This window comes from Octopus bimaculoides, chromosome 1 (assembly GCF_046866305.1).
Source record: "Octopus bimaculoides isolate indiv1 chromosome 1, ASM4686630v1, whole genome shotgun sequence".
In the NCBI taxonomy this organism is placed as follows: Eukaryota; Metazoa; Mollusca; class Cephalopoda; order Octopoda; family Octopodidae; genus Octopus; species Octopus bimaculoides.
In genome coordinates this window covers 99,378,676-99,522,854 of record NC_142928.1, presented here as the reverse complement: position 1 = coordinate 99,522,854, position 144,179 = coordinate 99,378,676, and the positions used below count along the sequence as shown (strand labels likewise).

General features: G+C 36.0%; 3 protein-coding genes and 2 non-coding genes across 19 annotated transcripts in view; 3 read left to right on the top strand and 2 right to left on the bottom strand.

Annotated features, from left to right (window-relative positions):
- The window catches only part of LOC106876176 (co-chaperone protein HGH1 homolog), an 18,782-nt gene extending 1,491 nt beyond the window's left edge, over positions 1-17,291 (bottom strand). Inside the window, exons 1-4 of one of the 2 annotated variants that reach the window (XM_014924607.3) lie at positions 17,210-17,291; positions 10,661-11,339; positions 8,665-8,855; positions 1-306 (exon numbers count right to left, since the gene is read on the bottom strand). The exon at positions 1-306 is cut by the window's left edge and continues 1,491 nt beyond it. In XM_014924607.3, the coding sequence (XP_014780093.2) occupies positions 55-306; positions 8,665-8,855; positions 10,661-11,327 (1,110 nt within the window). In that variant the 5' untranslated portion in view covers positions 11,328-11,339; positions 17,210-17,291 and the 3' untranslated portion in view covers positions 1-54. Of the gene's footprint in view, positions 307-8,664; positions 8,856-10,660; positions 11,340-13,766; positions 13,855-17,209 lie in introns of those variants that run through there. The other variant, XM_089354636.1, reaches the window with a different exon arrangement.
- An 11,518-nt stretch (positions 17,292-28,809) lies between these two features.
- On the bottom strand, positions 28,810-102,204 carry LOC106876173 (microprocessor complex subunit DGCR8). Of its 5 annotated transcripts, XM_089354621.1 has the most exons (20): positions 101,965-102,148; positions 89,883-90,330; positions 88,608-88,682; positions 81,770-82,115; positions 79,772-80,507; positions 79,090-79,232; positions 77,058-77,226; positions 66,903-67,052; positions 54,706-54,775; positions 50,029-50,089; positions 48,471-48,543; positions 46,843-46,944; positions 46,604-46,702; positions 45,448-45,530; positions 44,770-44,870; positions 40,522-40,621; positions 36,276-36,332; positions 35,580-35,663; positions 33,980-34,090; positions 28,810-32,622 (listed from the first exon to the last, which is right to left on the bottom strand). In XM_089354621.1, the coding sequence occupies exons 5-20, from the start codon at positions 80,328-80,330 to the stop codon at positions 32,545-32,547; spliced, it is 2,040 nt and encodes a 679-aa protein (XP_089210747.1). In that variant the 5' UTR covers positions 80,331-80,507; positions 81,770-82,115; positions 88,608-88,682; positions 89,883-90,330; positions 101,965-102,148; the 3' UTR covers positions 28,810-32,544. The 5 variants fall into 5 exon arrangements, with proteins under 5 accessions (XP_089210747.1, XP_089210754.1, XP_089210740.1 ...); XM_089354628.1 differs by lacking the exon at positions 89,883-90,330 and having other exon boundaries at positions 101,965-102,160; XM_089354614.1 differs by lacking the exons at positions 88,608-88,682; positions 89,883-90,330 and having other exon boundaries at positions 101,965-102,160.
- Positions 102,205-104,309: 2,105 nt separating this feature from the next.
- Positions 104,310-104,422, top strand: Trnal-caa (transfer RNA leucine (anticodon CAA)). Its single transcript has 2 exons — positions 104,310-104,347; positions 104,377-104,422. It is a non-coding gene; the product is annotated as a tRNA-Leu (tRNA).
- A 14,415-nt stretch (positions 104,423-118,837) lies between these two features.
- Trnaq-cug (transfer RNA glutamine (anticodon CUG)) lies at positions 118,838-118,909 on the top strand. Its single transcript has one exon. It is a non-coding gene; the product is annotated as a tRNA-Gln (tRNA).
- Positions 118,910-118,967: 58 nt separating this feature from the next.
- LOC106876178 (DNA repair protein RAD50) overlaps positions 118,968-144,179 on the top strand; it is a 91,660-nt gene continuing 66,448 nt past the window's right edge. The window contains exons 1-10 of one of the 10 annotated variants that reach the window (XM_089354582.1): positions 121,033-121,315; positions 121,422-121,585; positions 123,219-123,365; positions 124,125-124,211; positions 128,085-128,186; positions 132,840-132,941; positions 134,794-134,867; positions 136,230-136,335; positions 141,114-141,182; positions 143,521-143,610. In XM_089354582.1, coding sequence (XP_089210708.1) covers positions 123,237-123,365; positions 124,125-124,211; positions 128,085-128,186; positions 132,840-132,941; positions 134,794-134,867; positions 136,230-136,335; positions 141,114-141,182; positions 143,521-143,610 — 759 coding nt within the window. In that variant the 5' untranslated portion in view covers positions 121,033-121,315; positions 121,422-121,585; positions 123,219-123,236. Of the gene's footprint in view, positions 120,414-120,553; positions 120,967-121,032; positions 121,316-121,352; positions 123,042-123,218; positions 123,366-124,124; positions 124,212-128,084; positions 128,187-132,839; positions 132,942-134,793; positions 134,868-136,229; positions 136,336-141,113; positions 141,183-143,520; positions 143,611-144,179 lie in introns of those variants that run through there. The other 9 variants (XM_014924609.3, XM_089354567.1, XM_014924612.3 and 6 more) reach the window with 9 other exon arrangements.

Genomic DNA, 144,179 nt, shown 5'->3' with positions numbered 1-144,179 from the left:
ATGTAATCAATAGAAGTGATGGAGTAAACTTAATCTGAAAATTTCAAAATATTTTTAAGAGTCATCAGATATCATTTTAAGATCTTCTTCATCTTCTTTCGAAAATTGTTTCTCCAGATTCTCAGGAATAACCACTTTGCTAAGATCTTCATGTTCTTTTGCTGGTTCATCTCCAATGAGAATGTCAATAAGGTTTTGGATGGCTATGTCATTAGCTTTGTCAGTTTCCCATTTATGTAGTTCCCGCATGATAATATAAGTGTTCTTTTCTTTGATATAGGTCCGTCCAGCTTGTGTGGCACACAACTGAAAGAGAAGCATAAATATTAGTCCACATTATTCAAAGATGTTTGAGAAAAAAAGTTTAAGCTTTATTAATTGCCACTTGTATCCTCTGCTGGTCCCTGCTTGTTTCTGACAAAAAAACCACCTCTCTGCCCTCTCAAATAATCCCACGCCCCACTTAGTTACAAAGGTTTTTCCTTTCCTGCCTTTATCTCTTTTCTTGTTATTTCCTATCTTGCAAATCATTTGGCAACCCTACAAGTGCCAGTGGCATAAAAAAGCACCCAGTATACATTGTAAAGTGATTAGCATGAGGAAGAGCATCCAGCCATAGAAAGCATGTCAAAGCTGACACAGATCACAACGCAGCCTTGTGGCTCACTGGATCAGGTTAAACTGTTCAACCCAGGCCAACATGAAACACAGACTTTAAATGATGATGATGAATGGTGATGATTTTTCTTTTAACAAATTTATTTTCAAGTTTTAAATCATGGATAATTAGTTTCTTGAGGCATGGAAGCAAATGTTAAAATGATACTCACAGATATCATCTAATTTTAATCCATTAATACTAAGGCACAGACATAGCTATGTGGTTAAGACGTTTGCTTCTCAGCTGCATGGATTTGGGTTCAGTTCTGGAGTGCAACATCCTGGACAAGTGTATTTTACTATAGCTAAATAATGGTGTTGATTTAATTAAGTAATCTCTGCCAGAAAATGTGTGAACTTGCGTCAGTATTAGAAATCATTATTATTAACCCTAGGTGGTAAGCTGGCAGAATCATTAGCACACCAGGCAAAATGCTTAGCGGCATTTTGTCCATCATTGTGCTCTGAGTTCAAATTCCATCAAGGTCAACTTTGCCTTTCATCCTTTCAGGGTCAATAAATTAAGTACCAGTAAAACAGCGATGTAATCGATGTAAAATATCGACTAAATTGAGTACTAAAACAATAAATACCAGTAAAATATTGATGTAATCAACTAGTGCCCTCCCACAAAATTTCAGGCTTTATTATTAACCTTAGGTGACAAGCTGGCAGAGTTGTTAGCATGTCAGACAAAATGCTAGATAATATTTCTTCCGGTTCATTACATTCCAAGTTCAAATTCCATCTTGTCCCTTTCCTTGTGCAAAAATTAGAAATAATTGTTATAATTAACCCTTTTGATACCAACCAGGCTGAGGCCACCCCTGACTCTATGATACAAACTTCCTAATTTTAAAATGATCCAAACAAAAACCTTCCATCAAAATTTCATGTTAGTTCATGTTTCAAACACCAGCTTAATAATGACAATATTATTTTACTAAATTATTCATCATTTTCAAAATTAATTGAAACAAAGGCAGTGTATTTCAACAGAAATATGGTAACAAAAGGGTGAATATACATATGCACAGCGCTATTCGTGTGGCAAGTTTTCTACAGCCAGATGCCCTTCCTGCCGCCAACCCCCACCTGTTGCCAAGTGAGCTAAGCATAATAGGAGAGTAGTGGATGACTTAATCAGAAGAGCAACAAAACTTTTTTTTTGAAGCCTGGTACTTATTCTATCAAACCCCTTTGCCAAACCACTAAGTTACAGGGATGAAAACACACCAAGACTGGTTGTCAAGCAGCTTAATAATGACAACATTATTTTACTAAATTATTCCTTATTTTCAAAACTGAAAGACATACACACAAACACATACATACAATGGGCTTCTTTCAGTTTCCATGTACCAAATCCACTCACATGGTTTTGGTCAGCCCGAGGCTATAGTAGAAGACACTAGCCCAATGTGCCACACAATGGAACTGAACCCAGAACCATGTGACTGGGAAGCAAGCTTCTTACCACACAGCCACACCTGTACCTATAATCATTTTTCACATTATTTTTATTTTTCTTCTCAAAATTATTTTCACTTTTTTTTAATTCATGGCACCACCACTAGCCAACTGTAGAACTTTGAAGAATTTTATTTCAAATTATGTTCTACTTTCTTTGTAATTTGTTATCATTTGTTTTTGTTTTCTTGTTTTTCTTCCTCCTGCTAAACCATCTCCAAAAGACTAATTAACCAAACTGTACCAACAATGTTGTCCCTTCTGTTTTTTTGGGGTTTTTTTAATATTTCCCATTAAAATAACTGTAAAAGACTTCTTCATCATCACCCCAACTCCTCCAAATCTCTCATTCTCTTTCTCTAAATGTCTCTTTTCATCAGGAAGCAGAGAATAAAGGAAATGCCAACTTCATGTTTTCTTGGTATTTTCCAACTAAATTTTTTTGCATAATTCCAAAGTAAACATTACATTTAATGCCAAAAGTTAGATACATATATACACACATTCACGCATGCACACACATTTTCTTTCCCTCACTCTAATGTACAATAAAACTTATGTGTGTGTACACACACACACACACACACACACACACACACACACACACACACACACACACATATATATATATATATCATATATATACATACATGTGTGTGTAAATCATGTGCATGTGTGTGTATATATACACACATATACATATATATACACATATACATGTATATATACATACATACATGTATGTAAATATATATACATACACATACACACACACACACACATGCATACATACATACATACATACATATATATATATATATATATATATATATATATATATCAATGAAAAATATTTCAATACAAATGTATTAATTTCCAGCAAAAATATCGGTGCCTTGTTGTACCACTCTTTTGAATTTATATATATATATATATATATATATATATATATATATATATATATATATACATACACATGGTATACACACATACTTATTTTAACTTAAATCACGTAAGTGAAAAATTAAAACAATTTATTTAATAACAGTTTCAGATGTTGGCACAAGGTCAGCAAGTTCACAGAAGTGGGTACGTCAATTACATCAACTCCAGTAGTCAAATGGCACTTATTTTTTATCAACCCTGAAAAGATGACAGGCAAAACTGACCTCAGCAGAATTTGAACTCAGAACATAAAGATGGACAAAGTGCCACTCAGCATTTTTGCCCAGCATACTAACAATTCTGCCAGCTCGCTACCTTAACAAATAATAAAAACAATAATAACACAAATAAAAACATTAATAAAGAATATTTTTTAAAGCCTTGGTATAAAGCCTGCAAATTTGTAAAAATTGGGGCTAAAGCAGACCCTCCATCGACCCAGTTGTCCAAATCTTGCAATATACATGTATGTTACTGAGTATTCTATAGACATGTGTACGCTGATCATAGGTGTCAGACCAAACCAGTATGCCACAATATGGTAAGGCTGAGTCTTTGAATTACAGGCTGTGTATAGGGACAGGCATGGCTGTATTTGTTAAGAAGTTCACTTCCCAAGCAGGACACATGCTTCTCTACATTTAGCTGTAGAACATAAATGGCAGTTTATTATTGAATGTTGCTTGCACTGAACTAACATCTTTCTCTCTAAGAGTAGATTTACCATTTACTTAATACCATAATGCTACAGCTAATAATAAATCATCAACACTCATTCAGAGGTAGAAAACACTCTGGAAATCTATGCTGCTTAGAGTTTAGTTACTATTAATATATTTTTATAGATGTAAGCATCAAAAAGCTATTTAAAAAAGTTTGTTCATCAGGATGACATCTCTGGGTAATTTTTTCAGAGTTATTTTTTGATATGCTAATTTTCATGTGTAATTGTACATCCACTTAGAGATTCAGTTATTACTTTGGTAAGCATGGTGAAGTCTGTGCTTTGCTGAAGAGGTCTAATAACATCAAAACATTCCAAACTTATCTCCCCTACTAGCCAAAATAATTAAAACAATATTCAACATTGAGTTTATGTTACCTTTTTCACTGCAAAATTATTTTTAATTAACTATTTTTTTATGTTCTCTACATCAAATGATACCACTATTATTATTTTTTTCATTTTTGTAATATAGCTGACATCTCTGAGTAATTTTCCAGTGAATATACTGTTTAAATAATGCAAAAACTTCTGTTCTTCAATTTTGTACAGTTTAGGTAAGATTTGTTTTATGACCTCTTAAACTTAAATCATCCATTCTAACCTCGTCTAACTTCTAGTGAACTCTTGAAGTTGCTATATATGCTGTCTCTCCTACATTGTTCAGTTATCTATCCATGTAGGATCAGTGGATTGAGTTTTTACTTTTATATCATTGTTATCATTTGCCACATTCCTCTTTAAATATCTAATTTACATAAAATTAGGAATCATATCATGGGCCCTGATAAATACACATTTATCTTAGCTTAATGGAAAAGACACTGAACAAAACTCAACTAACAAACAACCACTGCCAACACCCAGCCAAACCTAATGCTATATCATTTCAGTTTTTCTTGCAAATCCTCTAAAATCTCTTTCTTTACTACAACTATAAGGGCCTAGTGAAGGTATGTGGCCTAGTGGTTAGGGTGTTGCACTCACAATCATAACATTGAGGTTTCAATTCCTGAAATGAGCGTATGCTATGTTTTTGAGCAAAACATTTTATTTCATGCTGCTCCAGTCCACTAAGATGTAAATGATTTCCAGCAATACCTGAGAAGTTAACTTTATGACAGACTGGCATCCCATCCAGGGAGGGAGGGGGGCTGTAATCTCAGTCACTTATACACCACAGAAACTAAGTTAAACTCCAACCTTATGAATTTTAGGACTTATGACAGGCTTTCTGTCCACATCTAAGTATAACAGCCTCAATGCATGTGTTCTGGTGGCTCTATATATGCCCATTACTTCCCACTGCATCTCGTTCTTCAGTTAAATTTCAAATCATGTTACTTTGATTCCTTCCTTTCAAACTTCAACCTTCTTGAGCAATGATTCTCAACCATTTTTTTTTTTGCCTATTTTACTCTCCTGGACCTCCATAGCCATTCAATGTATACAAAAAAAGATCCCACAGTATTTTTATAATTAAATGTTATTACAAATTGTACTGAAAAATTATTTTGATATTTTGTTTATTGTGGAAGTATAAGCAATTCACTTCACTGCACAAACTTTAACAGCAAAATCTTATATGAACTTCCAAGAGCCACACAGACCCCAGCTGAGAACCACTGCTCTTGAGCAACCCACCTCTACATTCTAGTGGAGGCGTGTGGCTTATTGATTAGGGTGTTGAACTCATGATCATAAGATTGTGGTTTCGGTTCCTGTACTGGGCACCACGTGCTTTTGAGCGAAACAATTCATTTAACATTGCTCCAGTCCACTCAGCTGGCAAAAATGAGTAATCCTGCAAGATCAGCGTCCTGTCCAGGTGGGGAATATATATGCCGTGAAACCGGCCCTTATGAATCAGTATGACTCGAGAAGGTAACTTAACCTCTTTTTTTTACCTCTATACAAGCCTTCTCTACATCTACCTATGAGCAAGCTGAACGTTAATCACACTAATCGTGTTACAGTTGTCTCCCTTTTAGGAGTTTTTTGAGACAGCTTTGAGCACTGCTCCTTTTATTAAACACTGACGGTAAAATGTTTCACTAAACAGCCATGGGTTGGATTTACTTCAAATATACAATAACTATGTAACAACAATAACTATATCTACATATAGTATTTGTTGTTGTTATTTATCCTCAGCTCAACTCTGAACAAGCTGAACTGGGATCAAAAACATTCTAGCTATGATAATCTTATCTTCTTTTTAAGGGCCTCTAAACCAGTGCTCCACAACCCTTTTTCACTTGTGGTACACTTACATTGTGGAGGCGCAATGGCCCAGTGGTTAGGGCAGTGGACTCGCGGTCATAGGATCGCGGTTTCGATTCCCAGACCAGGCGTTGTGAGTGTTTATCGAGCAAAAACACCTAAAGCTCCACAAGGCTCCAGCAGGGGATGGTGGCGAATCCTGCTGTACTCTTTCACCACAACTTTCTCTCACTCTTACTTCCTGTTTCTGTTGTGCCTGTAATTCAAAGGGTCAGCCTTGTCACACTGAATATCTCCGAGAACTACATTAAGGGTACACGTGTCTGTGGAGTGCTCAGCCAGTTGCATGTTAATTTCACGAGCAGGCTGTTCCGTAGATCAGATCAACTGGAACCCTCGACGTCGTAAGCGACGGAGTGCCAACAACAACAACAACAACACTTATATTCTTTTCAAAATTCAGGGTTCCCTTGAATTTAAAATATAACTAAAAGTATAGGGGAAAAAATTATATTCAGGTCACACTGTGGCACACTTAACATCATCTTGTGGCACATCAGTGTGCCATGGTATACCAGCTGCAGAGCACTAATCTAGACTAATCCATCTGTCATTTCCTTTTTAACATGGTGAGTTTGAATTAAGAGAGATTTTTCAGTTATTTCTTGCTGGATGATTGACCACATAGAGACACAATCACTGTTGTTTTTTGTTGCTATTTATTGTAGAAAACCCCAGTATGGGTTCTGATTGAGCTGGGATTAGCAATAGAAACAGCCAAACAAATACTTTATCTGACAGCTGTTGGTTAAAAAGCTCACTTTGCAGCCATGTGGTTTAAAATTCTGTCTCACTGCCTTGTACCTTGAGTAAATGTCTCCTACTGTAGCCCCAGGTCAACCAATGTTTTGGGAGAATATTTGGCAAATGGAAATTGTGTGGAAGCCCATTGTGTGCATGTGTGTGTGTACATATATATATATATATATATATATATATATATATATATATATATATATCTTGTACTTGTTTCAGTCATTTGACTGTGGCCATGTTGGAGCACCACCTTGAAGAATTTTTTAGTTAAATTAACACGAGTACTTATTTTTTTTTAAAGCCTGACACTTATTCTATCGGTCTCTTTTCCCAAACTGCAAAGTTACAGTGAGTTAAACACACCAAAACCAGTTGTCAAGCCGTAAGGTAGAGGATAAACACAGATACACATATAAATATATGCATAAATATATGACAGGTTTCTTTCAATTTCCATCTACCAAATCCACTCACAAGGCTTTGGTCGGGCTCAGGCTATAGTAGAAGAAACTTGCCACACAGTGGGACTGAACCCGGAACCATATGGTTGGGAAACAAGCTTCTTACCACACAGCCACTCTTGCACCTATATTTTATGTGTGTGTGTCTTTGTGCTTGTTCCCCACACCACTACTAGACAACCAATGTTGGTTTGTTTACATCCTCGTAACTTAACAGTTTGGTGAAAGCGGCTGATAGAATAAATACCAGACTTAAAATAGATATGTATTGGAGTTAATTTGTTTGGCTGCATACTTTAAGGAGGTGTCCCAACATAGCCACAACCCAATGAATGAAGTAAGGAAAAATGAAATGTACCTTACGAAAGAGATGACAGAGAACTAAGCCATGTGGCACATTGCTGTACTCGAGAAGACCTGCCCACCACAACAGAACTGGGATTCTAACATCAAGGTGCCACATATAAAGCACTAGTGTGAGTGCTGGTGCCACCTAAAAAGCACTCGTGCTGGTGCCACATAAAAAGCACCCAGTACACTCTGTGAAGTGGTTGGCATTAGGAAGGGCATCCAGCTATAGAAACCAAACCAAAACAGACTATGGAACCTGGTGCAGCCCCCTAGCCTTACCAGTTCCTGTCAAGCCGTCCAATCCAAGCCAGCATGAAAAACAAGACCTTAAATGTTAATGATGATGATGTTGCTGCTGCTGCTGCTGCTAATGATGATGATACCATGACCAATGATCTCAACATGGGGTACATGCAACAGAGATTAGAAACCCACAAATAGGGACAAAGTAGAGATACAATATGTTGTTGTTGACACTCCGTCGCTTACGACGTCACGGGTTCCAGTTGATCCAATCAACGGAACAGCCTGCTCGTGAAATTAACATGCAAGTGGCTGAGCACTCCACAGACACGTGTACCTTTAATGTAGTTCTCGGGGATATTCAGCGTGACACAGTGTGACAAAGCTGATCCTATTGAATTACAGGCACAACAGAAACAGGAAGTAAGAGTGAGAGAAAGTTGTGGTGGAAGAGTACAGCAGGGTTCGCCACCATCCCCTGCTGGAGCCTCGTGGAGCTTTAGGTGTTTTCGCTCGATAAACAATCACAACGCCTGGTCTGGGAATCGAAACCGCGATCCTTTGACCGCGAGCCCACTGCCCTAACCACTGAGCCATTGCGCCTCCACAGAGATACAATAATGGTAACAGAAACAGCAAAAGGACAGCATAAAGACGGCAATGGTAACATATTAAGGAGAGCAGTGGAGTGATATGAGACTGCATTGTAGACATATAAGAGACAATAAATGGAATCAGATATATTAGAGAAAGCAAGCAATTAAGTCAAACCTGAAAAACTGCATCGATCAATGTTCTTCGTATTTCTGGGTCAATTTCCCGAGTTTTGTCAGGTGAAAGGTACTGGAGATCCAGTGGTAAGCTGGCATTGTCTTCATCATCAAATTCTTCCGGACCAGCAAGAGGTAAGAGTAGATAAGGCAAAATGTCAACCATGCTACTTATTAACCAATCGTGGCAACCTGAAATGAGAATAAAATGTTGGCTTGCGACCTAAGATAAGGTTTACACAGAAATGGGACGGGACAAGATCAAATCCCTTGATGTTGAGCTCCAAAGATGCATTGATATAGAAAGAAGAAGACTAATAATATGTTGTACAATTGCCACAAATCAACCTGTACCAACGTGGAAAATAGATTCTTTCATTGGTTCCAGCTATGCTGGGATATTGCCTTTAAGGGTTTTATCCATCCCAGTACTTTACCTGATACTTTTCTCGACTTTGGAAGTGGGCAAAAAGTGAAGTGAGTAATGTCGATAAGGCATAAAGGGAAGTAACTGATACAGAGCTCAAAACATCATCCCACCCTTATTTCTAGCAATGCTGGTGCTAACTAGTACCGATAGTCACTTTATTGACGTCTGTAGTTCTGCCTTTCGGTTGTAAATTGCAAATAAGCCATCTTTATTATTTACACACACAAACCCAACACAAACACACACACACATGCATACACATATATACACTGCACACACATACATGAACACACACACACACACACACACATACAATGGGAGTCTAGGAAAGACCCTCCAGAGGTCAATAACATTATTTATGTGAACATTTCTGGTGGTGGATAGTAGTCTCCAGGTTTTTCATATTAAAGGCTTGGGTCTCATTTAACATCCAATCAAAGCTCAAATATTGATCTGAGTACTGGTATAGCAAATACATTGTGGGCCACTGATGTTTTGCATGGAGAAAACACTGTGAGTCATGTTTTCATTCAACATTTTCATTGGTTATACTTACCTTGTCACAAATGACATTACAGGATATCTTTTGATCAATCCTCATAGGATATCAGATAAATAGTCTGACAATTAATAAAGATGTTATAATAGTGGCTTGTAATTTCCTTTGGTTTATAATTAGATATGAACAAATTCCACTGCTTTATCCTTTGGGATTGTCAAAACCAGATGAAGATTCTTCATATCATTCTGTATATAATCCTCAGGTTGTCTATAAAGAAGCTATGTGTCAGGTTAAATGTTTCTGATCTTGTAAGTCAATTATATACCCTTCACATTTCCTCAAACAAAAGTAATATGAGATTCATTGCAAGTCCAGACAGCATCATAGAGAGACTGTCTTCCTCAATTGCACCTGTGCAATACTTTATCTACCATAGATAACACAATCACTTCCTGTATTTAACTTACAGATGATGGCCAGAAGGAAACAAGATTGTTCTATAGTTTTAATTATGGGCTCTAGAAGTATATATGCATGTTTCTGCATGTATATGTCTGTGTATATGCGTATTCTTTTATTTGTTTCAGGCAATTGACTGTGGCCATGCTGGAGCACCGCCTTAAACGGTTTTAGTCAAAGAAATCGACCCTAGGACTTATTCTCTGTAAGCCTCGTACTTATTCTATTGGTCTCTTTTGCCAAACTGCTAAGTTATGGGGATATAAACATACCAACATCAGTTGTCAAGTAGTTATGCGAGACAAACACACACACACACATAAATAAACACATACATATATATGTGATGATGATGATGCTCTGTGTGTGGGGGGGGGGGGGGGCGTGCAACAAGCTTCTTTCAGTTTCCATCTACCAAATCCACTCACAAGTCTTTGGTCAGCATAAGGCTATAGTAAAAGACACTTGCCCAAGGTGCCTTGCAGTGGGACTGAACTCAGATTGCATTGTAACATTACTTTTTTATATAGTGGCATACAGCCATGATGACAATAATGACAAGAAACAAAATATAGTAACTTCATCCAACAAAAAAATGTAACTTACTTGTATCAAAGCAACAATTCTTTATAACACCAGCACAGCCTTTCCTTCTGATTGAGGATTTCTCAAAAGACAGGAACGGGATGAGTTTGGTAATCAGCTGCCTTTCTTTGTCAAGTAATATTCCACGAATTTGAGAAACTTGTGACAAGTTGCACAACACAAGAGATAAATGATGCAAACAACAGCCTTCTTTGTTATAATTTAGTTTAACCAAGGCTGAAACTATTTTCTCAACAACACTATTAATTTTGTCTTCAGGAAACCATTTAGTTATAATGGCAGCACATTGCTCAGTTCGGCTCACATTAGAAAGTAACATACACATCATGTCAGCAAGCCCAAATTCCCTGTCAGTAATTTTATCAAAAGCTTTCAATCCAAAGGCTTCAGCTTCTTGGAGTTTCAGGAACTTTTCAGCAATATCAGTATCAGCAAGAATGTTAATTAAAATAGTAATTGCTTGTTTTGAAACTTCATAATGAATATCTGCAGTTAACACCATTAAGTTTTTTAACGTTTCTGATTTTGACAAGACTTTTTTACCAACTTCATGTTCAGAGTATGAAACACCAACATCCAATGCCATTTTCTTTACTTCTAATGTAGCAGTAGGCAACAGACAGGGAAGAACTAATGAATTTAGTTCTTTCTCATCAATGTCAGCCATTTCGGAAAAGCTCTGAAAAAGAGAGAAAAAACAAGTATTTAAAAAAAAAAAAAGGTTATTTATTATCAGCTACAGCATCCTCATCATCACCATTTTTAATGTCCACTTTTGCATGCAAGCATGGCTCAGAGGAAAATTGACAAGGTATATTTTTCACAGCCCAATGCTTCTCCTGTCACCAACCCTCACCTGTTCCCAAGTAAGGTAACTTTTTCCCATAATCAGACATTTTTATGAAAGATTGAAAATGAAGGACACCACTGTATGACTGTGACATTCATTTACAATCATCACGTGATGTCAAACCAAGGGTGCACTAATTCATATACACACACAGATACATATAATTAATTATATATGTATATAAGTGCAGGTGTGGCTGTATGATAAGTTTGCTTCCCAACCACATGGCACTTTGAGCAAGTGTTTTCTGACCAAAGTCTTGTGAGTGGATTTGGTAGATGGAAATTGAAACAAGCCTGCCTTATATATGAGGTCTGATCAATAAGTATCCGCACTGTTGTCATAGTAACGAAGCTAAAGCACATAGAGTAAAGCCGCTTGGCAAAGTTTGACCTTGAACTCTGCTATGCATGTGCACTAAGTTTTAACATTCTACCTCACTTTCACTGTTTATAGCACTGCTTGGAAGGAAGGTGTGTAGCATGTGATCGTTCCATTGACCATGATAGGGAAAGTTGTCATGGCTTTACCTGCTCAGAGGCCTACACAAAGTTGCAGAAAGTGTGTGGAGAGGAGTGTATGAACCTCACACAAGTGTATGTGCGATTCAGACGTTTCCAAGATAGCTAAAAAAATGTCGATATTAACAAACGTTCTGGGAGACCCGCAACCAGCAGAATTGAGAAAAACATTGCAGATGTATGTGCAGATGTGAGGGGAAAACACCATCTGTGAGTTATCGGAGGATGTGCAGATTAGTTACAGTTCAGTCTATTATCACTGAAGATTTAGGTAAGACACACGTGTCTGCCAAGTTTGTGCCAAAACTGCTTTTAGCTGACCAAAGAGACACTAGGGTTTCAGTTGCACAAGATCTCCTTGATTGTGTTGAGAACAATGTAAAACTTTTTGAAAACTTTGTGTAGGCCTCTGAGCAGGTATCACCAAGCTTTTGGCAAAATTTGATGCAGATTCTCTGCTCAACTTTCTCTGTCATGGTCAATGCGACGATTACACACTACACACCTTCCTTCCAAGCACTGCTGTAAACAGGAGAAGTGAGTTAGAATGTTAAAACTTAGTGCAGATGCACAGCAGAGTTCAATGTCAATCTATGTCAAGCAGCTTGACTCTGCCTGCTTTAGCTTCGTTACTATGGCAACAGTCTGGATAGTTATTGATCGGACCATGTGTATATATACTCTCTTTTTTACTCTTTTACTTGTTTCAGTCATTTGACTGCGGCCATGCTGGAGCACCACCTTTGTAGTTGAGAAATTCGACCCCAGGACTTATTCTTTGTAAGCCTAGTACTTATTCTATCGGTCTCTTTTTGCTGAACCGCTAAGTTATGGGGACGTAAACACACCAGCATCGGTTGTCAAGCAATGCTAGAGGGACAAACACAGACACAAACACACATATAGATATATATATATATATATATATATATATATATACATATATACGACGGGCTTCTTTCAGTTTCCGTCTACCAAATCCACTCACAAGGCTTTGGTCGCCCCGAGGCTACAGTAGAAGACACTTACCCAAGGTGCCACGCAGTGGGACTAAACCCAGAACCATGTGGCTGGTAAGCAAGCTACTTACCACATAGCCACTCCTGCGCCTATAAAATATAAATGTTTCTGTCTTTGTGTTGACAACTAGTACTGGTGTGTTTATGTGTCCAGAATTTAGCAGTTTGGCAAAAGAGATGGATAGAATAAGTGCCAGACTTTACAAAATAAATACTGGGGGTGATACATTCAACTAAAAATTCTTCAAGGCTGTGCTCAAGCAAGGCCACAGTCTAATGACTGAAACAAGTAAAAGATAAAAGTTAGACACACACAGACATTTATAAGCACATATATACTCTTTGACTCATTTATTTGTTTCAGTCATTTGATTGCGGCCATGCTGGAGCACCACCTTTAGTCGAGCAAATCGACCCCAGGACTTATTCTTTGGAAGCCTAGTACTTATTCTATCGGTCTCTTTTTGCAGAACCGCTAAGTTACGGGGACGTAAACACACCAGCATCGTTTGTCAAGTGATGTTGGGAGGACAAACACAGACACACAAGCATATACATATATATCCATATATACGACGGGCTTCTTTCAGTTTCCGTCTACCAAATCCACTCACAAGGCTTTGGTCGGACCGAGGCTATAGTAGAAGACACTTGCCTAAGGTGCCACGCAGTGGGACTGAACCCAGAACCATGTGGTTCATAAGCAAGCTACTTACTAGACAGCCCACCATCATCATCATTTAATGTCCATGTTCCATGCTGGTATGCGTTGGACGGTTTCACAAGGATGCATTGAGTCAAGGACTGCAAAGATATAGGCACATCTTGGCATCTTGTATTTGAAGCACATCACAAATTAGCAAGTCTGCAAACTATCTAGCATCACATCAGCCCTTAAGAAGACCTTCTCACAACAAGGAAGAAAAGAAAAGACAGGTTACTCGGTCACAGCCATGATGTTATGATCATACTACAAAATCCAGATGCCCTTACAAAGATCACCCTTCAAGGAAGTGTGGCGGGGGGAAAGGAAATTAGAAGCCAAGATATGTCATGCAGCCACAACAGATGGAGAAGGTTAATGTCAGGCTAACGACACCATCAGAAGAGGGCTCAAGAAATAAGCAAGGAAAATAGCAAGAAAGGAGACAACTAATAAAGAGTTAAGTAGCGTTAAAAGCTACCTTAGTGTATATAACATTTACTGTAATACAATAAAATTTAACATGAAATATATAGGTTGTTATAGCAACATTAGCTGCACTTTATAATCTTTAGTTTTCTCAAGATAGTAAAAGATCTAACGTGTTGTAATATAAGTATCTCAGTGCAAGATTAGGTTACAGAAAATAGTTTATAGTTGACTCAATACAATGGCAGGGGAGATAACTCATCCAAGGTTCTGTTCACAATTCCTGGAAAAATATGTAAATAAAGCAATACAAATTAAATTGTCTGATTCAAAATTACAGTGGAATTTTTAAAGTCTTAACTCGCATCAGTGCACTAATGGTCGTACAATACTTTATCTGCTTTAACATTAATTACACCTTTTTCGTGTAATATATATATATATATATATATAAATGACCTATAAATTCCACACAGCCTTGGCTCTGTTGTCTTATTATATATATATATATATATATATATATATATATATATATAATAATAATAATAATAAAATGAGACAACAAAGCCCAAGCTGTGTGGAATTTATAGGCCATTTATAAAGAGAAAGGTAGTCTTACAGCTGTTTCTGGGATATTAGGGATATCCCTTCATCAGAGACGATATGAGAGAGTTAACTAGAGGAAAACAGTAGAGTCCAATATAAGGAGTTATTTTGGAAAAGGATGGATGTAGGAAGTATAAAGGTAAATAAAAGAATAAAAATAGAAGTGAAAATATATGTAGGATGTTACAGTTGCAGTTCCATTATCCAAGGAAAGTGCTGTGTAGAATGGGTAGAAATGCTTCTTCACCATGGTATGTAGATTACGATAGTTCATATTTTGTAATAACAAAATATGAACTATTGGAATCTATCCTTGGATAATGGAACAGCAACTGTAATATCCTACATATATTTTTACTTCTATTTTTATTCTTTTATTTCCCTTTATACTTCCTATATCCATCCTTTTCCAAAATAACTCCTTATATTAAACTCTACTTCCTTCTAGTTAACTCTCTCATATCATCTCTGATGAAGGGATATCGCTAACATCTCAGAAACAGCTGTAAGACTACCTTCCTCTTTATAAATGTCCTATAAATTCTACACAGCTTTGGCTTTATTGTCTCATTTTATTTAATACATACATGCTCACACAAGACCTGCATTAGACTCCTCACTCATATTATTATCAAACTGAGAGTCTAACTACGGTCCTCCTGTAGCACTTACATAGCCTTACCTGCCATCTTGGGTCTTCTGGATACCAATACCTCTCATATATATATATATGAGATATGCTGGGCTTGAGAAGACCCAACAGGCCAAGTGAGACCATAGCCCAAGGCCTATGCCAGTGGGTGTAACCAGCCCAATTATGAATACCCCTCATTCATTGGACAATAAACCTTGCTTGTAAAGACCTATTGAGGCAAGTGAAATCAAAATCAAAATTGCTGACTTGGCTGACGACAGTACCGCCTGATTAGCACTCGTGCCAGTCGAACGTTATAAGCACACCTGAATGATCCATTTGCGGTTAATAATAAACAATTATTAACTTCCTAGTCTCCATTTTCTTTTATATATGTGTGTGTATATATATATATATCGTTTGCAGAAATATATAAATCCGGAGGGACGGCCTCCCCCATTATAATATATATATATATATATATATAGTGTGTGTGTGTGTGTGTGTGTGTGTGTGTAGCGTTTAATATGCCTATAACAGGCTTTCTTCCCTTCGTCTGACTTTTTTCAGCTACTGCGAAAGAATTTGTTCTCACTTGAAAATAATGATTTTTACAACCTTTTTTCATAGAGAATACTTTGTATCTAGATTTCATTTTACTCAATTTTTCTTTCTTTAAAAAAAAACAATTTTAATAATGGAAACTACGAGACAACCAACAAATTTCTAAACGATCGCTAGATCAGCTAGAACTAGCGTGAAATCTCCTCCAAAGTTCCATTCTACTGTCAAAGTAAATTGCAATTTGTCTGAGATGATAGAATGTAAACTGAAGGGTGAATAGTTCAAATTATGTCTCTAGTGTTGTAATTTGTTCAGGGTGTTGATTTCGAGCGACATAGCTGACCGTCACCTCACCCCCTCCCTTTTTTTTTTCTACAAAAATCCACGTTTTGGGCTACGGAGATTCCGAATCTGTAAAAAAAAAAACAAGGTAATTTTTCAGATTAACACTCGCATGATCTTCACTAGGGTGTTAGGGTTAGGGTTTTAGGGTCAGGGTTAGGGTTTAGGGTTAAGGTTACGGTTAGGGTTTAGGGTTTGGGTTAAGGAATTCTGTCACAAACCGTAACCGTAATCCTAACCCTAACCCTGACCCAGACCCTAACCCTAACACCCTAGCGAAGATCGTGCGGGTGTTAATCTGAAAAATTTCCAAAAACAATTGACAAAAATCGGCGTTTAAAAATTTCGATTTTCCCCCATCTCACGTCCGCCGTTTGCATTTTTATATTATAGGCTGCATTGCACAATATATCATTCTGTATTTTAAGGCTGTTATTTGATGGAGTTTTGGCCAATATTTTTACCAAAGTCGAGCGGCCACTTAGTTTGGTTTCTCAGTAAAAATTGTTCCTGTAGAATGAAATATTTGGGAAACACCTGACATGTGTACCTTGAACGGCTAAAAGCGTAAACAAGTACAGAGATCAGACATATTTCTCAATTAAAAAATATGAACCAATGAGGGACCCTTATGCAGTCGCTCAACCTGATGCAAATAGTAGCCAAATCACCTACAAACTGCACTGTTTTGGGAGATGACTATTCATTTGAAATCACCCATCAATGATTTTCAATCTTAGTCTTAAACGTCACGTGGTTTTGACTACAACATTCATTGTAAACAATAACACTATCACAATAATAACAAAATGAAAAATGTTAAAGAAAAACTTATTAACAAGTGATCATAATATTGGATTAGTTTCTGTAATAATTCTTACCAGTTCGTTATCGTATCTGTTAATATTATATTATGTTGTGTAATGCAATAGAACACGAGCTCGTGTTTTATTTGAGTTGCCTAAAAATTTAGTCCGGCAAACTGAAGTAAGAGCCAACATATAGTGTCATTTTTTTCTTTCTTTCTTTCTTTTTCTGAGTAGTCGTAATTAATTTTAATTTTGCGATAAAAAATAAAAGTATATTTTTTAAACTTTAAATGTACTACAAATAATTTTTTAGATATACTAAATGTTTCTCATTACAAAAGTTTCGTTTCGCATGTTAAAAGTGTCTACTGCTTTCCATAATACAGTTTGTAAATTAGTTAATATTACGAATTAGTTATTTTGTTTTAATATAACAAGTACTTTAGAGAATGTAATAGGCATCTATGCCAGTTAGATCTGCGGATGAGTTTAGGGGCTCGTTATTTTCCACTGAACATCTAGCAATTTCATTTTCCATCTAACAAATTTTGCTTTTTACTTTTTACATTAATTTTTTATAGAAGTTGGGACCAGATGTGATTTTATCGAAGACTATCTTACCGAATGTATACAGATTCAGCGGTTTAGTGACGAAACCTTTTTTTGCAATTTTTGGAACCAAGTTGTTATTAAAGTTTAATAGTGTTAAAGTTCAACTTTTTTTAATAAATTTCATTGCATTCTTTAGTTACCTTACCTTAGTTCTTATATCTAGTTGATTTGCTTCTCCCGTCTTATGGCTAAGATCAAGGTCTAAGCTAAGATCTAGCTGATTTGAATATTGTTTAATCTGAGATCAGAACTGATTTAGAAGTAATTCCAGCCTGAATCTGAGTTTCAGATCATGCAACCTCTCCCTAAACTTTCGGCTTTCTCTCTTTCTCTCTCTCTCTTTTTTTTTTTTTTTTTCTTTTTCTATATTTGAACTCCGACTTTTTGGTATGCACGTTTTCAAACATGCTGATAACAAATATACAAGAATAATTTTTCAAAAAAGAAATCTAAAAATGACTTAATACATTTAAAAAAAAAAAATATATATATTTAAATTCTTATTGAAAAAATGATGGGTGACTGGAATATCTTCATACCTCACCCTCGACTTTGTTTCCTCATAACTTTCAGGTATGAAACTTAGAATTATGTAGATATGTATTGTGTATCAGCATGTATGTGTTGCACGCCACCAATTTTTTTTTTCCTTTTTTTTTCAAAATTCTGATATACACCTTCTCAACTTACGATCTATGTGACTTAAGACCATCCACACTTACGACCACAAAAAATAAGGAAATAAAAAAATGAATAAATAGATAAGAAATCGATTTTCGGACGTTGGGTAGCTGTGCATACAATAAGTTTGGCAGCATCTGGCAACGCAGGCCTCCCTTAAATCCGGGCATCCACTGCCTGCCACTCAGTCGCTTTCAAGCATCAGTTGCATTTGAATGAAAATAGTGTTGAAAAGTATAAATCTGACATACGACCAGATTGACTAACGACCTGTCAGTCGGAACAAAACTCAGTCGTCAAGGAAAAAGTGTAATCATAATCTACACCATCTGAAAGGTATTTGTATAAAATTTCATTTAGAATTTTTTTTTTTTTTTTTTCCTGAAAATGAGGGAACTGTTTCCTCATAAAAAAGTAAACCCATGTGAATTATCTGAAACTCCTTTTCTTCCCTGTTTGAAAAATTTCACAACAAATTTCGATATGTAGTCATGACTATGTGGTAAGAAGCTTGCTTCCCAATCACACGATTCCAGGTTCAATCCCAATTGCCCAAGACACCTTGGGCAATTGTCTTCTACTATGTCCTCAGGCTGACCAAAGCCTTGTGAGTAGATTTAGTAGATGGAAACTAAAAGAAGCCCACCGTATATATATATATATATATATATATATATATATATATATATATATATATATACGTGTGCGTCTGTGTTTGTCCCCTCACCATCATTTAACAACTGACGCTGGTGTGTTTATGTCCCCATAACTTAGCTGTTCAGCAAAAAAGATCAATAGAATAAGTACTAGGCTCCCAAAGAATAAGTCTTGGAGTCGATTACTTCAACTAAAACCCTTTAAGGTGATGCTCCAGCATGGCCACAGTCAAATGACTGAAACAAGTAAAAGAATAAAAGTATAATCCATATCAAACTCTGTAACTCCAGAACGTTGAGGCAACCACTTGACGTTTCCATTCTCATGTTAGTTAAGAAGACACAGATTTTGTTAACATGACTATTACATGATTATTTTCCAGTTGTGATGGGCCAGCCACAGATTGATATATACCAGTTAGAATGTCATAGATCCCAGTAGTATGTCTGTCCTGGTATGTTATTGTCATTACTATTTTTTATCCAGAGACCAACACAGAAAACACTATGTGCAATAGATAAAACTTCTGTTGTTTGTGAGTGTCGTTAATCATTTTTATATGCAGCACTAGAAAGATATTTTTGTTTTCCACCATCAAGTTGGTACACAGATGACACCTCAGGACAGTAACTTTGAGATTTCAATGATGTGATTGTTTATCTTTAGAATGATATTGTAGAATAGTGTGAGAAATAAGATCTGGTCAGCTTGAACATAAAATAATTAGAATATTTGAGCTAGATATGGGGAGTTTCAATACTAAAGGGTTATATAGATATGGGGAGTTTCAATACTAAAGGGTTATATAAATATGCATGTGTGTGCATACACACTTAGTAATGAAGTCAAACCAAATAGTGATATTTTGAAGTTGTTTAGCAGTCAGTTTACTCCATCAAATGTAATGCTTATTTATTCACATTGCTTTAAATTAATCATGTATTATCTTGTAGCCTTGCGATTTTGATGATATGATTGTTTATTCTTAGAATGACATTGTAGAGTAATTGTGAGAGGCTGGGTTTTGTCAGTTTGAACATAAAACAGGTAGGATATTTGGCTGGATGTGGACAGTTTAAATATCCTTTCAAAAATAATCTCATTTGGCATTATAAATCAAGTAGGACATTGTTATTTGAATAGAAACATGACTAATGATGTGTCATGTTTGCTATTTTAAAATCCAAATTAGTAAATATAACTATTTGAATAAAAATTATTTACAAAACTTTAACAAATGCTATATCTTGTTTTGTTGTTTCAGCATATATTTTCATCTCTTTATAAATGCTATTCTTACATATGATACATAGCAGAATCCTTAGCACACCAGACAAAATATTTAGTAACATTTCACCCATCTTTACATTGTGTGTTCAAATTCCACCAAAGTTGATATTGCCTTTCTCCTTTCAGGGTCAATGACCTGTTGAACATTGGAGTTGATGTAATCAACTAGCCACCACCATCCTAAATTTCAGGCTTTGTGCCTATAGTAGAAAGGATTATAAATTATTAACTTTCTATGACTAAGTACAAAATAGTTCACCTTTGACTTAGTGGAGCGCTAAGAGCACCGGTCCGGCTTCCGTGCTGGTGGCATGTAAATAGCACCATTTGAGCGCGATCGTTACCAACGTCGCCTTCCTGGCACTTGTGCTTGTGGCACGTGAAAAGACATTCGAGCGAAATCGTTGCCAGTACCGCTGGACTGGCTCCTGTGCAGGTGGCATGTAAAATACACCATTTCGAGCGTGGCCGTTGCCAGTACCGCCTGACTGGCCCTCGTGCCAGTGGCACATAAAAGCACCCACTACACTCTCGGAGTGGTTGGCTTTAGGAAGGGCATCCAGCTGTAGAAACTCTGCCAAATCAGATTGGAGCCTGATGTAGCCACCTAGTTCACCAGTCCTCAGTCAAATCGTTCAACCCATGCTAGCATGGAAAGCGGACGTTAAAAGATGATGATGATGATGTTACTATCATTTTCAATCTTTGAAAATGAATAATCACAAAATAAGTGTTAGCATTATTTAAATGAGAGAGCATTTGTAAAATACCGTTCAGTAAAAGAGAACACTGAACAACAAAAGATTAAAATCTGCTGATCTTGTGTTCTAGCCATAAACATTCCATCTTTCTAGGATCAATATAAATATCATCATCATTGTTTAATATCCTCCTTCCATGCTGGCATGGGGTGAACGGTTTGACAGGAGCTGGCCAGGTAGGAGCATGCAGCAGACTTGTGTGTGTTTTAGCAGGGTTTTTGCAGCTGGGTGCCCTTCCTAACACCAACCACTCCGATCTTTCAATTTTTTAAGATTTTTAGGGCTAGCAAGTAGAGTTTTAGCTATTTCAGGGAGTAACAACTCTACCTATCATGAGTTCTGGGTTCAGCTGGCTCTAGTTGACAGCTTTGTACAGGCCTCAGAACTAGGTTTAAAGATCAAACTTTTAGTGGTAGGAAGGTGAATGAGGCAACAATGATTAATGACAGACTGTTAATTTGATAGTGCCATCAAAGATCACAAGACACTTGGTAACAATTTGTGAAAGACTGAGGTGCTGGCAAAATAAGTACTGTGCATTAATTACTGCAAACTTATGTACCAAAATAATGGTATCTACAGCTGCAGAAGTGGGTACCAGGGAACCATACAACTTTAAATGATATGGACATGAATTGGGACACAAGATGCCACGTAGAGGTTTCCTCATTGGTTTAAGGCTTTCGTGTTACCATGTCTGGTAAAAAAATGTTTTACATGATTACAATTATGGTTGTTTAGTTAGTCAAATATATATATATATATATATATATATATCATCATCGTTTAACGTCCGCTTTCCATGCTAGCATGGGTTGGACGATTTGACTGAGGACTGGTGAAACCGGATGGCAACACCAGGCTCCAGTCTAATTTGGCAGAGTTTCTACAGCTGGATGCCCTTCCTAACGCCAACCACTCAGAGAGTGTAGTGGGTGCTTTTACGTGTCACCCGCACGAAATAGTGTCTTTTATGTGCCACCCGCACAAGCCAGTCCAGGGGCACTGGCAACGATCTCGCTCGAAAATCCTACAGGAGCCAGTCAGGCGGTACTGGCAACGGCCACGCTCAAAATGGTGCATCTCATGTGCCACCCGCACAAGAACCAGTCCAGGGGCACTGGCAACGATCTTACTTGGCTTGCCGGGTCTTCTCACGCACAGCACATTTCCAAAGGTCTCGGTCAGTAGTCATCGCCTCGGTGAGGCCCAATGTACGAAGGTCTTGCCTCACCACCTCAGCCCAGGTCTTCCTGGGCCTACCTCTTCCACGGGTTCCCTCAACTGTTAGGGTGTGACACTTTTTCACGCAGCTATCCTCATCTATTCTCACATGTCCATACCAGCGCAATCGTCTCTCTTGCACGCCACAACTGATGCTTCTAATGTTCAGCTTTTCTCTCAAGATACTTACACTCTGACGGGTATTCACATTGACATTACACATCCAACAGAGCATACTGGCTTCATTCTTTGCGAGCTTACGTATGTCCTCAGCAGTTACAGCCCATGTTTCACTGCCATGTAGCATGGCTGTTCGTACGCATGCATCATACAGTCTGCCTTTTACTCTGAGTGAGAGTCCCTTTGTCGCCAGCAGGGGTAAGAGCTCTCTAATCTTTGCCCAGGCTATTCTTATTCTAGCAGCTACACTTTCAGCGCACCCACCCCCACTACTAACTTGGTCGCCCAGATAGCGGAAGCTATCGACACACATATATATATATATATATATATATATATATATATTATGACACACACACACACATTATCCTGGGGGAGCCTTTATATAATCACTACCAACTTGTTAGACATGGCAGCCAAATCTTTCAGACCACACAACAGTTGTTCCCTGAAATGATACCCATTTTTAATATGGCTAAAAAAAAAAAATTTGGGGTAATATAATCCAAGATCAGAGCTGACCTGAAGGCTAAACAACAACATATAACAATGGTTACTTTCACACGCCAACAAATCATAGTGCATTCCACACTATTACTTTATTTTTTGTTTTATTAATAGATAAAAAGTAATTTGCTTAATTTTTAAACTGTGAGTTACAGTACTAGGTCAGGATTAAGGCTAATATTCAAACCATATCATATATAAAAATTATAAATCAATGAAATAAGATTAGTATAAAATAAACAATTGCAGCATGGAAGATGCATATCAGCCATTCAGTAACACACAAAGACTGTTGACTTTATTTAAACATTTATTATTTGTCATATGATCAATGTAATATAGTCGTGGCCAATACCGGTGTCACAAAACAGTCACCCGTGCCAATGACATGTAAAAGGCACCCTTTAAATATTGGGCTTCGTGATAAGTGACCAAGACCTTTGATGATATGCCATACTTGGGAAGACTCATGCCAAATGAAATTGTAGCTGTGGTCAATGTCAGTGTCACCTAACTGGCACAAAAAAACCATTGGAACCTGGTGCAATTCTCCAGCTTACCAGTTTCAGTCAAACCATCTAACCCATGCCAGCATGGAAAGCAGGTGTTAAATGATGATGATGATGATGGCATCAAAATTTCCATCACCTGCAACTGTGACCTGGTCACTGACAACATAGTCACACCGTGTTTCCAAATGGCTAAAATGTCATCCACACTGCAATCATTTTAATTTTGACATATGGTCTCAGATCAAAACACTTCCCATGCAATGCATCTCCATAATAGTATAAAATAGAATTATGTAAATCTATTGGGAGCACTACAGTAACCAATATGATAAACAGGCATGTAAAACATACATCTGCATAAAATAGTGAAAACAAAAAAAAAAACAACACAAAAAAAAATAATCAACACAATTGTGACAACTTCAATACATCATCTTTAATTTGACAGCTTAACACTGGAGCAAGAATTAACAGACTTGATTATATATATATATATGTCGGAAACAAGTTTTTCTGGTATCTAATTCGACTAGAGGTTTTTTTTTTTTCTTTTTCCTCAGAATACTGTAGGAAATAGACAGAAGAATACAAATGAAACAATGGATTAAATGTTATTAAGCAATTTGTTCAATATTCTGTTTCTTTAATATGTAATATTGTTTTGTTTTGTTTTTACTTCCAGAATTGGCACAAAAATTTTGTGCAATATTGACTACCATGATATAGCATTGATCTGTTCAGATGATGGAATCATCTTTTAGACAGTAATACCTGCAGTCAAGATATATACACAATGGAATGGAGCTGGCAAAAAGAAAATAGCTTGGTCAGCTGTGAACTTCCAACAACTCCTATCACAGGCGCAATACACCAGCTGATATTTGGTGAAATGGGAAGATCTACAAGTTAAACCTTTTCATTTTCCTCATCATTCCCGCCTCAAAGTATGCACTAGAGAAAGATGTGGCAAAGTGATATGTAAAAACATGAGGCGGTGGTGATGATGATGAAACAGAGTGCATTGTTCGGCTAAGAAGTAACGATCACAGCTGAATTTCATGGAGACTGTCTCCAACTTCCTGAATACTCCTACAACTGAAAAGTTATGTTCCATAACCTTTAAGCAGTGTAAGACGAGAGAGAGAAAAAAACAGAGGAGGTGGGGAGAGAAAGGAGGAGACATTCAAGATAGAACTCATTGTTATTGTCACACATATACATAATTTTTTTTGTTGATTTCTTTGCTAGCAAAATCTTTAACTTAATTGAGCGATTGTCTCATTTACTGGAGATCTTCAGAGCGAATGATTGGTCAGAAAAAGGGTAGAGTTGAATGATTAATGAAGTGGTCAGCAATGAAGAAACATTCATTGGTTTTGAACGGAACCAGACAGCAGGGTTTGGCCAGCAATATTTCCATAGTAGAAAATTGTTTGTACTCTATGTACTCAGTCTTCCAAAATCTAAGACTTAAAATTCAAAGCAGACGCACATTTTACAAATACTATTGATACATAACTACACACCCTTTATTATTATTTTTTTTTTTTTTTTTTTACTTAAGTATAAAAACCCAGATTTATAGCATTAGTGATTATTATAAGTGAAGCAGTTTCAGTAAGATAATCAAAACCAAGTTTGGATTAGATTAGCTGGGAAGTTATTACTGCATCACAATCCCCTCTTCAACCCTTCCTTCCAAAAAATAAAATCACAAAATATGTATATTAAATAATTTAATGTGCAAATGGTATTTTCACCCAGCCAGGAGGATTTAAGTTTCTATATTATTAATTCACTTCAGCAAATTAGATTCTGTAATTAAAAGTCCTTACTGTGGTAGCAAGAGAGAGAAGAGAGAGATGGAATACTAGAGTATTTAACAAACAAAACTTTCCAGCAGCTGGAGAGTAAAGAGTGCTATATATATATATATATATACACACACACAGACACACATAAATTAACACACACACATGCGCATGCACACACCATGTTTCTGACATGGGATTGCAAGACTTGAGAAGTACCCGATTTTTCATGCTAGCATTGGTTGGATAAGTCTTCAAATCTAGACATTTGATTGATTTGTTTAAGCAGATATTTCAAGTATATTTTTCGGCTATGCAATTAAAGTGATGTGTCTTATGTATGGGTGAATTATATCCTAAACAAGTATTGAATACTGCCTTCAAAATAACACTGTACAGAGAAACTAGTCATGATGAACACACACACAATCAATCATAATTATTATCTTCACCATTACCATCAACAACAGAAAATTATTTTTTCCAATGATTTTTCAAACAGTTTACTTCATAAGATATTGCTGTGTACCTACTGTGTGTCATTTCAGTTACAGTAGACTGTTTATATGTTACTCCTCAAAAAAGTAAACATGGAGTGCTGTAAGATCATGCTAGACAAGCATTTATCATCAGTTAGAAATAATACTCTCACTAACACTTACACATATTAGTAATTTCAGCTAAGCAAATTTTGCAATTTGTGTTTCTTTCACATCTACTTTCCTATACTAGAAAATGCAAGAGAGGAAAATACTGTTTTGTTTGTTTGGCAAACTTGGATATTTGTATAAGAATCATGGATGCCTTTTGTGGTCACTAATCAGCCAACAATGAAGCTAGGTTGATATCTAGTTTATCACAAAGGCAAACTCAGACAGGAAAGGGCAGAATATAGTTGCTGTTAACAGAATACAGCAGGCTGTCAGCAGCAACTTATCTTTACAGTTACAACTTATAAAATGACTGATGCATTTATACATCTAAAAAACAAAAACAAAAAAATTACTCTACCAATGAATAGCATGATTTTCATTGTTGTTTGAGTTTAATAATATCACAGTGACATATTTCAACTAGCTCTTTATTATCTGGTCATTTTCTGACTCTTTGTATCAATATTGATAACAAAATATCTTACTTTTTATTTGTATTGATGAAAAAGTACAGCAACTGGACTTAGTGACTAATACCAGCTGATAGGCAGCATCAGAGTACACAATTTAGACAAAAGACACAAAAACAGTATATATATATATATATATATCTATATATATATATATATATATATATATATATATATATATATATATATATAGTGCAAAGGATTATGAAGAAATATGACTGACCTACTGCTACACAGAATTCTGGTGCTATTTTGATCATAATAGACAACCCAGTTTTGCTTTAAATATATAAAAGAACTTAATGCTGACATTTAAACCACTTTAAACTCTTATTTGATCTGTTAATATATTTTGAAATTGTATATTATGCTAGACCTTCTACTACTATCAATTACAGAGTGACAATTCATTGATCAACATCTTCAATAATCTAGTGAGCCAACAAGCAAAGTCTCTCTAATAATCTCTCACAGTGAAGAATCCTTAACATTCACATTACATTGTCCCCCCATCCCTTTTTTTTTTTTTTTTTTTTTTTTTTTTTTGACAGTGGAATAAAGAAGAGACATGAGATTAAATACTGAAATATATGCCAGATTGTCACTAACTTAGAGAATAGTATACTTGATATAACGGTAAAAGAAGACGGAGATGAATTATGTAGCACAGCAACTTAACATAAGCAAAGGATGTTGACAGACTGAAGGGTAAGCCAAATAGCTTCATGATCTTATATTATGATGGAATGTTAGTGCAAAGACATTTACGTTTTGAGCAAAATATTTGAAGATTGTTTAGAAACAGAATGAAATTTTCCAGCAGATCTTTTACAGGTGGACAAAATGAAAATCAAACAAAACAACACATAAGATTGACAGGGACTATAGATATTAGTTTACAAAATGGAATATAGATGTTAGTTTTCAAAATGGAATAAAGATATCAGTTTTCAGAAAGCCTTTGTTATTAAATTAATAAATTTGCAAAGAAAAAAATTTGCTCAAGATGTAATTTAGACAAACTACACAGCTGCGTTTTTATATTTTCTATTGTTAATTATGATTCCTCAGTAGAGAAAATGACAAGTAGGCTAGCAAACTATGAGGTAGAGTTATGTAATAAAAGCCTACTGAATCAATATAATCTCCAATTTCTCAGTTCCTCAACAGACTGCAAAAGGATAACTCATGGAAGAAATAGTTCTAATACATAGAAAGAATGAAAAAAAAGAAAAGAGTGAATCCAAATCTATCATGCTAATAATTTTTAGCGATGCTGCCAGAAATGATGAAACATCAAACATTCCCTCTCTTAGCTGCTTGTGAAACGTACAGGTTACAATTTGGTTTAATGGCAGTGCACACAAAGGTTGGTGTCTCAAATTGTACCTGCAGACATATTGCAACAGATAAAAATATACAAGACCTGCATAATTTATATTTATATGTTAATAATCTAGATGTAGGCATGTTAGAGCAGGAGGCTAATAAAAACTGCTTGAAAGACATTAGTGGAGCTAAGACAACAGCATGGTTTTTAACTAAGTATGACTAGATGCACTGAATTTCTATGATAGTGGAAGGGACTTTAAAGTTTTCTTCTCTAGATTAGATTACTTCCAAAAGCCACAAAAGTATAAACATGAGTAGTTCATTTCAGATGGTTTTAGGCACCATAGGACTGACAAAAAGACATACGATGTTGTGCAGATTTGTGCCATACAGGATGTTAAGAGTTAAATCTTAATTCATTGAAATACATTCTTCTATTTTTTGTGAATTGCTAACAAATGCCACTAGATTTTTGTTTTCTTTATCTAGCTTAGAGGAAATTTTCAGTTCATTAAGAATCTATTTTCATGCATCATTCAGTACAGCCACACTTACATAATAAGTAAAAGCCTCTATTTATTAAGTAGGTTCATATTGTCTATTCTTCAGAGACTGTCACTGTCTTTAAGAAAGATAAAATTTTCCTCTTAAGCATGACAATCAAATTAATTTAATCAATTCTTAATTTAATGAAATTATCTCACCTCTTCAAATACAAGTAGGTTTTTGTTTAAAATTTCACTTTATTAAAAACTTTTGAGTGTATTTCATTCAGCAAATTCATTCAAATCTCATTTATATTTCCAATATTGACACAGTGATAGAAGAAGCAGATCAATGGTGCTAATTAAGTAAAATCAGTGAATTGATTATGTAGTTGTACTTGTTTAGCAAATCACTTGATCTGATATCAGATGTTTAAACTAAAACTAACTGTGGAACAATCATACCAGCCATTTAAAACTATTTATGGTTATATTCATTTTTGGTCTTTTTTGTGATAATCTTTGGTATATTTTGTTATCATAATGTACTATAAAGCATCACAAATTGGTCACTAAAGCAATTCCATTGCATGGCTTATTGTAATAAATCATTATAACAATAGATATGCTACTGGTAAACTTCTTACAAGAGAGTGTTACATTTGATAAAGCAATTAACTAGAAAAGATAAACAACAGACTATGGCTATATAGTTAAGTTCACTTAGCTACCACATAGTTCCAGATTTGATCCCACTGTGCAGCACTTTGGGGAAGTTAAGCAGTCTTGAGAATTATATTTTAGTAGAAGAGTAACTGTGCAGAATGCATATACAAAAATCATCAGATGTACATATATACATACACACTTTATTTGTGAATCAACAAAGCTATCAATGGTTTCATGTGGAAAGGGTATCAACAATTTTTCAAGCTGTCCTTTAAAAACACTGATAATTGTCTCCATCCAAAAATGGAGACGATTACCAGTATTTTGAAATGGATTGCTTGAAGAAATGTGGATACCCTTTCCACATGAAACTATTGGTAGCTTTGTTAATCCACAAATAATGAATGCACCAAATGCAGTGTTGAATACTGAGTATTACTGTTCAATAATATTGTGTTTGAGTGTGTGCATGTGTGTGTGTACACACACACTGGCATGGGATGGTCAATCAAAATCAGCACGTTGAACAAAATCACCATGTGGTATTTAGTCACTTTTTGCTAAGGTTGATTTTATCTTTCATCCCTTACATCATCAATAAAATAAGTGTCAAATAAAGTACTAGGTTTGATACAAGCAACTAAAACTCTAGGAGGTGGAGCCAGAGCATGAATCAATAAAAGAAAAAGGAAGTTGATATTTACAATAGCAACTAAGATATAAATGAAATTAGAAAACAGATCAAAGATGACATAAATTCTTGTAAAGGAAAGGCGAAATAAAAAGCTTTTGACAAAGAAATTATAGCTTCGCAAAAGAATGTGCTATGAATGGGAAGATTATAATGTAGAGAAGTTCTTGTTTTGCAGCTACTGATAATTCAAATAATTCTTTCACATTAATATTCACAAAAACCTTTTAGTGTCAGCTGTTGCAGATATGTTACTGTCAGGTTTGCAGAGAGATCTCATTTGATGATAGACTGCTATCATTATCACAGAAACACTATTTGATGACACTGGCAATCCACTAGGAACATTGCACAGCCTAGAGCCATTGAATTAGAGCTTGAATTACAGTTCAAATTCTTGTCATACCTGGATACCTGGCTACTGTCTTTCATCTTCAGTAAGGAGAGGGAGAGATTGTAGCAAAAAATATACCTGATCAGTTGTCAGCAGAATTACAACAGCTTTTAAGGTATTGCAAGAAAAGAGAAATATATGGAAGATTTGTAGCGCCTGAGTGTCTTAAAGATGAAAAATATTGATTTCTGACATAGATACAAAATATAACTTTGATGAATAGGGATTTTCAATGACAGCTGTGTACTTCCTCTAAATCTGAGTTTTAAGATAATGTCCCTTTACAGTATGCTAAATATATTGTAATGAGGTATAAGAACACTGAAAGGAACAATAAGAGAAGAATTTAAATTCATATTCAGCATGTAAAATAGCAGCTGTAGACAATATTAAGACAATATAAGTATTAGATGCCAAGGAATAATGGAAGGAGAGACAATATGATGGTAATTGTGAATTAAAAATTGACTAGTTCACACATTTATTACCTTCATTTTTCTGGGTTTAAACTTGACTTAAAAAATAGCCACTTAATTGATAATAATGATGATAATGATGATCATGATGATATCAGTGTTTATTCACTGCATTAATTACCTTCAGCTGCCAGTGAAAATAAGTGACTAAGAGAAACAAGAGTAGTAAATGCATAATTTAGCCAATGTCCTTGCAACTTGAAAAAGCATTTTGATTTTTGATGACTGACTCCAAAATCAAGTTCATATGAAGTGAAAATAGTTATAAAATAAATGGTTTCTAATGTAACTTCACTAAACTAATCCCAGCATAAATGATTTCAGATTTCCTCCAAGGAAAGACACATAAATGCTAAGGCTTTTTACATTCTTAATAGTAGGTAAAAAAAAACCAACAAAGGAAAAAAATTGGATCAGAACAGAGATATTTCTGGTAGTGAGAAATGAAATAATCTATTAAAAACAAAGAAAAGTGGTTTCATGACATTCAAGATGAGAATAATTCAATTTAAGGAGACAAAACTTTTACTTAAATCCTGATTCCTGACAAATATAAACGTATAAAAAGAAGCTAAAATATGAAAACAAAAAAAAAAACTCTGCTCAGATTACATTTCAAATTGAGAGGAATAACTGAACCATATCCACACACCAATTTCTAGAGCAAGAGACACTACTTAAAATCTAACAAAACGACTGCCTGCTATAAAGTATTTCACATGATACTGTTTTGAACAATGCAAACTTTTTTCTTCAAATATCTGAGTCACAATTTATATTGTGGTTGGGGCCATAAGAATAAAATCAAATGTACCTACTAAAGAGATTACATACACACACACACACACACACACACTATGTATGCTTGCATATGAAGGAGTTAGCCCACCATAAACCATAAAATATATCTGCTTTGAAAATTCAACCATAATCTTGGATTTCCTCTTTAGTTGAGATAATTTTAAATTAACAAGAATCACATATGAATCTGAAAATATTGATCAATGTGTGCGTGTGTGCGTGCGTGCGTGCACGCACACAACAACTGATATATGAGAGATAAATTATTAAAAGGCTATCATCACTTTACTCCAATTTTAGCTAGTTTCACTTTAACCATGATAGCTTAGGGATGGGAAACTAACCATGTGTGTATATGTAATGTCAACATCCAAATATTTAAATGAGGCAGTAATAGAAGAATATGGAATGGGCAAGGAGTACTTGCCTCCCTTGGTTATCACAATTTTTTCACCCACTTATTCTGTATATATGAATGAGAGCACACAGAATTAGATGAGCTAGGAGGAAGTGGTGGCTGGATTAACAATTGTGCTTCATCCTCCGACTGCAAATGCTTTCATTTTAAGTTCCATGTAAAAGTCCAGAGTTATAATGAAGTTTATCAAAAACAAACATCTGTCCCTCTTCAGTCAGCGGAAGGCTAGCTACACAACATCAACACATTTCTAATTGAAGTTATGCAGTGTAAATGTAAATGCAATAAAAAAATAACATATAAGATACAGTTGCTGGATTTTGAGATAACAAACAGTTCTATGCAAACAATTGACAACTATAGTGCAAGATACTGGAAAGTGTAAAGAGATTGTTTTTTTAAAGATGACATGTAGGAAGTTCCTCAAAAGTAAACCCCCACCCACAAAAATAAGAAAAACATTGAGGACGCCATATAGTTCAATCACACTTCAAACAACTATGGCTAAGACAGACAGAAATGGGTAGTGTTTTTGTGGAAGATCAGATTGATAGTTGAGTGCAGTAATGGAAAAATGACCAAGTCATTGACTCAATATTACTTTTCTTCGAATGACATTCAAGTCAAAGTTGGTGGTGGGTGAAAGAAATAGAATGTGTGTGGGTGTGAAAGAGGAGGGAGAGAGAAACAATTGGCTACAAGCATTAAAATTGGAAACAACAGAGTAATCTTAAGTGCATTGATAGCATAAATTAACAAACATCTGTAAACAAAGGACTAGTATCAGAGGTCTAATCCTGACACGTTTCCTACAGGGACAGCTGATTCAAGCCGCAACTTTCCTCTTGATTTGATGGATTCCTGCAAAAAGTAAAAACATAATTAAATTTCATTACACAAAATTAGGCAAATTCTTTTATTTTTAGAATTAATGAAATCATTTTTAGTAATGTATGTAATGTATTCAGGTTTTTAAACAACAAAAAGTTGTTCTGAATGGTTTAGACAACTATTGATTGTTACATCATATTTGCAGACATCTGCGAGACAGATTTTCTGCTCAAATAACAAAACAATCATCTTGCATGCTTTTGCTATTGAATTTTAACAGGCCCACATAAACAAATTTTTCATTGAACATTTCGTGTAAGTTAACCATACAACTAGTTATAGTATATAACAGAAAAGTTATTATACAACTGGAATGATACTCTTAAATATTATACAAGATAGTTACAATATATTTCATGCCAACGGCTCCAAACAGATATACTGATTTAGATCCAAAAGTAGCCACTCATTTAACTGGAAGAATTCTATTAAATAGCTATTAGTTACCAATAAAGGTCAAGCATAATTAACTATATAATACATGGATGTCAATGAGTCTTTTGTAGTTGTAGTAAGTTAACAGCTACATAATAAACATCTATGTACCAATTAAACATAAATCCACAGCAGTTGCCAACTATCAATGTACCAACCAAAATTAAAACTGTATTACAAAACTGCCTCACAAACAAAACTCGTTTTAATACACAGATATATACACACATATACAGACATGTAGATACACAAATGTATGTAGATCTGTATGTGTGCACGTATATGCACACACACACTAAAAGTTGGTAGATTCAACAGTATTGTAGCTAAGATGTATTAGTGAAGTTGATGATATGGGAATGTCGTGGGGGGAGTGGTGATATTGGAATGTCATGAGAATGATATCCTATGGAGTTTCTACTGATGCCATTTGATTGAGCAGGGCCATCTACCTGAAGGGATTTGTGATTTTTCTGCCTTCCTACTTATTAAGACTTTAGTTTTTGCAAGACTGACTCTAAGGCTCTTCAATTCTAAACCTTGCTTCCACACCTGAAACTTCTAGTTCTGATAGTGACTCAGCTATTAGAGCAAGGTCATCAGCATACAGGAGCTCCCAGGGGCATCCTGTTTTGAATTCCTCCATTATTGCCTGGAGGACTATGATGAATAAGAGGGGCCTGAGGATCCTTGGTGGACCCCTACCCGGATTTCTTCACTATATTCATTGCCAACCCTCACCTTACTGACAGCATCCCTGTACATGGCTTGCACAGCTCTCACTAACCACTCATCTATCCCTAGTTTCTGCATTGACCACTTGATAAGGGATCGGGGGACTCTGTCAATTACATCAAACAACCAGATATTTCGAGAATTGCAAAATACTGACCCTCTGTAATTTAATCTTGCGCATTTCTTCTCTGAGTTTCTCTAACACTGCTGTATTGGGTTTGTTGGACTTGGCCTGAGACTGTAATTCAGTAATGCTCTGCTCTTCTTCCTGAAAGAGAATAATGCAGAAAAAAATCCTTTAGGAAACTAAAGTGTTGACAGAATGAAATAATAAATACAAGACAACTCAGTCTTCTGACAGGTTATTATTCCAGAGAGGAATCCTAAATGGGAGTCTATACAATATCAAAACAAGACAGCTATGGAAATACTTTATAATTCTCTTATAATTCATTTTGCTGAATCCGATTTTTTAAAAATGAAATTATAGACATAATTTGAAAAATACAATTTTTCATAAGTAACAAGAGTCTGATAATGAAATATATACTTTGTAAATGTTGTCTCTGCAATTTCTTTTACTAATAAATCTGAAAGAATTTTATTAATTAGAATATGTAATAAAATCGATTATAGTAAGTGGCATACAGCTGAATGTTGTTTCCAACATCAATCATTTAACTTTGATATGAGAAGAGTGAAAATATTTTCATAAATGTAAGATGGGATAAGTGGTCATGAAATACCATTGGAATGGTTGAGACTAAGGAATATTATTGGGTTAATCAAAACCACGTGAGTGAATCTGATAAACATAAACTGAAAGAAGTGGTGTATGTGAGAGAGAGAGAGAGAGAGAGAGAGAGAGAGAGAGAGAGAGAGATTTCCAGTCTTCCATGAAAACATGCCCAGAAGACAAGGAGTTATTATCTTACTTGGAAACATTTGAAGGTTGATGACAGGAAGGGCATCCAGCCATAGAAAATCTATCTCAACAAATTATGTTTGACCCAAGAAAACAGAAAAATGGATGTTAAAAGAATGGGGATGATGGCATACCAATTTAGATCCTTTTAATTAACTAGCTCAGCCAAAGATAACTTGCTCCGGAGATCAATTTGATAACTAACAATGTACTCATGCTAAAACATAAACATTATATACCATCCAATTTTAGATATATGCAGTTGCCTATAAAAAAATAAAATTTGCTTGGCAAGCTTTTCTCATTTACAAAGTTTTTTTTTCTTCTAATCCTCAATACTTGTATATTTATTAGTCCTGCTGATAAATGAACAAGCATTTACAATAAGGAATAAAAGTGGTAGAAAAATAGCACTGATTCAAACTATCTAGTTGTCTAATTTTCTAAATAATTATAGTAAAAAGTTTTTTCTATTTACTGATATCTTAATTTATTTTATATTCTTAACTTACTAATTATTGCCATTAAATAATTACTATATAAAAATAGATGTTCAAATTAACTCTTCCTCTATTATTTGAAGTAGTCTATATTCAGTAACAGAAATGTTTAATTATTTATGGTACTCTTTAACATGCTATTTGTTGAGGGCAAACGGATGTAAATAGTTCAATTGACAGGAATTATGAGGCTGTCAGAGTTGATGCCAACAAAGTATGGCTTGTCTAGAAATGATTTCTTTCGTATGACAAAAAATATAAAACAATGAAGAATATGTATTTAATGGAATAACAAATAAAACTTGAAACATCAAGAAGGAAACATATCTTACTTTCTTTTCACGGATTATTTTGAATGAAATTCGACCATACAGCCGTAATAAAGAACCCCAACTGGTAATATGTGGATGGAGACGCTGGAAAAATATTTTTAAAATTTAGTATTCTTCTTTGTGATTAAATACGCATAAAATAACAAGTACATAGTACAAATAATTGTATTATAGTTTCCAAAGTCAACTGAATATATGAGGACTTGAATTTTACTATACACATAAAGCTACTTGCTCAAAAAGAACTAAAATATTAACCCTTCAGCATTTAAACTGGCCATATCCGGCCAAAATATTCTGTCTGTTTATGTTCAAACTGGCTTTTCACACCAACCCTATAATATAATTCTAAAAATTAATAGTTACCGTATCAAAATCTGATAGCTACAAGGTAATTCATAATTAATTCAAAACAATGTGAATAAAAAAGCATTACTTTTGATAGGATGTGAATGGTGAAGGGTTAATCCTTTTAAGAGGTATAAGTAAGAGTTGACAAGGTATAGAGATGTAGAAGTATTTATTTTGCATTAGAAATTTATACAATGAACATGTTCATAACAAGTTTATGAATTATCTTATATATAAAGTCGTATCAAATTTCATTAATGAAATAAACACAAACAATTTTTATCGTTCAGAAAAAGAAAAATTAAGTATAATTTCTAAATAAATTGTCAACACAGCAAAACATACCTGCAATATAGCTTGTGCAGCTTGTTGTTTTCCTTCTCTTTTATTTTTACACACAACCTGAAGGTAAAAATATACCAGGTAATTAAAGAGTTAAACAAAACAAAAATAAAATAAACACAATGCTACCACTAAGCCTAAATTATATTCCCTTACTGGTTTCATTTAGAGCAGTGGTTCTCAACCAGGGTCTATATGGCACAAGGGGGCCCAATAAGATTTTGTTGATAAAACTTATGTGCAATGAATCGATATTTCTACAACTCTTTTACTCTTTTACTTGTTTCAGTCATTTGACTGCGGCCATGCTGGAGCACCACCTTTAGTTGAACAAATCGACCCCAGAACTTATTCTTTGTAAGCCTAGTACCTATTCTATCGGTCTCTTTTTGCCAAACCGCTAAGTTACAGGAACGTAAACACACCACCATCGGATGTCAAGAGATGGTGGGGGGACAAACACAAACACACATATATATATATACATACATATATCCGACGGGCTTCTTTCAGTTTCCGTCTACCAAATCCACTCACAAGGTTTTGGTCGGCCCGAGGCTATAGTAGAAGACACTTGCCCAAGGTGCCACGCAGTGGGACTGAACCAAGAACCATGTGGTTGGTAAGCAGGCTACTTACCACACAGTCACTCCTGCGCCTATGCAAAATATTTTAATTTTTTATACAGTTCCTAATAATATTTAATTATAAAAATACAATAGGATATTTTTATATACAACAAATGGCTATGGAGGTCCATCATCATCATCATCATCATCATCATTATCATCGTTTAACGTCCGCTTTCCATGCTAGCATGGGTTGGACGATTTGACTGAGGACTGGTGAAACCAGATGGCAACACCAGGCTCCAGTCTGATTTGGCAGAGTTTCTACAGCTGGATGCCCTTCCTAACGCCAACCACTCAGAGAGTGTAGTGGGTGCTTTTACGTGTCACCCGCACGAAAACGGCCACGCTCGAAATGGTGTCTTTTATGTGCCACCCGCACAAGCCAGTCCAGGGGCACTGGCAACGATCTTGCTCGAAAATCCTACAGGAGCCAGTCAGGCGGTACTGGCAACGGCCACGCTCAAAATGGTGCATCTCATGTGCCACCCGCACAAGAACCAGTCCAGGGGCACTGACAACGATCTTACTTGGCTTGCCGGGTCTTCTCACGCACAGCACATTTCCAAAGGTCTCGGTCAGTAGTCATCGCCTCGGTGAGGCCCAATGTACGAAGGTCTTGCCTCACCACCTCAGCCCAGGTCTTCCTGGGCCTACCTCTTCCACGGGTTCCCTCAACTGTTAGGGTGTGGCACTTTTTCACGCAGCTATCCTCCTCCATTCTCACCACATGTCCATACCAGCGCAATCGTCTCTCTTGCACGCCACAACTGATACTTCTAATGTTCAGCTTTTCTCTCAAGATACTTACACTCTGACGGGTATTCACATTGACATTACACATCCAACGGAGCATACTGGCTTCATTCCTTGCGAGCTTACGTATGTCCTCAGCAGTTACAGCCCATGTTTCACTGCCATGTAGCATGGTTGTTCGTACGCATGCGTCATACAGTCTGCCTTTTACTCTGAGTGAGAGTCCCTTTGTCGCCAGCAGGGGTAAGAGCTCTCTAAACTTTGCCCAGGCTATTCTTATTCTAGCAGCTACACTTTCAGCGCACCCACCCCCACTACTAACTTGGTCGCCCAGATAGCGGAAGCTATCGACTACCTCTAGTTTTTCACCCTGGAATGAGATAGAAGTTGTTTCCTGTTTGTTTACAGTCTTTATTGCACCTGAACATCTGCCACAAACAAAAACTAACTTGCTAGTTAACCTGCCTTTGATGTTGCTGCACCTCTTATGTGTCCATAGCTTGCACCGGGTACATCTTATAGAGTTACTACCTACTCCTTTTCTACATACTGAGCAGGGCCATCTACCTGAAGGGGTTTGTGTTTTATCTACCTTCCTACTTATTAGGATTTTGGTTTTAGCTAGGTTGACTCTAAGGCCCTTCAATTCTAGACCTTGCTTCCACACCTGAAACTTCTCCTCTAGTTCTTATAGTGACTGCGCAATTAGGGCAAGGTCATCAGCATAGAGGAGCTCCCAGGGGCAACCTGTCTTGAACTCCTCTGTGATTGCCTGGAGGACTATGATAAATAAGAGGGGGCTGAGGACGGAACCTTGGTGGACCCCTACCTCTACCCGGAATTCATTGCTGTACTCATTTCCAACCCTCACCTTACTGGCAGCATCTCTGTACATGGCTCGCACAGCTCTCACTAACCATTCTTCTATTCCAAGTTTCCTCATTGACCACCAGATAAGGGATCGGGGGACCCTGTCAAAGGCTTTCTCCATGTCAACGAAAGCCAGGTACAGAGGTTTATCCTTAGCTAGGTATTTCTCCTGCAACTGTCTCACTAGAAATAAGGCATCAGTAGTGCTTTTACCTGGCACGAACCCAAACTGCATCTCATCTAAATTGATTCGCTCCCTAATTAGTTGGGCTATGACCCTCTCTGTAACTTTCATAACCTGATCTAACAGCTTGATGCCTCTGTAATTATTTGTATCTAAAGCGTCACCTTTACCTTTGTAGCAGTTGACTATGATGCTGCTACACCAGTCATTGGGTATGACTCCTTCGTGTATCACCTGGTTCGTAATACAGGTGACTAGGCTATAGCCAACACTGCCAGATATTTTGAGCATCTCTGCAGTGATTCCTGATGGGCCGGGGGCTTTCCCGGTCTTCATACTCTTAATTGCTTTATCTACCCTGGTACTATCAACTCGGATAGCTGGTCCCTCTATTGGGTCGACATACGGCAGGCTCTCTTTCTCCCATTCATTCTCTTTATTAAGCAATCTATCGTAGTGGCATCTCCAGACCTCTTTCTTTGCATCCTTATTTAATGCAAGCGTACCATCATCCATGCGAACACATTTCTCTCCTACAACATCACTATTCTCTCTCCTACACTGTCTTGCAACACGAAATACCTCGAGTCTTTGGTCCTCACGGCGCAGAACATTGGCAAATCTTTCCTTATCTGCTTCCCCTCTGGCTAAATAAACCTGTCGCCTAGCCTCCCTTCTGGCACATTGGTACAATTCCCTGCTACCACCGTTCTTCCAAGCCTGTTTCTTTTGTCTAATAGCCCTGTCTACCTCCTTGTTCCACCACCACGTTACTCTGGGTCGGGAGGGGACCTTACACCACCCACAAATCTGGTCGGTGGCTTTCAACAGGTTGTCCCGCGTGAAAAAAGTATCAAAGGGTTCCATAGGTAAAAAATGGTTGAGAACGTTTGATATGGAGCATTTACCAAAATTTACCTTTAATTTGAGAAGACAAAAATTGTAATTGTATGTGGAAAAGTTAGAGGGACAATAAATTGTACTAGAGAACTTTAAGTAAAACTGATAAATAGTAACATGAGAAAAGTCAAGATTATATTTCAATTATTATGAAAATTTCAACAAAGGTTCATCATCATCATCATCATCGTTTAACATCCACTTTCCATGCTAGCATGGGTTGGACGATTTGACTGAGGACTGGCAAACCAGATGGCTGCACCAGGCTCCAATCTGATCTGGCAGAGTTTCTACAGCTGGATGCCCTTCCTAACGCCAACCACTCCGAGAGTGTAGTGGGTGCTTTTATGTGCCACCGGCACAAGGGCCAATCAGGCGGTACTGGCAATGGCCACGCTCAAAATGGTGTTTTTTACGTGCCACCTGCACAGGAGCCAGTCCAGCGGCACTGGCAACGACCTCGCTCAAATGTTTATCACGTGCCAGGAAGGCGACGCTGGTAACAATCACACTCAAATGGTGCTATTTATGTGCCACTGGCACGGAAGCCAGACAGCTGCTCTGGCAATGATCACACTCAGACGGTGCTGTTAGCACTCCACTGGCACAGGTGCCAGTCATCGAGTTTGGTTCAATTACAATTTCGATTTTGATTTCAGTTGCCCCAACAGGTCTTCGCAAGCAGAGTTTAGTGTCCAATATCATTTATCTGTTACTTGTTTCAGTCACTGGAATGTGGGCATGCTGGAGCACCACTTTGAAGGATTTAGTTGAACAGATCAACCCCAGTACTTATTTTTAAGTTTGGTACTTATTCGATCAGTCTCTTTTGTCAAACCACTAAATTACAAGGATGTAAACAAACCAACACCAGTTGACAAGTGGTGATGGGGGCGATAAAAGAACTTACTGATGCTTTATGCTTCCCAACAGTCATAGTAAATTCACTCTTTTGGTGCTTGAGAGTTTTCATTTCCATTTGACATTGAGTGTCTCCCATGCCATAATTCCTACAAAAAAAATGTTCAAAAAATTATATTTAAATCAAAGAGTTTAATCACCCAAAGTTTAAGAGCAAATTTTGTGTTTAAAAGCTATCTTACTTTTAACTCATAATCTTTGGTGCAGTCAATCTCAAAAGCAGGGAAAGCATTATTGTTGTGGATCTGTTCAATTTGGCTCACAGATTTTTTAATTAATTTTTTAAAAACTAAACAGTTAACTAACCAGTATTCAAAGTTTGAAACTTTGAATACTGGTGGAATTTCTCGCCCAGAACACGGTTTACTTTGCACATTTTTGACAAAATTTCATATTTTAGAAGTTATTTCATGTTAAAGTTGTCATATTTGGGTAATTTTAGCCAATCAACAATACGTATTCAGTTGAAGAAAGCTACTGTTGTTTGCGATAGTAATCGAAGAGGAACAACTTCTGAGTCATCTCTACTAAATGTCACCACTCTGTTCTATTTGTATGTCGAGTGAAGACAATGCCACCTTTATCCTTTCTAGTTGGGACTCTGCATTCTTTACTCTTTCCCTCCCTACTGGCAGACAGCCACATCTACACTATCAACTAGCAACCAGCAAGCAAACTAATCACTGTCACTACAATTACCATATTTCCCAGTGTATAAACTGCTACTTTTTACTTGGGAAATTTAGTGAGGCTTATAGAAAAGTGCGCCTAACATGTGTACTTTTTTTATAAGTTTCAGGAGGAAAATAATTTGTGTATGGAGATTGACCGATTCCGCTGATGTTTTTCAGAGGAAAGGTCGGTCGGTGAACAATATGAAAGACTACTGCTACAGTACATTGGTGCCCAGAAGAAAACAAAGCATATTTGTTTTGTTTTACCTTCATATTGTGATAATGTTATTTTTAATCTAATAAAGACTTCTATAGTGACAAAATGTGTTTGTTGTTGATTATAGTAAGATGAAATCATAACAATAACAATATATCTCAAAGTTGTAAAATAAGGCATTTTGAAACTACATACACGTCAACAACAACAAAGATAGCTGCGGACCTGTAGCTCAATATGTTTACTGGTCACTCTGACAAGAAAAAAAAAAAAAATTGTAATATGCAACCCAGGCAGTAAACAAAAAATAAAATAGAACAGAGTGGTGACATTTAGTTGAGATGACCCGGAAGTTGTTCCTCTTCGATTACTATTGCAAACAACAATAGCTTTCTTCAACTGAATACGCATCGTTGATTGGCTAAAATTACTCAAATACAACAACTTTAACACAAAATAACTCCTAAAATACGAAATTTTGTCAAAAATGTTCAAAGTAAACTGTGTTCTGGGTGAGAAATTCCATCAGTATACAAAGTTTCAAATTGTTTAGTTAAAAAAAATTAATTAAAAAAATCTGTGTGCCAAACTGAACAGATCCATTGTTGTTGTTGTTTAGCCCCAGGTTGACACTGATTAAGCAGACACATGAGCAAAAGCATCCCAGCCTTAATCATCCCATCTTTAAGGCATCATGTATCTAATACTACATTATCCAACACAGTCTTAAATATCATCTTAAGACAGTAGACTGTGATTGAAGGGAAATTTGTGTCATTCCTAGCAGGTCAATCAGACATATAGAGGCTCAGAGGCTCTTTTGTTGGCTCAGGAAGGAGTACATTGTATATGTGCATGGTAACTGAATGGCAATGTGGAGTGGCACAAAATTTTGATGAGTGAATAAATCACTAAAACTTGAAGAGTTATACTGAGACAATTAATTTACTCAAGCTCAAGCAAATCAGAGTATGAGTTATATTAAAAGACAAACAAAATATCACTTACAGAAACTTATAGAAAAATTAGATTTAAAATTACACATGTATATTCTCATTCTCATTTCTCATTTACTTGTTTCAGTCATTTGACTGCGGCCATGCTGGAGCACCGCCTTTATTCGAGCAAATTGACCCCAGGACTTATTCTTTGTAAGCCTAGTACTTATTCTATCAGTCTCTTTTGCCAAACCGCTAAGTTACGGGGACGTAAACACACCAGCATCGGTTGTCAAGTGATGTTAGGGGGACAAACACAGACACACAAACACACACATATACATATACACGATGGGCTTCTTTCAGTTTCCGTCTACCAAATCCACTCAAAAGGCTTTGGTCGGCCTGAGACTATAGTAGAAGACACTTGCCCAAGGTGCCATGCAGTGGGACTGAACCCGGAACCATGTGGTTGGTATATATATATGTATGTGTTTGTCACCCCCGCCATCGCTTGACAACCAATGCTGGTGTGTTTACGTCCCCGTAACTTAGCGGTTCAGCAAAAAGAGACCGATAGAATAAGTGCTAGGCTTACAAAGAAAAAGTCCTGGGGTCGATTTTCTTGACTAAAGGTGGTGCTCCAGCATGGCCACAGTCAAATGACTGAAACAAGTGAAAGAGTAAAAGAGTATTCCAAACAGGCAAGGAGATCTGAGTAAGATCTAATAATGCTAATGACCTATATTCTTTTATTAGCTTAAAAACCACACTCCATGCAGACTTTTAAGCTAGCTCCTGTGAGGGCTAATTGGGCCTGCAGCCCAAAACTAAAAGGAGCAATAATAATAAAGCATTTATTGGCATCCAACCAATATGGTATTACCATAAGTTCAGTTTAAATGACAAACTTGGAAGTTCACAAATTTTTGGAGTTTTTTTTTTAAATTTGAATTTTCAACTGTTAGCATATAACAAATCATCGTCCTGACCTGATCCCAATGCTGGATGTTTAAGAACCAAACGAAGGGCAGATTTTCAACCCTAGGATCATCCTGATTCCAAAAAGAGATATGTCTATGCAGAGCAAATGTAGACAGAGATACAGGGGTCCTGGAGGGACCGACAGACATAGTTTTGCATTTATTATTATAGATTGTTTCAGTCATTTGGCTATGGCCAGGCTGGAGCACTGCCTTAAAGGGTTTTTTAGTCGAAGAAACTCACCACACAACTTATTCTTTGTAAGCCAAATACTTATTTTACCAGTCTCTTTTGCCAAACTGCTAAGTTATGGGGACGTAAACACACCACCATCGGTTGTCAAGCGATGTTGGGGGGACAAACACAGACACAAACACACACACCCATATATATATATATATATATATATATATATATACGACAGGCTTCTTTCAGTTTCCATCTACCAAATCCACTCACAAGGCTTTGGTCGGCCCGAGGCTATAGTAGAAGACACTTGCCCAAGGTGCCATGCAGTAGGAATGAACCCAGAACCATGTGGTTGGTAAGCAAGCTACTTACCACACAGCCACTCCTGCACCTATATGACGGGCTTCTTTCAGTTTCTATTTACCAAATCCACTCACAAGGCTTTGGTCGGCCTGAGGCTGTAGTAGAAGACACTTGCCCAAGATGCCATACAATGGGACTGAACTAGGAACCATGTGGTTGGGAAGCAAGCTTCTTACCACACAGCCACGCCTGTGCCTATGTTTCAATTAATTTTATAAATAATCAAGAATTTGGAAGAATTAACTCTTAAATCACTTTTACCATTAAGCTGATATTTGGTAAGTAACGAATCATCTGTGCTTAAAATTATGATGGCCAATTTTAATTTAAATATGAATGCTTTGAAACGGGTTAAGATGGTTAACTACAAAACAAAACTTAGTTCCTAGGCAAAATATTACTGACATTAATGGAGAAACCACATTAATGAAATATATCAAAAATAAGTAATTTTATATTATCAGGTAAATATTCACATTTTCAAACTCAACCAACACCTATTACAGTAGGAAAATTTATTGAATAAAAAAATAAGAAAAACAAAACACAATGATGCCATTCATAAAATCCAATTTGTACACAGTTGCCCTAAATGTTATCATTCTTACTTTATATCAACCCAGGCAACTTGCATATATTAGATTTATAGAAAAACACTGGAAACTGTTGAATTTGTATGCAATATAATTAGGGAGACTGGGAATTGTTCCTTCTAAAACTATATCAGCTAATCATTTCCACTATTTACTAATTTTTCAACAACTTCAATGAAATATTATCCTTAATGAAAGAAATATCTCTCATCCTCAGAAGAATGACTTACATAAAAACAAAAAATGAGAAGGGTTTCCTTGTTGAAACCCAATACTTACCTGCGGAGACATTCTAATAAGATCTGATAGGGTGTTGGCTGTCCAGCTTTATTACAAAGTTCATAGACACGGGGGTCTTCTATTTTAATTTCATCAAAAAACTGAAACAAATGAGCATTATTCTGTTGATGTTAAACGATTTCAGAAAGTTTAACATTAGGACAAACTGCATAAACTGATTCTAGGATACACAAGTTGAAGAAAAAGAATATGCTTTAATGAAAACAAACTTAGGATTACAATAGATACAACACTAACTTCAATACATTTCAAACAGACTTAAATTTAGATCTGACATATCAATAATTTGATTTAGAAGAAAAAACAAAAAACATTCCTTTAGGCACTTCTGAAATTACAATTCTATAATATTCAATTACCATTTTTTCCAGAACAGTTATTTTCCTCCCATCTCCATTTCAACACAATTGTTTTGTTCACATGCACCAACAGTACTACTAAAATCCCAGCAACATTCACAGATTATTGATCACATGTACTTAGCTTGTCTGTATTAATAGATCATTTGTACTTTACTCGTATTAAAGAGTGACTGACTAAGTCGTTAATAACAACAACAGTCTATTAAATTTCTTACACAATCGTTTTAGTTATTCTCAGTTAAGTATATAGAGTCTTGTACTAAGCCATTATAATAACATGATAAAATTTACTTACAGACAGATCTTCAGATTCATAACTCTTGTTATCTTCTGTCATCTTATTCATTTCAGGAATTAACACTTTAAGTGTTGCTTTCGCTAAAATGAGAAATAAAAAAAGCCAAAAATAATGAGCTTTCATGTAAACAATAGAGAGATTGAAACAATGTTTCACAGTTTGGTTCAACTCAAACCAATATATATAAAAACATTTAACTGAACATTGTTTCATGATGTAATAAAGCTATAATCTTCATACACAAATATCAATTACAAGTCAATGAAGAATCTTTAACCCGTTAGCTTTCAGATTATTCTGCCAAACGTGATGCTTATTTATTTACATTGTTTCAAATTAATCATAAATTATCTCATAGCTTTGAAATTTTGATGATATGATCTGACCAGCTTAAAATCTAAAGGGTTAATAAAATTTACTTAATAAGCCAATTTACACTAATAAACTAAATATAATTTCTAAGTGTTCAGACCATAATCTCTACAATAAGATACATCATAAAGACTAGATAGCAAAGTTCAGTAAGCTACTTGAATAATACATTTTGAACACACTCAACACTGCTTGAAAATGCAAGATAACTCAATCACTAGGGTACTGGATAACTAGCTGAGAGGACTGCGCTGTATATCCAGTCACCAGTGTTGTATTATATCTGTGTTTAAAGTAAATTTTAATGGTTAAGTCCACCTAACAGTAAACAGGTATCATACATGTTAATAATTCCTTGTTGTAAACAGATGCAGCATTGTGTAAGTGAAGAGAGCAGAGTTCAGTTGCACTTTTCAAGAAAAGCTGTAACAAACATTATTTACAAGGGAATATTTTTTTCTCTCAACTCAACACTCCAGAAACCAGAGAGTGGCACCACCTCTATAAATCTTTGTGATTCAGAAAGAAGGATTAGCATTACAGCTTAATGATAGTTAAATGTACTCTGAAACAAAAAGCCTAAGGATTACTCAAGCAGAAATAAGCTTGTCTTTAATATTTATCTCAATCATCATCATCTAACATCCATTTTCCATGTTGGTATGGGCTGGACAGTTGGCAGGAGCGGCCAGTTGAAAAGCTGCCTAGGCTCCCAATATCAAATACATTTTAAAGCAAAAATCTAAATGAAAGGTAAATAAATAAATGTAAATTAATTCACCTGCTTCCATCTTGGCAGCTTTTTTGCTTCCAGCAAATCCCGTACCATATTCCACATCATTTATCACAATAGTTGCACTGTAAGGAGTTTGAGCATTTTCTACAAAATTAAAGAAAATATTTTTATGGATTTTCAAAATTAAAACAGCAGAAAATCACATAAATTAAGCAATGTTTTTTTCACAGCTTTAAAAATCGCAAAGAAAAATAGGAACGAAAAAACAAAACAAAGAAACTTACCGACTTCTCTAAAAATATATCGTGGTTGTACCCGCATTGTATGCTGGACGTATTCATGTAGTATACACACATAAGACTTGCCACTAGGGTTTAGAACAAATTCTGAAATAAAAAGTTGTACATCAACTCTCAAGCTAATCTATATGAGTAGAACTGACAGTACCTATGAGCTTTATTTGGGGAATAAACCACCTTAATGCTACATTTATGAAGCATCCAAAAAAGTGTAGTTAATGATAGGACATTAAATCTCACCCTATCACACTATTTCTTGCAAATTCATGCAATTTTATAGATGTTGGAACAAGTAATTCAGAGATAAACTTTGGACTGCTAACCATTTATCTGTAAAGCATGAGTGTGGGACTAATTTTACTATTTGGCTGACCAGTTTAAGTAGTGGCCCTCATTTACATTTCACCTTCTGATTACCCATTATCTGATCTTAACTACAAGTTTATTCTACTACCATTCTCCATACTTCTGGTATTGCCACTTATCACCTTTTCTGAACTACACCCATTTCTTTCACCTTCCCTCTCATACTGTTATTTACCATCAACTACATTTATGCCTCGTTCTAGTTCCTAGTCACCTCTGAACCTGCTCATGACTACCCGTCACTCTACTCTCACGCTCTAATGAACTTATCCACTCATCCTTCCCGATTTTATATCCATATTCTCTAATACACTCACCTTCTTGTATCACCATCAATATTGTCTTCTTTCCAGCTCCTCCTACCAACTCTTATATAACGCAGGACAGCCTTGTATCTCCTTTTTAGTAAGACATCTGTGCCAATTTGTCATACTTTAGCCTCTAAACATGTGGCATACAGTCACCTCCCATACTAAAACCTCACTATGTGTACGGGTTTCTTTTTCTTTGTCTTGCAAGTTACTTGGCAATCTCACCAATGCCAGTATCATGGAAAAAAGCCCCCAGTACACTCATGAAAGAGGTCGGCACTAGGAAGGGCATCCAACCTTAGAAATCATGCCAAAACAGTTCTCCAGTTCATTAGACCTTGTCAAACTGACCAATCCAACCCAGTAATGGAAGAAGAACATTCAATGATGATGATGAAACTAAAGAAAACCTCTGTGGCAGTACTTCCTCAAGAATACCATTCACATAAAAAACAATAGATGAGTTTGTGTTAGCATTTAATATAATTAGCTTTAAAAAGTCTAATTAGAAATATTCCTGGAGTGAAGAAAAGACAATATTAGGCAATGACACAAGACCGCAGTCTGTGGCAAGGGTGACAGCTGTGTTCAAGACCCGCAACTTCCAGCCGTGAGGATGGGCCTATTCATTCATTCATTCAACATTATCTTAATTATTCTGGCATGTATGGGAGATAACTTCTGACACGCTTCACTCTTCTTAGATCTCAGAGTGAATCAAAACTTCACTATACATGCACAACAAAATAGTAATGAGATAGTTACTAACTAAAAAAAAATTCATTACACACTAATTGGCATATTTTAGAGAATAAATTACTCAGGGGTCACACTAGAAGAAATATTGTAAGGTTTAACCTTTTAACCTCATGAATTTGTGGTATGTAATCAATCCATCATTGGAACATTCCTAATGTTTTAATATCTAGTAATTACCTCGCCGTCGATTCACTTTATCATCACCTTTGCTTGAAGGAACAGGGCAAGTTATTAGTTTGGTATTTGAGGGCTGTAAGTAAACAAAAGAATACCAAAACAGTATTCATCAGAACTTTGTGTTACAAACTTGTAGATATAAACACTGAAGTTTTATTTGTCATAATTGTGCCACAGAATTCTATGCTAAATCATTTCATAGCTTTAAAAAGAAACAACAAATACTCAAAATCTTGATAAAAAGAATGTTTTTCCTCTCAAAAAGACTCATAAGAATTAATCCATGTATGGTTATGTAGTGATGAAGTTTTCTTTGCAACCATGTAGGCTTGGGTTCAATCCCACTGCACAGTACCATAACCTCAGATCAACTAAAGCAAGAGTTCTCAACCATTTTGATTACTATTTTATTCTGGTGGACTCCCATAGCCATTCAATATTTAAAAACTAGTTTTATAGAAATTTCTTTCAAAATTCTATTTTGTTTTTCATATTAACTTGTGTAGGTTGAACTATGTAAAACTTTAAAGAAAGAAATCTGGCTGTTTCTTGCAATACATATCGATACATAGATCTAAAGCAAAAATTTTTTCAGGGGCTCTTGAAATACAATGTGGATCCCCAATTTACTATTTTGTTGCATGGACCCCAAAAATCTTATATGGTAGATGGAAATGGTATGGAAGACCACCTGAAACAGAATTCACAACACTGCAAGAATTCAGATAACTTCCTCCTACCACCACCACCACTCTCAAAGATTTTGGAAAGGACCATGGCCAATACCCTTCTCTGACAAACCAATTAAAAAGGACAGCATGAAATAGGAATGAAAATGTCAAATTTTCATCTCCTTTTACTGGACCTTCTTTTTGTTGCCTCTCAAGCTGTTTCAAATTTTTTTCATTATTAATTCAAAAGGACTTTAATTCATATAAATTGTTTTTGGGAAAATACTTTTAACAGAAAAATAAACTTAGGTATGTATACATGTGTATACACACATATATATATAAACACACTGATGAAAAGTGCATTTGTATTTAATAGGAATATCCTCTAACCAAAGAAACTCATTTTAAGTGTGTGTGTGTGCGCGCGCACACGCACACACACTTAAATAAAGAAAAATTGACTTTTTGGGGTTAAAGGATATCCCTTTTTTCAACATTTTAGAAATAGCAAAGTATTTATGTTGTAAATTTGCTGCAAACTTTTAAAATTTGCAGAATCATCTCAAACAATTTTGATATGCTATATGAGAGAATGAGGAAAATTTTGTATTAATGCATGACAATATGAATTGTGTTATTCAGTAGATCACTATCTACTTGAATTATCTAAAATCATCCAATTGCTCCACTTGAGTTACTTCCATAGGCAATTTTTTGCAATTAATGCAAAGAATGTTACTCAAATGTGAAAATTGATAGAGAGAAATATCAAATACATCAAATTCAATCCATGGGAAAACAGATGCATGATGATGGTAATGTTGATGATGAAGTTTGCCACAAGCAAACTTCCATGACAAAAGGCATAATATAAATTTACTTACTAAAGCTGGCCGTGATTGCTTTTTCATTAAACTCATGTGACGTCTTCTTTCCTTCCATGTTCTGCAAGAGATAATCATGATTACACAAAGGAGTGGCAATAATGAAATAAATTTAAAAGAATCAGTTCACATCTCAATGAGTTTTCAACCTACATCCTATGATGTTCTCGGTTTTTAATTATTCTACTTAGGTAGCAAGAAATTAGTGGCTTGGAAAAATACTGATTCAATTAACTGACAATAACCTCCTTGAATCCTGCCAAGATACTAGATAGATGGATAAGGTATGAAATGACAAGTGAGGTGTCAGTTCTGTCTTTTATGTGGTCACTGTTTATGTATAAAAGATATCCTGCATAAATCACTCACAAATGAGCACAGAGGAATGATTGTTGTTGTTGAGCCTCAAGTAAACCATGATCAAACCATATATATGACTATCATACCATTTTGTATATCTAAGACTATGTTATCCAATGTTTTTATTTTTTTTATTTTTTAAGATGATAGGATGCAATTTAAAGAAGGTTGCTATTTGTTGCAGGTTGAGCAACAACATAGAGACTCCTGAAACACCAACAAGCAATTCTCAGTCAAACACAAATACAAGACAAGTACCATCTTTTATGTGGACAAATCAACCAACTCCTTAAATGTTTTGTTTATAAATCCATATCGGTTGTTTGCAGAAGAATGTATTTCTCTTTGATAAAAACACAAAGCAACACAAGTTTTAAAAACATAATGCTGGAAACAAAACAAACACAAAGGACTAGCACAACACTATTACTTGAATTTCAATAGGTCAGAAGCTGTCCGTCGTGTATTGAACTCTTAATCAGTATCTAACAAAATGCTATACATTTGTTTAAATAATTAAAAACTGCCAGTCACATGGCATGCATGAGTCTTATGTGAACTTATCTGGGTTTTCTTTCTATATATTGCAATTAAAATAAACAGGGACACATAGTTGATTCCATTTCTACAGGATTACGATTGATGTTGTTACCCCTTCTCATATGTTCTGCTGTTGGTTGTTCTTCCGCTACAGATAGATAGGAATTCGCAAATAACAAAACTTGGCAATGTTATCGCTGACAGAGCAAGGAAAATCTCTTGATGACATAAACTTACAGTCAATCAAAGACATCTTAACCCGGCTCATGGCATTTGAAGCAAAAGCTTATGCGGGCAAATTAAAGGATAACCTACAAGATAATGACCAAAGTCTTATGGCTATGAAATTCATTTCTTTGGTAGGTATACAAGCATTAAAAATTATCCGAGATATTAATATCTTGAAGAATACTACAAAAATGACCTAAAAAATTTGATTCTGTATAATATTGTTCCTTCAAAGAAACTGATACTAGCCAAAAGAACAAAATTCTTCTCCACTATTCAACAACCCAATGAATCAATTTCTCAATTTCTTTCAAATCTGTAACATATCAGAGAATACTGCGATTTTGAAAGTCTGAAAACGTTTAAAATGCCAATGAGTGAAAAACTCATACTGCCTTGGTTGTCAGTCTAAGAAGCAGCAAGGAAAAAGAGAAAGTTCTTCAAGCTAATGATGTTAACAAACTCAGTTTAGCAGCTACAGTACAATTTTTACAACATTCTTTGCAACAACAATTCAAAAGGAGAAGTCGTTACCTATTCCAAAACGACTGCACAAAATAAAAGAAAAATTTTGAGAGACAAATCCTGTTACTGCTGTGGAAAACTCTGGTTCCCACACCACAAATGCCCTGCAATAAAAGCTATCTGCAAAAACTGTGGCAAGAAAGGCCACCATGCAAAAGTTTGCTAAAGTGCCAGCAATGATCGCAGGATGAGTCATCAGGATGAAATCAGGACTTTTATCAGTCACACATTGGAAAAACACAAGTTTGAATCTTCCCCATTTAATGGACACATGATAGACATGATGCATGATATAGGTGCTCCCTGCAACATTACCTCATCTGTAATAGCAATTTACTTATTGTCATCGATTCATATTCCAACTACATTGATGCCATCCTTTGTGCCTCATGCAAAAAGTAAAACATAAAAAAGTGCTTGACGTGTCTCTTCGCTCTGTCTGGACTGCCAAAAGTTATTGTATCAGACAACGCACATGAATTTACAACATTGAAAGGTTGGTTATCGACTCTTGGCATAAAGAGCATATATATACCTCCTTATCATCCACATTCAAATGAGCAAGCTAAACAAGTTGTCCAAACCATCAAATGTCCCTTATCTGCATGGAATCCTGTCACTGATGATTGGTATCCCTATTTACAGCAAGTTCTACTCAATCACTGATCTTCACCAGGTGGGAAAGCTGCTTCTCCTGGGGAAAGGTTATTCAGAAGATCATTACATACCAGCTGCAACCCACCGAATCGACTTTCTGATTGTGGTGGCATGTGTTGTGTACTGAACTCTTAATCAATATATAACAAATGCTGTGCATTTGTTTAAATAATTAAAAACTGCCAGTCACATGCACAAATTTTATGTGAACTCGTCTGTTTTTTTTTCTATACATTGCAATCAAAATAAAGAGGGACACACAGTTGATTCCATCTCTACAAGATTACAGTTGATGTTGTTACCCCTACTCGTATGTTCCCAAAGAGGCACAAAAATGTAATATCCTTTTTGTAACAGTACAACTTAATTCTTCTCCTAAACTTGGATATGATGACAAAAAAAAAAAGAAAAAAAGCAACTGAACTGATTAGCATGAAGTTGCTCAGCAAAACACACCAGCCTCTAGGCCAGAGGTCACCAAACACAGTGGGTTGGATAACTGAGAGAGTGATGCGCGTGAGCCGCTTAACCATCTCATTCAATGCAATACAACAAATACACAAAAAATAAAAACAACCAACATATCTATTTACCAAAAGGTTATCAAAAAAGGTGACATTAGCAATAAGTTATATCACACCCAGTGTGCACATATCCGAATCTCACAAACTAAGCAGCAAAAAAGATTAGTGTGATTTGTGAAACTGGTATTTAGCTTTTAAGATATCATCAACATTTGCTTTGGAATTGTTGCAACCAACCAAGAGAATTGCTTTCAAATGTTCATCAGTCAACCTTGTTCGATGTGCTCACTTCACATACTTCATTTTTGAAAATACTTGCTCACATACATAAGTTGTTCCAAACATTGATGCCATACTAGAGGCAAATTTCTTCAACTCTGAAAGGTCATTATCAAGTAAGCAGCAACAAAATTCAACAAGTTTTCCTTCTCTGTGCTTCTCTTTCAACAAGTCATTTGCTTGCAAATTAATGAACTTCAACTGTAGTTTGACTGGCATATCATCAAGGTTATAATCAAACAGATTCTGGAACAGAATGTCACTCACAATTTTGTTGAGATTTGAAAATCTCTCCAAAAAATGCTTATTTAAGTCACAAATAATCTTCTTTTGGAAACTCAAGGTTGACATCTGCAATTCCAGCTTAAAACTCTTTGAAACATTGAAAATGAAAGAAGTTTCCTCCTTCCAATGATAGCTTTCTCTGAAATCCTTGATGATTCTGTAAAGATCACAGATAAGGTTATCCTTTTCTTGAAGTTTCAAGTTCAATTCATTCATGAGGGATGTGATATCAACCAAAAATGACAACTTTGACAGCCAAGTAGGATCTGACAGAAGGAGATCAGCTCTATCCTTTTCGGTGAGAATATCTATTTCTCTTTGGAGCTTATAAAAACGAAACAGGACTTTACAGCAGCTAAGCCATCTCACTGCTGTGTTATAAGGCATATCACAGAATTCAGAATCAATTTCTTCAAGAAAAGCCTGGAACTGGCAGTGATTAATTGCATGACCCCGAATGAAATTCACCACAGAAATGACAGGTCTCAGTACAGAAGAAATATCTAAGTTTTTCCAACAGAGTGCTTTACTGATGAATAATGCAGTGTATAAACAGGGCGCTTATATAGGACTTGAATGAATATCAAAGTTTGAAACTATTAGATGCTTCTCTCTTGTGAGTTCTTTCAACAGTCAAATATGCAAAATATATGACATAATTCACTGAAGTCATTCCCTTTTATATATGGCACTCTTCAAACCAGTTTTAACACAACAATGCAAGTTAAAACATGATCGCTGCAGGAATTAACTCTCATTGCAGGTACTTACACAAAAGGTACAATGCAGCGGCAGGCCAGATCCGGCCTGTGGGCTGTAGTTTGGTGACCCCTGCTCTAGGCTAACAGATGTGCTTTCCCTTCATTCTGCCTTTACAACCATTACTACTTGAAACTAGCTGGATCTGTGTCACTTTTACTGAGGTCCTCCCAACTCATTCATCTCTCCTGTTTTCATCACCCATATTGTGTCCACTCTTTTCCCCTCAGGTCCCATGCTAAGCAGTTTGTCCAGACATTTTCTCCCAAAATATCATTCCTCTGGAATTCCCTCCCTACCATATCTTTCTGTACCCAGTGGTTAATATTCAAAAACATTAACCCCACCAATTCTCTGGACATTAACACAGCTCCTTCCACCTGTCAAACTAATTAATAAAATGCTGACCTTAAAGCAGTTTTGAACTAGACCCTCTGAATAATTGCCTTAAAAATCCTAATATTATACACACTTCTACTTCCAACACTCACTGAGATTTTAAAGAGTTTGTAATACTTACTTAAATTTTTTAACTGTAATTTTTTTGAATTCAAATCTCTTCTCACAATACTTCCTCAATTCTAATGGATCTGAAAACAAAAATATTTAATCATTTTAAATTATAACATACCAAAGTACAAAATTATGATCCCTTAATCCTTTAGCATTCAGATTACTCTACCAAATACAAAGCATATCCTTTTAACATTGTTTTGAATTAATCACATATTATCTTGTAGCTTTGAGATTTCAGTGTGATCATTTTTAGAATGACATTGTAGGATAGTTGTGAGAGGCCAGATTTGGCTGGTTTGAACAAAACATGCAATATTTGAGCCAGATGTGGCTGGTTTAAATACTAAAGCATTAATTTTAATTACATCACAGGATACCTAAATATTCAAGTTAGGAAAATAAATTATTAACCAAAGTTTGAAAGAAAAACAGAATTCATTGAACAAGAACCCTGAATTCATTGAAACAGAGTAATAACAGGAAATTTATAAAACAAGCAAGAGTTTTTATTAAAAGAGTTTATTAATCAAGTACTAGACTACTAATAACCACTTGACTAGTTTTCGCTAAAGTTCCACTGATACTTGTTGCAACAGTTCAGATCTAACTGAGAATAAAATCGTGGAACCTCATACAGTTCTCTCTGCAGCTAATTCTTCTAAAAGTTGTCAGTCTACATTTATGGTATTTTATGACATCAGTCATTTTTTTTTGTCTTCTTTATGAGCCACTGTATGAGCTAGTTAAGGTGAAAATTATCACAATTTCCAGCACATCAAATAACTGAAAAAGAATTTTCACTGGTTGCTAATAACTATATGTTTTCTATCATCATTTTTTTAACATCCACTTTTCTATATGTTACTGGAATTCACTGAGGCAAACTTTCTATGGCCAGACACCCTTCCTAGTGCCAATTCTCATGTTTTTAAGGTAATTTTCCCCCATGGCTGGACATGTTTTCATGGAAGACAGTGATGCTCATAACTATCACATGATGTCCAGATAAGGAAACACAAACACACAGAGAATGGGCTTCTTCAGTTTCCATCAGCAAGGCTTTAGTTAACCCAGGGTTAAAGTAGAAGACACTTGCCCAAAACCACATGGTTGGAAAGCAAATTTCTTAATCACACAGCCATGTCTACACACACACACACACACACACAAACAATCATCAGTGTCATCTTTATATCCACTTTATCCATACTAGCATGATTTGAGCAAGACATATTTAGATAGTTTTTTTATGAATGCATACCCTCCCTACCACCATTCTGTACTTGTAGCTCAAGTGAGGTATTTGGATTCCACTTGTCTTTGCATATCTAAAACAAAAGTGCCAAACTGTGGGACATAGCTACAGGTGACAAACATGCATCACTATTTTTACTTAAATGATGACAATGTGAAAATACATGGATGTATATATATATATATATATATATATATATATATATATATATATACAGTTTGGGTTCGTGCCAGGTAAAAGCACTACTGATGCCTTATTTCTAGTGAGACAGCTGCAGGAGAAATACCGAGCTAAGGATAAACCTCTGTACCTGGCTTTCGTTGACATGGAGAAAGCCTTTGACAGGGTCCCCCGATCCCTTATCTGGTGGTCAATGAGGAAACTTGGGATAGAAGAATGGTTAGTGAGAGCTGTGCGAGCCATGTACAGAGATGCTGCCAGTAAGGTGAGGGTTGGAAATGAGTACAGCAATGAATTCCGGGTAGAGGTAGGGGTCCACCAAGGTTCCGTCCTCAGCCCCCTCTTATTTATCATAGTCCTCCAGGCAATCACAGAGGAGTTCAAGACAAGTTGCCCCTGGGAGCTCCTCTATGCTGATGACCTTGCCCTAATTGCGGAGTCACTATCAGAACTAGAGGAGAAGTTTCAGGTGTGGAAGCAAGGTCTAGAATTGAAGGGCCCTAGAGTCAACCCAGCTAAAACCAAAATCCTAATAAGTAGGAAGGTAGATGACTACTGACCGAGACCTTTGGAAATGTGCTGTGCGTGAGAAGACCCGGCAAGCCAAGTAAGATCGTTGCCAGTGCCCCTGGACTGGCTCTTGTGCGGGTGGCACATGAGATGCACCATTTTGAGCGTGGCCGTTGCCAGTACCGCCTGACTGGCTCCCGTAGGATTTTCGAGTGAGATCGTTGCCAGTGCCCCTGGACTGGCTTGTGCGGGTGGCACATAAAAGACACCATTTCGAGCGTGGCCGTTTTTGTGCGGGTGACACGTAAAAGTACCCACTACACTCTCTGAGTGGTTGGCGTTAGGAAGGGCATCCAGCTGTAGAAACTCTGCCAAATTAGATTGGAGCCTGGTGTTGCCATCAGGTTTCACCAGTCCTCAGTCAAATCGTCCAACCCATGCTAGCATGGAAAGCGGACGTTAAACGATGATGATGATGATGATGATGATGATATACGTGCGTGAGTCGTCTAAGAAACCACAAGTGAGGGAGAAAATGCACTCATATAACTGTTAGTAGGGTGGGTATATTATCTGAATTTTATAGCATTAAGTATCCATCACGACTGGTCTTACCAATCGGTTTTGTGCAAAATACAATGGAGTGTTAGGTAACAATCCAATTATATAATTACATTCATCAGAGGTAGCAAGTATGGAAGGGATTATGGTGTCTGCTCTCTATTGTCAGAGATGGATTAGCACAACCGGTCAGTGGCTGCTGCGAAAAAAGTGGTGGAACAAAAAAATGGGCCAAGGGATTTGGCTAGAGTTTGACCTAGACACACACCAATGCACCTATGTACACATACGCACACCTCTATAAAGCAAACATCCTGCATATAACTATCCCCCACTACCCCCAGCCCAAACCCCCTCACACACACACACCATTATACATTACACACCTCACACTAATATAAGAACCCCACAACTTTACTCTTTACAGAAAAAATAGACCAACAAACACAGCACTATACATACCTACACCCACAGAAAAAATTATACATATGACACTGATACACATACCACACATCCCATCCCCACAGGGACACCACATTATTAATACACACTTTCCCCACTTCAAGATAACTCTTGCCGGCTTCACAACATATCTAACCAAGGGACATAACTCCTAGCTGAATCCCCTGGCCCATTTTTGTTCCACCACATTTTTCGCAGCAGCCGCTGACCAGTTGAGCTAATAGACAATAGAGAGTAGTCACCATATTCCCTTCCATATTGACTATCTCTGATGAGTGTAATTATATAATTGGATTGTTACCTAACACTCCACTGTATTTTGTGTGAAACCGACTGGTAAGACCAGCCGTGATGGATACTTGATGCTATAAAATTCAGATTATATATATATATATATATATATATATATATATAATATTATATATATAAAACTGAGAATGTGTGTCTGTCTGTCTGTGTGAATCCCTAAAACTCGAGAAGTACCCAACAGATTTCATTCAAATTTTACACATACATTACTTGGGTTCCATGGAGTGTCATGGGCCAAAAAAATTTTCAACTTCTTGCCTAATGCAAGCCTGGAGCAATCTTTTAGACTGGTTCAGTATTACATGTCAAACGTGAGAAAATAAGATCTATATTGTAATGATATAATATTATTTCACTTTTATTCTTTCATTTTTAATTCTAATGTGATAAGACTATAATATTGTTTCACTTTTAATTCCAATGTGATAACACCAAGATTATCTTATTTCTATTATATTTGAATTATATCCTAATGCGAACAACGTTACGCATAGGCAACTTTCCATCTTTATGGCCGAGGAGAAGTTTAAGGTGTGGAAGCAAGGACTAGAATCGAAGGGCCTCGGAGTCAACCTAGCAAAAACCAAAATCCTAATAAGTAGGAAGGTAGATAAAACACAAACCCCTTCAGGTAGATGGCCCTGCTCAGTATGCAGTAAAGGAGTAGGTAGTAACTCTATAAGATGTACCCAGTGCAAGCTATGGACACATAAGAGGTGCAGCAATATCAAAGGCAGATTAACTACAAAGTTAGTTTTTGTATGTGGCAGATGTTCAGGTGCAATAAACACTGTAAACAAACAGGAAACAACTTCTATCTCATTCCAGGGAGAAAAACTAGAGGTAGTTGATAGCTTCCGCTATCTGGGTGACCAAGTTAGTAGTGGGGGTGGGTGCGCTGAAAGTGTAACTGCTAGAATAAGAATAGCCTGGGCCAAGTTTAGAGAGCTCTTACCTCTGCTGGCGACAAAGGGACTCTCACTCAGGGTAAAAGGCAGACTGTATAATGCATGTGTACGAACAGCCATACTACATGGCAGTGAAACATAGGCTGTGACTGCTGAGGACATGCGTAAGCTTGCAAGGAATGAAGCCAGTATGCTCCGCTGGATGTGTAATGTAAATGTGCATACCCGTCAGAGTGTAAGTATCTTGAGAGAAAAGCTGAACATAAGAAGCGTCAGTAGTGGTGTGCAAGAGAGACGATTGCGCTGGTTTGGACATGTGGTGAGAATGAATGAGGATAGCTGCGTGAAAAAGTGCCACTCCCTAACAGTTGAGGGAACCAGTGGAAGAGGTAGGCCCAGGAAGACCTGGGCTGAGGTGGTGAGGCAAGACCTTCGTACATTGGGCCTCACCGAGGCGATGACTACTGACCGAGACCTTTGGAAATGTGCTGTGCGTGAGAAGACCCGGCAAGCCAAGTGAGATCGTTGCCAGTGCCCCTGGACTGGCTCTTGTGCGGGTGGCACATAAGATGTACCATCCTGAGCGTGACCGTTGCCAGTACCGCCTGACTGGCCTTGTAGGGTTTTCGAGCGAGATCTTTGCCAGTGCCCCTGGACTGGCTCTTGTGTGGGTGGCACATAAAAGACACCATTTCGAGTGTGGCCGTTTTCGAGCGGGTGACACGTAAAAGCACCCACTACACTCTCTGAGTGGTTGGCGTTAGGAAGGGCATCCAGCTGTAGAAACTCTGCCAAATTAGATTGGAGCCTGGTGTAGCCATCCGGTTGCACCAGTCCTCAGTCAAATCGTCCAACCCATGCTAGCATGGAAAGCGGACGTTATACGATGATGATGATGATGATGATGATGGCCACGACAGCGGAATGGTGTGTCAGTATATATGTGTGTTGACTGATGTAATGAACAGCTGGAGGTGAAACTCTTGACAAAAACAATGAGGTGACAGGTCCAAGGTAGATAAAAATACACATTTACCGTTCAATTACCAGTTGATAATTATCGCAGCAGTTGCAAGATATTTACAGTTACATATTAACCCTTAAATTAGCATTTAATATATGTGCTTATTAATATATATATATATATATATATATATATATATATTTATTAAGAAATTTATCTATAATAATTATTGTGGCATTTACTGTTAAATTAGCAGTATGTACATGTGCTTCTATTTGGTTCATTTACACTGCATACAAAAATTAAGACAGCTTACAAAAATAGAGATTAATGTATAATTTTTTTAAACTCACTTTTGGCAGCAATCATTTTCTTTACCTCCATTTCTAAGATGAAGCGACCATTTAGCTGAGCTTAAAGAACACATTCAGTTAGCAGTGCAGGAGCTAACTCCTGAAATGCTAACTGAATGTGTTTCACAACACTAAGGAGAGATTTGAAGTATGCAGGGATACAGACATGTTGAAAGTTTTCAATAAAAGTTTGACATAAGATTTATAAATCTATTTGTTTTGGTATCATAATTAAGTAATAAACATAAAATTCTGTCAGTTTTTTTTAAAATTTGCTCAATTTCATTGAAACAAATGATATAGTGTTGTTAGTTGTTTCTTTGGTCAAGTAAATATTAAAATCAAAGGTCTTCTTGCCGTAAACGTCCCATCTTTTTGTTAAGCATATTGTATCAAGGAGTATATTATCCAAAATGTATCTCTCCTTTATAGGCATGGCTGTGTGGTTGAGAAGCTCGCTTTCCAACCATGTTGCTTTGGGTTCAGTCCCACTGTGTAGAACGTTGGGCAATTCTCTTTCATTACAGCTCCAATGCCAACCAAAGCCTTGTGTATTATATAATTGCCATTACTGTATTGATATATAAAATAACACATACAACTCACTTATCATTGTCATATAATAAACAAACAAAAGTTCATGTATGAAATTGATCTTTTTTCTACTTCAGTTATTACATATTTTTCTCTTATAAAATACACACATATAGGAGGAGTAAATTATATATATATAACATGTTGATTGTGGCTCCCGAGAAAGAGTAAAAGTAATAACTCGATCAACAATGGGTATTACTGCTAAGATATACATATACACACACACGTTTGTGTATATATATATATATACACACACACACATATATACATACATGTATACACATACATATAAATACACATGTATACACACACATACATCACATATATATATATATACATACATATATAAAAACCAGCCAGCCACAAGGGATAGGTGGGTGCTTATGATTATGAAACCCTTCCCTGGTGAAGAATGCACAACAAAGGTTGGTGGTTAATAACTTCAGACTCAGAAACACAAACCAGTTTTGAAAAGGATGACATAAAAACTTAAAGATCAATTAAACAATCAGACATTTAAATACACACTAGTTGAGGCATTGGAAGAAAAAGAAGAGGAAATAGAGTCATATAGCAAAGATGACAGCTGAAAATTCCTGAGCCACAAACTACTGAGGGCTACAGATCAAATCTGTGGTTGGGACAAAATTTTCAGCCAAACTAAGGGTAATATGGTTGTGGAACTGTGAGGTAGACAGGGCCATAAAAGTACAGACAGGCTTGGAAAAACCAGAAAAATGGAAGCAGTAAAGAACTATATCAGTTAGGCAACATGTTTATTTAACAAGGGCAGAAGCAGAAGGAAGGAAGCTTTGCCAATGTTATGGCATGCTCCAGATGGCAAGACAGTATAGCAAAGGGAGTCAAGATGTATGGATAGACAACAGTATGCTTGCACTTAGTGATCCTGAAAAGAAATAGACATGAAACTGCTACTATGAAAGGTTATTAAAATGTGGAAAATGCATAGGAGGAGAGCCTTCCAAACATGAACCTTACAGAGGGACTAACTATCCCAGTTGACACAATATGATAGATAAAGCAATTAAGGACATGAAGACAAGGAAATCCCCTGATCCATCAGGAATTACTGCTGAGATGCTTAAAATATCTGGCAGAGAAGGATACAGCCTACTCATATAGTTAATCAGGTTGTATAGGAAGGTGTTATATCAATTGACTAGTGTAGCAGCATCACAATCAACTGTTACAAGGGTACAGGAGAAGCATAGAAAGGAGTAATTACATAGGTATTAAACTGCTGATTTAAGTCACAAAGTTAGAGAGAGAGAAAGTTATAGCCCAATTGATTGGGAACAGAATTTGATTAAAATAAGATGCAATTTGGCACATCTTAGAAAGACAATGGCAGGAGAAGTATTTAGCTGAAAGTAAACCATTGTACTTGGCATTCACTGACCTGGAGAAAGCCTTCAACAGAGTTCCTCGTTCTGTGATCTGATGGTCTCTGAGGAAGCTAGGGGTAAATGAACAGCTTGTGAAAGCCATACAAGCCATATACAGGGGCACTGCCAGTAAGGTGAGAGTTAGCCATAGGTATAGCAATGAATTTACAGTTAAAAGTAGGAGTTTACCAGGACTCAGTTCTCAGTCCCCTCCTATTCATCATTGTCCTTTAAGCTTTTACAAAAGAAATTAGACCAGCCACCCTAGGGAACTACTATATGCTGATGATCTTGTTCTTATAGCAGAATCTGCAATAGCATTACAAAAAAATTCCAAGTGTGGAAGCAAAACCTGGAATCAAAGGGGCTTAAAGTTAATTTAGCAAAGACCAAAGTTCTAGTAAGAAAATAGACAAGACGCTACTCTTTCAAGTAAATGGCCCTACTCAACATAAAAGCAAGAATTCCTTACAGTCTACCTAGTGCAAACTATGGACATACAAGAGGGGCAGTGGGATCACAGGAAGGTTAACAGAGAAAGCAGTGTTCATATGTAGAAGGTACACAGGAGAAATAAACACTAAGAATACACAAGACCTATATTTTCTCAAATGCCTTCAAGACTCCCAAGAAGTAGTAGAGCTAGGTGAGCTAATTAGCAATGAAAGGGAATATTCTGAAAATATAGTTACGAGAATAAAAATAGGATGGAGAAAGTTCAGAGAGCTGTTATTTGCCTTGGCAACCAAAGGTCTCTCTGACAGACAGAAAGACAGATTGTATGATGCTTGTATACAAACAGCAATGCCAATTGATAGTGAGACATAGGCTCTGAATGCAGAAGAGATGTGAGGACTAGAGAGGTTTGAAGCTAATATGCTCCATTGTGATATGCAATGTCAGTGTGCATGTACAACAAAGTGCTAATGTATTGAGATAAGGATTAAACATAAGAGGAATCAGATGTAATGTACAAGGCAGAAGACTGCACTGGTTTGGTCATGTGATGTGCATGAAAGAGGACAGCTGCACAAAGAAGTGCTGGTTGCTTAAGTGAATGGGATTTGTGGAAGAGGGAGACCTAGGAAGATGTATGATGAAGTAGTGAAGGCTGATCTCAAGATGATGAGCTTCACAGAAGAGTTAATAAAGGACAAACAATTTGTGATTCAATGTGCTCAAAAGGACCCATCCATCACAGCAAAAACGAGGTCATAAAAATGTTATTTATCCTTGTATATGCCAGGTTCTACCCCCATGCCCATGCTGACCTGTTAAGCACTCCCCACATCTCATGCCCATCTAATTTCCATCATTTCTCTACCTATGGCACTATTCAGCTACTGTAGTCACTGGAGAGCAGAATTAGCACATATTACATTCCCACCATTTTTGCACTGCCAGTTACCGTTTTCCCCCCCACTCCACAGAACCACTTTATCCAGCATTCTCATTATCATCTCTTCTCACACTATTTTCAACAGTCATCTCTTTTTTGTGCCTCCAATTATCTCTCTCTCTCTCTCTCTTCATACTTCATCTTAACATCTCTCATATCTGCCAGCATACCCCACTCACTATAGCCATCCTTATGTACCTCTACATCTTCTTCCACACCACGCCAACACCTCACACATCATGCCCTTATTTCTTAATCTATCTTCCTTGAACCACTTCTATCTCTCTCCCCTTACCCCTCTCTGTACTGGCATTTCCCACCAACTTCACCTTCACACTTGTTCATTACTCAATACTTTCGCCTTTACCCCCATCTCCAACCAACTATTGCTCTCCACTCACATTGTTATGAAACTATCCACCCTAACCGCCCTCACTGATCCACTGTTCATATCTTCTTATGCTCACCTTATTATAAATCTTGAGGGCTTGCTCTGGCACCCCATCACTACCATTTTGTCTTCCTAGCAACACCCACCCTTATTTAATGGAGGGCTGTCATGTAGCTTCTCTATAGCAACATATGTGCACATGTCCTCTTCAATGCCTAGCATTAAGCCACCACCCTCTCTCAAATACTGACCCCCCCCCCACTAGTTGGGGGAGCTTTTTCATTTTCCATTCATGCAATTACTTGGCAACATCATAGGTAGAGGTGGCATGAAACAAGCACCCAGTACACTCTGTAGAGTGGTTTGTGCTAGGAAGGACATCATGCCAAAGCTGCCATTGGAGCTCAATGCAGCCCTGCAGCAGCTTGATCTTGTCAAACTGTCCAACACATGCCAGCATAGAAAAACAGACATTTGATGATGATGATGATGATGATGATGATGATGATGGTGATGATGGTGATGATGATGGTGATGATGATGATGATGATGGTGTGTGTATATGTAGTAGGTGCAGGTGTTGCTGTGTTGTAAGAAGTTTGCTTCCCAACACATGGTCTCTAGTTTAGTCCCACTCTGTAACAACTTGAGTATATATGTATGTGCTATGTCTTCTTGCTTTGACTTCATATGACTTGTAAACCATCATACTAGTGGTTGACCTTTGTTTCCAATCTACCATGCAAATATGTTCATGGAGAAATTATTACCTTACCATCTGACCCATGCAAGCATGAAAAAGTTAATGTGAAATGATATATTAGATACAATTGCGCTGGTATGGTCATTTGGCAAAACTGGATGAGGATAGCTGTGTGGAAAAGTGCCACAGCCTAGCGGTTGAGGGTACCTGTGGAAGAGGTAGACCCAGGAAGACCTGGGATGAGGTGGTGAGGCACGACCTTCGAACATTAGGCCTCACAGAGGCAATGACTAGTGACTGAGACCTTTGGAAATATGCTGCGCGTAAGAAGACCCAGCAAGACAAGTGAGACCATAACCCGTGGCCTTTACCAGGGGTGTAGCCAGCCGACTTATGCGTATGTTTCCTTCTTTGGACACAAAACCCTGCTTGTGAAGACCTGTTGAAGCAAGTGAAATCGAAATTAAAACTGAACCAAATTCAATGACTGGCACCCATGCCAACCTTCCTTCATTGGTCACTAAACTCTGCTTGCGAAGACCTGTTGGAGCAAGTGAAATCAAAATCGAAACTGAACCAAATTCAATGACTGGCACCTGTGCCAGTGGAGCGCTAACAGCACCATCCAAGCGGGATCACTGCCAGAGCAGCTGTCTGGCTTCCGTGCTGGTGGCACATAAAAAGCACCATTTGAGCGTGATCATTACCAGCATCGCCTTACTGGCACTTAAAAAAGCATTTGAGCGAGGTCGTTGCCAGTGCTGCTGAACTGACTCCTGTGCAGGTGGCACGTAAAAAACACCATCTGAGTGTGGCTGTTGCCAGTACCGCCAGATTGGCCCTTGTGCCGGTGGCACGTAAAAGCACCCACTACACTCTCGGAGTGGTTGGCGTTAGGAAGGGCATCCAGCTGTAGAAACTCTGCCAGATCAGATTGGAGCCTAGTACAGCCATCCGGTTCGCCAGTCCTCAGTCAAATTGTCCAACCCATGCTAGCATGGAAAGCGGACGTTAAACGATGATGATGATGATGATGATGATGATCTATGCATGTGAATGTGTGTGTGAATCAACAAGGAGGGAGCTGTCAACAATTTTATGACCTCCATCACATCTGAACATATCTCATGGCATAGGCTGTTTTGTTTTTCCCTAATTTCCATCAAAGTTTTATCCTTACCTGCATATAAAGCCATCACATCAAAAGTAGAAAATAACATTTTCACGAGAATTAGATACTTTCTCTGTATTCTATATGTGTCTGTTAGTTCATCTGCCTCTATAGGCTTATATTTTGTTTGGATTTTTATCATTGCACAAATGTCCAGGTGCAGGTGTGGCTGTGTGGTAAGAAGTTTGCTTTCCAACCACATGGTTCTGGGTTCAGTCTCACTGCATGGCACACTGGGCAAGTGTCTTCTACTATAGCCACAGGCCGACCAAAGCATTGTGAGTGGATTTGATAGACGGAAACTGAAAGAAGCCTGTTGTGTGTGTGTGTGTGTGTGTCTTTGTGTCTATGTTTGTCTCCCATCACTGCTTGACAACTGGTGTTGGTGCATTTACATCCCCATAATCTAGCAGTTCAGCAAAAGTGACTGATAGAATAAGTACTAAGCTTAATAACAAAAAGTCTTGAGGTTGATTGGTTCTACTAAAACCATTCAAGGTGATGCCCTAACATGGCTGCAGTCATATGTTTAACATAAATTTGTATGTATTTTGTATGTGTATGAATAGTTATATGTCAGTTCACTATGCATTTATGTGAATACATATATTTATCTAAATTTGCATATTTCTGTGAGTGGTTTCCCATCTTCAAACCATATTGCATTATTTATGTACACATCATCATCATCATCATCAGTTTTCAATGCTGGCATGAGTTGGATGGCTTGACCACAGCTAGCAAGCTGGAGAACTGTATCAGGTTCTAGCCCAATTTGACCTTGATTTCTATGGCTGGATGCCCTTCCTAATGCCAACCACTTTACAAAGTGTGCTGGGTGCTTTTTATGTAGATCAGAACAGAAGTATAACAAGATAAAAATAAGTGAACTTTATGAAGGTTTTGAAGAGCACCTATAAACTCAGATTTTGTTAACAGCAACTATGAAAGTGTTATATTTGTGACACCCACTGAAATGAAATCTAATTTGTCGATTCAAATTTGTTTATACACATTACTAATAATAATTACCAAGTGAATTTTCCTTTTTTCTTTCTTCAGCACACTCAATCTTAACTGCTGGAGTTTTTGAACTGCCATCAACATCTACCATAGGGCAAGTATTACATTCCAGGTTGCTGTTCAATTGATCAGTGTCATTCTCACTAATGGCTGGGAATTCTGAAAAAAAAAAAATAATAATAATTCAACGATAAATATTGCTTGAGTATCAGAAACAGTAACAATAGCAATAATAAGAAAACCTACATTAAAAGAGCTAAACAAAATCATTCAAACTATTTCTTAACTCATGTTAGTGTTTAAAACCAACAGTGTTAAAAAACAGCTGATCCTACTAGAGGTTTAACTAAATATTAGGCACAATATATTAAACATGTCTAATTTGTGGGTCATTATTAACTCTTTAGCCTTCAGATTATTCTGTCAAATGTTATGCTTATTTATTCACATTGTTTTGAATTAATCATGCATTATCTTGTAGCTTTGAGATTTAAATGATGTGATTGTTTATTTTTTGAATGACATTGTAGGGTAGGTGAGAGGGAACAGATCCGGCCAGTTTGAACATAAAATGGGTAGAATATTTGGGCTGGATTAAGTGCTAAAGGGTTACTCAAGTGGTTAACCAATCCTGTGGAACACACTTATTACTCCACATTTTTACATAAATTTTTTTAAAAAAAGACTCAATATAAGTATTATACAGAATGAAAGAAGAATGCAACCTTTTTATAATCAATCTGCCACAGACTCACCTTTGTCACATGTTATCAAATTTCCCAAAACTGACTGTTTAATGTCGTCTTGTTTAAACATCAAAAGTTATGCTATAACATTACTGTTAACATGAGATTTTAATAGATAAACATTTATTGTATACAATTTACCAATATTAGGCAAGTGAAATCGAAATCGAGTTAAATTGGACACTAAACTCCACTTGCGAAGACCTGTTGAGACAAGTGAAATCGAAATCAAATTAAATTCGACGAGTGGCACCCATGGCAACGTCGTCTCCTTCATTGGACATGAAACTCAGCTTGCGAAGACTTATTGGGGCAAGCGAAAGCGAAATTGTGATGGCACCTGTGCCCAGCATCGCCTTTCTGGCACTTGTGCCCACGGCATGTCTAAGGACTTTCAAGCGAGATCATTGCCAGTGCCCCTGGACTGGCTCTTGTGCGGGTGGCACACAAAATACACCATTTTGAGCGTGGCCGTTGCCAGTACCGCCTGACTGGCCTTCGTGTGGGTGACACGTAAAAGCACCCACTACACTCTCTGAGTGGTTGGCGTTAGGAAGGGCATCCAGCTGTAGAAACTCTGCCAAATCGGATTGGAGACTGGTGTAGCCATCTGGTTTCACCAGTCCTCAGTCAAATCGTCCAACCCATGCTAGCATGGAAAGCGGACGTTAAACAACGATGATGATGATGATGATGATGCTTTGTGTTCTTTAACATGCTTTGTTCACTATTTCTCCACATCTATATTCCACTTATTTCTACATTAGCTAATGCAAAAAGCCTCAACATGGTCGCTCAACCTGCTGGAAATAGCAACCAAATCTACCTTTAATTACACCCTTTGTCTTTACATACTACAGGATGGTCATGAGTGGAATGCTTTTGATCATAGGCTTCTATATTCGATAATTGATCCAGTGCTAATCAAAGCATTTTTACAATATTCCACTCACTTAAGACAGAAAGTAGCTTTAATTTTAGTAGCTATGACTCTTAGTTTGAAAAAATTTCAAGAGAATAATTTGATGCAACAAATGAAAAACTTAAGACATATTATCCTTGTGGTTGATTTTGATAGTAATAGTGATTGTACCACAGAACCAATTTTAATAACAGAACAGAACATTGTTCAAAACATGCTTATTCTATGTATAACTTAATAGTTTTTCAATGATCATAGTGGTAATTTTTTTAAAAATTGGTGTAATTACATGTGTAGATAGGTTTGCATTTCTACTTGGTTCATACAATTACACTGTGCAAACTTTTTTCAAATTTATCATCATCATTTTACATCCAGTGACAAGGTGAGGAAACCAAATATTCTTCCATATATTGGATTTTTGAACAAAAGTGCACACTATTTTTTAAATAAAATTAAAAAACTGTATTTAGATATTTCTATGTACCTTTATTCAACCAAATATGTCCCATTTTGTTTCACTATCTTTTGCTGTCTTTGAGGCAGCTTCATGATTGCATTTTCCCAGAACTTGGTGCCTTTCTGGTTCATGGACTGATCTAAGTGGTTTTTACAGTCTTCAAAGAATTGAAGTTCTTTCCATTAAGAGAATTTTGTAGGGATCAAAACAAATGGTAATCTGAAGGTGCAAAGCCAAGTGAGTAACATTGGTTGTAGTAGGACATCCCAGCCAAGCTGTACCCAGAAGGAAGACAACACACTTTCAAATAGTCAATTATGGATGTTTTTCATCAACTGCCTCCTTTAATCTATCTAATTGGGAACAATAATTATTTGAATTCATCATCTGATTTTGTGGAAGGACCTTATAATATACAATGCCCTTCCAATCCCACCATATACAGAGCATCACCTTCTTCAGATACTGACCAGCTTCTGAAGAGATTAAAGACACTTCATTTTGTTTTCCCCAGAATCATTTTCACTCTACATTGTTGTACAATCTATTTTTTATCAGCTATGAGCATTTTTCAAAAATGGATTGTTTTCGTTGCATTTGAGCAGAGATTTGCAGATGGAAATGCAGTCCATTAAATTATTAGGCACCCAAACATCATAGCAATTCACATACCCAAATGTTTTTAAAAACCGTATGACATACGTAGAGTATCTCAGTATGTAACCTAAATTATTTTTGATGAGTGTTTTGATTTGGTCATCAGCAAGAACTGTAAGCCAGCCAGAACATTCATGGTCTTGAAAATAAAAAAAATTTTACCCCTAAAACCTAGTGTACTGCTTACAAACAGTCCTCACAGCTATGGCAACATCTCCATAAACAGCACATATCTTTTTTGCTGATGGTACAGCATATTTGCCATTCCAGAAATAAAAGAGCATCAAATGAAAAAAGTGTATGTGATTTTTCTCCATTTTCACTTTTAACATAAAAAAACCAGTAGAAATAAACTATCCATATAGTAATTCTATACAAAGATGTGGTGAAATATCATCTTCCAGAAAAATAAAAATATATGTCAATTGCTTCTGTCGTGTGAGAAACAAAAGAGTGTGTGTGTGTGCGTGTATAATTATTTTACACCTGCTTTCCACATTCGTGTGGACAACTTGACAGAATCTGGTGAGTTAGAAGATCACCTCATGTTCCAATGTTTCCATTTATGCATGGGTTCTATAGCTGGATACCCTTCTTAATGCCAACCACCCCTACAGAGTGCCATTGCACCAGTACTAGCAAGCCTAAAGAGTCCCTACAAGTATAAGGAGAATAGGAGAAAGAATGATTATAGGTACAGTAATGAAAGAGGGTAGAGTATGATGAGAAGAACAGATTTATTGTTGTAGGAGAATGATAAAGGAAGTGTAGGCACTGTTGAGGGAGGGAATATGGAAGGGATTTGTATCAAGGGTTAATGAGAGAGAGATGGATAGAGCAGTAAGAATAATGGGGAGGACTTTGTAGCAATGATCTAACCCACATTGTAAGGACAAATATGAATGGAATTCTCTCTCTCTCTCTGGCTGGGTAACTATGTACCTCCTCTACAGCAAGACATCTATTTCTATCTCTGATACACTAACCTTTCATCATCTGACACAAAATCACCTCTTCCAACGTCCCCCTCCCCTCTAAAAGATTCCTTGTCTTGCAAAATTATTTGGTGACCCGGCCAATGCTGGTGCCATTTCCATGCCAAAAATGACCTCGCTTGTGCAGGTGCCACATAAAAAGCACTCAGTCCACTCTGCAGGGTGTTTGGTGTTAAAACCATGCCAAAAGGGACACAGAAGTCTGGTGCAGTCTTCTGCATGGCCAGCTCCTGTTAAACCGTCCAACCCATGCCAGCATGAAAGGAAGACATATGATAATGATGAGTTGGAAATAGGGAAGGTGAAAGGTAGAATAAAATGATGGCAAGAATCTAGAGAGGGCTATAGGAAGAAATCGAAATATAAGGGAAGGTGATGGGAGTGAACCAGAGAAGAAAGAGATGAGAGTGCTGGGGTAGGAAGAGAAGTTATAGAGAGGACAGTGAGAGAAACAAGTAGAGGGTGGTGTAGCAGTAAGTGAATGCAGTAAGAGAAGTGAGAGGAAAAGAGTTGGAGGCTAATACAGAGGCAGAGGAAAAATGCAGTGAGAGTATCCAAGACAAGGAGATAGAGGAGAGTGAGAGGAGGAGGAAGACTAGAAGGTGAAGGCAGTAAAAGAATCCCCGCAATCAACACTCAACTTGTTAGCATTTTCTTCACCACATTTGTCCAAGAGCTGGTTTTCTCCAGTACAGCATGTTACCAATCGGTGCAGTTACTATCACTTTCCTGAGATCAACTTTCACCTTGTGTGTGTGTGAGGTGGGGGGGGGGGGGGCATGTGCTTATGCATCTACTTACACACACATATAGCCCATCTATGTTATGTGTGTGTGTGTGTGTGTGTCATCCATCTATAATGCAAATAGTAGCGGAATATGAAATCAGCTACATAATAATAAACAAGAAGACGCATCAAGCTAAGTGAAATTGTGGCCATCAATGCATACAGGCTTGTTCTCTATGTCCCTCTCTCAGCTGTGAGATCCTAGTTTTGCAGACTCATGGGTGCTGGTGCAATGTAAAAGCACCTGTGCCAGTGCCATGTAAAAGTACCTGTGCCAGCTCCACTTAAAAGCACCATGGTTGGTGCCATGTTAAAAGCACCCAGTACACTCTGTAAAGTGGCCAGTGCTGGGAAGGGCATCCAGCCACAGAAACCAATCAAAAACAAACAAATGGAGCCTGGGCAGCTCTTCAGCTGGCCTTCTATTGTCGAACCATCCAACCCTTGCCAGAATAAAGAACAGACATTAAATGATGATGGTAGTAGTGGTGGTGGTTGCAGTCATCGTCATTGTCATGCACTTTGTGGAAAAGCATTGCTATAATATAGATTCCCAACTAGCCAATGATTTACTGCTTTTCCAGTGATGAGAATGACAAGGGACTGTCTGTGTAATTTGGGCAGAAGAAATACCACAAGGTATCACTGTATGCATACACCAGTTTTATTGCTTTTCTCCCCAATATATACAACTTTTGGTCTTATATATTGGCAAAAGGTATACACATACATATATATAGAAATTCACTGAATCGCAAAGGAAATGCGATTTTTTCAAATGTCATTTTTATATGGTAAATTCTGAAAATTTATTTCGGGGATCTAAGCATAAATATTCCAAGACATGCTGGTTTATGACTGAAACCCAAATCGCAGGTAACCTTTCAACTTTCCCTGAAATGACACACCAAAACGCAGCTGCACTGAATGCCATGGGTGGCAGTTGCAAACAATTGTCATGAAAACCAAAATGCATGTGCATCTCATGGAGGTTATGAGTATAAAAATCAACTTGAACCACGTTCCTGGCATTCGTAATTTGGATGCATCAGGTATGACCAGATTGTCAGCAGTGCAGAGAGAACAAGCTATTGGCCAATTACAAGCAAGACAACATGCCCTGGTTGTTGTGAAAGCTTACAATGTCCATGTTAGCACCATCTATCGCCTGCAACAGCGATACAACAACACCAACAGCACTGCAGACTTTGCCCGCAGAGGGCGCCCCTGGGTGACCACGCCCAGGCAGGACTGTTTCATCCACCTGCAACACCTCTGTGATCACTTCAGACTGATCAGCATGACAGCTCGTGAGACCATTACCACTGGATAGCGACACATCAGCGACAGCACAGAAAGATGTTGACTGGCTGCCAACAACCTGTGTTGCCATTATCCTGTTTGAAGGCCTGTCCTCACTGCCTGCCACCATCAGGCACGACTACAGTGGGTTACACAGCACTGACATTGGCAGCACCAGCAATGGAGGTTGATAGTCTTCTCTGACGAGAGCTGGTACTGCGTTTCCACCTCGAATGGCAGAGTGCGGGTGTGGCGTAAGAGGGGTGAACGATACAGAGATGTGTAGTGTACTTCTCTCTCTCTCTGTTATATATACATGAGTGCGGACGTAGTGGTTAACAGCTAGCCTTCGGCCGCACTTTTGGACCCTGTTGTGTCCACCACTCTGATTGGTTGGTATTGGTGCATTTTTGTCTCTTGTTCTATTTCACACCAGGGTGCAACCCTACCAATTGCAGCCTTCAAATAAGGTCGTGTGGGACAGTTTTTCTGAACCCCTGTTTGAGCCGATAGTACCTTATAAATAGCTAGCTTTTCTGCATATGATTGTAAGTCGGCTTTAGACCTTCTGAGGTCTAGCCGCTGGCCACAGAGCACACAGCCAGTTCCAGCGACAACACGACACAGCTTCATGGAGATCCATCACTTCGTTCAACAGCTTACTGCAAACTCCTTTGTCGCCACCGCCAGCTTCTTAGCGTCTACATCAACTTCTCTACATACACACCACCAGCAGCACTTGCATAGCTTTTCCCCACGCTGTTTGTGAAATGCTTCACCATGGTTAACAGCGAGTACAACGAGCAAGAACTCCTGTACCAAGTAACCGTCCGCAGCATTGAGGCCTCAACTTCTTACACGACATGTGTCTCCCCGGCTCTGCCTTGCAGCCACAACTTCTTACAGCACCTCAACTACTGTGTACCTTCAATACGAACTGGTATTTACCATCCTTGTGCCTGGAGTTTCTTCTAACGTCCTTTTCTATGCTCTGTATTTCTCTCACACACATACATCCAAGTTTGTATACACATACACTTTGTTTGCATGATGGCCTGTCTATTATTATGTTTATATGTCACACTCACACACACACAAGTTGACATATCAATAAAACCTTCTCTTAAACCTTCTACCGGTTGTATCTCTCTTTTTTCCTTTTTGGCACTTATACTCATTTAACCTCTTTTCGCGTTTTTTATTTGTATCGACCATGCGATGCGCTAAAGGAGCCATTCCTCGTCACCATCTCCTGGTCGCACGGTCGTTACAGATGCATTTGTCATGGAGAGAGACAGGTGGGGTGGCCAAAGCATCATGGTTTTGGGTGCTATAGGCCTGAATCAGAGAACTGGATCCTATATTTTCCGAAATATTGGTGCAGGCAGAGGGAGTGGCATCACAGCACAGCGCTACATTGACCAGATCCTAAGACCTCACATCATGCCCTTCTTCACACATCACCAAAGCCATGTGTTCCAGCAGGACAATACTCCTTCCCACATGGCCAGGGTCGCCATGGACTTCCTACATCAGCACATCAGAACCATGCTGTGGCCGGCTCTCAGCCTGCCAATTCAACACCTGTGGGATGAAATTCAGAGACAGCTGAACCAGGTGGTCTCAAGGCCAACAACTCGTGTGGAACTGGAGGCAGCTTTCCTCAGGGTGTGGGCATAGGTACCAAAGGCTTTTGTGAACCAACTCATGCACTCCATGTACCAACAGTGTATGGCCGTTTTGAACACTCAGGGAGGGCATACACAGTACTGAACATGTCACGCCCTACAATCTTGATGTGCTGGATCCGCCCACTACCGGAACACATGACAACAACCCATAGACTGTGGTCAAGTGCATCCAAGAAATTGACTTTATCAGATTTATCAAAATTTATCTCTGACATAATGAAATTAAAACATATTTCGCAGTCACACACGTCTCGCATTTCTTTTGCAGTTCAGTGTACATATAGTGCTGGTGCCACGTAAAAAGCACCCAATACATTCTGTGAAGTAGCTGGCACTAGGAAGGGCATTCAGCTGTAGAAACCATACCAAATCAGACAGTAAAGCTTGGCGAACTCCTCAGGTTTGTCAGCTCCTGTGAAACTGTCCAACCCATACCAGCATGGAAGACAGATGTTAAATGATTCTGATGATATATGATAAGCTTCTGCACAGTTCCCATCTACCAAACTGCATTCACAAAGCATTGATCAGCCCAAGGTTGTGTAGAGGATGCTTGCCTAAAGCTACCTGGAGTGGGATAAAATCCAGAACCACAGATTGTGAATTGAATTCCTTAACTATATAGCCATGACTAACCTTTAATATGTGAATCCTATTTTTCTACCAACATCATATCAAAAAATGTTGATTTGTTATACATATAGGCGTAGGAGTGGCTGTGTCGTAAGTAGCTTGCTTACCAACCACATGGTTTGGGTTCAGTCCCACTGCGTGGCACCTTGGGCAAGTGTCTTCTACTATAGCCTCGGGCCGACCAAAGCCTTGTGAGTGGATTTGGTAGACGGAAATTGAAAGAAGCCTGTCGTATATATGTATATATATGTATGTATGTGTGTGTATATGTTTGCGTGTCCCCCCAACATCGCTTGACAACCGATGCTGGTGTGTTTACGTCCCCGTAACTTAGCGGCTCGGCAAAAGAGACCGATAGAATAAGTACTAGGCTTCTAAAGAATAAGTCTTGGGTTCGATTTGCTCGACTAAAGGTGGTGCTCCAGCATGGCCACAGTCAAATGACTGAAACAACTAAAAGAGTAAAAGAGTAAAGAGTATATCACCTATCTGTGTGTTGTTAGTTTAGATTTTGGGTTTTCAAATAAATTTGCTCATTTTTTTTTCTGCTTGGCTCTTTCCATTGTGTGTCAGAAAAGTGACAAAATTTATTCAAATTTCGAAAACGATAAATATATGCTGTGCAATATGCCATGCTTGAGAAATCATGGTCGTGGCCGTTGTTGGCATCATGTAACTGGCACCCATGCCAGTGGCATGTAAAAAGCACCTTTTGGGCATTGGGCCTCAGTCAGGAGATGGGATAAACTACCTGCATCAACTTGCTATAAAAGCAGGTAGTCATTTTACCTTGTACTTATTCTTTGTGCAGATTTTGAAGAGTGCAGTTCGATTTTAACAGTTATTTTTTCAAAGCTAAAATGGAAGTGACAAAGGAGCATATTCAGCATATTTTACTCATAAGAGTTCAATAAAGGTAAAAATGCAACGGAATGTGCAAGGAATATTAATGTAATATATGGAGATTGGACAATAAGCATAAGCCAGTGTCAATGGTGGTTCCAGAAATTCCGAGCCAGAAACTACAGCCTAGAAGATGAACCTCATCCTGGAAGATCTGTAGAACTCAGAAAGGACATCCTGCAAACACTGGTGGCACAAAATTCCATCGTAACTGTTGAGGAACAAGCAGAGAAGCTTGGATTTGGTCATTCAACCATTCATTGACACCTGTGTGCCATTGGAAAAGTCAGCAAATTGGGTCAATGGGTTCCTCACAAACTTTCCAAGTCTAATTGCATGCAGAGAGTGAATGTGTGCTCTTCTTTGCTGTCACATCTCACAAATGAACCTTTTTTTGGACTAAATAATGACTGGTGATGAGAAATAGGTTCTCTATAAAAATGTCAAGCGCAAAAGACAGTGGGTAGGGAAAGAAACACTGACACCCCATGCTAAAGAAGGTCTTCACCTATGCAAAGTATTGTTATCCGTTTGGTAGGATATGAAAGGTTTAGTCCACTTTGAACTTTTAAACTCAAACCAAATAAGGGAGATCTACTTTGCTTATCTTAATTTTAAATAATAAAAGAAGTAAGAAAAAACTGCATTATTTATGGTATGACCCAATACTTCACCCACCCTACCCTTCATATACGTGGTATGAAACTAGAACACTGATGATAACAACAAATGCTATACCCCTCTATCATTGAGGCATTTTTTCTTTTTGACAAATGCACTTATTTTCTTTTTTATTTGTTTGCATAACATTTTACTAAAAAGTCATTTAAAAATTAATATATTCAAGAAAAAATTTCACACTATTTTAGTTTTCATTAGGTGTACGAAGGTGTTATATGTGAACGCCCTAATTTGCTGTGGACAGAGAAGTTGAAGATTGCTTGTTCTGTTATCTGGGTTTGTGGAATTGGAAAAGAAAATGTGGTAGGAGCTAAAAGATTTTTAAAAAAGTCATATTTGTAGGATACGCAACTGAACCAGTGTTCTGAATTGAAGAGAAAAGCTCACCTGATTCATCATTATTTTCAGCTTGTTCAGAATTTTGGTTATCTGTACATTCAAGTTCTTCAGTGATAGTTAAGGGTTCAAGATCTTTAAGAGTACCACGCTGACATTCTTTCTCCAATTCACGGGAATAATGAAGACAAGGAATTGCACTTACAGGAATGTCATGTTTCTAGCAAAATAGAAACAAAATACAAAAGTAAAGAAATTAATTGTTAATATTCTCAACTTAGACATCATAAGCAATAATATTAGACACTATTAAGTGTTAATTTAAGACACAATTTAGGGTAGGCTAAATAAATCATAAAATTCTATAAGATTAAAGAGAAGCAGTTCAGATATGTGACAAAAATGGCTGAATCTGTTGCTCTTTCGTAACTTAAATAGAGAGCAATTGTGTTACTTATTTAAATTCAGTTGAATATTAATTAAGACCCAGTCAAATGCACAATACATTGTCTATGACTAGATTACAACTCATGACACAGACTAGTATTTAACTCATTCAGACAAACATTAGACTTTTTACTAAAACATCTCATTGTAAAATTTAACCCTTTTGCATTCAGATTACTCTGTAAAATTTAATAGTTATTTATTCACATTACTTTGCATTATTCATGCATTATCTCATAGCTTTGAGATTTTGATGATGTGATTGTTTATTTTTAGAATAACATTGGCAGGTTTGAACAAAAGAAAGGTAGAATATTTGAGTCAGTTATGGATGGTTTAAATGCTAAAGGGTTAAACGATCAACTGAAATGATTGCCAGCAACTATTCTAGGATCATTGTACTGTTTTCTTTTAAAGATTCATTTTCTATAGGGTATCAAGGCTTTTGCTGTTGCAGTATGCAACAATATATCTGGCATATTGTTGCATACTGTAACGGTGTAAGCTTTTATAATTTAATGTGTTTCTAAACACTTGAATAGCAATGTAACCTTTTTTCTGTTCCAGGGGCTTAAACAAGTAGATATATGTTTTGCTAAGGTAGGCTAAATAAATCATAAAACTTTAAAGGATTAAATAGGAGCCATTCAGATACGTGACCAAAATGATTGAATCATTTCACAATAACATCATTTGTAAATACTAACCCACTGACATGGTGGAAACATTGAAACAAGGAGCACCATCTACTCTGACCAAGAACAAAACCCAAGTCCTGCAGTATGTTTTCAAATATACAAGTAATCTTTTTTAATGTGTAATTATCACAAAAAATGTAAAGATAGATAGATTGCAGTAAGTGCATGAGTTCAAACTCTTTGTGCTCTAAACAAAATTATTTGCTGAAAGTTGCTCATGAATAGCTACAACACTAACACCTATTTTGAAAGCCTTAAGATTTTAGCACTGTCAAAACAATTCTGTGTTGTCTCTTCATGACTTTTTTTTGTCATTATACTAGCCAATATTATTCCATTCCTACCATACAGCATAACATCTTTTTAGCATCAAACCTTACATTAGATTTTTTTTATCCAGAGCACCTCATCCATATAAAAGACATAAAAACACTTTACAATTCCTCTACACCTTTTCTTTCCAAGAGAACCCCAAAAGTAAACAGTAATTGCCTTATGTCTTAGACAACTTGCTACATAAAAAGTCAAAACCCTTGTACTAACCATACTTAGAAGAGTACAGTATTGGTTTCAAATTTTGGCACAAGGCTAGAAACTTCAGGGCAGGGGGTAAGCCAAATGCATCGACCCCAGTACTCAACTGGTACTATTTTACTGACCTCAAGAGGAATTTGAACTCAGAAATGTATAGACAGACAAAATGCCACTAAGCATTTAGCTTGGCACGCTTACAATTCTGCCAGCTCAGTACCTTTCGAAGAGTATAATATTAATAAATTAAAATTTATATAAAAGTAATGTTATTTGCCTCTCACAGGAAAGTTTTGTTTTTATTAAAAAAAAAAAAAAAAAGCACAGAATAGTATGAAGCCAAATTAAGTAATAAGTCATAAAAGCCTGCAAAAATAAAATGTATGTATGTATGTATATATACTTACTCTGGCACTACCAGGTCCCAAGAAGTATGGTTTGGAGAGAGTACATACTCTTGATTCTTTATGCAAATAAACTGGCATGCCACTATTATGAGTTACTATTATCCAGCCTTCTGGTAGAATGTCAAATGGATCATGGCCCCTCTCTGAAACAATATATTTTATTTATATAAAAGAAAAGGTATTGTTAAATACTATTAAAATAAATCTGTTCAGTTTGATACAGGTATAAACTGAATAGATTCTAAAATTCAGTATAAAATCATTAACCAAATTTTGCTCTAAATACAATATAATATTAATGTTAATTTCACAAGATATTTGTGATTAAAATAATTAACTATAGTTGTAGCTAGTAAATTCTGACTGTATTAATCAGAAGAAATTTTACATAATTTTTTTTTAATCAGGGCAGGTTCTTTAAAAAGTAAATAGGTTTATACATATAAAAAGCAACCTTATTAGTTCAATGATCTCATAATTAGGAATAATGATGAATAAAATTAATTGTCAAAGTTTTTCATGTATCTGATATCATAGCAGATGTTGAAAGAAAGTTGTGTAATTTAAAAAGAAATGCAGTTACAAGATAATAGATAAGAAATATTAATAAAAATTATAAAATTTTCTTATGGGGATGAAAGGCACTTCAAAGTGAAAAAAAAAAAAAAAAATAATAATTTACCTTTTAAAACAATCTTTTGCACTTCAATTGGCCCCTGTGATCCGTCATCTTTTGTTTCTCCATCTGATCCAGACTTGCGGGAGTCAACCCCCTCTTCCAACCATGCATAGACCTCGTTATCATCCAAGTATTCTTCATCATCATCGTCGCTAGAAAGATCAAGTGATTCCCGGCCGTTTGAGATATAACTCCGAGCACTCAAATCAGTACCCAGTCCATCATCATCCAGTTCAATATCATCTATGATTTCAAACACATGAGAAGTTTGTGCAGAATGTTCTCCACTAGGAAGTCTAGATTCTCGATCACAGTCTAAATAGGATTCAACACAGGTAATAACACTAGAAACAGGGGCCATAATTAGTGGACGTTTTTCAGGAGTGCAGCCATAGTCTATGTCGTTTTTTCTACCATCATCACTGTCAAAGTACAACCTTTTATTATTAGTTAGATTGGACGTTTGCGTTGATGGTGGCAGTATGTGGTTCTGACAGTTTTCATCATTGCTGTTTTGTGCTTCATCGTCATCTGCATTGCATGGAGATCCAGGGACTTCCATTGCAGTTTATCACTTTTGTTGTAGATATGAGACAGCTTAAAGCCAGAGCTGTGGACCTGTGCTATAAAAGAGCCAAGCTTGACTATCAGCTTCTTTCCTAAAGAGCTGGACTGTTAACCGGACAGACCTGCTCAGCCACCTCTCTCTTGCTAACTAGTCAAAGAAATTAAGCCTCATCTGGAAAGAGAGATGCCCTTACATTAGCCTTACCATACATGAAACTACCTACAGAAAGCATGTGAAGGATTGATTACAATAAATAAAACTGTAAATTTCTTTTAGAAAAAATTATATCAAGATAATAAAAACAATTTTATTGAATACAAATACAAATGTTTTTAAAAATTAGGTGACAAAATAAAAAATTCAGTAGATATTTGTAATTTTGAGCAGCAATTCATGTGACAGCCTTAAAAGTTATTGTATAAATAGCAAAAAACCATTTTTACAAAAATGAATAAATGAAAAAGGTTTTGAAAAACAAGTTTCATACTAACACTTCATTTCTAATAACAGGCTTCTTTAAGTAAATGACACCAACATCTTACATTATTAATACTGGAATTCAATGGAAGCCAATATTCAATAAATGATGAACACATGATGGGAAACTCCAAAGCAATGAGAAAGTTAAGTCACTCAACACGACCAGGATCTGATATTTCTACTTAAAGGCTTAATTCTTGTATTTTTGAGAATTAGGTGTATCAAAAGATATATATAAAAAAAATTGAATGGTTTTGTGTGTGCACACAAATCCACTTCCACGCACACACACACGCACAAGAGAGAGAGAAAGAAAGAGAGAGATTACCTTGAATATTTTTCCTAAGTCACTTTTGAAGACTTTATTTGAGAAAATTCTTAAAGAAATGAATATTGGTTTCTAAAATGAACCTTTAAGGCTTTTTTGCTCATCTCTTCATTTAACAAAAATTGTAAACTCTATCATCTATGTACGTATGCATATATACATATATGACATACACACACATACACAAACAAACAAACAAACACAACAGCAAATGCTAGTAAATGTAGGAAGCATTAGTTTTTAAAATCAAGTAATTCTAAAAAAACAGGCCAAACCTTAAAAAGGTATAACAAGAACAACAACAATAAAGCTGCATGTGATCCTGTACTTATATATCTTTGTTTTTACCTTAATGTAAAGATGAAGGTCAAGGTCCGTTAAGAAAAAATATTGAAACTGAGGAGAAAGGAAGGGGTTTCTTACTTTTCCAATTCTAACAAGATCTGAGGTGATGAGTCTATTAGCATTGCCTATTTCATGAATACATTTAAAAGGAATAGGGAGCAACTAGTTAGATACGGACAAAAAGAAAGAAATTAATAAGTAGCAGAGTAAGAAAGAGATATTGTGAAAGATGGAGCAGTTAGTCAACCCATCCATCCTTGAGGACCACCTCAATACTTACCTTGAGCAGGAACAAGGGTCAGGAGTTTTGGAATAGGGAGACTTCATAGCAGGTGACTCGCAGTCTATTATACTTTCAGTTCTGCAGTTGTAAAGTACTGTTAAAACCTAAGAAGCCATTGCTTGGCATTTGTTAAATGTAACCAAGCCACCAGTCTCTGGGGTTTTAACAAATGGCAACTATTAAAAGTAGCCGCAATTATTATTCCACACTTTGTCCTGGTAACTAGGAGAAAGCTACATGCAATGTTGGTATCATTTCGCAAATATCTTAATTGGCTTTTCTTTTCCTCTGAGTTCATATGTTACTGGTCCACAGGAAGAAAACGGTTTAGAGAAATTTCTGCCTAAAAATTAAAGAGTAGCACTGTAGGATTAGAAGCACCTCAAATGCTGTAAAATTGAATGTGGAAAAGTAGAAACCGCAATGCAAGGGGGTAATAACAGCAAAATTTAGTTTGTGAAATGAAGTCAACAGTGATGGTACTTATTACCAATTTTCAACCTAACAAGCTATAGCTCCTCCAAAATACCAGGTATAAGTCTTAAAAAATACTATTACCTTACTGAATATTACAAAAGCAAATAGTTAAACAAATATACTCTAACCTCAAAGTTAATATACTTCCCAGTTTTCCACTAAATTTCCAGAACATTCAGCTACCTTTAAATTGCATCTACTTCATATCAAAGAGTGAAAATATATTATTCTGTAAAATCTACACAATATTCAAGACTTTCACCAATCCAAATGACAGCAATATATCTTTGAGTATCATTGCCTTTTTGGAAAGTAAATAACAAAACTGCACATCAATTGCAAAATCCACATGACACCTTGAGCAAGTGTATTTATTCTACTATAACCGCAAGCCAAGCAATGCCTTGTGAGGGAATTTGGTAAATGGAAACTGAAAGAAGCTTGTCATGTGTGTGTGTGTATGAACGTTTACAAAACTATGCTGAGTTATAACTTGTGATGTCACCATTTGTGGCTCAGCAACAACCAGTGACATCATTTCTGGTTGGGTTACAACTAGTGACATTTTCTGTCCACAAATTGTCCACTAGCCCTGTTTTCAAATGCCTCTTGAATAAAAGGTTGGCAACAGGAAAAGCATCCAGCCATTAAAGTTCTTCCTCAATTTTCTTCTGATTAAGGCATGAAAAACAGATGTTAAACAGTACAAACTTCTTAAATTCGATCAGTGAGATAAGAGCTTTCTCCATGCTTAAATAAAATAAACTGAAGGAATTTTAGCTTACGTACTGATTTTACCTTTTTAATCACAACCCTACATTAACAATGAACCAATGAGTAATGCTTAAGATGATTTTGTTTGTAAATTGAAGAAAAACTTCTATTCTTCAATTACAGTGCCATGATTAACATGACAGAGGATAGAGTAAACATTTACTCATAAAGTTTATAGGCCCTTTTTTCCCTAGTAGACAATGGTAAAACTTATAGCCAACTGCATACCTAGATATTGTGTGGTGTTGAGATTGTGTAAACTTGATTCACCAAATAAAAAATTAAAACAGTCCCCTCCATAGCTAAACTCAAATACTAGGGTAATTTTTTTCTATAAATCAGCTTTCTCAACTCTATTAATAGATGCAGGTATGACTCTGTGGTCCTAGAAGATTGCTTCGCAACCACATGAGTTCAGGTTGACCAAAACCTTGTGAGTGAAATTTGACAGACAAACTATATGGAAACCTGTCACATATATTGCGTGTGTGTGCCTGCATACATGCATTTGTCCACCTGTATCTTTGCATTGACACTACTTCAACAGAGATGACATTTATCTCTCACAGGACTAAGAGTCCAGTAACACTGATTCAACATGGGAAGATGTGAATCAAGTACCTTATTTGTAAACAAGTAAGCTAAAAGGCTGGCATCAGGAAGAAAATTTGGCTGTAAGAAGACTCATTGGATGAGTCCTCAAGAAGACTCATCCAAGTAGATGAAAGATGATGAAATTGAAAAGCACTTACTATAGCAAAATGTTACTTTGACAATCTACCAGCAATTTTGATAAAAATGTGGATCAAATATTGTACAGAAATAATAAATGATGTTACTAAATGTTATTATCTAAAAAAAAAATAAAATAATCGAAGTTGCATGAACAGACTATTTCAAACAGCAGTGTGACAGTGATGTTTCACTATAATGACTACTACCGTATGTTGATCACAAAAGTTGAGGTATCAAAAAAACCCTTCTCTTGTAATCTAACAAAATCAATTCTAGCAACATAATTTAACCCTTAAAACAGGCATGGGCAACCTTTTCGAGAAGCAGGCCACATGAAATATGGCTCATCATCTGGTAGGCCAGACTACTAAAGAATTCAAGGTGAATTTTTATTAGGCATGCCATCCAGAAACTCCTGCAGGCCACAAGTTGCACAAGATTGCCTTAAAACTATAAAATAAAAATCTATAAACTACTTCATTATCATCGACATCATCATCGTATATAAACATACCTAAAACGTTTTCCTTATTCTACTTAACTGTGGGGTAGTGAGTACTTAAAAAAAAAGTTGTAGATTTTGAAAATGAAAAACAAACTAAATAAAATTTTTTAAAAAAAAGACATAATATCAATGAAAAGAGTAACTGAAGTAATCTCTTAAAAACTACCAATTTTATTTTACTGTAATTTAAGTTTTGCTAAATTGGAGATGCTACTGAATATTATCAACCTGTGAATTCATCAAACAATATGTTTAATGTTACTTTAACTTTGATATATTATCCTTAATAACAAATGTAGAACTAGATTAAAGATTTTTTATGTTATTTGTTTAAATAACCTTGAATGAAATGTTATTCTGACAACTTCAGACTAAAGAAATAACTTTACAAATATTTTAGCTGTTCAAAGACCTAAATTCTTTGTAAATTATCAATACAGATTTTTCAATGTTTATCACTGTGTATTAGGTTAATTTTAATACTATGGTACAAAATCCTGATATTTCATTAAGAATAAATCAGCAAATATCCAGATATTTTATTAATATTTTCTGTTTCCCAACCACTTTACTGAGACACAAGCCTCTACAAAGTCACATGACCAGCTAGAAATAGCAGCTGAGCCAGTAAGGGAACTGCTTGGCTACAGCAGCCAAATCTCCTTCAAAGGATAATGTGGACAATATAGTCCTTATATACAAAAACAAAAGATGGTCATAGCTGGAACACTTCATCATAGGTCTGCTCAATCAGACATAACCTAATACAAAACAACCCATCTATAGCGTTCCTTACAAAGATTAAATGTTCCTACTGTGGATGTTTACAATAGTCATATGATCTGAGTTAAGAATCTTAGCCATGATTGCTGCATGGCACTGATGACAGATGAACTGCTGACCCTTTCAAATGGTAGTCTAACATCATATCAATTCAGACTTCTCTTTCACTATTAAATGTTTAAGCAGTCCTGCTTTTTCAAAATTTACTTTGTGATTAGACCTACCTAAGCAGAAAAGTTACAAGTTAAAAGAGAACTATACACACTCACATGGCCCATCAATCATTTTTAATAATTTATTTTACTTTTTTATGTTCAGGAAAATTTGGTAATTAAAATATTTTTATTTAGAGTTGAATGCTGTATTTCATGCTAACCACCTAATTACAAGGAGTGGGTGGCAACAATATCCAGCAAGGGCAGACTGAGGTAATTAAAACAATGCACCTACCTCAACATGCAGAAAACTGGAAACCCTTTATCTAAAACATTTATCTATTTTGTATTAAGTCTTCCTTGACCTACTTTAACTAACTTGATGTTTATTGTAAGAATTAATCCAAGAATTGAAGAGTTTGCTTATTAACTTCAATCAAAGATGGACATCTAAGCAATATTGCTCCACTACCAACACCAGTTCAACAATAGTGGTGGAGAATACTCATTATGTTAGAATTTAATTCAATGCAAACACCGCAACTAATGAATGAATTACGTGTTGTGATGTTTTTTTTATGGGTTGATGGGGAATTAAATGCAGTGAAGGACTTCTATTGTGCTGGCTTCTAGAAATAATAAAGATATAGAGGGGACTTTAAAAAACTTACTGACAATAGAGTGATATTCTTGCCATATAACAACTATGTTGTGTTAGAAGTATGATACCTAAATGTAATGCAAAAGGTGGCATGAAGTAAAAAGATGAGGTGAATACAATCCATGATATGAGCAAGGTGATCTTTGAGACAACTGTGTAAGGGACCTAAAAATGTGTCTGCAGTTTAGAGGTGTTTGTTAATATAGATATGGGATTAGAAAGGATGGTACTAAGGCAATAAAGTAATTGGAGTTAAGGTAAGCACATTTATAACTAGAGTTAGGATAGTATGTGTAAGGGGGTTTTATGAGATGGCTATTATCTCATAAAATGAAAAGAAAAGAGGGAGCATTTTAAGCAAAATTAATCTGTAACTAAAATAGGTCTTGTAGAGATTGGTGTCACTCATATTTTGCTATGAACAATGTTTCTTACATGTCAAAATTACACAAATACATATTCCTGAAAGGGTCACTGGGAATAATTGATCTTAAAAATGTGAAATACTAAGTAATTTTATGATGTAATCGTTAGAGAAGTTATTTCTGTGTCATGATATTACTAGAATGTTTAACCACAGGAAGTTACTTGAAAAGTCTTCACTGATAAAAGAAGAGTCTGAAGCTTTAGACAAATTAGAGACAGTGTGGGTATAGCCTCCATAGAGAATTTTGAGGAACATCTGAGTAGGGTAGAAAAGCTTTGCTGACAACTAAAGGCCAACCTTAGTTATTAATATGCTACACCATAATGCAGTGAGTGAGCAGAATTGCTAGCGTAGTGGACAAAATGAATAGCAGCATTTCTCCCAGCTCTTCACATTATCAGTTCTCATACCACCGAAGTCAACTCTGCCACTCATTCTTTCAGAGTCGATAACATAAGGTACCAATCAAGTACTGGGATTGATGTAATCAACTAACCCTCTCTCTAAAACTACTGGGCTTTGAAATGGTATGTTACACCATAGTTATATCTAATAACTGGCAAAGTGATATTTAGATTTTAACAAATATTCTTAAAAATTTGTCTCTAACATTGATTTAGATTTTCAGTCTATGGAAGCCTTTCTGGGAGTTACAAAAGAACAAAGAATTTGAAGAAATGTTGGTTGATAATTGTGAATATTACTATGGAGACAAAGAAATAGAAAACAAATCATTAATTAGAAAATACTAATAACTTGATGGATACATATCGATGAAGAAAAATGCTTGGATAAGGCAGGAACAAGTGGAGAATATAGTTCTTAGATAACAAGTGCAATTAAAGACACTAGAATTGTATACAAGCATATCTCACTCAATATCTATTCGCTAACATCACTGAAAGAGCTGAGGAGAACAATCTGATTACATGTTAGCTCACCAAGTTCTGCAAATAAACAAATTTTACTTAAGGCATATTCATTTTACCCAATAATTTGTTATACAAATTACCAAAGAAATAACATTTTTTTTTTTTAGCTATTTGAAGGTAATATACTCCTGCCAAATAATATCTTGTGAACAAGAGACAACAAAGATTAAAGGGTATACAATAATATAGATACTGAGTAGCTATATGTGCTGTTTCTGTAGGGTCAGTAAAACATTTGTGGTCTAGAATGTATGGTGCAGTATTGACAAGGGAAACATAAAACAATTTGGAGTGTCGATGTATTTATAAAGTTATACCAATAAAGTTTATATCCAAAACAGGATTTGGTTATTTTGAAATATATCTACTAGCAGAAAACATCTGAAAACAGAGTAAATGAACTTTAACACCAGCAAAGTATTTAAATACGACATGTTAAACATTTACATAAACTCCTACATAGATATTGCTCAAACTTTTGTATTTTCATTTTAAAATTCCAACTCAAAAATCCACCAGTAATTTGATTCTTTAACCATATTATTTCAAACTAATGCATTAACATTATTTCATTACAACTTTACAGCTACTACAGATTTTTGATATTAATACTTGTTACATATTCTTATCCCAAGAAGGCAAATAAACAATTGTTTTTCTTCTACAAAAAAAAAAGTACCTCCATTCTGCAAATATTTCATCATTATTGCTTGCATTTTAATCCACTATGTCCTTACATCATTCACCAATGACTTATCTTTTGCTCACAGCTTTAGTTTATAGATCAATAGCAGAATCAATAGCTAACCTTAACCCAAAACATATGCCCATCATTCTTCTATAAAAATGTGAGATGTTATCACTGACACTACTTTTTAGAAGATTCTAGCTTTGATTTTATTCTAAAAAATTTTCTAGACAAACTGTCCACTAAAATTCACAAACCACATGACTACTAATGATTTAAACGTTCTCATCTTTCATTTTATAGTTAAATCAGAATATTCTTTGATCATCCTCAGATGAGTAAGAACATTCTGATTTTGTGGGATGTGATCAAATAACGATTTCAATCCAAAAGACATAAATATAAAATATATGCAGAAATGTAGAATTGTAACAGCTACAAGGCTTTTGTTCAGTCTCTAACACATGTATTAACCAATTTAAGAGTAGCTCGACAAGATTTTAAGTTAAGCAAAAATTTTACAGTGGAACTACTACATTTTCTGAAAAATACCAATGCAAAGTTTTGTAAATTTTTTTTTTTTGTGCTTTTTAACCTTTTTGCATTATGCAAGAACATCTTATAGTAGGAGGGTTTTCAAAAATTATTAACTAATTAAATAAATTGACTATATTAAAAGTGTGTAAATTCAAACTCACTTGGTTTGACTGAAAAATCACCCAATTTTGGTGGTGAACCAATTATGTCAATTTGCTAAAATAACTCCTGAACTTCTGCAAAAATAAAAATGAAAGACTTTTTATGCATTCCTGATCTAACAACTGTAATTCCTACTTTACAAATTCTTGGAAAGAATTATAAAACAACTTTGAGGATGAAAATGATCTAAGCAAAACCCCACAGTTTACCAGGACAGAATATAAAGTAGTCTTATGTAATCCTAATACATAAACAATATCAATATTTCTTGAACTTGCTTTAACTTTATAATGCAATGTAGAAGCATTTATATATAATGATTAGCTTTACCTATGATTTTATAAGAAAAGGTAAAGTTTTTATAAAGTCTTGACTATTTCAAAAGACAAATATTTAAATGAGTATGCGTGTATGCTCATGCACTTTTGATTATACTAATTCTTAATACTTAATAGCTATTTCATTGTATTAGCCAGTGTTGGTTTGTCTTTAGTAGCAATTAAACAATTCTGACATGTTTAGAACACCTCAAATTACCAAAATTACTTTTTTTCCTCAAAAGAGACGTCAATCATTTTGTTGCAATCAGATCTCCTGTTCTCAAATAGATCATTCCAATGTTTTGTTATAATATTTCTAATGAAATACACTGTTCATGTGTTTCAATTAATTTTGAAAACAAATAGAAAAATTTTGAATGAGTTTAGTAAAATATCTAATTTCATTATTAAGATACTTAAAACTTAACTTAGGAAATTTTCTTAAATAAAATTATGATGGAAGGTTCATATTAGTGAACCAGAGGCAGCTTGGAATCAAAATGGTTAATCTGAGATTAGAATCCCTGAAAATTAATCCTTTCAAATACTGATCGTAAACATTGACATTAAGTTAGTATGTAAATTTTAGTTAACTTCATTAGGTAACACAATTCACTAAACTAACCAGTTCAGCTACTATCTCTATGATTTTTCTCATAATTTGGAAGAGAAGTATATAAAAATGCTTTCATGTTTTACTCATTATAAAATTAATTTTCTCTAAGAATATTCAATGACAACTCAAACTAAATTTTGAAGAAATTAAAATAAAACATTAAAATGACTTAAAATGAAAAAAAAAAAACTGAAGTAAAAATAAATAAAAATGTTTACAAAGATTTTTACAGATACAGTGGGGTCGAGAATATTAAATCTGTTAACATTATATAAACATGATAGACCCCATGACATCTGCTCTAACTAAACATTGACTCACAAAGCATTTATACTTACTCCAGTACAGGATCACAAGCAGTGCATCAAAATACTTGAAGTATTCCATGAAAAATGCTGATTCTGATGATCATACACAATGTAGATGTTCACTAAACCAAGGCAGACACTCAGCAGTAAATGTTAGCAGTAGACAGAAACACAAGGCCACAACAAGTATGTAGTCAGAGATGCCACCAGGTCCAAGAATTGAGGTGTTGCGACCTCCTACATGACCAGAAAGTCAAGGGGTGGGTTATAACAGAATCTACCCGGCTCGACCATGGTCAAGAGGAGAGTGCAATGTGTGACAGCCCTCGCCTCTGCCGGACCAGATGACAACAGTGAATGGCGATACGCACGCCAGTAAGTCTGAGAGCAGAGACAAAAAGTCATCAGTCTTACTAGCATACTTCGCTATGCACTTCAAGCATAGAGTACCCTGGTCGTCAGATGCCGAAGTACAACCCTGAATAACAATGATAATCAGTAAATAAGCATGGTGCTACATGATCATCAATGAATTAAGAGTTACATTAATAGTTAGTGGAATTAACAGTGACTATAGCTAATAGGGTAAGACTTCTGTAAGAAGGCAAATATCACAAATCACTAAGATCAAACTGATTTGGCATGGCTCATCTTAATCTCAATAACTAGTTTAACAAAATAGTGTTTGCATGCATTTATATCAACATGTGCAAATAACAGAAACTGGAATGCAAAATTTTTTGAGATTTACATTATGTATTTATATACACATATGTATATATATATATATACATACATGTATATATATATATATGTATATATAAATATATATTAGAGTTTCAGTGAATAATAAAAAAAAAATGAGACTTCTTCATTGATAACGATCCAATTTAACCTGATGTAGATAAACAAGTTTGCACATGCGGCTGAACTATTTTCATCAAGAAACCATAAAATAGATAATTTGTGCATCTTCATCCATGTGAAACTTCAAAGAAATAATACTTCTGAATATATATTGAGTGGAATACATAATAGTAACAATCATACATATCTTAGAAACATTGAAATCAGTTTAAATATAATTCATAAACTTGCAAAATAATTTTTTTTTTATTAAGAAACATGAAAAAGTTGGTGTTACATTTTCAAACTATCAGCATCCCTAATTAACTTATTTAAGAATTTTATTACATAGAAATTTCTACTTCAAACCAAATTTTCAAACAGCACAATAGAAAATTGAACAAACATATAGTTGTTATGCTTTTAGTAATATCAAAAATTTGAGAGTAAGGAGAAAGAAAAGTATAAAGATTAAATAGAGAGTGGTGAATGATTAAATTTCTACTTAGTAATGAGTTTTAATTTAGATAACTGACATAAAAGAAAACAAACCTTTAAAAACACTTTATAATAGTTAATACTACACGTTCTATTTTTATAAAATCTAATTCATGTTCATGCTGTTGTTTTCCTTCAAATTCAATAGAAAACCTTTTACCATGCTAACAGATGTTTCTACGAATTAAAATATTGGCACCGACTGAATACGTTAATATCCAACTATGAAGTGGACATGGTACATATTTTCAGCTAGGTTTACAGAAGCAAATGCAATGAGGTCTAAGCAACAGAACATTCTGGGCTCAAAGCCCAGTACCTTAACCACAGTCACTGATTCACATGAATACTAAACCACATCAGATATGAAAATTCTTCTCAGTATGCTTTAAACAGGCAAGAAATTGATTTATAAAGACAAAACCAAAGACTTAGCAACAACTCTTAAACCACATAAAGAAAAAAATGTTATGAAGAAATAACTTTCTACACAAAGGATAACTGAAATCAAATTAAGTACTAAAATGGCCATTAAGCTATACATTGACACTTCCTGATTAAAAAATAGTAAACAGAACTTTGAAAACTTTCCATTGAAAATAACCAGAAATTTCATAGAATAAGATATAAAAGTGTCTTTTTGGTTTACAAATAAAGCAATAAAAGATAATTAACATTTTGGGATTTAAAAAACAAGAGCTTGAGTTTAAACTTCGATACATCCACAGTAGTTAAAGTCATATGTATAAAGTTTTAAAATACTTATAACAATTCAAACTTCTTACTGTTCATGAAAATCTAACGTATAAAAACATTATTTAAGATTTAGGCACTAACTGCTATAAATATGACATTTGATTATGTACTGCAAAATTAATGTGGATTCAAGCAGAAATATTGTCTAATCACATCTCAAGGCTTAAAAACAGCTATAAAAATAATTACAGTATTCTAAGATGCTTCAAATAATCTTTAGAAAGGCAAACAGAAAACAATGTTCAAAGAGATTTCAATTTGGAATTACTGAAAACAAATCAAAATATAAAGACTTGCTTATATATATATGTGTGTGTGTGTGTGTGTGTGTGTGTGTGTGTGTGTGTGTGTGTGTGTGTGTGTGTGTGTGTGTGTGTGTGTGGAGAAAAAAATGGATCAACTAAAAGAAAAAAGCAAGCTACTTTGTTTTCATGAACTCCAGATGAAGTTAGTTAATTTAGAAATATGAACTACTTTAATTCATATGATTAATTTTAACAATTGTTGACTTGCATATTAAAATAGATACAGGAGACAACTTAGTTAATTAGTGATTCTCAATACATTTTGAAGTGCAAAAAATTTTAAAAGAAACATTTTATTATGCAAGGCCATAAGTATGAGGTTAAATCCATCATGCAAGATAGCATTTTAAGAAATGCAATAATACTACTAGAAATATAAAATTAAATCCAGTAAAATTTATTGTTGGTTAACTTAGGATTAACATGTCTGCATTTTAAACAAAACAGAATATATATATATATATATATATAGATAGATAGATAGATAGATAGATAGATAGATAGATAGATAGATAGAGAGAGAGAGAGAGAGAGAGAGAGAAAGAGAGAGAGAGAGAGTCCATATATGAGAGAGAATAAAACATCTACATTCAACATTTTGTGGCAGACTTTTGGAATGGCTATAACATTATGGGGGAGGAAAAGGGCAAAGAATTGGGAGGCTACTTTTTTGTTTTTGTTTATTTTGTGTTCCATGCACTAAAAATTGCAATTTTGAAAGGATTTTATCCCCAAAGCGTTTCAATTTTCTATTTCCCATTTCCCTTCCATGTCTTTTTCCATCCTCATGAGGTACTGATAGCTATTCTGAAAGGCCACCCATTTATTATCTCAGCACAATTTATATTTCACTGATGTGTTTTGATTTGACTTCCACTTGATTAGATCCTGAATTATTTTCCTAATATAAAGCTGATAGTAGAGACAGGTCATACAATTCTGTCAGACCATTTGAAAAGAAATCTATTTGTAGTTAATTATATGATTTATTAGGATCAATAGATTTATTTATGATGAGTCCACAAATTCTAGTCCTACCGGGTTCTCTCATATATGTACTCCTTATGGTGCATGTTACATTTTGGTAATATTAAATTCAATATGTAGTCAATCAGTTCTAATTTCAAATGTGACTAGGTTTTCATAACATTGACAATTTGCTAAGCAGACAGTTGCTGTATTGTTCATGTTTGCAACTAAGAATAAATCCAAAGTGTTCAAGTTGCCAAAGTTAATCCAAAGGTACTAGATTATAGATATGGTTTTTCTTTGACATAGAATGGGTTTAACTGTTTAACTTGTTTCAGTCATTTGACTGTGGCCATGCTGGAGCACCGCCTTTAGTCGAGCAAATCGACCCCAGGACTTATTCTTTGTAAGCCTAGTACTTATTCTATCAGTCTCTTTTGCATCGGTTGTCAAGTGATGTTGGGGAGACAAACATGGAAAATAGTGGACTAAAGGTAAACAGCATAAATGAAGGCTCAAATGTATGTCTCAGTGAGAAACTTTTAATTCATTTGAATATAAAAAAAAATTAAGAATAATATATTCAACTAATTAGGTACATTGCAGCTTCATTTCTTTCTAGATATAACATTTGCCTCCATTTTGAAAAAGTAAACAACTAACAACTTGAAATTAAACTTTTCAACATATTCAGCTAACAAAGAGATTGGCACTACCTGAAAAATAGATAAGCAATAACATTTTCAATGTTAGAATACAAGGCTTTGGGAGCATCTCTCCTACTTAATCAAATATTAGCAATTTATTTTCTTTTGACTAATAAGCGTTAAGGCACATTTAATTGAAGAAAAGTCAATTAAATCAATCCTATGACTTATTCACTTCAAAATTTAAAGCAGAATCAATTCCAACACAATTTTATCTGCAAACCAAATCAGACAACATGAAATAACTAAAATATATTTATAGTATAATAGCACTGCAGAGCCTTGAGTAGTTTGTGCAGTCATATCTCAAAAAAAAAAAAAGTGGGGGAGAGTTTCTTTTTTAAATTAAAGATAACTCAACAAAACTTAAGTAAGATGATGACAGACCTGTAATAGCATAAGCAGAAGCGGAGTCATGTTACCATATTTGTAAAATGTTTGAGGCATCACCATTTTTAGTTCAATTAGCTGTCTTATAAAATTTATTCATAAAAATATGAACAAAAGCAAATTTATGATTTAGAAACATTTTGAGAAGGTGAAAATTTGTCACCAATACACATACACATTATGTATATATATATATATATATGTATCGGTGAGTGTGTTAATTAATAAGGTATTAGAACAGAATGACTCTCTCCAGACAATAATATATATATATATATATATATATATATATATATATATATATATATAATGCAAGAGATTTAGGGGTTGAGTATTCAACCCACTAAGGGATAGTATCTATCCAATATACTGCTGGGAGGGTACCCAATTATTGTTACACTAGTGTTATACCAAGTGCAATAAGTGAGTGCGGGTAAAAGGGGGTTATTTTACCCTAAATTTATATAGCAATAAGAAAGTGGAGGAGAATATGCGGTATCCATCGACTTGCAGACAGTGTGTTCCGTTGATTAATTAGTTTATTTTACAACTAAAATGACAAAAACCACAATATACAGATGCTTATGACATACCATGTCATATTAACAATTAAGGTTACAAATATAAACAACATTTAGCAATTGGAGATGTATATTCTCCAATTGCTAAATGTACTTTATATTTGTAACCTTAATTGTTAATATGACATGGTATGTCATAAGCATCTGTATATTGTGGTTTTTGTCATTTTAGTTGTAAAATAAACTAATTAATCAACGGAATACACTGTCTGCAAGTCGATGGATACCGCATATTCTCCTCCATTTTCTTATTGCTATATATATATATATATATATATATATATATATTAAACAATAGGGTAAAAAAATTGGATATTAATTAATATCAATTTAATACCAGGGAACAAGCATATTAAAAGAATCAGGGAGATTCAGAAAAAATATTTGAGGTCTCAAATGATTATTGTATATGTATCCATAAAAATATATATATATGGGAGGCCACTAGGTGAACACCTAATGTGCTAGAAGATCACATGACATGTGATCTTCTAGCACATTAGCAGTCCACCTAGTGGCCTCCCTTATAAATATATATATATATATATATATATATATATATATATATATATAAATATAAAGGATGACAAAAGCACTTGAGATAGATTACACTCCGAATATTTTTGGCAATCTTTCGATCAAAGTCTATGACATCATGACTGAGTGTGACATTGTCTTTCATCTGTTCGATAGCGCTCGAGTCAAACATACACTAGTACAGTCACTCATGACTGATATAATGTACTAATACCGAAACATTACTTTCCCAAAATAAAAATAAATAAATAAATAAATAAATAAAACGACTGCAACAGTAATGCTACCCTCCAGTACTCTTAGAATGGTATATGTATGAGAAGGGAGAAAACAAACACTAGTGTAAGGTCTTAGAGTGGAAATCATACAAAGTGTTTGCAGGTTTGTTTTGAAAACAAAAATTTTAATGAAAACCTAGAATATGTATTTTACCACACACACACACACAGGTTAATTGTAATTAAAAAATCAAAACTTAGTTTGGAAAAGAGGGTGTAATTGTAGGAGTTTCGCATGTATATTTAACCAGAAATGTTATCTAAAATATTAGTTTTATCCAACGTTTGTTAACCGATTAGGTTAACTGAGGTAACAATAGGTACCAGCTTTGAATTTCACAGGAAATATATATATATACATGCGCGGGCGCACTGTAATTTGCTTGTGTATTTTCAAGCCTCTAAAATTATATATCGAATTCATTTGTAAAGCAAAGATAAAAAGTAAAAGAAAAACATGTAAAAAAATGTCTGCATGCCACAACAAAGGAGTCTTTGCATGGTCATTCGACCTGCTGGGAATGGCAGTCAAATCTCAATTGGGACTCGTCTTTATAAGTAACAAAAACAACACATTAAATGTGTATCCAAAGTTAACTTTGAAAATCATTATCGGACTAATTAACTTCCGTTACATTTAGCTTCCAACTCAAGTCCGTTAATCCAAAAATTTCATAAAAACCAGTATACGTTTAAAAGTTTCTATTGTTTTCAGATTGCCTTAGTGTATTTAGTATCGTATGTGTCATTCTTTCAACCCTGATATAATGCTACTTATTATTATAAATAACTTGTAGGACCTCGTTTGGCCCTGCCTGGATTTGAAACCAAATCCACCCGCTTGTTGCTTGCAAAGACAGCAGGGAAATTCCTTTGTCCTGTCAAGAGGAAAGTCTGCACCACCCCTCCCACCTTTCCTTTCTGGAAAAAAGTGGCTTGCAGCAGGTTTGGAGGTTAAATACACCGGAAAAAAACTGTGGAAAAAATGATTCCACACCAAGGTACAAAATATTTACCAAAAGAATAAAATCTTGTACCAATTATACCTGTATTTTAATTAATTCAAATTAATGTACCTCATCTTGAAAAGTGACAAAAGTTTTGTCAAACAGGTAAGATGCATTAAGAATTTCAATTTTAGTGTTTATCCATAATGTTATTGCTCTTACGCCCGTTAATTAAATTTATCTGCCCATAAGATCAGCTAAAATCACATAACTATAAACCAGTGGTATATAAAGCACCCACTGACAAAATTTCAAATCTGTATGTAAAAATTTACAAAGTTACAAGCAAATATGGTGGACACCCCTCTTGAACCTGAATAATTCAAAATAAGGTGAACAAATTAGCATTACATTTGACAGGTTAGTATGAACACTGTAGATGTTTTTAGGTGTTTTTTTTTCCTACACACACATAACACGGCCTCACTCGGTTGGGACTACCCGTGTGTTACTTTGACATCATCATTCCATAAAATTTGTTTATGGGGAGAAGAATAATGAAAAATATCAATAGATGTGTAAGTGAGGAAGAAATGAGGAGGGAGATTTGGAGATGTGCTAGAAACAGCCAGATCTCCTTTAAATCACAAATTTTCCTCTGAAATTATTATTAAAATTTGTTTTTTAAACAGAAAATGTTTCTCTCACGGGTTTTAAGTGCGTAGTGAAAAAAACAATGTCCAAAATCGTTTCGGACTTAAGTGGTGAGGAGTGGCGGGAGTGAAAAAAATTTTCAAAATATTTTCTTTTTTTCTTTTGTGAAAAGATGCCTTCCATCATTCTGAAGACTTTGGTGAAAAACATTGGGAAAAAATCTCCGTCAAAACGGAGAAATTCCAACTTATGTGAGCCGTCTGATCCGAAACTCCGTTTTCCAGAAATTCCTCCCTACCCCCGCCCCCTTCCAAAAATTTTGCCTACAGATTTCTTTGTAATCGTAATCTACACCGTTTGAAAGGTTTTGTATAAAATTTCATTAAAAAATACCTATTTTCCAGAAAGTCACGAGGGAGAAAATGTCGGGTCCTGTGAATTTTCCGAAATTCCTCTCCTCAACCCCTCGCAAATTTTTTTTTTTTCCAACAAATCTTTACAGGATATAAGCGATTTTTTTTTTGGTGAAAGTTTCGTTTAAAAGTATCCATATTTCTGACAGTTATGAAGCAACAAAGTCGGTGGGGCATTAAACTGTAGTTATGCCTTTTTTCAATAAAAGTTAACGGATTAACGTTAATTTCCGTTACATTTTCATAGAATTAACGGATTAACGAAGTTAACTTTTCGATTAACGGATTAAAGGTGCCCACTTCTGCATATAAAAGTAAGTAAAAGAAATAGATTGGATTATCATAACCAGGATGTCTGATTGATATTCTGACATTGAACCTAAATATAAGATGACCTGGAACTCAACATCTGATTGTAAAAATAAATAGATAAAAAAACAGTGAAAAGTACTAATTTCAGACTTGAAGGTCTAGCCAAAAACTAGTCTTCACAAACTACATGGAGGTACTTTTATCATAGATCGAAAACATTTTGAATTGCTTTCTTACAAACTGTACACTTCCAACAAAATTTACCAACTTAAATGTTTATTTTTTTAATATTTTCTAAAATATGCTAACCCAAATGTATTTCTAAATAATGGTAGTTCTATATTAAATCAATCAAAAAGAATGACATAATTTTAAATGAAATTTTCAACTCGACATTTTTCCTCAATGAAATAAATGGCTTAAGAAAAAACTATTTTTAAAAAAATGTAAAAATTATAAGAAAAATATTAAATATTCAATGGCACTAAGAATAGTATACATATTTAATGGCGCTAAAAAGCCTTCCTAACACCTGAGAAACTGAAGGTACCATCACGGAACTATGAGAATCCCTAAGCAGTAGATCAAAATGCTAGAAATAGAAGCCAAATCTCCTTCACACAACACTCCACCATTTTAAAACGGAAACATTGTATGATATAATCCTGCATATAGAAGACGAACAATTCGTGACTAGAATGTCTGATTATAGGTAAATCTTTATTACAGGCACGAAGGCCTCAATGTCTGATTATAGGTCTGAGTTGGAAGAGTTTTTAAAAAATATAATAAAAAAAGGTACCCAATACAAAAATAATATAATCGGATAGCTGACATTTTATTCAACAAGAAGTACGGAAGACAACTCGATGTCATAAATAATCGATATTGGATAATGGTAGGCAGCAGACAGTTGAGGGCAAAACATAATGGCTTTGCATATCAAAGCAACTAGCTTAATTAAAATTCGAAACATTGATCTACTCACCACAGTGCTTAGAGAGAGCTACAATTGACAGTGAGAAGAGTTTCAATTCTTAATTAGCTCCAGCGAATTTGCTCTAATTTCAAACTATTCTTAACTAATTTATATGATTTCATTTAAAAAAAAATATATGCAACAAGGAGTTGAAAATAAGATTTATTCTGACACAAAGAAAATAACACATAAATATAAATTTATATTAATATATATATATATATATATATATATATATATATATATATATATAAATTTATGTGTTATTTTCTTTGTGTCAGAATAAATCCATTATTATGATTGACCGTTGACTGAACACTATTCAATTTTTTTTCTCCGTGTTTTTCTCCTTGTCTCCGTATTCTTTCTGTTGAAGAGCGTAGCTCGAAACGTCAAAGACTTTCCGTATTCCCGAGCGTCATACTAATATATACTTTTGTTATTTACACCACCTGTCCTCGTCTGTTGTTATTATTTGTATATTCTCCCATATATATATATATATATATATATATATATATATATATATATATATATATATATATATATATATATATATGGGGGAAAAACTGATGTAGTTATTGAATAAAATTAATAAGCCATTTATATTATCTTAACTCAATAGTTTTCATGTTAGATTGTCTTGGCTGTTTGACAATGCCAACTTGCATACAAGCCTTCAACAACTGAAATTCACAAGTTGTATATATGTCTACCTTTATCTGTCTAAAATATATATATATCTGTCTAAGATATATATATATATATATATATATATATATATATATATATATATATATATATATATGTGTGTGTGTGTGTGTGTCTAAGATATATATATATATATATATATATATATATATGTGTGTGTGTCTAAGATATATATATATATATATATATATATATTTAAGATATATATATATATATGTGTGTCTAAGATATATATATATATATATGCCTAAGATATATATATATATATATATATATACATACACACATACATATGTATACATACATACACACACACATATATATACATACATGTACACACACATATATATATATTAAACAAATAGTCCGAGTGTGGGGGTGCTTATTCCGATATCCCGCCAACATCTCTTTTCAAAAATATAACGTATCATTTTTTCCCCATGATTTAAAAAAAAATTTTACTCATAAAAATGAAAAAAATTACAGGTAAATTAATCGTTAAATTATGTTAATCGGTCAAGGAACCTAATTAATATTATAATTTGTTTGCATGAAAGACATGATGTGATAAAGGTAAAGAAAATAGAAATAAAAGGAAATAATGGAATACATTATGAAGTATTACAAAAACGAAGGCACCACTCACTACCACGACGCGAGTGTGCCATCGATTTCACTTTCATTATTAAATATTTTCTTTAAATACTAATCTAAAGACAATCGCTTCTTGACCAACATTACCTTCTGATGGAAGACACGGCCTACGTTAATTAATAAATGCGATCTTGACTAAAACACAAGCCAGTGAGGGAAAAATGGTCGTTCTTCATTAATGAATTTTTGTAGAAGCGTTACTTTGTCCATAACATAATCGTGGTAAATGACGAAACAAGAAGGTCTACATAATGATAAAGATCGATAAAAATAGATCGATGCAGTTATTGAAAATGTGAATGGAGAATATAGAAAAATAGAAAAAAATTATATACATATATATACACACACATACATATTTGAATAGGTAAAAAAAAAGTACTTGAGAGAATGTTGACAATTAGCATAATCTAGAAGATTCACATGAGCTGGACCAAAGATATAGCATAGTTTTCTTGTTTAATTCAACAATGTCAATTTAAGAACCGTCACTCTTCATGGGTTAAAAGGATTGCGGACCAAACGGTTTAAGATATATTTATAAGGGTTACACTAGTAAAATGTTTGAAACATTTATTCATCAAATTTATGGCGATTGTAAGCAAATATTCCCTTTCACCCCCCACCCCACCCCCACCAGTATTTTTTTTTCCTTTTACCGATTTTTCACTTTTCTTGCATACAAGTTAATTTTTCTTAAGGAGAAAACCAATTAAAAGAACCGCACGAATGGAGCAAAAACAGGATAGGATGGAAAGTCAATTTGTTACATTATATTGTTAATTACTAATACAATTATCACAAAAGCCTTTTCACCAGCTGATTATAAAGGTATCTTTATGCCATCTCCATTCAAATTCCCTTAATTTTAAGTAGACTTTGCAATGCTCCACTTTTTCGCTTCAACTTTTTTTTACCTGACTCCACAACGATTCGACTCCTCGTACACAAGAATTCTTGATTTTATGACAACGAACAAGGGAAAATATAAAGAGACATTTCTTTTATATGCTAAATGTACTAACTTAATTTCAATTTTTCTCTTTCATTGTATCATCTCTCTTCTTTAAATATTCATTATTGCGTACCGTTGATTATATATATCGAAGTACACAGTATTATAGAGCCATTACAGCCGATATTGTGTACTTCGATTAATATACACACTCAAGTGACAAATATACGAGTGCATATTTTTTCTGACTTATAGTTTCTTAGACACACACACAAATATATATATATATATATATAGGCGGACCTGGCACAGTCCCCCCCACCTCCGAGACTGACCGCCTATATATAATCGTCTAAGAATCCGTAAGTCAGAAAATGGATCTATATAATACTGCATATTTTAAGATACAATAATATTCAGTGCAGAAGGTGAATTTTTCCCCTGGATCTACTCCATTCCCTAATTTTTAGATATTTATATATAATTCGATCAAGTGGCGTCATGTGAATTGAATTGATATAACAATAATAAGAGGCAACCACAGTGGAATACATAAAAGCGCGGTGGGGGGGGGGAGACCAACAAAAATTTTATGCAGAATGAGTTACTAAATAACCTACCGGATAAAGAATAAGATGATGAATCGGAAGAATTTAGTTTGGCATGCAACTTGCAGAAGTAATAAGGACCGCTCCAGATTGCCGAATAAACGAGTGGCAGTTGGTGCAATGTTAACAAATGTGGTGGCAGGATGGCAACTAGAAGCGGGAGTTGATGTTGCCTCCACCAAATAGAAAAAAAAAACAACGTGCGAACACGTTGGAGGAGTAGTCGAAGTAGAAGTGAATGTTGTAGTAGGCGGAAGTATTTTCAAAAATCTCCAAAGGTGATACTATAGTAAAAATTCTTCAGGGCTTTAGTTTCGTATAATTATTACAATGAAAAACAAAGATTTATCAATAATGCTTTTTTTTTTATTTGCTTTTTTTGGCGTACACTGAAAATTATATGGATTACCAAATATATTTTAAGGGGATCCCCTGATGTGTGTGTATGTGTATATATATATATATATATATATATATATATATATATTGGTGCTCCAGCATGGCTATAGTCATTGGACTGAAACATATAAAAGAATATATATATGTGTGTGTTTAGCTTGCTGGAAATAGCAGGCATCTCTTCCTCAAACCACACCCTACCATCTTAAAATAAAAACAAAATATATATTTGATCGTGTAGTCCCTAATATACAAGATCTCCGGGATAGTCACGACTGGAGCTGCCTTTGATGATAAGCCTACTCAACCAGAGTAGTGTGAGACAGAAAAGTGAAATGTAGATTTCCCCATTGTTGTTGCTTTCATTTCCACTGATGTTGCATTTATGTTCCGAAATCACAAGATCACCATAATTTCATCAATGTTTCATTCGAAGAAATTTTTATTATATAAATTCTATGAACCAGAACCAGAAATATTCTCAACTCGTATATATATATATATATATATATATATATATATATATATATATATATATATATATATATATATATTCTGAAAGCAACAGATGATAATAAAGTAACATTTTGTATTGTAGCCTTAACTTCAGAATCAACATCTAATTGTTAATTACTAATACAATTATCACGAAAGCCTTTTCACCAGCTGATTATAAGGGTATCTTTATGCCACCTCCATTCAAATTCCCTTAATTTTAGGTAGACTTTGCAATGCTCCACTTTTTCGCTTCAACTTTTTTTACCCTGACTCCACAACGAATATATATAATTGTTGTTATTCTACAAGCATTTTTGCTTTTTATTTTTTATAGTAAAATTTCGTATCTAGTTATATCTTCATTGAAGAAGAAAAAACTAAAAGCAGTTAATGTATTAAATATGTCTATTCTTCAAAAGGCAGTATCAAAAGGAATGTCTTCCTTTTTTTCCTATACATTTAAAAAAAATTTATTTTCTCTGCAATCAAATTTAATTTACTTTCACTTCACTGTATAATTAAATTAAAAATCGAATATCTAATGAAAATGTTCAATAAAATCGTAAGAAATCACGTAGTTATCCATCGAAATAGGTTTGGTAGAATAAATAGAAGAAAACTCGGAAACAATGGAAATATTACTTTAATTTTTAATCGGCAGTAGTTACAAAGTGACTTAATGGCCGAGAGTTTCGTCAGGGCAAAGACGAAACTCATGGTCCTTAATCATTTCATAACTTTTGTCGATTAAAATCGACAATTCATTTATAAAATATTGTACTGCAGCCGATAAATTTGTCGTCGTTCATATTCCACACTATTATTATAATACATATTACACTAATTATGTATATCGATATACATGTGTGTGTGTACATGGTTCGTCTCGTTGTTATTCTATTTTAAGATACGAAAACGTGATATTTTTCGCATACGTATTATAATACATAAATTATGTTGACATTTTATGCAACTCATGTGTATTATCAGTTCATAAGCAACTTAAAACAATATTTCTTTGCTTAATTTTTTATATTTCTTTAATTGATTTTCATAACTGTTAGTATCAATTTCTGAGACTGTTGGGTAAAATATATCAACCAAAAACAAAAATGGTTTTATTTCCGACTTATTTCAAGATTTTATACTCTTGTGCCGTTTAATCTTTTATCTCTGACTTTATTAACGTTCACCAAAAACATGTATGATGTTATAACTATTTTTTTAAATGCCTAAGCCGGTAAGGGATATCGAAAAGAGTGTTTTAGAAATCTAATTCATCATGAAAATAGCTACGAGTAGGAGAAAATGGAATGCGTTTATAGAAAGTGGCAGTATTTGTTATAGAAATCGATATCGGAATATATAAAAAAATATATAATCATTAAACTATGAACAAAATTACAAGAAAAATCGACAATATGGTATTTATAAGAATTTTGCGATCCGCAAAAGCAGCTGTCAGGATGGCCGAGTGGTCTAAGGCGCCAGACTCAAGGATAATATCCTTAACCAGAACAATGAGTATTCTGGTCCACGAATGTGGGCGTGGGTTCGAATCCCACTTCTGACAAGCATTTTTTTGTTAATTTTTTACAATTTTTTTTTTAAAGAAAGTATAATATAAACGCTTTGTTATTTAACTCAGTTTCTGTTAGACGTTTTGTTTACACTTTCTGAACACTATGCATTTTTATTAGTTTCAATGAATCTTCACTTTTTATCTATATTTTTAATTCACCATATTTAAATTTGTTTCAACAGTGTATTACTCTTTTTTATAAAAACATTATTGATGCACAATGCAAAAATGCTCAATACAAATTTTTTTTATATATGTGCATGTGTAAATATATATGTGTGATATATGTGCATGTGTATATACATATATGTGTGTATGTATGTGCACATGTACATATGTGTGTGTGTGTGTGTATAATTTTTTTTATATAAGTGCGTATATGTATACATATATATATGTGTGTGAGTGTATTCTTGTTTTTCTTTTATTCATTTCAGTCATTTGACTGTGGCCATGCTGGAACACCGCCTTTAGTCGAACAAATCAACCCCAGGAGAGAGAGAGATGTATATGTATGCATATATGTGTGTGTGTGTGTATGTATATATACATATATATATATATATAAAGAGAGAGAGAGAGAGAGAGAGAGAGAGAGGGGGGAGTGGCTGCATGGGTAAGAAACTTTCTTGCTTCCTAACTATGTGGTCTTCGGTTCAATCCACTACTTGGGCACCTTGGACAAATGTCTTTTAGTATAGCCTTGAGTTGACTAAAGCCTTGTGTGAATGCATTCAACTGAAATAGGGAAAAACCTGATGAACAGAAGGACTGTTTCTATGAGTCTCTTCTGCAGACCACCTAGACAATACAGGACAATGACCTTATCATCATAGCTGGTGACTTCAATGATATGTTGGGCGACACTCAAATGGATTTTATGGTGTTCATGGAGGTTTCAGCATTGGCACTAGAAATGAGGAAAAAATAAGACTTCTACCGTTTTGTAATGCAAATGACTTGCTGGTCTGCAGCACTAACTTCAGGAAACCAGCCACCCATCTAATCCCTTATCAGTCTGGTGAGCACTCAAGCCAGATTGACTATATTCTCACCAGAATCGGGGATAGACAGATGCTTGTAAATGTAAAGTCCTTTCCCAATGAGGGATGTACAAGTCAACATAAGTTAGAGGCTAGCAACTTCAAACTAAGGGCTTGATGGATATAGAAATGCAAACCAGTTTGGAAAAGGAAATTATGGAAACAGTCATTGATTTAGAGACATTCTGATTAAAGCATTTGATGACAAAGAGAGAGGTGGTTTTGGCATATAACGTAGAGGTAACTGGAAGTTCTTAAGGTACAACTTTATAAAAGTTACTGACTAAATCTATGGTTCAGTCAAAATTACTGTCAGATGGAGAGTGACATGGTGGTGGATATGGTGGTCTAGGGGTAGATGAGTGTACAGAGGTTCTGTTAGTAAGGTGAGAGTTAACCAATGAGTACAGTGATGAATTTAGCATACAAATAAGTCTCCATCAGGGTTCAGTTCTCACTCCCCTCCTGCCTCATTCTCTACCTTGATGATTGGCCTGCATCATGGGTTGCAAGCCCTGGTTTCTAAGTCTCCCTGATATACGAGGGGGTGCTGAAAAGTTCCTGGCTTTGGGTAAAAGAAAATATGGAAGGATCACTTAATTATGATTTTATTGAACATATTCCCCTCTCAGATTCACATACTTATAGCAGCGGTCCTTCATTTTTTTTCTAAGCCATATAAAAGAACTCAGAAGGTTGGACCTCCAACCAGGCCTCTTGAGACACCCTTAAAGCCAGGAACTTTTCAGCATCGCCTTATATCATCATCATCATAATTGTTTAACGTCTGTTTTCCATGCTGGCATGGGTTGGACAGTTTGACTGGGGACTGGCAAGCCAGGAGGCCGCACCAGGCTGCAGTCTGATCTGGTAATGTTTCTACAGCTGGATGCCCTTCCTACTGCTAACCACTCTGAGAGTGTAGTGGATGCTTTTTATGTGCCACCAGTTAGGTGGCACTGGCATTGGCCACGTTTGGATGGTGCTTTTTACGTGCTACCCGTACAGGAGCCAGTCGGAGTAGGGGTGCTGGCATTGACCACATTTGGATAGTACTTATTATGTGACACCGGCATGGGGAGCCAGTCAGGCAGCACTGGCAACAACCCATGCATGAATGGTGCTTATTGCATGCCACCAGCACGGGAGTCAGTCAGGTGGCACTGGCATTGGCCACAAGTACAATTTCCATTTGATGGTGGTTTGATTTGATTTGATTTGATTTTGACTCAATAGGTCTCCTCAAGCACAGCATATCACCTGACGATTCAAAGGTACTTTTGAAGTGGGCTGGTTATGCGACACTGGTGTAGGCTACAGCTGTGACCTCACTTTACTTGCCGGGTCTTCTCAATCATAGCATATCTCCAGAGGTCTCGGTCTTTTGTCATTGCCTCTGTGAGGCCCAATGTTTGAAGGTCATGCTTCACCACCTCATTCCATGTCTTGCTGGGTCTCCCTCTTCCATGGGTTCCTTCCACTGTTAAGGAGTGACACTTCTTCACACAGCTCTACTCATCCATACGCAGCACATGACCATACCAGAGCAGTTGTCTCTCTTGCACACCACATCCAATGCTTCTTATGTCCAACATTTCTCTCAGGGCACTTACACTCTGTCATGTGTGCACACTGACTTTACACATCCAGTGGATCATACTAGCTTTATTTCTTTCAAGCCTAAACATATCTTCAGCAATCATGGCCCATGTTTCACTGCCGTGTAGCATGGCAGTTTGCACACATGCATCATACAACCTACCTTTCACTCTGAGTAAGAGGCCCTTTGTCACCAATAGAGGTAGGAGCTTTCTGAACTTTGCCCAGGCTATTCTTATTCTTGTGGCAACACTCTCTGAGCATCCATCCCCGCTACAGACTTGTTCATCTAGGTAGCGTAAGCTATCAACTACTTCTAGTTTCTCCCCCTGGCATGTGATGGAATCAGTTTTCTGAGCATCTGCAGTGTTTATTGCCCCTGTGCATCTGCTGCACACAAAAGTTATCTTCCCAGTTAACCTTCCTTTGATGTTGCTGCACCTCTTATGTGTTCAAAGCTTACACTGGGTACATCTTATGAAGTTTCTACCTACACCTTTTCTACAGATCGAGCAGGGCAATCTACCTGAAGGGGTTTGTGATGTGTTCGCCTTCCAACTTACTAGGACTTTGGTTTTTGTTAGGTTAACTCTAAGGCCCTTCGATCGAAACCTTGCTTCCACACCTGAAATTTCTCCTCTAGTTCTGGTAGTGATTCTGCTATGAGAGCAAGATCATCAGCATAGAGAAGCTCCCAGGGGCAACCTGTCTTGAATTCCTCTGTTATTGTCTGGAGGACTATGATAAATAAGAGGGGGCTGAGGGCTTATCTTTGGTGAACCCCTACTTGTACCAGGAATTGTTCACTATACTCATTGCCGACTATCACCTTACTAACAGCATCCCTGTACAGCTCTTATTAACCACTCGTCAATCCCCAGTTTCCGCATCGCCCACCAGATAAGGGATCAGGGGACATGTCAAAGGCTTTCTCCAAGTCAACAAAAGCCAAGTATAGGGGTTTATCTTTGGCTAGGTATTTCTCCTCAGTTGTCGCACCAAGAATCAGTGGTGCTTCTACCTGGCTCAAAACCAAATTGCATCTCTTCTAAGCAGACTCTCTCCCTAATTAGTTGAGCTATATGTGTGTGTGTGTGTGAGATAAGCTTCTTTCAGATTCCATCAACCAAATCCAACTCACAAGACTTTGGTCAGCCCAAGGCTATAGTAGAAGACACTTGCCCAAGGCATTACACAGTGGGACTAAATCTGGGTAACGTGGTTGGGAAGCAAGCTTCTTACTACACAGCCACATCTTGTCAGTTAGTTATCCATAAATAAAAAAAAAAATGCACACTCTAAAAAGAGAAATTAAATGGTTCTTTTGTGAATAAAATTATAAACCTTCACCATACAAGTTGGCTACAGAAAATTTATAAGTGGTTATATTTTCATTATGCTGGGCAGTATATTCCTGATTAGGGACCATAACTAGTCAGAATGTTTCTGATGGTTTCATACTGACAATTCCACTTGGCAATATTGACCTAAGAAAAATATAATACAACTCTTTTCATGACTACATAAAGCACCCGGCTGGAGAAGCAGCTATAAAACAGAAACCACATGGTGGCCTATTTTAATACACCCTGAGACAAAGGGAGCACATTAATTATCAGTTAGCTGTCCATAAGTCAGACAAAAAAAAAACACACTCTCAAACAGAAATTGAATGGTTATATTTTTATAACATTAAGCAGTATATTACTGGTTATGGCATTTAACTGATCAGAATGTTACCAATAGTTTCATGCCAACTCTTTAAAATTTTTCTGCTTTTACTGAAGTTAAAATGGCATCACTCAAGGATCTAAACTGCATTATATAAATCAATTACATATATCATCATCATGATCATCGCCTTAATGTCCACTTTTCCATGCTTGCATAGGTCAGAAGAAATTTGTTAAGGTGAATTTTCTACAGCCAACATCATTCCTGTCACCAACCCACACCTGTTTCCATACAAATGCACACACACACACATATGTATGTATTACATGGAAAAATGCAAGCAAGAGAAAAAATATTCTTAAGATTATAAAACTGGAAAAGTATAGGACAAGTTATTACACTTGGAAAAGTTCTAGACAAGTTATTACATGTGATAAAGTACAGAACAAGAACATTTTTACTTAAAATATTGCAGTTAAGGATAAAATTTCAAATAAAGTATTTAGATTTAGAAAATATTAGCTTTTATTAAAACTAAATATTTTATTACAAGTTATTACTTTTATTTGTTATTACTTGTTAAAAATAAAAAATAACTCAAAATATTTTTGCACTTTAAAGAAATTCTAATTCATCATCATCATCATCATCGTTTAACGTCCGCTTTCCATGCTAGCATGGGTTGGACGATTTGACTGAGGACTGGTGAAACCGGATGGCAACACCAGGCTCCAGTCTGATTTGGCAGAGTTTCTACAGCTGGATGCCCTTCCTAACGCCAACCACTCAGAGAGTGTAGTGGGTGCTTTTACGTGTCACCCGCACGAAAACGGCCACGCTCGAAATAGTGTCTTTTATGTGCCACCCGCACAAGCCAGTCCAGGGGCACTGGCAACGATCTCGCTCGAAAATCCTACAGGAGCCAGTCAGGCGGTACTGGCAACGGCCACGCTCAAAATGGTGCATCTCATGTGCCACCCGCACAAGAACCAGTCCAGGGGCACTGGCAACGATCTTACTTGGCTTGCCGGGTCTTCTCACGCACAGCCCATTTCCAAAGGTCTCGGTCCGTAGTCATCGCCTCGGTGAGGCCCAATGTACGAAGGTCTTGCCTCACCACCTCAGCCCAGGTCTTCCTGGGCCTACCTCTTCCACGGGTTCCCTCAACTGTTAGGGTGTGGCACTTTTTCACGCAGCTATCCTCCTCCATTCTCACCACATGTCCATACCAGCGCAATCGTCTCTCTTGCACACCACAACTGATGCTTCTAATGTTCAGCTTTTCTCTCAAGATACTTACACTCTGACGGGTATTCACATTGACATTACACATCCAACGGAGCATACTGGCTTCATTCCTTGCGAGCTTACGTATGTCCTCAGCAGTTACAGCCCATGTTTCACTGCCATGTAGCATGGTTGTTCGTACGCATGCGTCATACAGTCTGCCTTTTACTCTGAGTGAGAGTCCCTTTGTCGCCAGCAGGGGTAAGAGCTCTCTAAACTTTGCCCAGGCTATTCTTATTCTAGCAGCTACACTTTCAGCGCACCCACCCCCACTACTAACTTGGTCGCCCAGATAGCGGAAGCTATCGACTACCTCTAGTTTTTCACCCTGGAATGAGATAGAAGTTGTTTCCTGTTTGTTTGCAGTCTTTATTGCACCTGAACATCTGCCACAAACAAAAACTAACTTGCTAGTTAACCTGCCTTTGATGTTGCTGCACCTCTTATGTGTCCATAGCTTGCACCGGGTACATCTTATAGAGTTACTACCTACTCCTTTTCTACATACTGAGCAGGGCCATCTACCTGAAGGGGTTTGTGTTTTATCTACCTTCCTACTTATTAGGATTTTGGTTTTAGCTAGGTTGACTCTAAGGCCCTTCAATTCTAGACCTTGCTTCCACACCTGAAACTTCTCCTCTAGTTCTGATAGTGACTCCGCAATTAGGGCAAGGTCATCAGCATAGAGGAGCTCCCAGGGGCAACCTGTCTTGAACTCCTCTGTGATTGCCTGGAGGACTATGGTAAATAATAGGGGGCTGAGGACGGAACCTTGGTGGACCCCTACCTCTACCCGGAATTCATTGCTGTACTCATTTCCAGCCCTCACCTTACTGGCAGCATCTCTGTACATGGCTCGCACAGCTCTCACTAGCCATTCTTCTATCCCAAGTTTCCTCATTGACCACCAGATAAGGGATCGGGGGACCCTGTCAAAGGCTTTCTCCATGTCAACGAAAGCCAGGTACAGAGGTTTATCCTTAGCTAGGTATTTCTCTTGCAACTGTCTCACTAGAAATAAGGCATCAGTAGTGCTTTTACCTGGCACGAACCCAAACTGCATCTCATCTAAATTGATTCGCTCCCTAATTAGTTGGGCTATGACCCTCTCTGTAACTTTCATAACCTGATCTAACAGCTTGATGCCTCTGTAATTATTTGTATCTAAAGCGTCCCCTTTACCTTTGTAGCAGTTGACTATGATGCTGCTACACCAGTCATAGGGTATGACTCCTTCGTGTATCACCTGGTTCGTAATACGGGTGACTAGGCTATAGCCAACACTGCCAGATATTTTGAGCATCTCTGCAGTGATTCCTGATGGGCCGGGGGCTTTCCCGGTCTTCATACTCTTAATTGCTTTATCTACCCTGGTACTATCAACTCGGATAGCTGGTCCCTCTATTGGGTCGACATAAGGCAGGCTCTCTTTCTCCCATTCATTCTCTTTATTAAGCAATCTATCGTAGTGGCATCTCCAGACCTCTTTCTTTGCATCCTCATTTAATGCAAGCGTACCATCATCCATGCGAACACATTTCTCTCCTACAACATCACTATTCTCTCTCCTACACTGTCTTGCAACACGAAATACCTCGAGTCTTTGGTCCTCACGGCGCAGAACATTGGCAAATCTTTCCTTATCTGCTTCTAATTAATAATTAGAAATTTGAAAATAGATTATAAAAAATAATAGTACATAATTAGTTAGTACAATAAATAGAATAATACAAAAATTAGTTATATATTACAGTAAAATCTACCTATAACAACAAATTCACAGTAAAATTTTCTTGAGTTATTGCCTAAGTTATTGCCAAGTCTTCACATTTGCCTATTTTTTACATAATGAATTTGCCTACCATTATACTATTCTACTTTGCATAAAACTTTAGCTATATTGGTACTTCTGGTTCTCATTTTTTAAGTATTCTAGTGTGTTAATATTTTAACAAAATGATGGTACCCTTTTTAATTATAATGTCACTTTGTAAATTAAAATCAAATAATTCTTAATATTCAAATGTTATCCTTAGTTGCAATATTTTAAGTAAAAATGTTCTTGTTCTGTACTTTTCCAGTTTTATAATCTTAAGAATATTATTTCTCTTGCTTTCATTTTTCCATGTAATCCATGTTTCTTCCAGGCTATGCTATTATGCTAATTAATAATGTGTCAATTAGTGGTGTTGTTGATAATTTTTTCCTTACCTCAATGATGCCGGTGACGTATATTAAAAGTCCCTTATAGAAAACTATCTTCATAAAAAAGTATAGAACTATCTTCATAAAAAAGTATAGAACTATCTTCATAAAAAAGTATAGAACTATCTTCATAAAAAAGTATAGAACTATCTTCATAAAAAAGTATAGAACTATATTATCATCCTCAAATTTATAGAAACAAAAACTCATAACTTTTTTCTTTTAAAAATTCATTTCATGAGATTGATACCATGAAATTCTTCAAATTGAGCTCTCTCATTTAAGCTTAATTAAAATATGGTTTGTTTTTAAAATAAAAAAGTTAATTATACTTAAATCCAGATTTTGCCTTATATTTTTTTGTGGTATTTTACCTCACAACTTTTTTGATGCAAATTTTTGTTGCATGGGCCAAAACTATGAAATTTGGCATGCTTTCTTCTATCATTGAAGCTAAAATAAATATGTCTTGCTTTTAAAATAAAAAAAAAGTTATTTACATCTAAACTTGATTGGTGACGTTACTCACTCTCCTATAATGTTGCTACAAATTTTAATGTAAACTTTTTTCTACTGGACCAAATCTCAATTTTTTATGCCAAAATGTAGCTAGTGTAGGGAACGACCATGCGAACCAAAGGAAATGGCGACGAACGGGAGAAGGCTCCTTTTAACGTGTCGCACGGTCAACACAAAACATGTAATATAACATAAGAGGGCTTGCATGTGAGATGTGAGGAAGTGCCAGCAAAGGAAAGAGAGAGAGACAACAGTTAGATATATATAGAGAGTAAGTTTTATTAGGGTAGTCAACTGTGTGTGTGTGCATGCGGCAATATAAACAATACAATACATAAGACAGGCCTTTGTATGCAAGAGTGTGTATAGAATAATATGTGTATACAATAATATGTGTGTATGTGAATGAGAAATACAGAGCATGGAATGAGAGTCAGTAACATAGACGATAAGTGTCCTGAACACAGATAAGAAACTACCAGTTCATAGAAGAGTTACACAGAAGGTAGAATGTCTGTACACAAGAGGTTGTGGCCGAATAGCAGAGCTGAAGTGTCACATGTTGTGTGTGAAGCTGAGCTTCGATGCTGTGACCGGTTACTTGGTACAGAAGATTCTCGCAGGTTGTTCTGGCTGTTATTTTCGAGGTGGAAACAATCCACACAAACAGTGTTGAGAAGGAACCGTGGTTGTTGTTGGTAGCGTGTACTCTGGTGGTGGTGTTGGCGCTGGCGACGGCATTGTAGTAGACAGTAGATCGGTGGTGTTGACATCGTCATTGGAAACTGGCTGGAGCTGTGTTCTGTGAGATGGTTAACAACCAGACCTGTAAGAGGTCTGAAATCGAAGACAAACTGGTGTGGATGAAGCAGGGCTATTTATAAATAAAAAGGGGCTCAAGAAACAGCAGAAAAAGCACTCTCTCACGTGACCTTAACAGAAGGCCACAATTGGTCGATATGCAACCTGGTGGGAAACAGAACTGGTGACAAATCCCATGCAAATAAGAGCCAATCAGGGTGATGGACACAACGGTTCAAGCTAGCTGAAGGCTAAATGTTAGCCGCTACGTTATCATTCGTAAATAAATACCTGAGAGAGAGGTTTCACTACACTAGGGATCACTCATCTTCAAAAAAACTTAATAGTTTTCAATTTGGTTAAGAACTGAATTAGCGACAAGCTCTGAAAGATGCTGCATGTGAGTAAATTGCGGCCTTAAGATTATTATTCAACTACAACCATAGTTGAATGATAAACATATGTGCACACACACATGTGTGTGTGTGTGCATAAGTAAGCTTCTTTTTTGTTTTATCATTTCATGCCTAGCTACAAATAGTAATAGTTTATTAATGCATCTTCTACACATTCACTCTAATAGCATTTGGTTGATTAAGAAACGTTCACATATCAACATACAACTACTATCACATAATCCAGTCTTTTCCCAGTCCACTCCTTCATCTTCCAAACTATGATAGGTTGGAACTCACTTGTCACATCCTCCCTACAAGTATCAATGTGTAAAAGTTCAAAATGTTCACCAAGTGCATTGATCTCACCAATTATTGTTAAGTTCACTACCATCAATTCATTGCAGAAGAGTTCACCACCATCAATTCACCATGAAGAAAGTTCACTGCCATCAATTCACTGTGAGAAAAGTTCACCATGAGGAAAGTTTACTGAGAAAATATATCGATTGTATCTCACCATTAATAATTAAAAACTATTTTATTGAGAAAAAAATGAAAGTAATGAAGATCAATTTGCTCACAGTGAACTTTCCCTATGGTAAATTGATGACAGTGAACTTACCGGACATGGATCCCACCAATTGTAGATGGCATGAAATGATGCAATGCTTTGCACTAAATAAAATGGGAATGTTGATTCTGATAATATCGTGATAATATCAATGAATATTATAAGGGACCTGTAGCGTACACCTTAAGGGATATTTCTCTCTCTTTCTGTTATATATACATAAATACGGACGTAGTAGATAACAGCTAGCCTTCGGCCACAGCTTTAGACCCTGTTATGGCCACTACTCTGATTGGTTGGTATTGACGCAATTTGTCTCTTGTTCTATTGTGTGCCAAGATGCAACCCAACCAATCGCAGCCTTCAGATAAGGTCGTGTGAGACAGTCTTTTCTAAACATCCGGTGAGCCGACACCACGATATAAAATGCTAGCTTTATGTTGTCTAGAATGTCTTTGACTCCAGACCTTCTGAGGTCTAGCTATTGACCACAGAACACAGCCAGTTCCAGCGACGACACAACAGCAGTCACATGGAGACTCAGCAATACTTTGTCCAGCAGCATTCAGGACCTCCATCTTCGTTGCCTCCAGCTTCTTAGCGTCAACATCATCTCTCTACATACACACCAACCAGCAACACTCGCACAGGTTCTATCTCCACACTGTTTGTGAATTACTTCACCATGGTTAACAGCATATACAACCTGTGACAACCTTCTGTAACGAGTAACCAGCAGCAGCATTGAAGCCACGACCTCTCACGACATGTGCCTCTCCCCAGCTCTGCATTGCAGCCTCAACTTCTTGTTACAGCACTTCGACTACTGTGTACTGTGACTACGAACTGGTATTTACCATCCTTGTGTCTGGACTTTCTTCTAACGTCATATTATAGACTCTTTCTATGCTCTGAACTTATCACACACACATACATCCATGATTGTATACACATACACTTTGTTTACATGATGGCCTGTCTATTATTATGTTTATATATTGCATACACAGACACACAAGTTAACATATAAAATCTTCTCTTTTCTCTGCGATCACTTGCCGAGCATACTTCACTAGCTGGGCCTCTAGGCTAATCTGCTTGTCATATCTCCTGAGGCAATGACCTGCGTGATGAAGAACGACGTACTCACACCACATGAGATGGCTACAGAGAGCAACGCACTTCACCCCTGTGTATAGTGTCAATAAAACTGTTTGAAAACCTGCATTTTGACTAAGACTTCTTTCCTGCTGGAACCTTAAACAACACAAAGAACAAGAAATTAATGGGAGGAGGTGATATTCAGCTGATATCGACAACTTTGCCTTCCATTATAGACCTTTAAATAAAGAAATATATATAAACATTGAAATAAAATTTTAACTAACAATTTAACTGCAATTTAAAATTTACATTTTCTAGCTTTAGCATTAGCAAATATGTTGATTACTAGGAGTTTGTTCAATCTGTTTTGACTCATTGTGCTCCTAAGTTCATTTTTAATCATTTTCAGTTTTGAAAATGAGCTTTCTCTACACTATTGTTGGTAACTGTAATTGACAAATATATGTGTAATGCATGTTCTACATTTATAAAGACTTCAAACAATTATCAGTTATCAAACAGTGAAACTGTTAAACCTACAAGATCTTCTCTATATGAGAAGCAGTTTCAGTTTTAAATGATTTTTATAAACTGGAATATGAAATAATGAAATTTGTTGACCTTTTTTACAATCTCTGTGTGTAAAATACTGTTACTGATGAAGGAATCCAGATACACAATTCATCTTTTGATAAGAATTCTGATGTTTTGATGGCTTTTAAACTTATACAAAGACATTTGAGATACAACAGGTGGACTAAAGGTGCTGGACAAAATTGTCATACGCACCTTTTCATTTGCATTCTCTGCAAGTTTTTTGCTAATAATCATCACAGTCATTCTGATCCTTGTCTTTTTATCAATATTTGAAAAGCTGACCACATAGCTTTAATATGCCCCTCCTAATACCACCCATTTTACAGAGTGTACTGAGTGTGTTTTATGTGGCACCAGCAATGGTGAAGTCACCATGTACTTGCAAGACAAGACCCTTGAATGAAGGTTAAGAAACTAAGACAGAAGCACAGGAGCAAGTGTCTTACTGAAGGGGTGAGTACATGGCATGCCCTATTAGAAAGACAGACAGACCGACAGCCGCAGAGGCAGATAGAGGCAGAGACTGACAGAGACAGAGAGACAGACAGATAGGCAAGCAGACAGTCAGGCAAGCAGGCAGGAAGACAGACAGAGATGTGTGAGGTCAAGGTACAAGATGAATATGAGAGACAGAAAAGGATAGAAGATGGAAAAGTTGAATGTGTAGGTAAGCGCACTGAGTAAGAATAGTGTGACAGATGGAAAGAGTTGGATGTGGTCAGGCCTATACATACTCTTGTAGATGCACTGACTTTTATCTGCGTATCCTTTTGCTTGTTTCAGTCATTGCACAGCAGCCATGCTGGGCCACCTACTTGAAGAGTTTAGTCAAAATAAATCGACTCTAGTACTTACCTTTTTTAAAAGTCTGGAGTAATCTTTTTGCTGAACCACTAAGTTACAGGACATAAACAAACCAACAGTTGTCAGGTGGTGTGGTGGGGACAAACACAAAGATACATACATCTAAACATATATGTGTGCGTATATATATATATGTGTGTGTGTGTGTGCATGCGTGTGTGCGTCTTAAATTGCAAGTGGTAAATCCAAGATCAATGCTCAGTCATGCGTTGAAAGGAATTTGAACTAGAGACAATAAATAACTTCTTTCGATCAATCTCTTTATCTATCTTCAGAAAAATTCATACTCTCTCTCTCTTACACACACACACAGATACATACATTTTTATGAGTGTTTCATTGTTTTCATTTTGTCTGTCATTGTCCTAAAAGCAGCTAAAATTAATTCCCAAGGGAATTGTAGCTGCTTTGGGACTGGGTAGCAAACTGTTTTTTTAATCGAATGAATTGATAGCACTCATGTGGTTAAAACTATGGTTATTTAGCGAAAATGAGGATCTATTACATTTTTCAAGATATGTTTGTTTATTGAAAGAGTGCATTTGCATGCAAGATTGCTGGAAAGTGGGAGCCCTCCTGTATTGAATGCTACATATTCCCCATAGCAGGGAGGCTGAATATCTATTGGGGGCCCGGGGCAATTGCCCCCTTCGACCTCCCATGAAATCCGGCCCTGGTCGAGAGTCCATGTAAAGATTTCGACTTCGTTGTCTTATGATTTCCATGGCAACAGACAGTTGACTTCTGGTATGTCTGCAATGGAGGCTTCCGATTGGCTAAAATTACACAATTTTTAACTGCTTTTAACTTTCTATCGGTAAAGTCTAGAAAAAAAGATGTGATTTTTGTCATAAGTATTCAAAAGTAAAACAGTGTAGAAAATTTGAAAATATTCTCGTGGTTATTTCAGAAAATTCTAGTGGTCGAAAAGAATTTAGCAACATCCCTGTTTTGATGCATTCATTTATAAATCTTCATATTTATTCGATTATGTCTTCGATTTCGACCCATAATTAAGCTTACTTAAAGCGTAACAATCAAATTTGTTTCTTAAGTTAAAAAATTTCAATTATGTCTCCGATTTCTTTCCATAAACTAAGGATTTTAAGAACGTAACGCTCGATCACATGCTGCAACGAAGCTGAACAATAATAATTATTCTACTGTAATATGTATGAATGAGTGATTTCTTACATTGGATAACTATAGATTTCACGGGGAGGAGCACAGTCAATAGGAACAACGGGCAAAAGTCGACTCTAAATGAATTTAACAGAAAACTTAGATGTAGCTCTATACTTTGTTTTATATTTCAAAAGACACAAATAATTTGTAAGGAAATAGATATCGCTCATACCGCTGATAACTGTTTTATGAACCTCCGTGAAATGAAAAGTAAACTCAACAATGTTAGGATTTTGGCATATATAGAAATATTTAAGTAAAAATACCATCATAATTGAGTAAATGTTTCCTATTAATCGATATACATAAGATAAAAAGGAACAGAAGGAATATACAAAACCGCTAAGTCCTCTATTCGATAAGCAATTAAAACACACTCATTTTGAGTTGACAATTACCAAAGAAAAATGTCGTCTCAATGTCCTAAAAACTTCAACTAGATTATGTCTGCTTAAAAAAACGTCTTAGAATCCAATAACAAATATATTTAGAAAGCAAAAATAAAAATCTTTCTTGATTTAGTTTATATAGCAATATTTGCACGGTGGGTACTGGGGAAGGTTCTATGGTGTAATGGTTAGCACTCTGGACTCTGAATCCAGCGATCCGAGTTCAAATCTCGGTAGAACCTAATAATCGCTCCTACATTTTTTTCCCCACCTCATTAACATATTTGGTTTTTATTATTTGTGATTGGTATTGTCAGAGACAACTGAGCTTTACTGCTTATTTCGATCTATCTCGATTTAATTGACTACTTAGATTCCTTGAGACACAACCCTGCTATTTAATGACCTCCATTATTATTATTCCTCTTTCTTGTAACACTTGGTTACAATATATATGCTTGTTCTGTGGTCAACCTGTAGCTTCCTTATTAGTAAATTAATTATTAAAAAAGCAATAAAACTATTGACTTTTGCACCGGATAAAAAAAAATGCTGGATTTGTTGCCCGATATCATCATTATTATAGATATTGCCGCAGGCCAACGATGATTCTCTCTGCCGTCTTTCGAACAGCTAAAGATAGCAGCCAAATCTATCTATAATCAACAACCTACAATCTTTAAAAGGAAGTACACATTGGATGTAGTCTCCTACCCAATTTAATATTACTATCAAGTATCATGATGTCTATATTATAATATCTGAAATAATATCTCACTGTTTTAATAATCTTTCTTTAAAAATGTATGAGACAGAAAATTAATAGGGCTGTGATGTTTATACTTTCTTCAAAAGTGGTTTCACCGGAAGAGTAAAGACAAGTTTTGAAACTTGTTTCTTTGTCAGAGACAGAAAAGATAAGGGGAAAAAACCAAACTGATAGCTTAGTTTTGTAGCAAAAGGCTATACTTAATTTCAGTTAAAATATGTGGTTAACTATTTCATGAAACTCAGTGGCATTTGAAGTCAAAGCATACAGTAATGCAGTCGCTGTCTTAAAGACACTGAGCAAAATTTTCCACTGTCCTACCTCCGTACTAACCGGTTAACATTGCTAACTCCAGAGACTGACTTGTAGTTATTTAATATAAGAATTAAAATAAGCATGTTATGTGGCATTATTGAAGAACAGCTGTCTATAATATACTTCAAGAGTAATTTATCAACACCAATATTGGGGCTCTCTTAACAGCAGGGCCTTATAGAAGTTATTTATTGACAGTAAGCAACAATATATATAGACCAGAATTCGAAACTCAGACCTGCATGTCCCCATGGGCAACTGTCCGGTGTATCCATGTCTTAATATGGCGCTGACCAATATTGTATAATGCCCTTCATTAAAAAGACACTATCGCCTCGCAACCTAATTGCTTTCTCCATGTTATTTTTGTGGTATTGAGAAGTATACCAGAGTTGTTTCCCTTAGAAAAGGACCAGCAAATATTTTCTGTTTGTTTTATTCACGTGTCTAAGTATTCTAAAATTTATTTAATTAGTGGTTTGATATATCACCAACATTGTTTTAACTACACAAATACTCTGATAAGCGTCATGATCGTTTCATCTTTCATTCAGTAGTTAAAACTAAGTAAAAAAAAATATACATATACCTAACTTTCAACTTTGAACTTGAATGTTGTTGACATTTCATTCGGATATTCTGCAGGAACGGGCATTTTATTGGTAAGTTTGTCAGATCGTATTTTCCCTCGACTACAGTGATATATATGGAATATAAAAAATAATGCTCTTTCGAAAAGTAGTTGGTTAGAATATTTTGTGTCTATTCTTAATTGTTAAAAAAATTCTCACAAGTGATTTTCCTCTTATAATTAGATAATCCAAAAGTGGCGCGCTTTTCATTGGGTTTTACTTCATGCGCAGTATTGAAGTTTATAGGAATTTTCTTTTTCGGAGTGTCATTGATTAATTCATCATGAACACTGTTAAATGTACTATAATGGCATAATTTACAAGCAACAGCAGTTGCCAGCGATCTTTGGTCATCATACAGTCAAAGTAGGAGATCCGTTAATTTGTTTTAGCACTACATTAGATTTTCCTCGACTACAGTGATATGTACGAATATAAAAAGTAATACTTTTTGTAAAAATGGTTTTTAGATTAAATCAAGTCTTTAGTTGGACGAAAATGTCAACATTTCGTTGTTCCTTCTATTTGATTATTGATCACAGACTAGTTGTTTAAATTAAATAATGACTAGAAAATTAACCGTGTACGTAACTAATTTGCTTTCACTTTCATCCAGCACTCAACAGGACTTTTTTTTTTTTATTACATTAGAATTTCCTGATAACGAATATAGTGACAACCATTTTTATTAATTAGCACTATAACATCACCGAGGACAAGGTTTTTGGATTCACATGTATCACATTTCTTGCTATAGCAAATAGTTCCTCTTTGTAAAGTTCAGTTGGGTTACATGTAGGAAAAAAAACATCTTGCAATACAGATATATTAAAAGTGGAAAGTTTTTTGTGAAGTCTGATTTTTCATTTCATTTTCGTTTGAATTCTATTTTGAATTAATTAGATTATTTAAATAAATTGATTATTTTTTGGGTACTACTAAAGACCCGGTCGCGCGTCCGCGCTAGCTAGTCGTGAGTGGTCGATCCTAACCCTAACCCTAAACACGTATTCAGTTGCACACGCGGGTTAGGGTTAGGATCGACCACTCGAGACTAGCTAGCGCGGACGCGCGACTGCGCGTTCGGGTCCGCGCTGCTTTAGTAGTACCATTTTTTGGAGGTGGGAGTTGTCAAAATTCTTTCAACAGTCTGTGACGTTATCGTGTAACCCTCATGCACTTTCTTCACGTCCCTTCTCTTTGTACGTGTCTCAAATTCCAATGGTGAATTTTGCTCATGTTCTGTTATTTCCATTTGCATTGTATTTGTGTTTTTAAGATGGTGAGTATTTACATGTGTGTATGGCAGGTGATGAAGACTATGGATTTCAATATACATCATCCCAGTTCGCTTTGGGCTATCTCTAACACGTGTACACCTTTCTGTCAGCAAAATTACCCGTGAACATGCTATGATCCTTGCTATTTCTATATTTATGTGACCACATTTGTCATCTTGTTTCTATCATCTAATCCAAAATACAAAAGTGCAAAGCTTAGGGCTGACCACTGCATACAGGAGTGGTGATTGAGTGGAACATTTTTATAGAATATTTGATGGACTGTTTTTTCTACCTATGACCAGTGGGATGGATTGTCTGATAGTGAGTGATTGCACTTAATGTCGAAGGGCCATGTGGCCTATTGGATTATTTCAGTTGCACCTGTATATTCTGCATTTGTTGCCATATCCAACCATCATCTTTCTTCACTGTGCTTGTGGAGAATTCCTTGCTTGTTTCTTCACAGTTATGGAATGCCCATCAGGCAACCATTGATGAAGAGGCTCATAAAAATCTATATGACAATTAGAATTTTGGAGACATGAGCATTCACCTATCTGGAAGGCTATTGGAAGTATTAGAAGTAATCAGACTATCAAGTAGTCTTGATTATGGGTTTTTATGGTGAGCCAACAAGAAAAGTCAAATGTACTACAAAAAAGTATTAGCAGCATTTAAAGAATTTAAATCTGGATTATGTGATGAAAAGGTAGACTTTGGAGGGATTTCTGAGTGGTGTAAGACACAACATCAGGTGGAAATAAAATAAACCTTAACACTTTTGATATTGTGTTTGTTATATTTTTCAAAGATACAGTATGGTGTATTTTTTTTTTATTAAGCTAATTTTTCTGAATGTAAATAATTTTGTTTGCCTGTAAGATATTGAGTTATTTACAAAATAATTAAACTTTTTGTGCACTGCCTTCCTAATGGCAGTGTTGAAGGAAGAAGCTGTTGAATGATAAATAGAGAATGACTATGGAAGTGATGGCATGGCATATTGTACTGGTAATATTTTCATTTTATAATGCTGTAAACTGGCAGAATTGTTAGCTTACCAAACAAAATGCTTAGCAGCATTTCTTCCAACACTTCAAGTTCTGAGTTCATATCCTACTGATGCCAACTTTGCCTTTCATCCTTTTGGGGTTGATAAAATAAAGTACCAGTCAAGTACCAGGATCATTGTAATTGACTTGTCTCTTCTCTTCAAAATGCTAGCCTTGATGCAATGAACTGGCATCCCTTTCAGGAGAATATTGTGATCTTCATCATTGATATGTCATGGAAACTGGGAAACTGATCTTATGAGTCTTAGCACTCAACCCTAAGTTTATGAGTCTGCAAGATTTACAATTACTTATATGTTGTAGTAAGCATTATTATTAATTACTTATATGTTGTAATAAGCATTATTATTAATTACTTATATGTTGTAGTAAGCATTATTATTAATTATAAGGATCAAAATCATTTTTAAACATATTTATGTTTTACGTTACTTTCTTTAATCTTTATCACTATTGTAATGTATCTGATTAATTTTCAGAACCAGCACTAAATAAATATGTCGATAATAATAAAGATGAGTATCCAAGGGATACGTAGTTTTGGCCCTGATGATAGTGATAAACAAGTCATAAAGTTCTTCTGCCCTTTGACTTTGATATTAGGACAGAATGGAACTGGTAAAACAGTGAGTATTTTTGGAATTGTCTATGTATTTTGTTTCTATAAAATCATGATCATCATCCTTTAATGTCTGTTTTCCATGCTGGCATGGGTTGGGCGGTTTGACTAGAGCTGGCCAACAAGAGAGCTGCTCCAGGTTCCAGTCTGATTTGACTTGGTTTCTATGGCAATGCTCTTCCTACTGCCAATCACTTTACAGTGTGTTTTTAATGTGGCACCGGCATGAGTGCTTGGTACAAGCACATGGCTCTTGCAGGCCAATCCTCTTCATCAGAGGATGTGGCCTTAACACTTCTGTTGTGGAGAACAGGTCTTCTTGGAGTACAACAAAGCACCAGGTATCTTGGTCCTTTGTCATTTCATTTGAAAAGTTAATTTTTCTGGGGTCATCCTTCTGTATTTTGTTCCATATCTTCCTGGGTCTCTCTTTTCCATGAGTTCCATTCAGTTTGAGTGAACAGCACATCTTTATGGAGCTATTGGCATCCATCTGCTTCACATGACCAAACTAGCACAGTCTTCTCTCTTGCATACTACATCTAATTCCTCTTATGTGAAATATTGAAGCCTAATTATTTAGTTGATGCTGTTTAAAAATGCATAATATTGCTCTTTCTCTCATGCTTAAAAATTTAAAGTTTCTTGATTCTTTCATGAAATATAAAGTTTAGATTGATATCATTTTATTTATATAATACCAAACTTAATATGGTAGGTTATTTGTTATTTGAAAGTAACGTTTAATTTATGTTTTATTTTACAGACTATTATAGAATCTTTGAAATATATTACAACAGGTGACTTACCACCTGGAACTAAAACGAATGGTGCTTTTGTCCATGATCCAAAGGTAAGTAAATGGTTAATACTTCACACATCAGGGATGAAGCAAACCCTTTCCAGCACTTTAACCCTTTTGCATTCAGATTACTCTGTCAAATGTAGTACTTATTTATTCACACTGTTTTGAATTAATCATGCATTATCTTGTAGCCTCGAGATTTTCATGGTGTGATTGTTAATTTTCAAAAAAGGTGGCAAGCTGGCAGAATCATTAGCACAAAATTTGGACAAAATGCTTTGCAGCATTTAGTCTTGCTTTACGTTCTGAGTTCAAATTCCATTAAAGCCTGATAAGCTAATTTTTTGTTAAGATTTAGACAACAGGTTAAAAATTCACTTCATTTGTTTTGTGTTGTGTTTTGGCAGTTTGAAAAAGCTAATTTTTTTCCATAATTTCAGCACCAAAATAAACCAGGTAAAATGGGAAATGGTTGATTAGTCATAAGTTATTGAAGACATGGTTAGTCATAAGTAGTTTTTTATTGATAATTGTAAAAATGATGTAAATCAAAAGGGGTAAAGTTCAATTCCTAGGAAGGAATGAACTGCTACGAATTCTTAGTGTTGAATTGGTGATTCTCTGCCTTAACACTTCAACCATTTTATTCATCCCTTGTAACACAGTAGTCATGTAGTTCTTATTTTCTTCTCGTCCTTGATATAATATCTTCAGGTGTGGTTGTGTGATAAGAAATTGACTTCCTAATCATATGATCTTGGGTTCAATCCCACTGTGTGATAGCTTGGGAAAGTGTCTTCTACTAGAGCCCCAGGCTGACCAAAACTTTGTGAGTGGATTTTGAATAAATCTATTACAAAATTTAAAAATGACTACATGTTTTGAGATTCGGGTACATTTTTAAACCCCAAAATAAATTCTATGTGATGAAAGTCGCAGAGAGGGTCATAGCCTAGCTAATTAGAGAGAGAGTTAGTTTAGATGAAATGCAGTTTGGGTTTGTGCCAGGGAGAAGCACTACTGATGCTATATTTCTGGTAAGAAAGTTGCAGGGGAAATACCTAGCCAAAGATAAACCTCTGTATTTGGCTTTTGCTGACATGGAGAAAGCCTTTGACAGGGTTCCCTGATCCCTTATCTGGCGGTCAATATGGAAACTAGGGATAGACAAGTGGTTGGTGAGAGCTGTACAAGCCTTGTATAGGGATGCTGTCAGTAAGGTGACGGTTGGCAACAAATATAGTGAAAAATTTGGGGTACAAGTAGGGGTTCACCAAGGATCAGTCCTCAGCTCCCTCATTTTCATCATAGTCCTCTAGGTGATAACAGAGGAATTTAAGACAGGCTGCCCCTGGGAGCTCCTCTATGCTGATGACCTTGCTCTTATAGATGAATCACTACCAGAACTAGAGGAGAAGCTTCAAGAGTGGAAGCCAGGTCTAGAATTGAAGGGCCTTAGAGTTAACCTAACAAAAACCAAAGTCTTAGTAAGTAGAAAGGCAGACAAATCATAAATCCCTTCAGGTAGATGGCCCTGTTCGATCTGTAGAAAAGGTGTAGATAGAAACACCATAAGATGTACCTGGTGTAAGCTATAGACACATAAGAGGTGCAGCAATCATCATCATCGTTTAACGTCCGCTTTCCATGCTAGCATGGGTTGGACGATTTGACTGAGGACTGGTGAAACCGGATGGCAACACCAGGCTCCAGTCTGATTTGGCAGAGTTTCTACAGCTGGATGCCCTTCCTAACGCCAACCACTCAGAGAGTGTAGTGGGTGCTTTTACGTGTCAGGGGAAAGTTACCAGTGAATATATTTTTTGTGTGTGGAAGGTGCACAGGTACAATAAACAGCAAAAATGTACAGAAAATACATTCCATCACATGCCAGGTGGGAAAACTAAAAGTAGTTGATAGCTTCCGTTACCTAGGTGACCAAGTCAGTAGCAGGGGTGGATGCTCTGAGAGCATAGCTGCTAGAATAAGAATAGACTAGGCAAAGTTCTGAGAGCTCCTATCTCTGCAGGTAACAAAAGGCTTCTCATGTATGATGCCTGTGTGCAAACAGGCATGCTATACAGCAGTGAAACATGGGCTGTGACGGCTGAGGACATGCGTAGGCTTGTAAGAGATGAAGCTAGCATGCTCCGCTAGATGTGTAATGTCTGTGCATGCACAACAGAATGTAAGCGGCCTGAGTGAAAAGTTGCACATAAGAAGCATCAGATGTGGTATGCAAGAGAGACGATTATGCTGGTATGGATGAGGACAGCTGTGTGAAGAAGTGTCACACTCAACCGGTAGAGGGAACCTGTGGAAGAGGTAGACCCTGGAAGACATGGGATGAGGTGGTGAAGCATGATCTTCAAATGTTGGGTCTCAGAGAGGCAATGACAGGCGACCGAGACCTTTAGAGATATGCTGTGCTTGAGAAGACCTGTCAAGCCAAGTGAGATCATAGCCGTGGCTGATACCAGTGTTGCGTAACTGGCCCATTAAAAGCACCCTTCAGTCATTGGGTCTCACAGAGGCAATGACAGGCGACCGAGACCTTTAGAGATATGCTGTGCTTGTAAAGACCTGTCAAATCGAGTGAATCGTAGTCGTGGCTGATGCCAGTGCCATCTGACTGGCACCCATGCCGGTGACACATAAAAAGCACTTAGTGCATTGGGCCTCATGGAGGCAGTGATGTCAAGCCAAGTGAGATTGAAGTCATGGCCGATGCCAGTGTTGCGCAACTGGCCAGTTAAAAGCACCCTTTAATCATTGGGCGATATGCTGTGTTTGTGAAGATCTGTTAAACTGAGTGAAATCATAGTTGTGGCCGATGCCAGAGCCATCTGAAGGGCATGTAAAAAGCACCAATCGAGCTTTGGGCCTCATGGAAGCAGTAACAGGTGACCAATACCCTTGGTGATATACCATGCTTGTGTTGGCCTGTCAAGCCAAGTGAGACCATAGTCATGGTCAATGCTGGTGTCGAGTCAATGGCACCCGTGCTGGTGGCACGTAAAAAGCACCCACTATGCTCTTGGAGAGGTTGGTGTTAGGAAGGGCATCCAGCAGTAGAAACCTTGCAAATCAGAGTGGGACCTGGTGCAGCCCCCACCCCCACCTCCCGGCTTACCAGTTTCCAGTCAAACTGTCCAACCCATGCCTGCATGGAAAGCAGACGTTAAACGATGATGGTATATATGTATGTATATATATTGCCTTTAGCAGTTGAAATATGTCACAAACATATATAAATTAACCTAAAGTTTGTTTATGCCTAAACATGGCTTGGCACTGATATTACTGTCATTTTCATGACCTTGGTGGTCTATTGGCACCAGGGCTTCATTAGATTTATCCAGAGTTGCTTCTTTTAGGTATTTGCCATTGATAATGGCTAAAAAGCTAGAAACATCGATGTCTGAGAATCTGACAGGTGGCAGCACTAGGTAGATGTGGTGTTTTTACACCTTTTTCACCATAAAAGAGAATTTTGTTTCTCCAATGTAACTGCAATGATTTTGCCTTTAGCAGTTGTAACATGTCACAAACATAGTTTAACAAACTGAAAGTTCACACAAACACGCACACATGTGTGGGTGTGTACTACTGTCTTCTTGCCTTGATGTCATGTAATAGTTGTAAATGAATATCCCCATCATGCAAGCAGTGTCCTTCATTTCTAGTCTTCTGGGAAAACCTATCTAATCATGGGGAAATATTACCTTACTTGGAAACAAGTGAAGGTTGGCTACAGGAAGGACTTCTAGCTGTAAAAAATCTTTCCATCCGACCCATATAAGCATGGAAAAATGGATATTAAATGATAATGATGATACTTCTGAGGTATCACTCAAAACAAATAGCTTCTCAGATATCTATCAGTTATTTAATACATGTTTGATGTTTTTTTCCTTCCAGATTGCCCATGAGAAAGAAGTTAAAGCACAAGTCAAGTTATATTTCAAAGACATTATTCAGAAAGATGTTATTGTATCACGAGCAATGATAGGAACACAAAAGGTGTGAGATGTTAATCATATTTAAGATAACTTCACCAATCTATCAGCCCAACATTTTTGGCACAACTAGGAAAATAAGGATGAGTTCTTCAGAAATATTAGTTTTCTTGAAGTATATATATATATAGCATGGAAGATGGCCATATAAATGTATATGTATGTGTGTGTGTATATATGGAACCTGGTGCTGCCCCTGACTTTGCCAGTTCCTGCCAACCTAATCCAACCCATTCCAGCATGGAAACTGGATGTTAAATGTTGATGTTGATGATGATATTCACACAAACATATGCATATATATGAAGGCAAGTGGCCTACTGGTTAGGTTGTTGCATTGATGATTGTGAGATTGTTCTTTCAATTTCCAGATGGATTAGTGGTCCGTTCAGAGTGACTGTTGGCTTGTTTGCTTGCTTAGCTAGCAAAGTGGCATCATCTGATAGCTAAAACACTGTGATGAGCTTTGTGACTAATTATGTGTAACAACATACAGCAGACTGGACTATACAGTGATATACATACATACATACATACATACATATATATATATATATATATATATATATATATATATATATATATGTATACATATATATACATATATATATATATACATATATATATATATTGTTGTACTTGGGGATGGTCATATTGCCAGTTTAGCCAATAAAAACACACGCACTGTATATTTGGTGTTAATTTGCTTCAGCTTTATATTACATTAATCTTAATCTTATTTCGGCCAGAGTTCTTTCGGCACACTTCTGTGACCTCATCAGTGGTCCTTTGTTTCCTTCCTTCTTATGTGTGTCTCACCTTGCTAAATATCAGCCATTTTGTATTTTGTATTCCTATTGTATGTGTCTATGCATGCGTGTCTTTCAATGTGTCTGTGTCTTTTGTAAGTGCATGTGTGTATGGGGAGTGTCTGTATCACCTATATACTCTGTTAATACGTGTTCGTTTGTATTTGTTTTATTTATTTATTTGTTCATGTGTGTGTGTGTTTTTGTTCTCTTTTTTTTGTGTTTAATTAAATTTTGTTAACGTATGTAGTATTTAATTCCATTTGTTTATCTATGTATTGTATTATACTTTGTTCATATTATTATTGGTTTATGGGTAACATGTCACATGCTGTGGTTTGTGGTTTGTTAGTGGTGTGTGTTAGTGTTCCATTCTAGTTTCCTATTCAGGCTAGGTTTCTCTTCTATTATGTGTGTAGCTTCAGTAATTTGTCTAAGTGCTGCATCACTGCTATGTGTAGATAAGATTTTAATTTCTATGTTGTTGATTGAGCCTCTATGTTCTTGCTCAGCGTGCTGGTACAGAACTGATGAGTTCTTCCCTTCCTTAAGTTCCCTCCAATGTTCGTTTGCCCGCTCCCCTATGCTCCTTGCTATTTCGCCTACATATGTCATTGTCTTATTTCTGCATCGTCCCTCTGTACATCTTATACTATAGACCACATTTCTGGTTTTGCAGTTCGTTTGTGGGCTAAATCTACATACGATACAGTTCCTATCGGTGCAGGGGGTTCTACTGAAAGGGTATGTTCTACTGATAACGGATTTAATAGGGTTGCCTGGCCTTTCAACAACTTTAATTCTTAGCTTAAGTTTGTCTAGGGCCCTTCTAAAGCGGTACGCCAGTTCGCCTCTAGGGGTGGTGTCGACGAACATGACGCTCTGGTACTTGTGGCTATCGTACCATGAGCTTGCCTTCCCTATTTTCTTCTTAGTCCTTTCTATGGTGTTCCATGATTTGCTCCTATAGAGTGGGCAAATCCCATTCCTATCGTTGCGTTTGATTGTTTCAAACTTCTTCATAGCTCCTTTGTATACCCTGATCCTTTCTTTATGGCTGTAACCTGAGAACTGCATGCGGTGGACGAAATGTTGTATATGTCTCTTTAATTCTGTAGGGTCGCACATGCAGGAGACATTTCGCATTACTCTGACGAGGTCTGCCATCAATATGTTGAATTTGGCATTGTCCGCAATAGCCGAGTTCCGGTGGATCAGGTATTTGGAGGCCATAGGTTTTGTATAGTGTGAATGGAGGATTCTGGTTTTATTGTTCTTAGTTTCTAGCCAGAGTTCAGTATCTAATACAGGTAATCTATGGTTAGGGTGTTTAGTAGGGTAGTCTATCGTAACTTTAATACTCTGGTGGATGGAGTTAGCTATTTGCTGGATGCTCTCCATAGTCTTAGTTTCTATTTCTATTTCAGGGGTGCTCTCTTGTGGGGGTGTCTTTACCACTAAGTTGATATCATCAACATATCGAGAGTACACATTCACGAGTATGGAGTTCTGTATCAGGCGTTCTTTAAGCCTTCTGTCCCACCATACCATGAAGAGATTGGCCACATCACCGGCGATACTAACACCGATGGCTGCCCCCTCGTCCTGGGTGTATAATTTGTTGTTAAATTTAATGGTGTGGCCTTTTTGGGTGACCTTTATACTAGTATATACGCCCAGGACGAGGGGGCAGCCATCGGTGTTAGTATCGCCGGTGATGTGGCCAATCTCTTCATGGTATGGTGGGACAGAAGGCTTAAAGAACACCTGATACAGAACTCCATACTCGTGAATGTGTACTCTCGATATGTCGATGATATCAACTTAGTGGTAAAGACACCCCCACAAGAGAGCACCCCTGAAATAGAAATAGAAACTAAGACTATGGAGAGCATCCAGCAAATAGCTAACTCCATCCACCAGAGTATTAAAGTTACGATAGACTACCCTACTAAACACCCTAACCATAGATTACCTGTATTAGATACTGAACTCTGGCTAGAAACTAAGAACAATAAAACCAGAATCCTCCATTCACACTATACAAAACCTATGGCCTCCAAATACCTGATCCACCGGAACTCGGCTATTGCGGACAATGCCAAATTCAACATATTGATGGCAGACATCGTCAGAGTAATGCGAAATGTCTCCTGCATGTGCGACCCTACAGAATTAAAGAGACATATACAACATTTCGTCCACCGCATGCAGTTCTCAGGTTACAGCCATAAAGAAAGGATCAGGGTATACAAAGGAGCTATGAAGAAGTTTGAAACAATCAAACACAACGATAGGAATGGGATTTGCCCACTCTATAGGAGCAAATCATGGAACACCATAGAAAGGACTAAGAAGAAAATAGGGAAGGCAAGCTCATGGTACGATAGCCACAAGTACCAGAGCGTCATGTTCGTCGACACCACCCCTAGAGGCGAACTGGCGTACCGCTTTAGAAGGGCCCTAGACAAACTTAAGCTAAGAATTAAGGTTGTTGAAAGGCCAGGCAACCCTATTAAATCCGTTATCAGTAGAACCCCCTGCACCGATAGGAACTGTATCGTATGTAGATTTAGCCCACAAACGAACTGCAAAACCAGAAATGTGGTCTATAGTATAAGATGTACAGAGGGACGATGCAGAAATAAGACAATGACATATGTAGGCGAAACAGCAAGGAGCATAGGGGAGCGGGCAAACGAACATTGGAGGGAACTTAAGGAAGGGAAGAACTCATCAGTTCTGTACCAGCACGCTGAGCAAGAACATAGAGGCTCAATCAACAACATAGAAATTAAAATCTTATCTACACATAGCAGTGATGCAGCACTTAGACAAATTACTGAAGCTACACACATAATAGAAGAGAAACCTAGCCTGAATAGGAAACTAGAATGGAACACTAACACACACCACTAACAAACCACAAACCACAGCATGTGACATGTTACCCATAAACCAATAATAATATGAACAAAGTATAATACAATACATAGATAAACAAATGGAATTAAATACTACATACGTTAACAAAATTTAATTAAACACAAAAAAAAACAAAAACAAAAAAAAAGAACAAAAACACACACACACATGAACAAATAAATAAATAAAACAAATACAAACGAACACGTATTAACAGAGTATATAGGTGATACAGACACTCCTCATACACACATGCACTTACAAAAGACACAGACACATTGAAAGACACGCATGCATAGACACATACAATAGGAATACAAAATACAAAATGGCTGATATTTAGCAAGGTGAGACACACATAAGAAGGAAGGAAACAAAGGACCACTGATGAGGTCACAGAAGTGTGCCGAAAGAACTCTGGCCGAAATAAGATTAAGATTAATGTAATATAAAGCTGAAGCAAATTAACACCAAATATACAGTGCGTGTGTTTTTATTGGCTAAACTGGCAATATGACCATCCCCAAGTACAACAACATCTGTTTCAACACACGATTTCACATCAAAAATCTTGCAAAACAAATATGTAAACGGAACATATATATATATATATATACATATATGTATAATATATACATATATGTATATATACACACACATATTCATACATGCATGCATATGCACAAACACACACACACATTATATACATACATGTATGTATGTATGCATGAATGCAAACATACATAGTAAAATGTTATGAAAGTTGATACCTCACAAAATTATGACTTTGAATTTTGTGTCTTATTGATTTTCAAGCAAGTGATGGAATTTTACTCTTTTATTTGGGTTGAAGACAAAAAGCAAATTGTCTTACTGACTTCAGCAAGGCCCTTAATTTCAAATGGTGTCCTTTCTTTTTACAGGCTAAAAAAGTTGAAACGCGAACTTTAGATGGTGTTATAACAAGAAGATCTCCTGATGGAGACAAGAGCCTCACTCAGAAATGTGCTGAAATAAATAGAGAAGTACAAAATCACTCATTATTTTTTGGAAATTTAAATCAATGTAAATTACTTGCTTTTTGAGGATAATGATAAAGATCCTTCTTGAGTCATATAGACTCTAGACTCATAGGGCTGGTTTCCCAATTTCCATAGCTTATATATTCTCCACTTGGACGAGATGCTGGTCTGTTACAGGATTACTCACTTTTACCAGCTGAGTGGACTGGAACATGAAATGAAGTGTTTTACTCAAGAAGACAGCATGTTGCCCAGTCCAGGAATTGAAACCACAATCTTTTATCCTGCTTTTTGAGGACTTTTTTTTTTAAAGTTAATTTTGTAAATATAACCCTATTTTACCATACTAGTAAAAATATTCAGCAAAAATTTCTGATTCGGCCTGTTTGAGGCAAATAAAATAATATAGCCTTGCTGAAGGCCTAATAACTGAAAGAAATATCAGCAAAATCTCTCTAATATTATATCCTGCTGCCTTGAAATAAGGAAGGACATACTAGATAGTGTTTCCTGGGTGCACTATTCCTGAGAAAAAAAAAATTAGATTGAATGGTCATCGTTGAAATGCTTTGGATCATAGGCTACCCAATCAATGCTGATCTTGGGCTAAGCAAGGACAACAAACATAGGTATATTGTTGAGCTATATACATTCCAAACATTGGCACATTGTTGAGCTATATACTCTTGTAAAAGGTTGATAGTTGCAATAGAGACATTAGTCTCTCTCTATCACTTTTCAACAAAATTATATATTAAGAGACAGTAGAACAATTAACAACATAATAAAATAAGTTTTATTTTTGATGATGCTTGGTTTTACAAATCCTGTGTCATTCAGCCTAGCAGCTGCTGGTTAACTTGTATTCGGCATGGGAAGGTTAAGAGCTTCATTGATGCATGCCAGAGGAGCAAGTAACTGTCAAGTCGAAGGTATCATGCTGAAGAGAGTTAGAAAACGAAAGTAACGCTTTAAGTACTGGTTTTACTATGCATGCGCACTCGAGGGGCAAGTCCCTTACGCATGTGTAGATTGTACTTCCTTAATGGCGGCCATAATTTCGCGCCACTACACTCTCTTTGCCTCTTCTATTGCTGTTTCAATAACTTCTATTTCTTTTAGCCAGCCAATTCTATCTTCTACTCATCTTAATTCCTTCAGCTACTATATCCACATTTGGTATGATATAAAGATTGCCTTTTCGTATTAGTATTGCTTTCATTGCTAATATTTTTTTTTCAATAATCTTATGGCTATTTGCAACCCAGTGACTGAAAAGCCACTATTATTCTATATGTCATTGGCAGTGAGATTTGGATGGTATGCAGGGCTGGATACCTACCATTGAAGAAGTGCAGTATGCCGAAATCACGATATGGCAGTTTCAACACCCATACCAGATGGTTCTCATCTGCTATGATATATGTCTGTGCTTTTAGAACCATGCTAAAAGGATCTCTCTCAAGAGAAATATCATAGTATTTAGTGCCCTAATCATACATTCATGTTTAGTAGAATATAAAGATTGCTTTTGGTATCAATACTGCTTCTGTTGTTAATATTTATATTTTACATATCTATCTATCTGTCCGTCCGTCCATCCCTCTCTTCACAACTACCCCTCGACATCACTTTTCCACCTCTTTAATCTTTTTTGTTTGCTGTTTTATAGCCTAGTGACGTTTTATTTTTTTCTCTTTCTGAAGAAGGATGCATTTGAAATGTTGAACTTACCTTCTTCATGGTATAAAGCATATTTCATTGTTTGAACTATGTATGACTTGTTAATGCAGAATATCACTAGTTTCCTCACATTTCAGCTTATCATATTTTTGTTTAATTTCTATCTCTTTAGATGATCACTTCTTTGGGTGTCTCAAAAGCAGTATTAGAAAATGTCATTTTCTGTCACCAAGAAGAGGCTAACTGGTACGTATAATTAAACACATTATCATCATCATTATCATCATTAAACTACTACCACTTTAAAATTTATTGTTTTCCGTGCTGGTAAATTTACACAGTTGCATATCTTAGTTATTACTATCATGTGCCATTTTGCTTGCTTGGGAGTCCCAGCTTTCTAAGGATTTAATATCAATTAAATTTCTTCTCTGTATCTTTGTTTGTTCATTTAGATTTTGTTTTGAAATACCTGTATTTCTCTCATTCTATTTTACCAAGGTTTATTTTGTAAACAACAAAAGATCTGATATTATACTGCTCTCAGTTTATCAGAACCTTTTCGTATCAAATGGAGAGACAACAGTGTTTTCCATAGATAAGGTTCTCTTTTGCTTTTAAGAGTAGCTTCTGAATTCCTCCATGCAACTAGATCATTTCATTGAGAAAGCAGATAAGCCAAAATAGAGAAGATTGTGGTTTAGAACATTCTTGTGTTCTAATGGTGGAGTCTTGCTCACTCATATCTGTGTAGTGTATGTCAAGACTCATAAAATCTCATAGGTAAGCAAACATTAAGTCATGAGACCTGTCCTGTTCAGTGTATATGGAAGAAAATGAAAAAGTGCGTACATGTTTCTTGTTCTTGTAAATATGATTATTAGAGATGTGTCTTTTTTGAGGCTCAAAATCAAATGCAAAGAGTAGAATACATTGAGTATGTGCTTTTGCAACAGTAGATACAAGAGACCATTTAAGATGCCTACCATATAAATCTATAGTTTTATCACTAAAATTTCTTCCTCTGTACAAAAGCAGATTATATGTAGTGTAAGAAGTGTTTGGTATTGTGTGGACATTAAAAGAGATTGTGTTAAAAAGGCTGGTGGTAGTAAATTGGTTGTGGTTTGGAACATTTCTTTTCCTGAACTTATTGTCATGAATCAGAACTTACTGGTTATGCACTGACATAAACTTCCAAAGAAGCTCAATTCTTTGTTAAAAAAAAAAAAGGTTATGAAGTTAAAGACATGCATACATTATCTTTATTGATATAATCTGGGTACATTTTATTTGGCATTGAAGTTAAGATATTAGATAATTGAACACAAACAAGAACTTTCTTATTCAGAGCATGAGCTATAAGATATATATCCCAAATAAGTTACAATGCTACTTCACATTCTTCTCACATACTTCTCAGCAGAGTGACCATCCAGTTATAAAACATATGCTTTAAAAGATCATACTCAATTATTTCTTTGTATTTTCACACAGCATCCTATTATAACTAACATGGAAAAATGAATGTAAAACAGTAAAACAGAATTATATTTTCAAAATGCAAGTTTAGTACATCTTTTGTGCTTTCTTTTTACCTTTTTATAGGCCTCTGAGTGAAGGAAAAGTTTTAAAGGAGAAATTTGATGCTATATTTGCTTCAACTCGCTATGTCAAAGCCTTAGAATCAATTCGTAAATATAAACAAGTACAAGTAAGAATGATTTTTATTGTTAACTATCAGCTTTATTAATTAAAATAAACTACCTTCAATATTCTGAAAGTCTCATCGGGATTAGTGAGGAGGATTTGTATGACATTAACTCTTTCGTTACTGTATTTCTAACCAAAATGCACCTCTTACATATTTCAGTTAAATTCTAAAATAATCAAGAATTAAGACAAGTTTCATAAACAACTCTAATTTTTACATTATTTACATTTGACAGATATTTGTCCTCATCTTGTTTGTTGTTAACACAACATTTTGGCTGATATTATTATTATTATTCAGGTCATATGGCCTAGTGGTTAAGAGCGCAAGCTACTAACCCCAAGATTCCGAGTTCAATTCCAATAGTGACCTGAATAATAATAATAACATCGAAAAATACCTTAGGAACGAGAACCCAGGTTCGAAATTTCCCCCAAAACACCAGATGAAGGCTGGAGGGTATATCAGCCAAAACGTGTTAACAACAAACAAGATGAGGACAAATATCTGTCAAATGTACATAATTCCTCATCTCTTAAATATAGAACTGTAATTCTAATTTTTTACATTTATCAACACAATGTAATTTTTGGCTCCTGTGCTAGTGGCACATAAAAAGCACCAACCGAACGTGGCCAATGCCAGTACCCCCACACTGGCTCCCATACTGGTGGCATGTAAAAAGCACCATCTGAATGTGGTCGATGCCAGGTCTGCCTGACTGGTTCCTGTGCCGGTGGAACATAAAAAGTACCAACTGATTGTGGCCAATGCCAGTACCCGCTGACTGGCTCTTATGTTGGTGGCACATAAAAAGCACCATCCGAATGTGATCGATGCCAGGCCCGTCTGACTGGCTCCTGTGCCAGTGGCATGTAAAAAGCACCCACTACACTTTTGGGGTAGTTGGCATTAGGAAGGGCATCCAGTTGTAGAAACATTGCCAGATCAGATTGGAGCCTGGTGCAGCTGCTGGCTCTCCAGATTTCTGTCAAACTGTCCAACCCATGCCAGCATGGAAAACAGATGTTAAACAATCATGATAAAATTTAAATTGTCTTCAAGCATCAGCATAGAAAATGAGTTATTGGATAATAATTGATTGAGTATACAACAAAATTTTTTATATAAAAAATTTGGGCAAATTACTGGATTATCTATCAGCTGAAATTAATGGACATAATATAGGTGTATAGTAAAGGTAAAACAACAAAATATTGAAATTTATTTTTGAAGGAAACTAGAAAATAAAATAACATCAATTAAATGAAATAAACTCACATATATGCATATAATGATTCACAATACAAATTAATCAAAATTTGTCCTGCATCTTATGAGTAGATAAAAAATAAAAATGAGGTAAATTTATTTTAAATATTTATAAATCAAATTTACATCCATATATATATATATATATATATATATATATATAAACTATAGATAAAGTTATTAATGAGGGATTATCAACTGGAACAAATACGTTATAAGTTCTCTGTTACTACACCAGGCTATCGATATTGTTTAAATTAGTAAAGAACTCTGTGTATTCTTATGACAGGGACCGAAGTTATAATTCATTACCATTCTATATTGTAAATCCATGGTTGTGTTCCAGTTATACTGGTTTTTACCCAGATTAATATACAGGACAAGGCATTAATAACTGTCATTACATATTTTCCTTTATAGCAGTAAATTTGACTTACAGCTGTTTTCAGTAGTCTTTATAGGTATTGTTATTGATTTGGCCCATTGATTGGTTGAGAAAATTTGAATCACCTAGAAAATTAATGCTATTTTCATCAGTCATTTCTGAAAGAAATGGTATAGGTATGGGGAGGGAATTGAATAGCGGCAATAAGCATAAGGTAAATGGAAGAGAGATAGAGGAAGAGGGAGGGAAGTGATGATTTAGAAAAGAAGGACTAAGGGGAAGAGGGGAAGAAATAAAAAGAAGAGGAGGCATTCAATAGAAAAAGGAAGAGGATGGTCAAAATTAATGCTTGTAATTGTGTCATCACACACAAAAGCATTTGCATTGTCTTCAGGTTAAATACTATCCAGATATTGTATTGAAATTTGATATGTGGCTAGCCAACTTAGTGGGCTTTACTTTTATTGATGTACTGAAAAGATAGGTGGTTTACATAATGTCTTTTGAAAACACCATTGCATAACCCAGTGTAATTTTTATTTTCAGTTAGGTTATGTTGAAGTGTTGCTGTGACTTCTACCTCATATATGTCAGAGTTTATCATATATGCCTGGTCAATAGAGCAAGCTTCAAGTTCTTGACAGTTACAATTGGGAGTGGGCTCTTGGTGATGCTTACAACAATAATGTTCTTCATATTGGGGCAGCATAATTTGTGTGTCTTAAAAATCTTCCTGTATTTGTGGTTTGTTGGGAAATGCTTATCTAAAAGACAGGAATTTCTTGTCTACATTAGTTTTAACATTAAAGGAAAACGGGGAGTGAACCATATTATTTTTCCAGGTCTATTTTTATGATTCATATTTTTACTTGGAAGGTTGTAATATATGTTATCTTTGAAACTGCTGTTAGCTAAGATATTGTTATAGTAGGAGGCTGCCTTATTAAATATTTCTTTAGAAGAAGAGTGATTGGATATCCTACTACTAATGTTAGCTATCAGGTTTTTAAACACTACAGTAGGGTGACAGGACTGTATACGTGGGAGAGTTTCTTGTTTGGCTTATGATATGGTTTATAAGAGCAGGAGTTTAGATCTAAGGAAACATCTAAAAAATCAACTTTTGACAGATTAGTATTTACAGTGATTTTGAGGCCTATTTGTCTAAAGGTATTAAGAGCAATGTGAGATGATATGTTTTGCATTTTGTTCAAGAACACAATGCAATCACCTTGTTTGGAATTATTGAACCCACAATTTCGCAATCATGAATGCAACACCCAACCCACTAGGCCATATCATCATCATCATCATCATCGTATAACGTTCGTTTTCCATGCTAGCATGGGTTGGACGATTTGACTGAGGACTGGTGAAACCGGATGGCAACACCAGGCTCCAATCTAATTTGGCAGAGTTTCTACAGCTGGATGCCCTTCCTAACGCCAACCACTCAGAGAGTGTAGTGGGTGCTTTTACGTGTCACCCGCACGAAAACGGCCACGCTCGAAATGGTGTCTTTTATGTGCCACCTGCACAAGCCAGTCCAGGGGCACTGGCAACGATCTCACTCGAAAATCCTACGGGAGCCAGTCAGGCGGTACTGGCAACGGCCACGCTCAAAATGGTGCATCTCATGTGCCACCCGCACAAGAGCCAGTCCAGGGGCACTGGCAACGATCTTACTTGGCTTGCCGGGTCTTCTCACGCACAGCACATTTCCAAAGGTCTCGGTCAGTAGTCATCGCCTCCGTGAGGCCCAATGTACGAAGGTCTTGCCTCACCACCTCAGCCCAGGTCTTCCTGGGCCTACCTCTTCCACGGGTTCCCTCAACTGTTAGGGTGTGGCACTTTTTCACGCCATATGCCCATATATATAATTAAAATTAGCACAAATCATAAAGACACACTGGGCATCTAACCTGTTTAGAATAGGAGTCAAAGCCCCAATAAACCACTAATAACACTGAAAATATGACAGAAAATCAGAATGCCAGCAGATTTTAACGTGACGTGTTTTGAATTTTTTCTCTCAGTAAGTCGTACTGATGAGAGTTAAGGCCAGACAGACATAACTTGAAATCATGGTACATGAATATCCGAGTGGCATTATCTACAATGGTATGTTTTAATTCTTTAACTGTTCGCTGCTTAATGTTGTTTTCTGTCATATTTTCAGTGTTATTGGTAGTTTATTGGGGCTTTCTAAACAGGTTAGATGCCCAGTGTGTCCTTATGCTTAGTGCTAATTTTAATTTTATAGTTATTTGATACCTGTAACCACCTGTATTATTGCTGTTATTATTATCAATCTCTTATGTTCACTGGAGATAATATTAACAATAATAATATCTTTATGGATGTTCACATCTGAATATTCACTCCTTTTATATATGTGTGTATATATATATATATATATATATATACACACACACAAATAGTGTGTGTTTGTATATAGTTATATCTTTCATTAACATCAGTGAAAAACTGATGCTTTTTGAATGAAATGCACTAAGATAGACACTTTCTAGTCATTCTCTCCGAAGAAACACACTGAACCAGTGATTAATCATCCAAACATTATTTTCTCTTAAATCCTATTGGCAGCGAGTTAATCCTTTCAAGTCTCTATTATTTGGCAGCAATATCTAATGGTTAATATATATATGGACTGCACTAATTATAAATGATTAGTTAATCTACTCTGTACACCATTGCTTACAACACTAAAGAACAGCTACTACCTGACTATTTTAATTGTAAATATCATCCTAAATATATGAGCCTTTGACAGTCCATTGCTGATAATTGCAAAGAATAATCTGAACTATATGCAATGCATTGTAAGAGAGTTGCTAACAGGAAAGACATCTGGCTATAAATCACTGTTTTAAAAAAAGAACCATGATGAGTATGATTAGAAAACAACCATTAGTGCCTGTTGGACTGCTTTAAAAGGTAAAAATAGTCTGAAAACATTTGCTGTTGTATTGAGTCAAGAATGATTAAAAGACAATGATCTGTATTGTTTCAATGATCTCGCTGCTGATCACATTCTGAACACCTGCTTTTACTGACTTATAAAATAAATTGTGATAAATCTCATGTTTAATTCTCTCAGGATGCTTCCATAAAAGAAAAGAAAACAGAACTAAAGTATCTGAAAGAACACAAAGAAAAAGTCACAAAAGTAAGTTTAAAACTTCCTCTTTGTTTATTATTATTATTATGCTTTTAGTAGGTGTTGTATCTTTTGCTTAAAGGTTTATATTTCATTTCTTCATTCAAAGTTGATCATTTACGAGTTGGAGTTTCTTGTTATGTGAAATTCTTCAGGTGATAAAAGGAATAATCTTTTTGTTAGCAGATTGATTGTACATAGTGAGAAACACTGTAAATCATCAGCTTTGAACAATTAAATAAACTTCACTGCATATATGAGTACTCTTGTTTGTACATCTAAATGTGTTTTTTTTTTGTGTGTATATTGTGTGTTTTTGCATGTCCATTAATGGTAATTAGTGGCAAAAATGTATTCAAAACTGGTTGTATAGTGTAAATTATTTCATTTAGTTAGCTGAAACAATATGGCTGAAATGTCGAGTTTCCACAAACAAAGCTGTATCTATTTTGAATGTAGAAACAAATGTAGCAGTATTTGTTGAAAAGTTTCGGCCAGTTTGGTTTTGGCTGACTGAAATAAATTACATTCATTCCTCTCCCTATTCTTCTATCTTGCAAGTTACTCGGCAACCTTACTAGTGCGGGTGACACAAAAAAAAGCACCTTATTGATATTAAGAAGGGCATCCTGTTGTAGAACCATGCCGAAGCTGACATTGGAGCCTAAAGTGGCCTCACAACTCACTGGATCCTGTCAAACTGTCCACCCATGCAAGCATGGAAAGTGAATGTTAAATTATGATGATGATTATACTTATATTTGATTTAATCAAGTTTTAGCTTCTTCTGTATTTGCAAATATTCTTGTTCCTTATACAAGTTTTATCATTGTCATCATTACCATCACTGCTGCTATTTATATTGCTTGTACATCTGCTTTTCCATGCTGGCATGGGTTGTATTCTTTGTTATATTTGGAATAACATCTCATAGGTGTGTGTAACCTTTTGTTTGTGTCAGTATTTATGTTTATGAAAAACTGATATTGTGTCAAAAATGATTTGGCAAAAATAGTTTGATAAGCACCAAACTAAAATAAGTATTTTATGATCAGCTAAATCCAAAAGGTGGATTCACCTTATGGCTACAGGTCAGTAACTGAAAGTGTTAACATTTCTGAATACAAGGGTATCATCATTATCAACATTTAATGTCTTGTTTTCTATGCCGACATGGGTTGGACAGCTTGAAAGGAACTAGCAAGGCCAGGGGCTACTCCTGGTTTCATAGTCTGTTTTGGTTTGGTTTCTACAGCTGGATACCATTCCTAATGCCAACAACTCTACAGAGTGCACTGGGTGCTTTTTATGTGGCACCATCACCAGTGCTTTTTACATGGCACCAGCACCCACACCAATGCTTTTTATGTGACACCTTGCTTTTAGGATCTCAATTCTGATGTGCTAAGCAAACCTTCTTGAATACAACAATGTTCCACACATCTTGGTTCTCTGTCATCTCCATTGTAAGGATCAGCATTTTGAGATTAGCCTTCATTACTTCATTTCATCTCTTGCTGGGTCTCCCTCTTTCACAACTTCCCTCCACTTTAAGTGAATGGTACTCATTTATGCAATTGTTCTCATCCATCCACATCACATGACCAAACCAACAGTCTCCTCTCTTTCACACTGCATATAATTCCTTTTATGCCCAACTACTCTTTTAATACACCAGTGCTGACACAATAGAGCATACCAGCTTCATTTCTCCCCAGCCTTCACATGCCCTCTGTATTCAGGGCCCCACGTCTCGCTACCATGCAGCATTACAGTTTGTACACATGCATCATACAGTCTTACCTTCACTCAGGTAATTGGTTCTTGATTATTTTAAATCATTTAGTAACCTTTGATACTGCTGTCTATTGGTACTAACAGTTGTTTCTTAGCCTTGAAGATAAAGATCCTTAAAAAAAAAAATTCATGTATTATCTTAGCTTTTCCCTCATGAATGCTGGTGCCACGCAGAAAACACCCAGTCCACTCTGCAAAGTGGTTGGTGTAGAAGCAATCCCAAAATAGACAGTGGAGCTTGGTGCAGGCTTCTAGCTTACCAGCTCCTGTATACCATCCAACTCATGCCAGCACAGAAGGCCGATGTTATATGATGATGATGAACTTTACTAGTCCTACCTGGGTCCCCAATCTTCCCACAACAACCACAATAAGCTGCAGAGTATAGAAAACAGTGCATTAAGTGTAATATGGTGTACACAAGTGGAATTCTGTATGCAATAGGGATGATGGTGGTTTCCAAAAGCTAAAGAATCGTCTGAAAATATTCTTCTGTTTAGTTAAATTTATTAATTAATTACCTTTTTAAGTTTGTTTTTTTTTCTTTTAGTTCGAAAATGACAAATCAGAACTGGAAGGTAGGTATGCAGCTTCCAAGGATTTAGTGAAGAAAATGATGGAAGAGCTAGAACCAATTAAAGTAAGTGTTTTATTTATTTATTTATTTTAATTATTTTACATTTTCTGATTAGAAGTTTCAGGCTAAGAAATTTGTTTTGCAATTAAGTGGTTTTTCAGTTCAATCCTATTGTATGATATTTTAAGAAAGTGCCTTTACCATTTATTTGGATTTACTCGAGCCATGTGAGTAAATATTGGTTGATAGAAACTGTAGGGAAGCCCATTGGATGGATCATATCTGATTTTGGTGATATACTTAGCCCCTTAGCATTTGGCTTACTCTGTCAAATTTAATGCTTATTTATTCACATTGTTTTGAATTAATCATTCATTATCTTTGAGATTTTGATAGCGTAATTGTATATTTTTAGAATGACATTGTAGAGTAGTTGTGATAGGTTGGATCTGGTCAGTTTGACCATAAAACATGGTAGAATATTTGGGCCAGATATGGCCGGTTTAAATGCTAAAGGGTTAAACCATTGTCTAATTTAACTCCTGTACGATGCCCTTTGATGCCTATAACTATGTTCACTCTCTGCAAGCATTAGGACCAGGTTTCTAGTCTAAGAATGACCCATGAGTTGG

Excerpts from the sequence above, each read along its gene's own strand:
- LOC106876173 (XM_089354610.1), bottom strand. The coding sequence starts at position 80,330 with ATGGAAGTCCCTGGATCTCCATGCAATGCAGATGACGATGAAGCACAA. Across the intron at positions 48,544-50,028 it reads AGCAATCACGGCCAGCTTTA|CCCTCAAATACCAAACTAAT; the intron begins GTAAGTAAATTT and ends GTTTACTTACAG. Across the intron at positions 40,622-44,769 it reads TTATTAGAATGTCTCCGCAG|GAATTATGGCATGGGAGACA; the intron begins GTAAGTATTGGG and ends TTTTTTTTGTAG.